Genomic DNA, 119,701 nt, shown 5'->3' on the forward strand with positions numbered 1-119,701 from the left:
CAATTACTACTTCCATTTGCGGGGAGCTGTTAAATCAATATTGAAGTAGCATATACACTGCCTGTCTGCTGTGTGACAAGTATAAAACTAATGATTTTTTAAACTTGTACTTACGAAATGTAAACTTGTAAGACTTTTTACGTGTGCGAGTTTCATGACTGTCTGTATTTTAAGACGTTTGAACATCGTTTAATTTATATGACCGTTTTACCATAACTTGTGATAATGTTATGGATATTGTTCTCAGAGGAAATCTTCTTCATTTATTCTGGCCGACGAGGAAGAAAACACACACGAATAAACCCTTCAATTTGGACAAACTGCTTCTCTCTGCTCGCAAGGAACAGGCGAATTGCATGATTTTGTATCCTTGCCAGATACAGGATACTATCCACTGCTGTTAGGTTGTCCTTCATAGGACACTTGTGATCAGTTACTTCAGATTCATATATGTTTGTATTTCGACCACCCAAAAGACCAAATGTCAAATCGACAAAAATATCTATAAACATTACATGTGTTTCTACAATGTTTTTATTTCCTTTTATTTTCAGAACAAATGCAAAGTATAGTCAAACGTTGCAAACAGGATCAAATGCAGGGACCATTGACATCAAGGTTAGTATGTAACATCTACATCGGCCGTCAATAGCACTGTGTCTCGACAGTTAAATGAGTAATGTTACCAAGAGTGAAATCGTGAATCGGTTATTCTGGAGATTTGGAAGCTCGAATGCCTGAAATTCAACCTTTAATGTTTCGATTTATTGTCCTAAAGAACAGCATTGTAGTTAAAATCGATAGACACATATTAAATAATATTCGATTCTACTCTCTTTCATCGGAGACGTATGCTGTTTCCTGTTTCATTATGTATCTCTTTAGACGTGTACTCACAAAACTAGATTGAAAAGTATCAACACGGAAATCCTTTAATTTAAACAGATAATACATTTTTAGTTCATGCTTTCTATAATTTATACTCATCAAGATACATTGAACTCACTAACAATACAAATGAAGTCTTATACCAAAAGCCTTTGTAGAATTTAATATCATGTAGACACTGAATATTCTCTCTTACCAAAACTGTTGACTGCTCCCTCTGGGATTTCAGTAAAAGCATTTTATATATATAACAAGATCGATGCCGAAGCTTTGGTTTCGGTGAAGCATTTTAAAATTGCTCTCTTTTGTGTTTTAAACGTAATTACTTTTTTCGATAGGTTTAAAAAGGAGAATATGTTTGTGTGTGTTCAGTGAGTAGATAGATGTGCTTTAACGGATGAAAGATAAGTGTTTTAAACCTTCAAAAGAGAAAGTAGATTTTTCAACAAGGAAGTTTTTTGCTTCTGAATATAATTCAGGTTTGTTCGTTTATATCATTATAAGCTCGGTTATTTAGAAAGCTAACAATTTATTTTAAACACTGTCGTGTCCGCTTCCGGAGTCAAATCCACTAGTACTAAGTGTCTAATGAGAGCAAACTGAGGGTGCAAAATGTAATGAGAAGTTAGGGAAGTAACAATTCGCCCTGTACTTTTCATTGTATTATTAATAAAGGAGGCTCAACAAACAAAGCCCATAAGCAAAAACTTTTTATGTGTTAAATAAAGAATAACTTTAAAAAGAGACCTTTTTTGATGTGGACTTTCCGAAAATACGTCTACTTTCGATTTCCGATTTTTATTCTTTGCTATTTGCTGTAAATGAATTCTACTTTCGCTATCGCGTTAACAGTGTTTTCGCAACAATAAATTCGTCAATAACTCATCAACATTGTGTAACTAAACATACATATAGAATTGAAGTTATTACTAACAAACCTAATTTTAAAACAATAGAAATACTACGAAAAACGCGTTTTAATCAATATTTACATTAAGATAGACTCTAAGCAGACAACACTTCTGCTAACGTATGAGCACTGGTCACCTCCCTTTGCGGGTAGCTGTTCGATCAATGTTGTACTAACTGCATAACTGTTGTTCATGCTGTCTGAAATGTATAAAACTCTTGATTTTTTTAGCTGGTCCTACTTGCAAAGTGACACGTTTGTTAAAAGTATAATGTGTCTGTTATTCATGACATGTTTCCTATAGTTAAGGCAGATCGTTGTATATATATGACTGTTGACTATACTTGTAAAAATGTAATGACTATTGTACGGAGAGTAACTCTTGTACATTTCTTATTTCGACTAAACTAAAAAACACACAAGCATAAGCTATTTGTTTGGATCAAAATGCCTCTCTCTCTGTGAGCAAAAAACACAGATAAATTGCATAATGATATTTGTATTGTTTCCAGATACAATATTGTATCCTCTGCTGTTGAGTCGTCCGTTATCGGACGCTTGTTATCTAATACTTCATATCCATTGGTGTTATAACGCGATGTTTCGACTAAGCAAAAAAAAACGTGAAAGCGAAAATCAAGAGATAATTAAGAAAACCAATTTGGTGTTTATAATGTTGATTTTATTTTCATTTGATTTTCATAACAATTGCAAATAATTGATGCGAACAAAATGTACGGTCCATTGACTTCAAAGTTATAATGCAACATTTACGTTTGCCGTCAAAAGCACTTTGTCCTGACAGTTATATGAGATATGCTTCCAAGAATAAACCGTGATTTAATTATTCGGGCTATTCTAAATGGCGCTCGATGTCCTGGGTTTCATCTTCCGATTTTTCGATTGAATGGCCTCAAACACTTCATTATTATAACCGACAGACACATATTCATCAATATTCGATTCTACTTCGTTGCATCTGAGGCATTTGCTTTTTCTTGTTCATTTGTTTTTTCTTCATCTGTGTTGCTAGATTGTGCTAAGAGGTATCAAAACAGGAATTCTTTAATTTAACAAATAAACAAGTTTTAGTTAATCCTTTTCACGATCTATATCGAAAACCTACAATCTTTTTTAAACTTCTTGGTGTGTCCCTTAATAAAGTAAATAAAGAATACATACTACCACACCATAGGTATTCCCTTAATTAAAGCTGTTTTCTATCAGAGGTGGTTGATATCATTTCTTTAAATATTCCTTATATTACATGTAGGCAGTAAATATCGTCGTTTAACAAAACTGTTGGCTGCTCCCGTAGAAACTTACGTCACTTGTTTATATAAATATGCCTGCTTGTGTGTATCCCTCATAAATATTTTAAATAAGTTTTTTAAAAGAGGTCATTTGGGAGTGTGTTAAATATTTGGATAAATAGGTTTTTAAATGATGACAAATAAGTGTTTTAAGTGTAAAAGAACAATAAAGGAGATTTAATTTAAACAAGGGAGTAATTTGCTTATGAATACAATGCAGGTTGGTTGACCTATTTTTTTTTTATTTTTTTTTTTGTAATCCTATTCATGATTTTGAAATCCACACTGAACGTTTTAGATTCATTCTTTAAGTTATATTCACTAAGTTTGATGGCCTATGTTACCTATAGTGCTAACGTAGAGATTATAGTCAAAGTAATGTAACATTAAATAAGATCGAGACTTAAGTGTAAGTTTTGACTTACTATTATTGTTATTTTGATGTGCTTTCACTTGTCTTAGAGTCTTAATTACACTCAATATGTTTAAAATGTTCATTTCCGAGTGTGTTCAATATTTGGATAAATGCGTTTATAAATGATGATATCCAAGTGTTTTAAGTGTAACAAAGCTAAAGAGGCGATCATATTTAATTAAGGAAGTCATTTGCTTTATTAATACAATGCAACTTCGTATCTCCGGTCTTCGCTACTCATTCGATTTCTTTCATACTTTTTTAATCCAGTCATTAAAATACGATTCATTAAACCGTGACGACAGAAATGTCTTTTGCTAACGTTTGATTGATTTTAGTCATGGAATTGCTATATCGAAAAAAGACCGACGCTGAGTGCTTGAAATAACCTAATGACTTATACGAATAATTATGATAAAAAACTAAGTCGTTACATGTAAATTATCGACTTACCGATTCTAATGGCATGGGCAATTGCAAGCCAGACGTATATTTCATTTATTTATTGGTATATAGATAGTACCTGTTTGCCAGTGCATTCAGCATTATCAATTCGTCGGCACAGTGCTATTAAATTAAGCTCGAATAATACGTCAGTGTATAATTCTATAATCTGCCAACAGATTCATGTTTGTAGTATACATCGACATGTTGTTATTTTACTTAAATATCACTGTATGTCCTATTATGCAGAAGGAGTCCGTCATAATGATTGCATGTATACTATGTAGAAATAGACACGGGAAAATGCGAGTTACCATAACCTTGCGATGGCCTTAATCGACAGCACGTTTACACACACATACAATGCAGATATTGTTATAGTATTTACATTGTATTCGCCCCTGAGGATACTTATAGCCGCACGGTCTGAAAACAGTTTACTCCCTAAAATCCGTACCATTCAAACTAACATTCTATTTTGCCTATGTAACTATATAACTAAAAATGTACGCATTATTTATTTAACGCACTGATTTAGATCCAATCGGAACGGGTACATTTCCCCGTCATAACCAACATATGTGACAGCCATATCGAAATGACATGCACGATGCGTTTTCATTCGGTTCAGAACGCGATTGGTAATGCCGTTATCGAGCTAAGACATATAAGTATAGGTATGTTTACTGTTGCTGCTTTGTTAATTTAGTATACTGTTATGGATCATCCGTCCCTTGATCTCAAGGCATTGACATACAATTGGCTTGCTGTAAATACTATGTTTACGGTATATATAATATTTGTTAGGGACGTTGACATACAATCAGCTTGCTATATGCAAGATGCGTGTTCGCTTTATGCGATACATGTAAGGGACAGGATAAAATTAAAATCATAGCTGTACTTATCGATCAAAAATCTAATCAAACTATAACCGACCCTCTTCCATCATGCCATTTTCATACGTATAATTCAAATATCTAAACCATGAGTGAAGTTATATATTAAAATAACAAACATATTATTCGTTTGTTACACAGCGCAATATTTGAGAGGCTGGAACGCATATTTATGATTTGCGATATATACAGTGATTGGCACGGCGTTAATGTCTTAAAGGGACTTTACACAAGATTGGCACGGCGTTAAGGTCTTAAAGGGCTTATACACCAGATTGGCACGGCGTTAAGGTCTTAAAGGGCTATACACCAGATTGGCACGGCGTTAAGGTCTTAAAGTAACTATACACCAGATTGGCACCAATTTTTTTCCTTAACGAATCTCATGACAATTATTTAATAAATTTTTGTTACTCTTTGATATTATAATTGTTAAAATAAATACCAAAATGTAAAAAGTAAATCGAGTCGGAAACCGGGTTCGCACCGGTGTCGCCAAAAATGCAGTTAAGTGATGTATCAACTGTGTTACGAAGGCTTACCATAAACCGTTGGAATATTTAAGCTTTATACCTAACTTTGTAATATCACGTGATAACATCGACTAGCCAATTACGCTTAAGACTTAATTCTAGTAGGTAGACATACCTAGTAATCTTTTTTTAATTGAAAAAAACGACAAAAACTGCGAAAAATAAATTAATTGTAAACTATGTGATACTCCAGTTAGTGAGTTTCAACGCATTGTACACATCGATACCATGTTTATGTCAGTTTTCGGCAACTTTCTTTTTTTTCGCAATTTCATCGTACAGTGTATAGCCCCTTTAATGACAAATGTGTTCACAGATCACGTTGCTTTCAGTCAGCTTTGCAACAAACACTTTTTTAAAAAATTGTATGTTCATGATCTTGAGTATCATTTCAATGTTCTTATTTTCAGTGATAGATGTACTTGAATAAAGATGTAGTGATGACTTTGAAACAACAGATTGACCAATAACAATGAATAAAATTAAAGTTTCGCATTAAAGAAAGTTTTGGTTGAACTCATTTTATGTTGAACCTTCCTTATCATATGACATGGCATCAAAGCAGATTCAGTGTGAAATGTGCGGTAATGAAAATGCAGTTGGAAATTGCAACAGTTGCGGATACGTTGGTGAAACTTGTATAGATATTCACAAGACAATAAAGGTTTTTCAAACGCATACTGTGATTATGAACGAGGCTGTTAAAATGCATGAGTATGGATCAGAAACTCCAAATCTCATATTGCGGGACATCACAGAAGAACGATGTAAGCAGCATCCGACTGAGAAGGTTATATTTCTATGTACTATTCATGATTCCATGATTTGTGGCCGATGCCTTCATTCGAAACATATTCCTTGTGCAAAAGACGTCGTTGACTTGTTGCATGAAGTGGTTAACATTGACTGCGATAAAGTCAACACAATGAAGTCATTATTAAAGGAGGTAAAAACTGAAGTTCTGCTTTTAAAAGATGAAGCAGAACACAGTAAGGAGTGCTACAAAATAAATGCTGATAAATGCGTGCAAGAATGTATGGGATTAGGAAATAAAATTAAACAACGTGTAGATGAATTGACAAGTGGCATTAGAAACGGAATAACGAAGAAACATAACGAAAACATGACCACTCATTCCCATATTACTAACATGTGTGAAGAGAAAACCAAATGGTGTAACGATGTAGAAAGTAAAATTGATAGTTTTGTTGACAATAATATGGCTGGACACTTGTATCTAATGAGCAGACATTTTGAGAAAGAGGCTTCGGATGCCAGATCCCACCTGAAAGAAATCAAACAAACGCATACTTTTAAAGGGTTCGACTTCAAAGAAAACAATGTTATTCTTAAATGCCTTTTTGAGGATTTGGAGGAAGTTTGTGAACAACAAGACGAAGTTACTGGGAGCGACGATGGCAATGCCAACGATGTTTTCGCAGCTACCCCAAAAATAAACAAGGTATCTCTTATGATGTCGGTTCCTATTAAATGTGACATTCCTTACCAGTCACATGTCGCTTTTTATCTCAGTTGCATGGTAACAACAACGAATTGTTTTAGCGTTACATCACGAAATTGTCTTCTTTGAAACATATAGTGTTCTATGAACTCATGCATGAAATCTTTATAATCATTCATTTTGGCCTGTCAAAGTATAACATATTGCATCGTACTAATACGTATAAGAATATCCTGATTTGATTAAATTTGACCGATAGTAAAATCCGTTTTCAAACGTGTAATTTCTTTAAAGAACTCTTAATGTTAAAGGTTTTCATGTTTGATTTCAGACCCGGCGAGAGCTCACTGTACTGTTGAATCAGGCCAAACACGAATTAGATAACTCAGAAAAGGTTTGTACAAATCTGATCGTGTAAAGCATTACACAACACTGTCTTAAAATACGATACAATAGAACGTAGCAACTATGATCAAATTTTGTCTTCGCAAGATCACTTTAACAGCCACAGAATAACACGTTGTGGTTAAATATCACACCAATATTATCGTCAAACAAATGTTGGGGTAAGAATAACACTGTTTTGTTTCTTCTCGTAAGCAATTGAAGCCGATCAACAAAAACTTAATTCCATCGCATTACTACGTAAACCTTTTGAAATGGACTTTATGGTTTCAACTGAATCAAACACTAATGATAGTACATTTTTGAAAGATGCCTATATAAATATATTTAATTGAATTGTAGAAAAAGTTTTAGTAATTGTTTCGCCCTTTGTCCAATATACCTTTCCTTCCAATATACATTGTCCTACTATTGAATGGAAGCTACACTGAAAATAGCTAAATGTTTAACAGAGGCCCTGTGTAAAGGCACAAAGCCATGCACTAGACGGCAGATACATAACGTACAAACAACACTGCATCAAACTATATTTACAGTTTGTACAGTAAGGATTCAATTTAAGGTAATTGAATATGAGATCTGTATCTGATCGTTGAGTGCTTGTATTTTTGCATGTAATTCATTGTATGAGTTAAAACGATTTGCGGTGTCATCAAGTTGATGGCATTGATGTTGACACGCAGGTCGTGTCAAATACGAGTTAACTCCCCGCACTAGACATATAGCCTATCACGTGTAATGCGTCATATCATAATGTTCCATTTAATATGTATACCTTACTATGAATTCCTTTTTATTTTTACGGTTTCAATATGTAATAATATAAATTTACCTCAAATGTCCAAACATGTAATGGCTTGTGCGTATGAAGATGTATCGTACTTTTGTGTATTGAAGTTAAGGGAGGCTTCTCAAGCGAAAAAAATTAAAAAGTTACAGAATTCACTTTATTTGGCAAAACAATAAGATTGTTTTGTTATATATCAGCAAAATAAACAAATTGTTAAAACCAAAACAAATAAATTCGATAGACGCTTTGCATTGATATTTTCTGTTCTGATAGTCCAATTTAAACAGCTAACTAATAATATTAGGCCGTTTTACCGCTTTCAGACAAGAAAGCAGCTCGAGAAAGAGTTACTGAAAGCGAAACAGGACACACAGAAATCTGAAAACGTAAGTTTTCTATAAAAATTATTTGACAAGTAGGTGAATAAATGTATGACAGTATCTGAGTAAAACGGGCAAACTAATTAAATACATGCCTTTCCTATGCCTAGTAGAAAAGGTGCAATTTAAATTTTCACTTCTTATTTTGCAGTGAAATTTTCACTGTTGTTTATTTTACTGATAAAACGTAATATTTCATCGAAAAGCACGAATGAAACTCCAATATTAAGGTACAACAACTATTTAAACTAACAACAGACATAAGGGAAATCATACTTTGACGCTTTAGTGACCTGTTTCACGTCGAATTCGGGGTGTAAGCACGTATCCGTCGAAACTGCAGGTCGAGTCGAATACGAACTCTTCGAAAGAGACGTGTAACCGGTCACCAGTAATGCGCGTCAAATTATCATATTATATTTAATGTATACCTTACTATGATTTCCTTTTTATTTTTCAATCATTTATTGAATATGTTTGTAGAGATTTATAGGGAAAGCCAGAATAGTGCACCTCTTATATAAGTAAACCCTTACGATAAAACGACTGTTATATTTAGTCATTGTTTATAATATTCGATAGACGCATTGCATTTCCTTTCTGTTCTGATAGTGCAATTTAAACTGCTAATGTTATAATATCCTTCCGTTTTGCCGCATCAGACAATAAAGCAGTTCGAACAAGATTTACTGTAAGCTAAACAGGACATAGAGAAATATGAAAAGGTAAGTTTTCAATATAAGTTATTTGAAAAGTAGGTGAATAGAGATATGACATGTCTTTTAAAGCAACGTGTAGAATTGAGCTTGCTTGTTTGAAGGTGGTACCCTAATATGTTTCAGAAGACAGCATCTTAACTGAGTTTCAATGGTTGCTTACTTCATATTTGTTAAACAAATATTTTGCGTTTATGTGTGTGCTATCTTCGATTGTGGACATTTCCATATCTTAACAATTTGTTGATAAAGTCGAAACAAAAACGACGCCTAATCATCATAAACTACTTAATCCCGCAGAGATTTATCAGCTAATGTATGCATAAACGGCCGGTCTGTGTTGTTAAACACGGTGTGTGTCTCTGGCTTAAACTGTGTTGGTCCAGAGCCTGTGTTGGTACATAGTCTTTTAACGCAGTGTTTGTTGGCGTTGTTTTTCCTGTATTATACAACCTAACATACAAAACACAATCATGCTTTTACCTTGAAAAGCGGAAAAACGTAGTAAACATATACGTTTTTTTAAAGGCCATCGTTTAGACCCTTCTGATTACCAGGAAAAAACAGATGTTAGGTATGAATGACAGGGAAACCAGTTGTCAAATACGATTGACGGGGAAATCAATTGTCAAATATGATTGACGGGGAAATCAGTTGTCAAATATGATTGACGGGGAAATCAGTTGTCATACAAGATTAACAGGAAAACCGTATTGACAAATATGAATTCAAGCTGTAATCGGCAGGACATATGAATACTTACGCAGCGAGAAATGAAGCCCATTTAGCCAACTGATTGGACTCTTATTATAGTTGTAAAATTTGATGTTTTCAGGCGGTCAGATAAGTTCTCGTCTTATTTCTGTCGTGAAACTGGCCCCAGTTATGCTTTAATTGCATTCAATAGAAATAGTATCAGTTATGCATACTGATATGTTATGTTACACTGTTCCAGACACTTCGATTGTGGTCATTTGATGTTTTCAGGTCAGATATTTTCTCGTCTTATTTTTGTCGTAAAACTGGCCCCAGTTGTATGCTTTAAGTGTATTAAATAGAAATAATAACCGTTATGCATACTGATATGTAATGTTACAAATTAATTCACTATTCCAGGCACAGAAGGAACTGCGTGATGAGCTGAAACGAGTGAAACGAGACCTATATCATTCAGAAAAGGTAAAACCTCTTCCAACCATTTGTTTTGAATATCTTCGCAAGGGTTTAAGGGGAAAGCGAGAATAGTGCACCTCTTACATGTGTAAACCCTTACTATAAAACAACTGTTATGATGCATACTATATTTAGTCATTGTATATAATATTCGATAGACGCATTGCATTTCCTTGAATATCTTCGCAAGGATTTTAGGGGAAAGCGAGAATAGTGCACCTCTTACATTTGTAAACCCTTACTATAAAAGAACTGTTAGGATGCATACTATATTTAGCCATTTAAAATATAATATTCGATAGACGCATTGCATTTCCTTGAATATCTTCGCAAGGATTTAAGGGGAAAGCGAGAATAGTGAACCTTTAGTAAACCCGCACTATAAAACAACTGTTATGATGCATACTATATTTAGTCATTGTATATAATATTCGATAGACGCATTGCATTTCCTTGAATATATTCGCAAGGATTTAAGGGGAAAGCGAGAATAGTGAACCTCTTACATTTGTTAACCCTTACTATAAAAGAACTGTTAGGATGCATACTATATTTAGTCATTGTATATAATATTCGATAGAAGCATTGCATTTCCTTGAATATCTTTGCAAATATTTAAGGGGAAAGCGAAAATAGTGAACCTTTAGTAAACCCGCACTATAAAACAAATGTTTAAAAGTACATTAAATTTAGTTATCATATATAAAGTTCGATAAACGCGTTGTGTTGTCGTTTTGGTCTGATAATCCAACTCAAACATTTTACGTACTATTCTGCCATTCTGCCGCTTTCAGACAAGGAAGGGTTTCGAACAAGATGTACTAAAAGTGAAACCGGGCATTGAGAAATCTGAAAAGCTCAGTTATTTATATAATTTTCTGTAAGTATTTGCATAAATATGACATTATAGAAACTTGAGTAAAACGGGCGAAATAAATTAAATCCATGCTATTTAAATGTCAAGTCAAAAACGAACAGAATAGGCTATTGAACGTAACTTATAAGAATCAGAGATGTTAGAACATTCCGACACTTTTTCAAACAAGGAACGAGCTAGGTGGTGAGCTGATAAAAGTAAAACATGACCTTGACGAACTGAAAGATGGTGAGACATTTACTAAGAGGTTTTATGAATCAAAGCGTGCATGTAAACAGAGGTAGTACTTGTTGTAAACTGTAAACCTTATACTTGTGCTGGCAAGAGCAAGTGTTTGTATATGGATAATCATCGACTTCAACTCGAAAAATACGCAAATGATGTTTTCAATTCATTAAAACTAGTTACTTGCCATTAGCTACAATTTGTTAAAGAATACCATCATAATTTGGAAAAGGTGAGGCCTTTGATAAACATTTTTACTAAGATTTTATCTCCTAATTCCCTGTGTTAATACGGTATAAACGATATTTCGAACATGGAATAAATAGAATAAATATTTATCGACATTGTCATTTATCGAGAAGTTATTTTGCTTCATATATTGAATAAGCTGTTAATGATATAATTTCAATTTCGCGATATAAACTGCAATGCATTGTAGAACTTGAAGATCACATGCTGATCCGTAAAGCACGTATAAAATATGTATGTTTACCAATACATATTAAATTTGCATTGTGAAAAGATATATAAACAAAATGTCGATAAGTATACTTTATGTATAATGGCTTAAAAATATTAAGACGTAAAGCATGTATGACTAAACCATTGTCTTTTCTTCATACCACACGGATCGTATTGCTGTCCGTAACACGTGAACCGAATTGATCTTGAGTATTCAGACGCAGCATTTGAGCTATTGCGATAAGCAGAAGGCATGAGTGCACTTTTAACCTGGTATCGTCCTTGTGTAAGGGTATTTAGTTGTTTTTGTATAATACTATAATCAATGCCTCAGATCAAATGAAAATTTAAAAAAAATAAACAAAATGAACGTATGGGCGAGACGGTCAACTCAATGATTTGTGTGTGCCATAGGAAGTTTGAGGGGGTTACTCCCAGAGGAGTTGAACATACGCGGGAGAGACGACACACTGATTTTGGGTTATTGTTTGAAGGTTCGGTGCTCCACCCTCGATTGGGAACCTAGGTGTACTAGCTTTTGGTGCAATTGGGTTGGGGTTCAAGACCCCTTTAAATATAATTTAAGCGAGAACTAAGGCGTGCTTTTAAGCGGGTCTAATGGACAACCGTTTAGGGTGATTTTAGCTAGAAGTAACAGAGATTTGTCCAGTGTGTTTTCAATTCCTGAGGTCATTCCACAGCAATATATTCAACAATAAATTGTGTTATAATATGGACCTCATATATATATAACACATCATAGGACTGTTAAGTAATTCAATGTACATGGGAAGTGGCCATAACACTGTGATATTTAGTACAGCAACTTGTTTACTAACAACATTAAATAGACATGTTTTTACATGCCAATTAAACTCAAGTTTCATTATTTGAAAAAATATAATAAAGAACGACTCACCTAGAAATAAAATAAATGTGTCCGTTAAGTGTATTTCATTGGCTTGGGCTTTTCAACAACAAAATCTCATTATACTATTTAACAATATAATAAAGAACGACTCACATAGAAATAACAGAAATGTGTCCATTAAGTGTATTTGATTGGCTTGGGCTTTTTAACAACCAAATCTCATTATACTATCTAATTTGTAATAACCTTATTGGAAAGCTTTAACTAATACAATACTTTTAACATTATATATGACAATTGTTTCTTCATTGGTAAATGACGGAAGGTGCTTAACTAGTTCTTAAAAATGAAAAAGTGGACAGTGTATATATTCCATTTTAAATCAAAGGGTTTACTTCCAATGTTTTTTTATTAATTATTTATATCCCACAGATGGTAAACTAACTCCAAAGGTTGTTGTTATTATCTTCTGTTTTTTTGTCTTACATTTATATAAATTTCTTGCGTTCCAGCCAAGGGTGTTATCAAATGATGTGATTAAATGCGGTGTTTTTTGTGTAATTAATTCAGGTTGGGGTTTTAATCCACAAGCTGGACCATAGGCGTGATCATAAACGATCGGGCTTGTGAAATTATAGGAATATTTGAAGTTGAAACTCCGAGCGAGAACATAGGCGTGAGATGAAACGAGTTTGTGTAATCGTAGGAAGGTTAGGTGAACCCCCGAGATGTTAAAATGGTAGGATAGTTAGCGCACCGGTGTTAGTAATTGTACGAAGGTTAGGTGTTCCTACCCCTGAGAGGTTAACAAGGCGTGACAGCTAGCTCACCGGTGCACGTACTTGTAGAAGGGTTGGGTTTTTAACCCACGCGAGTGGTTAAATAGGCTTTATATTAAGCGCACTGGTATTTTCGTAATTGTAGGACTGTTAAGGGTAAACATGTTTGATTAATCGCGTTGGATTGTGTAAGAAATAGGTGCACTGGTGTGTGGGTTGTTTTTGGGAGGTTTGCATTTCGAATCCAAAGCAGAAATATAGGCCTGGTGTTAAGTTAAGTGCACTGGTCTTGTATAAATGTTGCTCTATTGATAAAGTATATACTCTAATTTAATTAGTATACCTAATACTATATTTTGATTAAAATGCGTAGCATATACCATAAATAAACGGTTGAAGTCATTCATATTTTGTCTGCTTTAAGGAAAATGCAGTTGCCAAGGCACAGCTTTCACCCCTGATGGACAATATCAAGTGTAAGTTGTCTTGTATTAACTACGTATTGTGCAGGTAACAAAACATTAATGTTTTGACAATACATTTTAAAATATTCATAGTAAGTGCAAAATAATAATAAAGAAATTGTTATGTATTATTCATTGCATGGAATGGTGTAAATTGTTGCGAGTATTTAGATAATATTAACTGTTGTTAACTGTTGGAACTGTTGTATTAAGCTGTTTTTATGTCATTTATAAAATCAATGTTTAAAGCAATAAGATTTGCGCTGCATCTACCCGCTCGACACGAATTGTTGAAAGAATTGTGTTGCTACTAACAAAACACTTTCGTGCTAGCAATATGTGCTTAAATCCATTATTGAGCTAATATTTTTTATGTCATTTTGTTTTTTAGGGACTCAACCAACTGGAACAGTTGATGTAAAGACAACCACTGATAAACACGGTTGGCTTATAATTGACTTGGTTTTTACATTCCCGGATGGCATTCAGAAGGTAATCATGTTGTGTTTTTTCTATTACTTATAATCACGTGTTTAAAGCTAACAAGTATTTTCAAAAACAGTTTAATACTGTTAAATGTATTATCTTGTACATATGAACATTACCTACGTTATATTGAAATACTGCCATAATCAGACTAATTCAGACGCAAAAAATGATTTTATTTAAATATTTTAATAGTCATCCTAAACTAAGGAAAGCGTTATTTTGATAGAAAAACAAGATCGGTGGAAGGCTAGCTCCAAGGCAAAATGACGGGCAGTGGGAACAATTCAACTAACACGACTGGCGTTTAAAAATAAGAGGCATAGTCCATGCTTACTTATACAAGTTAAAGTTACAAGCTTGTACATATCAGGGTCATATCATATTTTGTATCATTCCATACTAGCTTTTGTTCTTAAAAAATATTTAAACCTTCCCTTTTATTTTTCTTAATTTCTCATCTCGGACAGTATTAACGTTTTGTATAAGTATAATAGCTCAAGACATCTTCTTCAAAAAATCTACTTAAATTCCCATTTATGATTTGTGAATGTTAAACGTTTTCCTGTAAGATGATTTGTTTTAACACTTCAGTAAGTAAAAGCAATACATCTATACACAGAACGATGTGCATAGTATTTCCATTTTTTTTTCAATATATTTAATTTTGCAGAACATTTTAAACCTTAAAAGACAATCGCCTTGTACGGGGATAATGATTTCGAATTTAAGATTATGTCACTTAACGTCATATAATGCATATTTCAGGAATTGTCGAGCTTACTGACATATTTCAAGTCGAATTAAAAACACATTTATCAAGCTCTAGCTACATGCAATACTGAAGTATAGTACACGGAATACTTAGATAGTTTATCTTTGAAGACGGGTTCAATAAGCCACATGGCCCGTGAGAAAAACGAAATACACAAATAACATTTATTTATGACAAAGGAAGTGGAGCATTTTAATATACGAGCTTTTAGAATTTGATATTTTTGCAATACCTTATACAGATAAGGAAGGAAGTGATTAAGGACAACGTGGACTTTGAAAAGTGAATGTTCACATCATAGACAGAGAAGATGTCAATACACGTACACATATATACAGTTTCAACATAGTGCAACATAAAAATCTGAGTCAAATGAACTTTTAGCATATTGAATACACACATTTCAAAGACACAATTATCGACCATTTAATACTTACACAACAATGAATGCAATGAATGGCTTTTCCAATGCGTACAAATGTGACGAAACATAATTTAACAACAAACTAAGCGATTTTATCTTTGTTAACTAGATCTTAATTTAAAAGCTTAATGTAATATGTATTTAATTTTATGAGATCAGTAATAAGAGTACTTTCGATAAGTTGTTTGAATTTATACATACACGGATTGGTTATGTTTAGAAATGTACATTTTACATAAGATTCATCCGATCATTTTACTCCGTTTATAAGTATAATGCATACTGAGCGATATCCAGTCAGAATCTCAATTGAAATTTGCTTTCATTTAGAGTGTGACAACAAACATTTGTATATGTGCATGGCGTCATTTCCTTTATTAAATACCAAAAATCTTCAAACTTTTGTTCACAAATCGAAAAATATCTCTTTACAGATAAGAAATGGTTTATTTATATTTAATTAATCTTTACCATATAATAGAATGAGATATAAACGTATGACTTGCTGAAATACTGACAATTATGCGAAAGCAGTCCTAATGTATATTTAATAAAACGTGTGTGTGTGTGGTGGTGTACTTATTATTTTGACCATCAGAAATAAAAGCAATGTTAAATCATATAGCTTTAAAACACAACAAACATGCTGGTTATAAGATACGAAAAACAAGGTATGGCATGTGATACGTATATATACTCGGCAAAAAGGATTGCTACATGAATATATAAATAACAAATAGCTGTATATATATCAAGTATAGTTTTCATGCATTGTATCGTATGGAAGAAAACTCTTAGCCAGTAACCCCGCTTACTAATTGGAAATGCTTTTTTGAAAATGACATGTTCTATTAAACTTAAGCACAAAGGGCCCTTAAACAGCCCTGTATTTATTAAAGTACATTTTTAATCACATGTTAATCGAACTGTGTTTGTACAACAGTAAATCGTTTAACAAAATACTTGAAGCATACAAATCAGATTTTAATAAACATGCGTGTTACATATAAAAATACAGTGCGTTCCTTACTGTCTTTATTGGTATAAGGACAGTTCCTTATCGACCGTTATTGCCTGCAGTCTAATCTACACTTATAACCTCTGGCCTGCCCTATAAAATGGAATGTTCCGGAAACGACGTAAACGAAATGCTTATATTAAATATGACAATTGAATGATGATAGGAGTTCAAATTAATAACAGTAATACCAGTATGTACATTAAACCACTAAAACCATGAGCTCTTAAACCTGAGAAAAAGAGAGATGAATAACACATCGAATAGTTTCAGTAAAATGCTACTGCTTTAGTTTCTTATATTTACAGTTAATGTTATAAAAACACATCGCGTATATATGCATCCATGGTTGTATTGTATGTACAATAGATTTACAAGTATATGTACACGAAACACATGTCATATCACAAAATAATTTTCTTTCTTTTCCTTAATAAAGTTGCCTTTATATCACTAGATAACAAATATAAAGCAATAACATTTTTGAGTTAAGAGAACGGCATGCATTTTTATTTCAACAGCGTGAATTGCACTTTACCATATGCAGTAAGCATTAAAAATATATAAATAATAATTACATTGGGTGGAAAAAACAACTATAAAAACTGCTTTTAAAATCAGATGTTGTTACTTCCGTTTGAACAAAACTGACCAAAACTATATATTTCTTTTTAATATTCAAATATGCAAATTAGTGCATTGATATAAAAAAATCGCTTACGCTTGAAAAAAGATTTGTTTTGGAAATAAACTCACCGTCTATAAGGAAAACGGCTATTCCGTTCTCCCAAACGTTCCTTGTATATTTGTTTAGGTACAAAACATTGGCCGAAAACTTTTGTTCGAACATAAATGCAATGCTATTGCTCGGTATATCTATGTTTTTAAAACGTCTGTTGTCAAACTTAGCTAATACACTTAAATAACCTCCACATGTGATAGCAACAATGAAGTATGGTCTTCATCCCGTCTTGGAAACAACCCGTCTACAAACGAAAAACGATATTTTCTGAAAATGACTGATTTGAAATGCATGTATCATGAACCCATTTTCTATTATGAAACAAACAATACAACTGGTAGAACGGCTTTTAATCTAAATAAATGTTAATCCACTCATGATTAATCACTTTCAAATATTTGTTTTCAGTAAATGATGGCAACTGTTATGTTGTTAACGTGTCCCTACCCTATTTTATTAGTGCATAAATTGTTATAAATAGGATTGTACATGCATTAAAAGTGGATTGATGAATGTTTATGAGGGCTAGCCAGTCTACGTCATTAGCGATCAAAGGTTTGGCATGAGGGACGTCCCTCGGGTATAGCAAAGGGTTAATCAAATACGGGGTATTTAGAAATTTAAATAAAATACCAAATAAACTACAAAAATAAGCAGCTAAGTATTCCAAACAATTTATTTTATAATTCTGTTTAAGTGTATTTTATAATACACGTGAAAACATGTTTTTCTATAAAAACTTGTGAAATAAAATAATCTAACACTGGAATCACAAAATATTCTTCTATTTATACATTACCAAACAGCTCTGTGAACCGTAATGTTATGTAATTATATAAATAAATAGAAATGTTTGTTCTTAATATGCCACGTCTAAATGTGTCTTTTTATTTGAAATCATAAGCCGATTAGTTTAAAAAATACTATTAGACACAACATTGGAATTTATTGAGTCACAACTGGTGATAGCAACAAGGGCATGTATGGGATGTGATATAATGTGCTTGTAGGCTCGTAACAGGAGGCAATAAATGTAAAAACTATAAAAGTGATATTAATCTTCAGTAAGATGAAAACATAAAATCATTTTAAGGATTCTCGTGTGTTACAATAATTCAGTTGAAACAAGCCCAATAATCGAAAAATCAATTCCCTATTCCCTATTCCTTAAAACTATTCTATTACCTCCTCTAGAAAAAAATCAATTCTGTTTCAATGATATAATTTTGGAAGATTCTAAAAAGAACTTGTGTAACCCATTAATACATACAGCTTGAACTTGCAACCTGAGCAAAGGATGTCTATATAAAAACATGCTTGACAAAAATAGAGCTTACATACGTGGTCGACCGGCCGTGGAAAAACTGAGATAAAACCCTCCTTCTTAGGAAAACTCAGAAACTGCCCGATTAGCATCCATATTTACAGGATTTTTCTTGTACCACTAGATGTCGGGCCTCATTACCCATAAGTTCCTTATCAATGATGTATAAAAAACATATCATTTACATGAATCATGTACACGTACTGTATCAAGGTGTTCAAGTGTATATTACATCGCTATGTTTTTTGTAGACAATTGAAAACGAATAGACCATTTATATAATGAATTTGCATAATAACAGAAAACTTTCACCATAAACATTTCTTATAAAATTGATTAAGCAATTGAATCGATGTCTTTACATGTATACTGGCTGAGGTCACAAATCCGAACACTTTTTGAGTTTTTTTACAATTATCTTGGATTTTTTTTGTTGTAGTAACTTAAAATATTGCATGAAACATCTTTGGTTCATGTGAAAACAGCTGTCAAAGTACTGATTCACGATCTCATCAATTTTATGTTGTAAACCGTTCATTTTATGGACAGTAAAACACCCTTAAAATTATGCTATGGAGAGCACAAATACCGAACACTTGAAAAGCGCAATACATGGTCCTACAAATATAATTAAAAAGTATGCTATATTAAATAAACACTTAGCTGTAAAGTGATTTATTGTTTTCGATGTTTTTTCCAAAACATTCAATTCAAATGTAAAGCGTGATTTCTATTTATAAATATCTTGAATGTAGGTCACAATAACTGCAAAATCTAAAGATGCGCGTGCGCCCTCTGACGTCATTCCCCTGTGTGCTACATGTTGATCTTAAGCGTATAAACATTGAATGACATTTTTTAGAAAAATACTCAACAAAACAAGATAAAACTTCGCAAGTGTGACCAAGGCAAGCCTTTGTATTGATCTAGATCATCGAATAATTGATTACGGTAAACAAACGCGTGTTTAGCTGGTGCTCGGGATTTGTGCCCTGTTCGGAAATGTACCGTCAACCAGTATGCGCACGAAATACACTCGTGCTTACAAAACGGCACCTGGTGGTTATTCCATTAAAAACAAGGAAAATTAGTTTTCTTCTTATTTGTTTATCTAAAACGTAGAAAATTATATTTTCCTTAATACATTCTATAACCTCCTATAGAAAACAACAAAATTAATACTTTTTAAATGTTATCAGTTTGAATTTACAGAGAAGCATTTAGGAAACCGATGGAATTAAAAGAACGGGAAATCTGATTAAAATTATCAGTTATTTTTAGTTTGATGATCTTTTTCAAATATACCCATTGTTGATTGATACTAACATTTTAAAATTAAATTTAAAAACTAAAAGCCGACGACAAATATTAACCTTAACATATATCTATTTTTACTAGATTCACTTAAAATGACATCCATGTTTTTCGACATCCTCTCCTTAACACGACAGATGACAACATACGTTTCACTAGCAGATCTTAATCAATGATCACTATATTTCTTTTTATTGTCATCTTCAAAAGCAAATGCCGGAATAAATACATTTCACATGTTCATATAACATATAGATAAACAGCAAAATAATGTATAGATAATACAAATATGGATACACTCATCCTTTATTTTAGATCAATGAATCGTTAGTAAAACTTGACACAACCTGGATCGAGTTCTTGCTATGATGATCTTATAAATGTGTTTATTTGTGCACACATTGTTTTTATTTTATTAAGTTGTATCAAATACATACCATTCAAGACTTCTGTACTACATCCATTACAGATGAAACCAGCAAGTCACTAAACAATTGCCTTTTTATTTTTAGCACTTCGTATTAATAAAAATAAATATAATGCAAAAGTTAAAAGTTTAGCAGGCAAAATATTCCTTCTCCCTTGACCGTAAGTTAAATCAAACTTTCTAACTGAAAGAACAACTTCCGTTTTGATGAATAATACCTGTGGCCATCAACTTCTGTAGAAGGTCCGGGAAAAACTATTTCTAAAAAACATAATTTATAACGTATTCAGAGAAATTAATTCGGTTAGCAATCATGGCTTATACTTAGAATTATTACATTCCTATAAATCAATAAAACAACAATTATACATTTAAACTATTGCTGATAACGTCGCCGTATTTTTTAACAATTCATCTCTGGCGATTCCGCCTTGAATCATCGATGCCGCTTTTTATGACTTCACTTCATAACAATATTTATATATAAACTAGCACTGGTGATTCCACCGTGTACAGTGTACATTATGATTCATCTCTAGCGATTCCGCCCTAAATCATCAATGCCGAATTTTATAACTTCATAACAATATTTGCATATTTACTAGTACCGTAACTAGAAGGCCACCGTATACTTTGATTACAATACAGCCTTGATTTTCAGCTAAAGAAACTGCTGATAGGCAGTCATTAAGTGCTAAGCTTTACAATTCAAAATTTCATCTTTCGCGCGTGTTTAAAAGTCCGCATTCTGCCTCTCATTCAATACACACTCCCTGCGTCACTGACAATAGGTCAACCAATGAGGTTGAAACTCACTCCGCCCCTTCTCAATCATTGCGAATTTACTTCATATCATCTAAGTATTACTAATTCATTTCTGGCGATTCCGCCGTGAATCAGCGATGCAGCTCATATGATCTTCAGATTATCTTCCTTAATAAAGCAAGAATTATGTAGTGTAGTAACATTAAGCGTATCATAATTGTGTACAACAATCTTTGAATAACACATCTTTACAATATCCTAAGAAATGATTAAATGCATTCAATTTATAACAGAACTAAACACAATCTACAAATCCAATTGGAACACATATTATAATGGCTTGTCAGCCAAGACAGACAATTCATCTGTTTAGAGGTTATAATGGCAGCCAAGCCAAAGTACTTTCCATCGTAAAAAAATAAAAAACAATATTCATTAGCAAATACAGATCAAATCCTTAAAACTTACACAAAACATTCTTTATTATCTCTCAGTTTCTTAACAACTCAACTTATAAAATATTTAAATAAGTATTCTTTAAAAAAACGTATTTTAATGCCATCATTCTGAATTTGAAATCTTCTAAACCAAACAATCCAGAATTATTCAGCATTGCTTCAAATCTTTCTCGTTCAATTAATAGAGAAGAGTAAATTGCATTTATAATACTTATCTTTATATGTTTACTATATGGCTAAAACATTGGCTGATGCTGACAGGTAATAATGTAACAGATAACCACAATAGGCGAGGGAACACGATCGGAGCGGGCACTTGGACAGGAAGTGACGTCAACGAAGAACAGCTGTGATACAGCTCATGTGGTTCCAGCCACGTGGTAAAAACGCGGATTCCGTGTAGCCCCGACCTCCTTGTTTTGCAGCGTTCTGCTACGTGTTTCTCGCAAAACAAAATAAAAAATGTCACCTATATATTCTTTAATAGTATTTCAACGAAACACTCACTTTCAAAGTAAAACTAGAAGCACGTAATATTAAAGTGGCGAAAATAACTTCCTTTAACACACTTCAATTGATGCCTTTAAAAACAAAAGAACCATTTTCTCACTGGCTACACATTATGTATGAACTGAATTAACTCCTAATTTCTACATGTCCCATTTTTCCACTGCATAGTTTGAATCATCATGATAATACATGTATTTTCAATACGACTTATCCTCTGTAAGAGGATTAAAAGCATGCTTTGTCCGGTCATTTCGGTAAACACGGACTTCTGCCCGGTTCGACCTCAATTTTAACAATCAATTGTATCGATTTGAACGTATCGGTTCCCCAAAGCTTATTGCCTTTACATATATATGCGCACGAAATGCTCGTGCGTATGAATCACTCGTGCTTATGAAGCGCCACCTGGTGGTTAATCATTTATAAACAAGGACAATTATATTTTTTTTCTAATTCGTTTTACTCAAACGTAGAAAAATATATAGTTTGTTGGCAATTGGGTTATAAAATGTTTTCGTTTTTTCCATTTAATTCATTTAGTGAATAAAAACATGAATATATACATCATACAGTACACTGTATGCAAAATTAAGTATTTTACTGACGTAATTGAAAGAAAAGTGTTATAAATCATAAGCTAGTTAAGTCTTTATGGTAATGTGATGAAACTCATACATAATACATCGTGAATTGTATTTAAAATGGTTTATGTAAAACATAAGCTTAAAGGGCTGTTAGTCGGGTGTAGGAAAATAAAGCCTGAGCTCTCCGAAAATATATTTTTTGTAAGAAAAGAGGAATAATGAAATTAAACAATCATAGTGATCCTTAAACGAATCTCTATGTAAGTGTATTGTTGTAGTATACAGAAAATTACATCAGCATTTATAATAATAAATGGATTATATGATCATATTAAAGGCATAAAAGGAATAGATGTGTTGCAATTAACTAATCTGATTTAATTGTCATAAATCAAGATATTAAGATAATATTGTGGTCGATTACACTAAGAAAACACTAGAAGACACAAGACGCTTAAAATAGTATTTGTCATAAGTATACGATTTTTCACCGTACGTCATATTCATTGATGTCATCATGCGTGCCAATATTATTTTGCTATGCATTTAAAGCTCTTGGGGGTAATATACACTGATAATTTGACATGCAATAAGACTATTTTTGCCACGGGAAATTCAGCACGGTTACAAATGTCACATACCATGTTGAAATCCGCACTAAGATAGTTGACAATACTAATAACAAACCGCAAAATGAAAAGGGAAAACGCAACTTTCCCTTTTCAGCATGGTAACATTTTTATTCAACAGAAACCCTTTGTAATGTCCTCAAAGCATTTCTGTAGGATTAGAAATATCTTTGGGAATATTACCAAACACTTCATAGTATAGTATTGAAGAGTTATAGTGTGGTTTTCAACATTTCTGGTAATATTCCCAAAAGTATCCATAGTATGCCAAGTTTTTATGGGAATATTACCAATTTTATCTTGAAAATTTGGTAACGTTACCAAAACATTTTTTGAAAATATTTCCAAACACTTTGTAGTATAGTATTGAAAGTTGTGGTGGGGGTTTCAACATTTGTGGGAACATTCCCAAAATAATCTATACTATGCCGAGAGATTTTCTAAAATATTCTTCAACTATGAAAAGTCACAAATATTTGGTAATATTCCCAAAAAAATGTTGAACATTTTCTGCTAGGATTCTGAATATAATGTCCAGGTTTTCTGGGAATATTACCAATTTGATCTTGAAAATTTGGTAACATTACCAAAACATTTTGAAAATATTTCCAAACACTTTGTAGAATAGTATTGAAAGTTGTGGTGGGGGTTTTAACATTTGTGGGAACATTCCCAAAATAATCCATACTATGCCGAGAGATTTTCTAAAATATTCTTCAACTATGAAAAGTCACAAATATTTGGTAATATTCCCAAACAAATGATGAACATTTTCTGCTAGGAATCTGAATATAATGTCCAGGTTTTCTGGGAATATTACCAATTTGATCTTGAAAATTTGGTAACATTACCAAAACATTTTGAAAATAATTCCAAACACTTTGTAGTATAGTATTGAAAGTTGTGGTGGGAGTTTCAACATTTGTGGGAACATTCCCAACTTCAACATTTGTGGGAACATTCCCAAAATAATCAATACTATGCCGAGAGATTTTCTAAAATATTCTTCAACGATGAAAAGTCACAAATATTTGGTAATATTCCCCAAAATAGGTGATGAACATTTTCTGCTATTATTCTGAGAAAAATGTTCAGGTTTTCTGGGAATATTTCCAATTTGATCTTGAAAAGTTGGTAACATTACCAAAACATTTTGAAAATATTTCCAAACACTTTGTAATATAGTATCGAAGAGTTATGGTGTGGTTTTCAACATTTCTGGTAATATTCCCAAAAGTATCCATAGTATGTTGAGAGGTTTTCTAAAATTAATAAAAAATAGGGGTTGTCACAAATATTTGGTATTTTTTCTGAATTATGAACATTTTCGGCTAACATTTTAAAATTCGTCTTGGAAATAATGTCCAGGTTTTCTGGGAATATTACCAAAGTTAATCTTGAAATTTCTGGTAACATTACCAAAACCTTTCGGGAATATTACCAAACATTTCAAAGTATAGTATTTAAAGTTATAGTGGGGGTTTTAACATTTTTGGGAACATTCCCAAAACTATCGATATTATGCCGAGAAATTTTCAAAAATATTCTTCAACTATGAAAAGTCACAAATATTTGGTAATATTCCCAAAATAAATGATGGACATTTTCTGCTAGGATTCTGAATAAAATGTCCAGGTTTTCTGGGAATATTACCAATTTGATCGTGATATTTGGTAACATTACCAAAATTATTTGAGAATATTACCAGATGAACTGAAACAAACTAATTCAACAAAAAGCCTTTGAAAACTCCACAAATAGTTTATGTAGGACCAAACAGTTCATAGTATAGTATTGAACACTGGGGCTTTTCAACATTTTTGAGAACATTCCCAAAATAATCCATATTATGCCGAGAGATTTTCTATATCGTTCTCAAATTCATCCTGAATACAATTATATTATCTTGAAATATTTGGAAACATTACCAAAACTTTTTTGGGCATATCAAAAGATGAATTGAAATAAAATAATCCAAAAGAAAAAGCTCCACGTGGGCTGCTGTAGGACATGAAACATTCTGGAAATATTACCAAAATCTTCATTGCATAGTATTAAAATTAACAGCAGGTTTTTCAGCATGTTTGTAATATTCCCAGAATAATCTAAAGTATGACTAAAATTGTTCTTAACATTTCTAAAACATGCAATATTCGCAAATGTTTGGTAATATTTCCAGTAAAAATATAAACATTTTATAACAAGAGATGTTTGTCAAACATTAATCCCCACCACCCCCTGAGCGCCATGTTGTCAGGATTATTTGAACAATCGAAATATGCATGGACTTAAATGACAGCTGATTGGTCATTGCCATTGGATGACTTTAAGGCAGTTTAAAGATTATGACCATTCAAAGTGTGAGGATAGTAGACATAGTGTTTAATCGTGTTCAGATGATAACAGATATTTGCAGATAAAATGTGTCCTCTTAGAAGGGAATAAGTAAATACGACAACATTGTAATGGCGAATATGAGTTATGACCATGACGTTTGACTCTAATAAGTGTTGATTGATAGAAAGACATAGATTACATATTCCTGGTTGTTTAAACCTACTAGAATGTTATTTCAGTATTACAGGTATGTCTCTTGCAAGTTTACAATTTGACAATAATTATTTTAAATACAAATGTGGACTTTCGCATATTATGATTTAAAAAAACAACAGAAAAGAACAGAACAGACGTTTATAAGTCATATACATCAGAACATCGTCTAAACACATACACTTAGGTTTTTTGATATCAAATGCTTGTACATGGTTAGTGCTATGGTTAAAGACACAAATATGTTGACGTAAAGGCAGCAGTATCAGAGGATGAACTAAATTAATAATAATAATAATAATAATAATAATTATTAGGAATAACATTACGAATACATACTGATTCTTTAACATAATCGCAGAGCTTAACCAGCTCACATTTATTGACAGAGTTAAATATATTTCTGGGAATATTACCAACTAAATCTTGAAAGGTTTGGTAACATAACCAAAACAATTCGGGGATGTTACCAGATGAAGTGAAATACAAATATGATTATTTGACAAACATACAAACACCCAACAGACAAATAGAACTTAAGATGCAAAACTAGACATGCTGGTTTTACGACTCTTGCTAATTTACTACCGGAGATACGTGTGACAAAATGTTTTGTGACAGCTGAATGAACCGACGAACATACAGACAAGTGAAATCTATTTGCCTCTCAGACTGGGGCATTTAAATGAATAGCAGTATTGAACATTTTTCGGTTATAACACATACAGTTTTAAAAAATTATTCACAACGTGAATGACAAACAACTAAGTGTATGTTATGAACTGTACATTTAAAGTATGCTTAAATAAAAAAAGTCATCGAGAACATGATTAACATAATTGGTGAATGTTCCATCAGTAAACATGGAGCAGGTTCAATACTTTTTTATTGTTTTATGTTTCTTTCCATATCATTAAAATAAACCTAAAGTATCTGCTTAAAGTTATCTATTCAAAAAAATAATAATACTTCTATCATTCGTTCTCGTCATTTACAATACATTTTCTTGATCGGAATACTTTATAGTATATGCTAAACAACCTATAGCAAACATTTAAAAGTGGATTTATATTTCCTACAAGGATGTCACTATATCAGACTCTGAGTCAGCTTATGCTGGACACAAATGTTGTTGTAAGAAGGGGTATTTCATACAAACTAATTATCAAAAGAAAATTGAAAAAAAATATAATAAACACAGAGTAGATGAGCCAAAGCATGATGGCCTTCGAACTGTTATCAAGTGACAATAAAGGATATAAATGTAATATTTCATGAATACCAAAGACGGCACTTTCTCAAATATGTCAGGCTTTATGCACAGAGCAGTGGATAAATAAAAAAACTCCATCACAGAAATCACAGGAAGAACTTTAATAATGAGTTATGTAGGGTAAGAGCTTAGCATACTGGAATGGCTCTCGAGAGACCAAGACTAGATTCCCGACTTCGCCATTGACCGATTCTCTCTGTTCAAAAAATGAAACTTGAATTATTTACTTACTAAAATAAAATAGGCTTTAAGGCAAAGCAAAAGTAAATAAAAAATAACTCAATCATAAAATGTACAAATATTTACAAACTGTAAACACAATGTAAGCTTACTGAAATACAAAAACAAGGTTTAAAAGATATGTACAGGCACACTGTTATATGATATTTATGATCATACCAAATATATGAGGTTTTAGATGTCTGAAGCTTGTTTGGAACAATACGAAGCTACGGACTGATTTATAAGTTGAATCTGAATTTCCGATAATTGTATTACGTTGTCTTTCTTACATCCTTCGAATTTTGCAATTAAAAATCGACGATTAATTTTCATTTTGTCCAAGGGATTCAAAATCACGCTCTGTTTATTTTTTACGTTGAAAGAACTTGTTAGTTTTCCGACTGGCCGACGGGCAAAAGTCATCATGTTTCCCTCCATTTCTCCAATATACACACTCTGGTTTGTATATTCCACAACTGCCACCCGAAGACGAACCAAACATATAAGTATTTCCTAGATTTTATAGATGTGGTGTATTCTTAAAATTACAGTGTATATTACATATTGCCATTACAGCCAAAATCCAATTAATGATCATTTTAAGTTCAGTATATTTGTTATATAATGTCTTATACTTTAATAGACAAATGGTTTGTTATATAATGTTTCATACTTTAATAGACAAATGGCTTTATATTTCTGTATTTATACTTGAACATACCGTCATATGGTCTGCTACTTCGGCTAAAGTTTCAGTTTCTGCTGTCTGAAAATATATTTTTGAATCCTGCTGTACTAAAATAACGATTAACTTGATGAAAAGCATATAACAAACAGAGGTGGGGAAACCATAATAAAAATATGCTGGACGGAGGCGGGATTCGAATGCGCAACAGCGTGATTTTAAAGTATATGGTCTAACCACAGGACCGGGGCTCTAAAGCAATTGCAAAAGTATACTTTGCTCTTAAGTATGTATGATTTTTTTGCACTATTTCTTCGGTTGCCAAATTCATGAATATGGCTGAGTATTATATTGCATATTGTTATTATTTTGCATACAACATGAATGTGATATGCAATACATGTATGCCACTTGCCAAGTTTTCATTTGAATACTGGTAGGAAAGTTTCAGTTCATTACTAAAATCATTTATTATGCTCAGTTATAATTGTTACATAAAATAAGATTTTGCCAGTTATCTTTGGTAAAGAAATCATGGAAAATAAACATTAATAATTTAGCATGTATAAGTTGTTTTTCTTAAATTCAATTACTATTTTCATACAATCTTTACAACTACTGAACTATAACTTTAACTTAATTTTGCGGTTGGCAATTTCTTTTTTTAGTTGGAAGTGTTTATCTAATTCGATTACGTATCAACGTTATTATTAGTATCCTACATGGCCGAGAGCGTAAGATAGGTTCATTACCAACCTGTGCGTCGGGTGTTTTGTGGAAAGGAGGTTTACTCGAGGTTAGCTGAGTTTTTACAGAACACCCTGAGCGAGTGTTGGGACGAACCTTTCTTATACGGGCGGCTATGGTATATGCTTTTTCTCCCATCTCAGTTTAACAAAATGAGGTAAAAATGTATTTTTTACTGGAACTCTTTATGACAATAAAATGTACAGTTGAACACCGTTAATTGAAAATCATAGGGACCCAAAAATATTTCGGGATAACGATATTTCGGATTAACAACTTTCATAAAATTGACAGCGTTCGCGAATAATAGATGACGTGATATACTAAGTCGTGAAGATTGCAATTTCGGTTACACGTTACCAATATGATACATTCGGTTTGAGTGATATACAAAAATATTTGTTGATTTATTATGTACTAAATGACAAATAATTCTTTTTTTTTACTTCTTTATTAAAACATAAAACGTTTAAAACAAATTGACAGCACATGTATGCATTCGGAACATAGTACGGATTATTCGGTAGCGGGTTAAGTGAGCAATGCGTATTTTCGATTGATATTCATGTTGTGTTAACCAGAAATTATATACACACTACATCACCTAAATGAATTGCTAATTTTCTGACATCGATGATTGTAAAATACGCGTGCTCAATTTCATTCTTTAACAAGCGCTAATTGTGCTCCATTGTCACCCCAAGCCCATGCCCTAGTGTAATTGAAGTATGGTGTGAAAAACTATGACATGATAAGGTTCGAAATAAGAATTGATAAATAGGTGTGAAATACCAAATCGGGCCCGTAATTTTTACTTGGGAATAGCGATTAATTCGGACTAGCGATTTCGGGTTAAGGATTAAAAATTTAGTTAAACAAAGTAGGAGTAAAATCGGGACCAAAAAAAAAACAACAGCGATCAATTCGGATAAACGGTGTTCGGAATAGCAGTGTTCAACTGTATTTCATACGGGTCTTTGTTTTATCTTTGCCCGAGGGCAAGATACTAATTTCCTGCATGGCCAAATCTTTGGATCTACTTATCTGAGGTAGGAGAAAAGTATGTCTATCAAATATTATCAGTCATATGTAATAAATGAATTCAGCCTAGTTTTAAGTTGTATTTCTTCACAAACAAACCTTATCGAATCTGGCATTGTTTGCTGGTGTAACAATATTTTACCAAAATGCAAATTAGTAATAAGAACTACATGAGTTATGAATGTTGACCCTTTGGTTTACTATGAATTATAATATACTTGTCAATCATCTTACACATATATCAACTTTAACACGTTTTCATGATGTAAGCTTATCTTTCTTAAACAGACGAGCTAAAACAAATGCAAGGAATATGGTCATAATAGGTACCCCATTTACTTCTAGGTTGATAAGATGCGGCATTTATGTATGTGGTTAGAGGCTGTGGAGTTATTGATGTGTTATTTAAGTTGAAGCTATAAACATGCACATATACATAATAATCATGAGAAATAACGAGCTTCATTGAATATAATTTATTTCCATGTAAAAAACGGTACCTTTGGTAGGGAAGCCCTTGCCCTTGCTGCTGTCTGTTCTGCCATTTTCACTCTTGATCATTAGACTATCATTCTCTGCATACATTCTGTTTTGGTATGCCTGAAATATATGCACTGCAAATTAACCGGACGGTTTACGCGTCCGGACGCGTTCAATTTTAGACATTTTAACGTACAAGTGTTCAAGTCTTAACACACACGTGTTCAAATAAGTGTAAACATTTGATTAATTTGTATCGGGTGTTCACTTTGGTGTTCAAATTCTTAACGATTCAAGTGTACAAAAAATCCTTGACATAAAGATTGCCTTTAAAATGTGTTCAGGAGATTTTAAAGTGGATATAAATTATATTTAAATATATCATATTTTACAAACGATCTTGAAAATGAGTAATTTGAACGAATATTTTGCTGAATTAAAACTTTTGAACACCAGCGTTCAAATCGCGTCCAATCTTGAACACACCAGCCGTTATCACAAAGAAAGCCAAAGCTAAAAATAGCGCAACCGGTTCATGGAATTCTGGGTAACAGAGCGTGTTAGATTGGAATAGAAGAAAGGTAATTTTAGACCATATTTTTTACTTTTAATCATACTTTCCAAACAAACAGATACTGCATGCATAGTTAAAACGCACCCCTTTATACTCATGCATTCACAGTGCCATTTGGAGTCTGTTATAACAGCCTTGCCTTTTTATCTGCTTGGTTGTGAAAATGCTAGTGCCATAACATAAAAAGTGCTCTCAGTATTGAAATGAATTATTATTCTCAAATTACAATAGACAATATGCAAACTATTTGTAAAGCAGTTTAAAAGTTCATGATCAAAGTATTCGTCTAAATGTTTTGTACACCTTTTCAAAAATAAGTTCTTTTTAAGGTGCTGTATGCGTTCAAGAAGATGTTTGGGGAAAATTTGCAGACATTGTAGAAAACAGAAGTTCTGGTGCGGGCTACTCAAAGGTAAAATAGAAGTATTAAATATATAGGACATTCTCTCATTCTTGTCTGTTCACAATGTATTCAATGGTTAAATGACAAAAGTGTTGACTTATTACATCGTTAATACACATGTCTCTGCAAAACATATTAGGGCTGGTAAGGAAATAAATGCATGTTTTTATTGATAAAGAAATTATTTCAACTTCCATCATTCCAGAAACGAAATGAGATCTGGAGTATTGTCCTTGGATCCCTGCAGCTAATTGAAAGCGAGACGAAGTTTGACCGGGGGGAAAAAGGGCACAAAACGCCATCAACCCACAATTCAAGTGTGCGAGGTAATCCTTTTATGCATACAGTTAATACATAGAAGGGACTGTAAGAAAGTATCCAGGTAGTCCTACAACAATAGACCCGCTGAGTCATTTGAAACCCCTGGTAATTATGGCAATTTTCAGTACATTACAGCTTAAATTAAGGAAATGAGTCTTAATTCTGACCATATTATACATCAACATGTTTATATATATATATTTATAGCATTGGCAGAAACCAAGTTGGAATAACTGGTGGCATTTGTTGCTGTTTTAAGAATGAACAGCAATAATTTGATCACTAGAATTTGCTGTCAATTATGGTTGAATGATTATTTTGAAACATACTCGTTAAATTGATATGCAGTGTTCCTCATTTTTTATAGTGTGAAGCGAACACAGAAATAGATGTCTTGCAGAAATCGAAAACCGGCACAGCCCCTACATTAACGATCCTAAAAGGAGATGTCAACTGTGCTTACATCACAAGAGACGATCTTTTGGCTGTAAACTATGTTTTTGACATTGATTACCCAAGACCTATTGCCATGTTCCTGGGCTTCCTTCAACAGTTCATTGTTAATGAACTTTTCTGAGAGAAACATCTAAAACATTTAAGTTCTTTTGCAAGAAAATTAGACCACTCTTCGATAAAATCAAGGCCCAGGACAGGACACATGCTAAGCCATCTAATACTTTGATAAACGATATATAATCTAATAACAGCAAGAAAAATAACCCTGAATATATTTATTATATGCTTTCAGGTGGTTTACAGACATAAGTTAGTGAAATAAACAATATGGCAATGTTGAAAATAATGCAAATATCAATTTGAGATAATTCAAACTGAAGGTTTTGAAAGTTTAGCCCACTCTACAAACCTAAACAAACGTGTCAGCATGCACAGGGCTGGGACACCAAAAGTGAATATACCACTCGTTGCTAAGCCACTCGTAAAATATAACTTTTGGTGCTCACTAGGTGAAATATATTATGATCTTACACTGACAAACAATTATCCTCTCTATGATTGCTCTCTATATATTCATGGTTATTTGTATAGCTGTTTTAGGTTATATTCCAAATGTAAAAATAATGTCTTTCCCCAATCTTCATTTAATTATTCACCATGAATCTTTTAAAAACATGTGTATTTGCATGAGCCTTATTAAACTTTGAACTTGAAATCAAGGCAATATTCGTAAGTTAACAACGAACTGTGTATCGACCATAAGTTGTCAAAATGGACTGTGCTGCATAATGTTTCAAATGAATGTCACTTAGTCCATGTCAGAGAAATAATTGTATCACTCGAAACTGTTCATACCGATTTTTGAGGCATCAAATGAACAATAATTTGTTACTGTTTGGTTTTGAGTTGACATTTATCTTACAAAATGTTCCACATTATGTTTTTAATGCCATAGTGATACTAAAAAATTGATTCTAAGGATAGCAGATTTGGTCATGTATTGTCATATATTTTTGAAATACAGTGTATATAATATATTATAAAATATATACTTTTTGGATCTTTATTATAGACTGCTTAACCTGTTGTCCTTTAACTAATAAATGAAACATTTCAGTATCACTGTATGTTGCATGTACAGTGAAATTGTCAATTTTATTGTAAAATGTATTTAAACAAGCTGCGTGAATAATTATAAAGTATTGTTTGAGTATTATTTTTCTGCCATTTATGTGGATTTTCGTTTGTTGGGTGATGATTTCAGAAATATCATTTAGGGTTTGTTTGTGTCTGTTATAACAATCCCTTTGAATAAAATTGTTTTTATGTTATATGTTTTATTTCAATCTTTTATAACCATGCCATCTGAACACTGGTGTTAAATGTATTTGAACACTGGTGTTATGATTTGAACACTTCCAATTTTGTCAAGATTACGAAAACTTCAATTTTGAACACATTATGTGTTCCAAAGCTGAACACTTTGCCTTTGAACGTGTTCTAAGTGTTCAATATCTGTTGCATGCAATTTGAACGCGTCCGGTGTTAATTTATAGAACACTTGAGGTGTTCAATTTTTAACACTGGGAGTGTTAAATATTGAACATGATGTTCAATTATTGAACAGTAGTGTTAAGGTTTAGAACACTCTTTGAACGGAAAGACGCGTTCAATATCTGTTGCATTTGGTTGTTCAAATCATGTTCTTAAACTTAACACTTGGATTTACAGTGTGTTCACGGCCTCAAAATGTTCTTTATAAGGTTGTTCATATATAATGAAATACTTGTTACAAAATAGAGGGCCTATGCTTATTTATTTACACTACATTAAAAATTGAACACCGACAAGGTCTCTTAACAGAAATGGAAATATTACGATACAATAAAAAGACATGTCAATAATTAATCAAAATAGTTTAAAACATTTACCATTTTAAGCATTTAAGATTTAACGGCATATTACCTGCATATCTGCAATCTGCCTGTCTTTATTTACCAGTTTTTCTTTCAAATTCTGAATATCCCCTTGTAACTGAAAAAAAAACAATTACAATTAAACCCTTATACTATTCAACAACATAATAATGTATGGAATTTCACATTTATCTCATGTAGTCTTCACACGTGTGAAAAGAAATTGCTTGTTATATATGTATTTACAACTTATTGTGTGTGATTTTCCCAGCAAATTAAAAACATTTAAAACATTACTATATTGGCAATCCGGGTACTATACCTCATTTATTTGCCGCGTTTTAGCGATGCACTTCTTTTCGAGGTGATTGATATCGGGATATATGTTGCATCTCGCATCCCTGAAATACAACAAAGTATGGGAGCTCGTAGTGATAATCTGGGCAAAGAGATTGTTCACAGGTGTGCCTAAAATATTATCATTCCTTGTAACACCATTTAACAATCCTCAAACCACGGATATTAATTTAGTTTTATACATCTAAATACAAAGAAATGGATGTTTGACATGGATTCATAGCAAACGCTACAGACGATCCATTTCAAAATCATGACATATTTAAATAAATTGAAATAGTGATGACAAAAGAACAACTAGACAAATATAACATTAAAAAACTTCAGAAAAGATACCTAGTTGCGCTAATTAAATAAACAGAACAACAACAGGAAGTCCAATTATGTAAAAAAAATTGCCAAAAATGCTGCATTACAAAAATACGAATTATTTGGTATTTGCCCGGCTTCCATGTGTCACTTTAAAAAGTCGTGATTAGGAAAGTGCAACTGTCACTTTTTTATAAGTATATGAGCCAGAGTCACAAAGCGTAACAGAAATGTAAACCACCTTGTGTCGTAATGCACCTGTGATTAAGGCTTAGGTTACTTTTACTATAAAAATGTTTTACTAATAAATAGTTAGACGACCTGAAGTAAGTTATAAGTTATTAAGAATGGGCGAAGTGAGCATACATTGAACAATTTTACCTTGAAATCTAACCATTTCAAGAACAGGGATCTGCTTTGCCTGAATCCTGGCTTCGTACCGGAAATAAACTGTTCTAACTTGCATTGAATGCTTTCATCATCTTCAAAGAAAACCTGTTTTGTGGAAAATTGTGAAAGATATTTATTTTAAACAAGATAAATATAATCATCACAACTAGTGCTTGTGAAAAGTTTTATATGATATTATTATTATAATATTTTTTTTTAAAAGGCGTTTATAAACTTTGCTAGTAAAAATATGCGTGGCAAAACTTAGTTGCAAATTGCTCATATCAACTCATATAATACTTGATAAATGTTTAATTATAGCATTGCAATTTGTTGATAGAAAGATGATAATAAAAACTAATGTTGTTTGAAAAGCCAAACATAAATTATATGTTTTAAATTAGTAAAATGTGTAAGGAATGCAAATGTGGAAAATTGTTTGACAAAGGTATTTTTTACACTGTTTCATGAAGGCAGCAACTGTTTTAAAACTGTGCATCCGCTTTTACAAAGGGTTAAAGGCAATAACACCATAATAATCATATCTTTTTACAAATAAACAAAACTATAGTAGTATTTACCTTAATGCAACCAATGCTGCCACAATGAACATGCTTGATTACTCTTCCATTGAATTTTTGTTCTATAGTTTGGAAGATATGACCATCAAAACTCCACTTCATTGAAAATTCCATTTTACATACATGCGCTTGCTCAGTGAACTTAGGAATGGAGAGGGCAGTGCGTATGCAAAATAAGACTTTCCCCTGCTAGCCACTGACACTGACGCGATGCAAGTTTGTTCAGCATAATGATGTATAACTAAGCATGGCATTGGGGTAATTTAAGATCTAGCACTCTGGTGGCTGGATAGTTAATGCCAAAATTTAATTGCCATTTACATCCCAGGGGCTTTGTGTCAAAGCCAACTGATTATAGTGCATAAAGTGCCTCGTTTAAGAAATGTTTTACCAATTTATATCATGGTGTAGTTAACTTGTGTGAAATATAAAGAATTCTTTAAGGATAACAATGTCTGTTTAACCGTAAACCATTTAAACTTTCTGATATGATGACGTCTTCGAAAAGGTGTATTTGTGTATAACTCATGAGAGTTGAGCTAATCGTGTTTAAATTAAATAAATCAAATCAATCATCAATATTCCAAGTAAAACATATTTTTATCAATTTCATTAAAATTAAACATGATGCAAATATACTTCAAAATACTTAAATAGCGTTCGTATTCTCTCTCATTGTTCGTAATCAATTAATATATGAAGTTTTATTGAGTCGCTCAAAATTTTGTAATTTCACTCACACAAAAATCGAAATGGACAGATTGCCGGGGAGACGGCTATTATTATCTAACCAGTTTTCTATTTTCAGTAATATGTGCTTGTACATTGTTGTCGGCAAGTCAACCAGAACTTGACTTTACAAAGAGACGCATTTTTCAATCCTCAGACTGCAACTGAGTAGCATTTATCTGATGGAACGAAGTGAATGATTAAATAATTTAGGTGTTTATTATAGGTGTTATTGAGATTGGCAATTCAGTTAGCAAGTCATCCATCCTCCATAAATCCCCCAACTTTGGTCAATCCTGCAGTAAGAACAAACAGCGGTCTGCATAGGACTGTAGTAATTATTTCAACTACTATCATAATTTTACTACTATATACCAGCATGGATAATCAAATCAGCCAGTCACTAGTTTAACAGCGTAATAAACTATGATAGAGCAGGTTTGGTGGGAACTGACCCCTAATAACAAATGTTAGACTCTTTCTTGGAAATTGATAACTGTAGTATAAAAGGATGGTTTCTTTTAATGCATGTTAATTTTCTTTCATTATTTTGTCTGCTGTTATCACCGCGTTTTCATCATCGTACTCTTGTGTTTTCATCATCGTACTGTCTTGTATTTAACATCGTACTGTCGTGTAATCATTATTGCACTATAGTGTTTTTATCATCGTACTATCGCGTTTTTATTGAAGTACAATTGTATTTCCATCATCGCACTGTCATGAAGTCATCATCGTATTGTCGTGTTATAATCATTGTTCTATTGTCTTCCGGTGCGCATGAGCATAGAAGATTTCCCCTCCAAGTGCTAACATGTTGGTTTCAGGGGTGCGTGTCTTTGAAATATATCTTCAACCGAAGATCATTATCTTCATCATCATCATCATCATCATCATCATCATCATCATCATCATCATCATCATCATCATCATCATCAACATCAAAAACAACAGCAACTACGCATTATAACCTCGTTAGCACCATTCACGTCATCATTGCATCATGATTTGCATAAATGTCGTTGTTACCTAATTGCTACTATAAATATCATTATCTTAGTTGTGGTCATCACATAATCATTGTAATCATTGTTGTCATGTTGCGTCGTGATATGGTTATCATTATCTTAGTTGACGTCATCGTCGTCGCATTGTGATTTGTATTATTGTAAAAATTGTCGCCAATGTGGCATTATCGTAACTATCATAATCAACATTCTCATAATCACAATACGCATAATCATCATCATCATCGTCATCATCATCATCATCATCATCATCATCATCATCATCATCATCATCATCATCATCATCATCATCATCATCATGTTGCACATTTGCACTTACTTTACATAGCATTCAATGTACCCAAAATAATAGTTCAGTTATCATAGATTTGATGTTCAATAATCATCATACTTACACCAAGTTTGCTACGGAGGGTCGGTTTCCCGGAAAAAAACTTTTAGGTTGTGCTTGTGGAATATTATTTCAGATGTTTTTGTTCTAAAAATACAACGTATAAGACTGACATATTCGGGTTTCTATGGTTGCCTTGGTTCTCAAACACGTTAAATCCCGAATGGAATAGTTGTATTACAGAATAGCAGCATGAGCAAGCAAATAGTCAGAATAGAGATCGCAAGAGTAGTAATAGTAGTGGAAGTTGAAGTTGTTGTTGTTGTAGTAGTAGTAACAGTATCAGTAGCAGCAGCAGCAGCAGCAGCAGGTAGTAGTAGTAGTAGTAGTAGTAGTAGTAGTAGTAGTAGTAGTAGTAGTAGTAGTAGCAGCAGCAGCAGCAGCAGCAGCAGCAGCAGCAGCAGCAGCAGCAGTAGTAGTAGTAGTAGTAGCAGATCCAATAGCAGGAAGTGTTGTAGAAGTATTATTATTCATAAAAAGGCAGGTGCTTTTATAAAGTAAATATGACGTTACGTCATTTTACTTCAGACTGTGCCATTTGCTTTAGGGCTGTGCTATCATTAGTTTTTTTCAAACGACCGATGAGTTTACGAGACGTTTCTTATACAACTGTATTATTTTCATCAAGTTTGACGCAATTATGATTGGAGATTTACAATGATGGTGATCGTATCCGATATTTTTTTCACATGAAGGGCAAATTATTTTATGTGCATGCGCACCGTAAGGCGATAGTATGATGGTAAAAACATGACAGAATGATGGTGAAAACGCGACAGTACGATTATTAAAACAAAACAATCTATGATGTAAATCCCACATACCCATGATGGAAACATGACAGTAAGAAAGTGAAAACATGACAGTACAATGACCAAAACATAACAGTACGATGACAAAAAAGGCAGTAGTGCCATGCTGAAAACATGACATTCCGATGTTGAAAATATGACAGTACTATGGTGAAAACATGACAATACATGACATTACCATGGTGGAAACATGACAGTACGATTGTGAAAACATGACATTACCATGACAAAAACCTGACAGTACATTAGTGAAGCATGACAGTACGATGGCAAAAAAAGGCAACAGTACCATGGTGAAAACATGGCATTACGATAGTGAAAACAAGACAGTACGATGGAATGAACATGACATAACCGTGATGAAAACGTGACAGTACGATGGTGAAAACAAGACAGAATGATGGCGAAAAGGCGCAGTCCCATGATGAAGAAAATATATTACGATGGTGAAAGATAAAAGCAGGATGGTGAACACATGACAGTACAATTGTGAAAACATGACAGTAAAATGATGAAAAGGAGACAGTATGATGATGAAAAAAGACAGTACGATGGCGAAAAGGCGACAGTCCTATGTAGAAAACATGACAGTACGATAAAACATGACAGTACGATGGTGAAAACATGACAGTACGATGGTGAAAACATGACAGTACCATGATGGAAATATTATAGTACAATTGTGAAAACATGTAGTTACCATGACAAAAACATGACAGTGCGTTAGTGAAAACATGACAGTAAGATGGCGAAAAAGGTAACAGTACCATGGTGAAAACATGGCATTACGATAGTAAAAATATGATAGTACGATGGCATAAACATGACATAACCATGGTGAAAACATGACAGAACGTTGGTGAAAATATGACACTACGATGGCGAAAACATTACGGTACGATGATGAAAACAATGACAGTACGATGGTGAAAACTTGATAGTATAGTGGTGAAAACGCGACAGTACGATGGTGAAAACATGACGGTACGATGATGAAAACAATGACAGTACGATAGCGAAAAAATGACATTACAATGGTAAAAACGCGACAGTACTATGGTGAAAACAAGACAAAATGATTGGGAAAAGGCGCAGTCCCATGATGAAGAAAATACATTACGATGGTGAAACATAAAAGCAGGATGGTGAAAACATGACTGTACAATTGTGAAAACATGACAGTAAAATGGTGAAAAGGCGACAGTATGATGGCGAAAAGGCGACAGTTCTATGAAGAAAACATGACAGTACGATAAAACATGACAGTACGATGGGGAAACATGACAGTACGATGGTGAAAACATGGCAGTACCATGATGGAAACATGACAGTTCAATTGTGAAAACATGTAATTACCATGACAAAAACCTGACAGTGCGTTAGTGAAAACATGACAGTAAGATGGCAAAAAAGGTAACAGTACCATGGTGAAAACATGGCATTACGATAGTGAAAATATGACAGTACGATGGCATAAACATGACATAACCATGGTGAAAACATGACAGAACTTTGGTGAAAATATGACACTACGATGGCGAAAACATTACGGTACGATGATGAAAACAATGACAGTACGATGGTGAAAACTTGACAGTAAAGTGGTGAAAACGCGACAGTACGATGGTGAAAACATGACGTTACGATGATGAAAATAATGACAGTACGATAGCGAAAAAATGACATTACAATGGTAAAAACGCGACAGTACTATGGTGAAAACAAGACAAAATGATTGGGAAAAGGCGCAGTCCCATGATGAAGAAAATACATTACGATGGTGAAACATAAAAGCAGGATGGTGAAAACATGACTGTACAATTGTGAAAACATGACAGTAAAATGGTGAAAAGGCGACAGTATGATGGTGAAAAAAGACAGTACGATGGCGAAAAGGCGACAGTTCTATGAAGAAAACATGACAGTACGATAAAACATGACAGTACGATGGTGAAACATGACAGTACGATGGTGAAAACATGGCAGTACCATGATGGAAACATGACAGTTCAATTGTGAAAACATGTAATTACCATGACAAAAACCTGACAGTGCGTTAGTGAAAACATGACAGTAAGATGGCAAAAAAGGTAACAGTACCATGGTGAAAACATGGCATTACGATAGTGAAAATATGACAGTACGATGGCATAAACATGACATAACCATGGTGAAAACATGACAGAACGTTGGTGAAAACATGACAGTACGATGGCAAAAACATGACGGTACGATGATGAAAACAATGACAGAACGATGGTGAAAACTTGACAGTATAGTGGTGAAAACGCGACAGTACGATGGTGAAAACATGACGTTACGATGATGAAAATAATGACAGTACGATAGCGAAAAAATGACATTACAATGGTAAAAACGCGACAGTACTATGGTGAAAACAAGACAGAATGATTGCGAAAAGGCGCAGTCCCATGATGAAGAAAATACATTACGATGGTGAAACATAAAAGCAGGATGGTGAAAACCTGACAGTATGATTGTGTAAACATGACAGTAAAATGATTAAAAGGCGACAGTATGATGGTGAAAACAAGACAGTACGATGGCGAAAAGGCGACAGTCCCATGTAGAAAACATGACAGTACGAAGGTGAAAACATGACAGTAAAATGGTAAAAATGCGACAGTACAATGGTGAACACAAGACAGTAAGATGGCGAAAAGAAGACAGTCGAATGCTGAAAACATGACAGTACGAAGGTGAAAACATGACAGTACGATGGTGAAAACATGATAGTACGTTGATGAAAACAAGGCAGTATAATGGTGAAAATCAGACAGTACAATGGTGAAAACAAGACAGTATAATGGCGAAAAGGCCATGGTGAAAACATGACATTACACGTTGAAAACATGATAGTTCGTTGGTGAAACATGACAGTACGATGGCAAAAAGGCGACAGTCCCATGATGACAGTACGATGTTGAAAATGTGACAGTACGAAGGTGAAAACATGACAGTATGATGGTCAAAACGCGACAGTACGATGGTGAAAAGAGGACAGTACGATGTTCAAAACATAACAGTACGATGATGAAAACGCAACAATAAGAAGTTCTTAAAGTGTAAATGTGATGCTAAAAAAAGAAATGAATATCAAAAAAATTCTGAAACGAAAACTTGTAATTTTATGCTGCTGATTATATATAGTTTACTTACGGTTACAAAATAATAGTAATGCATAGATTGTACCTAAAACATACGTTTGCTGCATTCAATATTACGGAGGTAACGTTCATTTACATAGACACTGCATGCATACTTGTATATCAACGTAATGCACCAGTCAATTGTAACCACGCCCCAACCCCCCCCCCCCCCCTCCTCCCAGGTCCGTGGATTAGCGGGGACTTTGACTTTTGGTCCAGCCATGATCCCCGTCCTTCGGGGAAAAACTAGTGGTAAAATCCTCGCAAAATTCCCCCGCACCCAAGTAAAGACTATTCCTGGCTATTTTTGGCGCAAAGACAAAACCATCTCATTCACCCGGCACTACCGGGCTACCTGAAAGGTAAAAATACGGCCCATTTCCCCGGCTATCCCGCCGGATATGTGGGAGGGGGTGTGGTTACAAATTGACTGGTGAAAAAGCTTATACACTTTCTTAACATCTTAATCTTTCAGTATGTTCCTAGATTTTTCCAACGAAAAATGAGAATCGTTAAATTAACCATAGTAAAGGCACTCGCCGCACTGAATCAAAATGTAATATTATTATGATAAGTAAAACCAATGCTTGAAACATAAACAAATGTACCTGTCACTCTAGTGAATTGTTATATTGATTTTACGGTGATGCAATTGTAATACATATGTATTATTATATTAAGGCATACGCAATCTTTTTGTTTGCAACAGATTACTAAGACTATCTATGTTACTTGCGTCATCATGAGATCACATTGAAGACTTATACATGAAGTCATTAATCAAACATCTTTTCTTGTGCAAGAGTTCTTATACACGTTAACATTGGTTCATCTACTTTAAACGCTGGTCCCTGTGCTAATTTTGTACAATATTGAAATAATCTTGTCAGCGGCCTCCCGGGGAGCCAATTTATTATCTTGATAATGAATGGAAAACAACAGTTTCTTTAAGATATATATTTCTTCGATCATACTTATTGAAGTATTTTATAAAAGTTGTTTATCTGCCAAGCTTTATTCTTACAGAAGAAGATTTGCAATGGAGCAAATCTAAAATGTTAACTGTTAAATAGTCAGTTAAGTTACCGTGTTTCTTTAGACGTCGTATAGACGCCTATTTCATGTGACTACAATATCGATTTTATTTCGGACTTTAATAGTATAATTGGAACAATCGTGTAGTTTAAAACATAGTACATGTATCTAATTAAAGTTGGTATGGCACTTTGTTTTATTGCAAAAGTCCCAATTTTATTATGTCTCTATTCTGTTTGCACTTAACCAAACATTTTTCGGCAAAAAATTAAAAGTCATGTTCTTACATATTTTCTTGTCAATATTTTGAACACCGTTGTTCGTTGCAATGTGACGTACCATTGCTAAAGTTGAATGCTCTTTGGACGTGATAATACATATAATAATATTAATCATCATCATAAGCATAATCATTAAATTATTATTGTTATCATTATTATTTTCATCGTTATCAGCAGATTCGTAATAGTTCTTGTCTTCAATATCATGTTCATTTTGTCATCACCGTTGTCATAATCCTTTTGATTGTTGTCGCAACCATTGACGACGTGGTCGTCTTTGTATTTATGTTTATCGTATATTCATGTCTATATGAATATAACAATGTCAAGATTAAGGTTATGTGTCTGGAACTCTACATTTTAACATCCATATAAAAAAGAACACGAACAGACAGAAGAAACATACGCACGGACATATGGACCGATGAACGAACAAACACGCACGCATACATATAACGTCCTGCATTATCAAGTTGCTATTAATGACCTTCAATGATTAATGCTTTATGATATTGAGCTGTACATAAAGTAATTTAAAAAATTGTGTTGCACATCAAAACGCGTTCGTATAACAATTATAATAATGATGTTAATACTTCCATTAGCTGTGTCTGTGATAAGTTACACGTGTAACATACACATATATCAATATCAATGTTCATGCTTTTAGTCTGAAACTATGAAAAGGAGCATACACCACAAATTGACGCGATCAGACGGATGAAAACAGTTTTATCCTGTTATTGTTTCGATTTAAAATCGACTTCTTTTTTGAAATTACAGACGGAAGGATTGAGTTCTCAATCAAATTCAAGTTCTTACATGTACAAGATATATTGTTTGATATTTACTTAGGTAGCGCCCATTCTAACAGTACCAGTATCAATGCTGTTGAATAAAGAGAAAACAAGTGCATATATAGAGGGAGATGAGTATAATGTACACGTATTGTTAAATAAAATTGTAGATGGTGCTTTTTAACTAAGTAGGGCTGATACAATATAGGGCATAACGAGTTCTGGTTATACACAGCTATAAACAGCTCGGGACTCGAATCCTCAACCCCCTGCTTGCAAGTCAGGTGCTTAACCACTATGAGCTACCTGAAGGGTTGGTATACTTCTGTAAGGGCAATCAACAAATCAACAAATCGATCCGATGACCCAAAACTATACAAATGTGCATTCATATTAACAATAACCTGTGTTAAATTAAACAGATAATAAAATATGTTACCTTTGACCATTCATATACATTTGACATTATGCAGTTGCAATGCGATCTGTATGAGACAAGAAATGGGGAAAAGGTTTTTGTTATCCATGCTTATTAGTCATTTGTTTCAGCTTTAGTCACTGTACTGTCAGCTTAGTCAAAAGCTAACATTATTATGATTGAATGTGTTGCCAGATATATATTTTTTCAGTCCAGAGCCTATTTTCATAAGTTTGGACTAGATTGACGCTAAAATCAGTCAATAGTAAAACCTTTGTTTTATTTTACCAGTTAAAACACTCAGTAACACCAGCTTGATGTCAGATATTACCCTTGTAATTGCAAAGCCCATTAGTGTCAAGATCAGATCAATATTTGTCTTGAAATCCGCAACAGTTGTTCAAGTGCCTATAACTGCTCATCAGCAGGTCATAAAACGAAGCTTCAAGATTGAAGGCAAATGTCTAGAAATTAAGAAATTTGCGGAGGGATATAATTCACCAATAAGCAACAATCCAGAATGTGATTTATCAATATGACTACTAAAATGTGAAATAAAATTGATTTTGACTGAACTGTTTAGGATACACAACGTTGATAGTCTGCTTAAATTTTGTTGAACTTTATCAGTTAATTGAAACTAATTCCCACAATATTTAGCTGAAATCAATAATGGATTATCTCGGAATATCTTTAGAACACATTTCTTTGGAAGATGTCATTGATGAAGAAACCAACACATTAGGAATATCCCTTGAGGAAATGGAAACCTCTTTAAATGCTCAGGTACTTTACATGTTTTACTCAAATATTCTTATATAAATAACTCTACTTATGTAAAGCAGTTAACCTTTATGTCGTAAAGGCAGATTAAAAGCAATGTTTGTATTGAATACACCATGGAATTTATCTTAATGCTCGATTTAGATTAACATTATATTTTATAATGCTACGTAATTCCATTTACTAATATAACGATATTTGATCAAACGGTATTAAGTACATGAATATGTATGATGTATGCTTAACATAGTTAATGGTTTTTTAAGACTATTATAATTATTATAATATTTGACCTTTCAGGATTTGTCAAAGCATATTTTTGAGTTTGATGATGAATTTATCTTCAGCCTAAAGGTAAACTGTTATTTTTTTGTTATTTAATAAATGTATACTGCCAGTGACGTTTATAGTTTGTTTGAGTGATTTAGACTCTTAATGTGTGTATTTAGATCAACAATTTTGTTTACATTTTATAATGTCTGCCTACCTCTTCTGATTTCTTTATCAGATGGATGTCAAAAGTTGTATTGTTTCGGAGTATTCACTACCTGTTGTTATCTGTAGAAATCGAAAGGTCATACAGACTTTTACAAACTTTTATTTGTATGCAATAGAACGGAACGGGTGTTTTTTTAGCTATAATGGCATTATTTCAACTTTAAAATATTTAATTGTTTACTGCGCAATTTACTTTCACTTTTGGTTTTAAGTGTCTGCAGTATGATTGTTGTTTAAGGGTCATTGCTTTTGAACTTTAATAAACACAATAAACAAATCAGTTACACTGACGTTCTCAGACTCGTCATTTTTATTTATTTAAGTAAATCAAAGTTTCAAAAATTACAAAAGAACTATTTCAGTATAAATTCAAGCACATTTCGGCTTTTTATATTTCCAGCGCAGGAGTATGTTTTTGCAATTTGTATTTACTTTACGCATGCGATTTTCTTCGGTTAATCATAATCATTAGATTCGGCGCAAAGGCGCTATTTGATTATATGCGCATGGAATTCATGTTAATGGAATGCGCATTATATTATTGTGATATTTTGTTCATTAATGCTCTATAGAGTTTTTTATAATTCACCCAATACCGTGATTCAGAGGCATACTTGAAATTAAGAAATGGCTGAGTGTTTGATAATCAGAACTTTGAACGATTTGTTCCTGTTTTTCCTGCATTATACCCGGCTAATTGGGTGCCAGACTATTAAGGTCGTTGGTTTGAATCCCGGTAGGAAAATACGACTTTGATTTATACGGTCCCATAATAAAGGCGGTTGGCCTACTTGTTTATGACCCGGGACTCAGTCATTGAGAGGGATAATTGATATAATCGATGGACATTTTCAGTTCAATCGATGTAAAATAGAAAAAAGAAATACTTAGTATCATGAAGCTTTTGTAGTGAAATTCAAAAACACATGATTCAGAAATATTTAGCTAGTATTTATTAAACAAGTATTGCATTCTTGAAAGGGCAATACGAGGAGTATTCTTCCACGTTACATGCATAACAAGGTGCAGTTATTTATGTTATGCTGTTGATATGTTTTCCTATTGTCCTCTCAGGAATGCAATATTTTTTAAAATGTAATTAAATGTGATTCTTCAATTCACAACGTGTATTACATTTACATTCATTAAATGTTATTTGCATGCATTTACTAAACGTGTAAATGTATACTTTTTTCAATAATTAAGTATATATGCACATTTATGAAACCATCATGTTGTTACTATTTATTTAGTTATACATTTTTTATAACTGATGTGACTCTTTAAAGGATGTAGGAGCTAATGTTTGCACAATCAAAGCATTCCAGAGATTGACTTTTACAAGTTACACAATAACAAAATGATTAACATAGGTTATCGGCCTCATGTATCTGATACATACGGTGGAACATAACTGCCGTCAGATAATCTGTTAACGTCTGCGAGTTGTTCGTGTTAACCACTTAATTATGCGATAATTATCAAGCTATCTAGTTAATAGAAACTGTTCTCTGTAAGATAAATATCACAATACTAAAAACTGGCATCAAAGTGCTCGGAACTGCCACCTTTTTCCCTTTTAGCTGCATAAACAGGTTATCTAGTTATGGTTAGCGAATTCCACTTAATTAGGAACATAATTACCGGCAGATAACATTCGTGTTACCACATATTTATAAATGCATTTTGGCCTTTAGCTTCAACTGGTTATCTAGTAAGTGTTTATGAATTCCATTAAATAAGTACATTCTAACTGGTTAACAAGATACGATTCATGTTACCAGTTATTGTTTTGATTATTCCATGGATCATTTTCAATGTGCCCATATCAAGCAGTCCTACAGTTTATGCCAGGTTTCTGGATGTTGGTCCATTTTGGAAGCCTCACTTCACAGCTAGGTGTTTATTATGCATGTAATTGAGATAACCAACTTCTGTCAGCAGGGGCCCATTAACCACTCTTCCCTGGTCAGTTTTGGGGTCAGATGGATATTTATCAGAGAGCATCTTCAGTACGATTTCTGCACTAAAATTCACGATGACTATAGAAAAGCAATTTATATCATTTACTCTAGTTTTAAACTGTTTATGAAAATGAAAAAAACAACATAATCATTGATTCCATAGCAAAGAAATGAAACATTGAAGTAAATAAAAAAATATATTCAGTCTTATCGTTTGATTTAATTTCGAACGGAATAACTTTATACATGGGAGTTTTATTTATACTTTTCATTAAGATAACGTTAGCTGTCTACTTACTACAAAAGTATCAATATCAACCCTATTATACCCAATGAAATGTACAATTGAATGAAATGGATATTTAGGTTTTATAAAACATAATAATTTATGTATTACATGTATATCTTACAGTGTCAATAATGCAGTTATAATGAAGTTTGTTATATATGGTCATATTTAAAGAATATGTTTTTCGCAATTTTCACAACAAATGAAAATTAATACTTTCTTTTGCTGCATTTTTGGAACAAGAAAAGAATACTGCAAACTTGATACATTGCTATTTTTCACTTTAGGATGATTAAGCGTAATTCAACCGTATTAAATCATAGCAACATTATCCAATTGCTAACAGTCTCATAATTATAAAGTCTAAATTTTGTAAACTCTGAAGTCATCACTTGGATTGAGGTTCGTATGTTTTCAGGTGAAATACTTTTTTGATTAAATTATAATAACTCTGGTTTTACTAAGTGCAGTGGGACACGAAACCCGAGATGCAAAACGTCCTTACCTAAATAACGCCCGAGGTTTCTGGACTTTAGGTAATATAATCGAGTTTTAAGTAACACAAGTTGGCATATTACCTACAGACGGAATCACAGACAGACGATGGACGACCAAGGGCAAATCTATATGTCCCCCCCATTTTATGGGGGCATAAGATGTAATATTAAAAGAAATGTAATATTTTAACCATTTGCCAAAAAATAAGGTCATACATTGATGTACTTAGATATTCTTATTACTTATAACACAGCTTACAACTTATTTTTTGTAATCTGAGCACTATATTACCTTGATGTTGAAACTGAACTTTCATAGGTTTCTATTGATACATTGACATTGTGGTATTTGCTAAAATGCATTTCAAAAAAACATCATTGCCCACTTTTCATGTGAATTATATAAGCCCTCTTTATGTTGTGTATCTTAGTTTATGTAATTTTCTAGAAAATTCATATCCGAAAATATAGCTTTTGAAACAGCGATTAAAATCTTCTTTACTGACACAGTTAAATCAACGTTTGTTTTCTTTGTAAGATTTCTCTTCTTAATTTGCATTGTTGTGTGAGAACATTCTTCATTAGAAGAGTGATTAAACATTATACACACTTCATGGAAGCTTTCCATATTATATATATATATATCATATGAGAAATGATCACAACAAAGCAATACTGTATCTTAAACCACCATGTCCGGACTTTTGATATCATACCAGTATATTTGAACGTTATATGACTCCTTTTATTTTAATATAATATTTAAAATTATCCAACTTTTTCTGATCGTTTGCAATCCTACATGCACAGTTGATGTAAATTTTTAATCACAGCAGTCACTGAACTTTTATTACATGTTTCTGTAATACAATGTATGTAGAGCATTTTCCAGAAATATATATTTTCTCCATATTATTTTCTCTTTGCGAAAAAGCAAAAATATGTGTATATTAAAGCATCTTATAATAGGGTAATAACTTATTAGTAGTGCGTTTTGATAAGGGAGATGGAATTCGACTCAAGTCGCACGAGGCGCTTACTGACTGAAATCAATATCTTAAAACATCAACAACAGTTAAATAAGACATTCCGGATCGACATGTTATTAATATATATATCAATGGTTTAAATCACTTAAAAGATACATGATTTCGTAATAAATGTTACATTCATGACAAACTTGTTTTATGACGTCATTTAAACATTGCACAATGATACTTGATGGACGTCAGTATAGTGGATTTTGGACTACCGTATATAATAATAAAAAACAAATAATAATAATAATAATAATGATAATAATAATAATAATAATAATAATAATAACTATGATATACAAAATTTATACAAAAGCATTCGGTAATAAAATTATTTTAATAATCAAGATAGCGAAAGTTGAAATACCAAGAAAAACATCCTAACATAAAATGGCCCAAATCTCAAGACAAGAACAGCTATTACTCACAAATTAATCAGACAAACAGCTCCCAGCAGGGAAAGGGTCAAGTGGTCAGTTTACAGTTATGTTAGATAAGTTCCACTGATAAGCCCGAGCATCAGCTTGATGCTCAGTAGCGGCATTAACTGTAGGATTGCAAGTGTTCATAACCTTGTGTATAGTGGTCAATAGGTTTATAAATATATGCTTTTGTGCGGTTAAACTGAAAACTAATTTTCTACAAGGGTTAGAATTTTAATATTTTAGTAAGTACCATTGGCATGTAGATTGCCGTTATCCTAAGGTAGTTGGCGAAAAATAAAAATTAGTCCATTGCGCTCTACAATTCAGAGAAATTGCCTCCCATTTACTCCTCATTTTGAGGAAAAAGGCTAATCAGTCCATGAAATCACCATGAAATTGTACCAGTCAATTAATTACCACTTAGTGGGCCATCCTGCTGGGCTGTTGAATGTGTGTATTCCCAGATGATCTTTGTTTTGACTGTTTTGACTGATACTGCAGTGTTAAGCTTGTGGTGAGTTTTTGCATGTATCAAAATGATCTTGAGAATTGGGTAAATATTTGCATACATAGAGAATTGGCCTACGCTAATTGATAAATTAAAAGTTAAAACTGAAATCACAATGTTTTCTTTACAGTTCTTGAAATTGATAAAGGGACATCTAAGTCATTTTTTTCGTATGATTTCTTTATCAGCCTAACTGGCGATAGCTTGTGTTCGGTCTTCAATTTTGTCATACGAGGTCGTATTTAAAATGAGTTGACTTGGGCGTGTGGGGATATTCATGACATTTAGTGATAGCTCTTATTATTAAAAATATATAATATCCCACAAATAGAGATCATTCTAAACTGTTTATGTAAGTATAATGGTATACAACAAAATTAATTCTTCAACTTAAAAGTTCAAGTTAACTGAATCATATGAAATTTAATGAACGACAAAAAAGTTAAAAATAAGATGTACAGCTCGTTTAAAACATGTGCATTGGAATTGAATACCAGCTGGGCAGTCAGGAGTATTTATAAGACTGTGGCTTATGTGTTGCTTCAGATCATTATCACAGAAATGTTGATAAGCAGTGACCCTGTGTAGCCTCTATTAGAATGATAAGTTTGGAAGGCACAAACTCTTGACATTATATTTAATTTTGCACATAAAGGAGTAAAACTGGAAAAAAAGTCATGATACAATACTAAAATGACGGTTTAATTCAGGAGTCCGATGAACCATTGGTTGTTGTTAGTCCAGAGGAACCCACACAGCCACTTCATACATCAACACCAAAGAAACCCATACATGTATGTATTCAACTGCCTGCAAAAATGGGAAAATTTGCTGCAGAAACTGTCCTTTTTACAATTAAGTTACCCCATAAAGTCATGTATTATTTTTAAATAATAAAGAACAATAAACAAATAGATCATATTTATACACCGTGTTATATTTTCATTGCTTAAAAAAACAGTTCATAGATATGTTATCAATTATAATTATTTTTCAGACAAGTAAAACAGGAAAAGGCAGACCAGTTCATATTTATGCACCGTGTTAAATTTTAATTGCTTGTAAAAAAGTTCATAGATAATGTTTATCAATTATAATTATTTTTCAGACAAGTAAAACAGGAAAAGGCAGACCAGTTCGGAGGTTATTAAAGCTTAAGAAAACAGGGGAAGTGCAACGTCTACAGCCATGTAGGAGATGATGTTTTCATAGCAATGTATCCCAGAGCCAGATCATCAGGGCTAGAGAAAAAGTATAGACGAAAGATTTCAACTGTAGAGTTGACTGGAAGTTGGAAAAGTTTGAAGAATCCCCGAATTGTTTTGGTTATGTTACCAAACCTTTCAAGATTTAGTTGGTAATATTCCCAGAAATATATTTAACTCTGTCAATAAATATGAGCTGGTTAAGCTCTGCGATTATGTTAAAGAATCGGTATGTATTCGTAATGTTATTCCTAATAATTATTATTATTATTATTATTAATTTAGTTCATCCTCTGATACTGCTGCCTTTACGTCAACATATTTGTGTCTTTAACCATACCACTAACCATGTACAAGCATTTGATATCAAAAACCTAAGTGTATGTGTTTAGACGATGTTCTGATGTATATGACTTATAAACGTCTGTTCTGTTCTTTTCTGTGTTTTTTTTTTTAAATCATAATATGCGAATGTCCACACTTGTATTTAAAATAATTATTGTCAAATTGTAAAATTGCAAGAGACATACCTGTAATACTGAAATAACATTCTAGTAGGTTTAAACAACCAGGAATATGTAATCTATGTCTTCTTATCAATCAACACTTATTAGAGTCAAACGTCATGGTCATAACTCATATTCGCCATTAAAATGTTGTCGTATTTACTTATTCCCTTCTAAGAGGACACATTTTATCTGCAAATATCTGTTATCATCTGAACACGATTGAACACTATGTCTACTATCCTCACACTTTGAATGGTCATACTCTTTAAACTGCCTTAAAGTCATCCAATGGCAATGACCAATCAGCTGTCATTAAGTCCATGCATATTTCGAGTGTTCAAATAATCCTGACAACATGGCGCTCAGGGGGTGGTGGGGATTAATATTTGACAAACATCTCTTGTTTTAAAATGTTTATATTTTTATTGGAAATATTACCAAACATTTGCGAATATTGCATGTTTTAGAAATGTTTAGAACAATTTAGTCATACTTTAGATTATTCTGGGAATATTACAAACATGCTGAAAAACCTGCTGTTAATTTTAATACTATGCAATGAAGATTTTGGTAATATTTCCAGAATGTTTCATGTCCTACAGCAGCCCACGTGGAGCTTTTTCTTTTGGATTATTTTATTTCAATTCATCTTTTGATATGCCCAAAAAAGTTTTGGTAATGTTTCCAAATATTTCAAGATAATATAATTGTATTCAGGATGAATTTGAGAACGATAACGGAAAATGTTCGTAATTCATTTTGGGAATATTACCAAATATTTGTGACTAATCTAGTTTAAGAATGATATAGAAAATCTCTCGGCATAATATGGATTATTTTGGGAATGTTCTCAAAAATGTTGAAAAGCCCCAGTTTTCAATACTATACTATGAACTGTTTGGTCCTACATAAACTATTTGTGGAGTTTTCAAAGGCTTTTTGTTGAATTAGTTTGTTTCAGTTCATCTGGTAATATTCTCAAATAATTTTGGTAATGTTACCAAATATCACGATAAAATTGGTAATATTCCCAGAAAACCTGGACATTTTATTCAGAATCCTAGCAGAAGATGTTCATCATTTATTTTGGGAATATTACCAAATATTTGTGACTTTTCATAGTTGAAGAATATTTTTGAAAATTTCTCGGCATAATATCGATAGTTTTGGGAATGTTCCCAAAAATGTTAAAACCCCCACTATAACTTTAAATACTATACTTTGAAATGTTTGGTAATATTCCCGAAAGATTTTGGTAATGTTACCAGAAATTTCAAGATTAACTTTGGTAATATTTCCAGAAAACCTGGACATTATTTCCAAGACGAATTTTAAAATGTTAGCCGAAAATGTTCATAATTCAGAAAAAAATACCAAATAAGTGTGACAACCCCTAGTTTTTATTAATTTTAGAAAACCTCTCAACATACTATGGATACTTTTGGGAATATTACCAGAAATGTTGAAAACCACACCAAAACTCTTCGATACTATATTACAAAGTGTTTGGAAATATTTTCAAAATGTTTTGGTAATGTTACCAACTTTTTGAGATCAAATTGGAAATATTCCCAGAAAACATGAACATTATATTCAGAATCTTAGCAGAAAATGTTCATCACTTATTTTGGGAATATTACCAAATATTTGTGACTTTTCATCGTTGAAGAATATTTTAGAAAATCTCTCGGCATAGTATCGATTATTTTGGGAATGTTCCCACAAATGTTGAAACCCCAACCATAACTCTTCAATACTAAATTACAAAGTGTTTGGAAATATTTTCAAAATATTTTGGTAATGATACCAATTTTTCAAGATCAAATTGGTAATGTTCCCAGAAAACCTGGACATTATATTCAGAATCCTAGCAGAAAATGTTCATCACTTTTTTTGGGAATATTACCAAATATTTGTGACATTTCATAGCTGAAAATATTTTAGAAAATCTCCCGGCATAGTATTGATTATTTTGGGAATGTTCCCACAAATATTGAAACCCCTACCACAACTTTCAATACTATACTACGAAGTGTTCGGAAATATTTTCAAAATGTTTTGGTAATGTTACCAAATTTTCAAGATCAAATTGGTAATATTCCCAGAAAACCTGGACATTAAATTCAGAATCCTAGCAGAAAATGTTTATCATATTTTTGGGGAATATTACCAAATATTTGTTACTTTTCATAGTTGAAGAATATTTTAGAAAATCTCTCGGCATAGTACCGATTATTTTGGGAATGTTCCCACAAATGGTGAAACCCCCACCGCAACTTTCAATACTATACTACAAAGTGTTTGGAATTATTTTCAAAATGTTTTGGTAATGTTACCAAATTTTCAAGATCAAATTGGTAATATTCCCAGAAAACCTGGACATTAAATTCAGAATCCTAGCAGAAAATGTTTAACATTTTTTGGGAATATTACCAAATATTTGTGACTTTTCATAGTTGAAGAATATTTTAGAAAATCTCTCGGCATAGTATCGATTATTTTGGGAATGTTCCCACAAATGTTGAAACTCCCACCACAACTTTCAATACTATACTACAAAGTGTTTGGAAATATTTTCAAAAAATGTTTTGGTAACGTTACCAAATTTTCAAGATCAAATTGGTAATATTCCCAGAAAACCTGGCATACTATGGATACTTTTGGGAATATTACCAGAAATGTTGAAAACCACACTATAACTCTTCAATACTATACTATGAAGTGTTTGGTAATATTCCCAAAGATATTTATAATCCTACAGAAATGCTTTGAGGACATTACAAAGGGTTTCTGTTGAATAAAAATGTTACCATGCTGAAAAGGGAAAGTTGCGTTTTCCCTTTTCATTTTGCGGTTTGTTTAATGTCTTTTTACAATGATTAAAATAAACTAATTTAATGGCACTATGAATGAGTGAATGCTGCGTTTGCATGTTCTACGATGCACAAACTAAATGAATGACATGATTCCTATTAAGTTGAACATTTGAATATAGGCGTAGAATAAAAGGAATATTTGTTCTATACGTGTTAATGTGTTTTACTCGGAATTAATTGTCGGTAGTATTTGTTTATTGAATTTAAATCAAATCTTGATCTTGATCAAGTTATAAAACATTTTTCCTCAGAAAACAAATGTTTAAACGTATTTGTTTAAATTATATCAAAAACACATCCAAACAAGTTAGACAAAAAATATTGGAAATATTCACTTTTGCGCCCATGTTTATTTAACCAATATTGATATTGTTTCCGCAATAGCACTAATTCAATAAAAGTCATTCAGAAAGCTATTTGCTTCTCCTCATTTATTTTCATAAAGAACATTTTACTTATTGTGAAGATTGAAATTGACAAATTGCAAATACAAAGAAAAAGTTCGTCATAATACTTCATAATGCATGTAAGTGTACATCCCTAAATCTTTACATGGCAAGCATATCAAAATTAAATTGGTAAAATGAATGAAGTATAACTTTATAAATATAACAACAGTAGAATAGGAAATAATCAACAATGTATTATCCTTTGTTTCAGCAGAATTTAAATTAAATTTACATCATCTGTTTTCGCTATATTTCTTAACACCATTAACATCTTTAACGATGTTTATACCAAAGTTTATTTAAATCATGACATTACATTCCGTTCTTATATAAAGGTACCAATTTGTATTCCGCAATCACATTATGCTCAATTCAAAATATTCGGCTGCAATTATGTTTATATGGATATTTTTTTGGTATGTTCATGTACGTAGGATCGTTTATATAGCACATTTACTCTTTTCTAATCCATGACCATGAAGCACAGTGCAGTCTATTATTATATAGATGTTACTGGATACTCGATATATATTTCAGTCAAATAGAAATTACACACCAGCATACTTTATTCCATTATGGTAATTTAATTTAACCAGTATAATCTATATGAAGTAAAGCAATATGATTATTTTTGCCTGAACTTTTTCTTAAAATACTTAAACGAGTAGATATCACAATTTATTCCATTTACGCAAAACCTATTTCAATTCCCGTGTTTTTGTTTTTAGTGTCATTTTTAGTGAATCAATCATGTTCTTCCCTTCATCCCCCCGCCTTAATTGTACAGTGTAGGGATAATAATATGCCCAAAAAAAAACATACTTTCAGAACTGAAATATCGAGGATGCTTAAATTAAAATCAAAATGGTTCGTTTGTATCTGGCAATCAAATATCCTGTCCAGTTAATTTTCAATGTATTGTATGGTATATTTGTACTTATATGCATTCTATTACGTCTAATACAACGTTTGTCTTTCCTACTTGCAGACGTACCATCCGTCCCCGGGAAAACCGTATAAAGGCGGCACGTTCACAGGACACTTGTGGCGCGACCATGAAGGCGTGCTGCTATGTAGGATGTTAAAGGCGGCATTCAGGAGAGGGTTGATGTTCAACTTGGGGAAGGAAGGGAAAGTTGTCCTGGATGGTGTCTCATTGTATGATGGCAAAGTGAATACTTTACCGTAAGAATCAGCTTTTATGTATAATAGGAGTCAGCTAAGTGTGTTCAGGAGAGGATAAGCGTTAACTGTTGTGAAGTAGGGGAAATATGTTATGAATGCCGTTTCATTAAAATGCCCATGTACGTTTTATGTAGTTGTAGTCAGGGTAAGCCATTTTTGAAAGCATTAACAATTATCACGTTTTCATAGATCATCGGGGAAGTTCAATACAATAAGTTAGGTTTACATGACGTATAACTTGAGCGGCTTATCAATGTTTCTTTCACGGCGTATGAATGATTTTTCTCATGTGTTTCCGTAAAATAAGAGATTTTATCAATGAAATAACAGCAATTAAAATATAAATTTGATAATGAACTTCAAACTAAGGAGTGAAAGTATCAACTTCAAAAACTTCTTTTACAGCAATTTTACCTGAATAAATACGGCACTTTAGAATCTGTAAATGATGACAATTAATTATTGGTCGTAAGGACAGACTGGATATATTTCACTGAAGATGTTTTAAAAAACACAACTGATCGCTCATAAGGGAAATGTCAATTCCCAATTTTCGTATTTGTTTCAAAACATTTCCTTCCGTACACAACATAAGACGAAAACAAGTGTTCGAACATAACTTTAATGTTATAGCATGTATACAATATATTTTCTTTTTTATATTTGTCTGATACTGTAATTAGAACTTCCCGGGAAATGCACTAAGCAATTGACTGATAAATTAAAATACCCCACTTTTCCTCAATAGTTCTTCGGTAGAATACAGCCTTTAGAAGTCTTGATATCATATTGCTCATTCCAGGAATAAATAGGATTTAGTTCATGCTTAATAATAACAGCTACGGCTCTTATAAAAAATGACGTACTTAAAAAATTCTTCTGTAATATTCAGTATTAGGCATTGGTATTTCATGTCGATAACTATGCGGATGATGACAAACTAACGTAATAAATGGACCTGTTATATAATTATTCATAAAATTTTCATACAATATAACATGTTTTCTCGAAAAACAGATCGCAAATGATCTAGAAGATGAATGCATTGGTTTTTTTTTAACATGTTTTGTTTATAATGGAATGTATAGTATACAAAAACAATAAACGAGGCTCAAGGAGCACGACGTCACCGTCCATGAGGTTGAAAAATAATGTAGACTTCGTTTTAAATGAAGACCATATTTGTAACGTAACATTCAGTGTGTAACGTCGGTAGAATCATTTCCTGATTTTCCTGCACTACCAATCTGGACATGTTTTCCACCCGTTTCAAAGTAATTACGAGAAAGAATCAGTGAGAGAAGCAAACCCGTTTTATTAAACGAATTTTTGTAATTAATTTTTTGTTTCAGTCAATGAGCTCGGAAGTGATAACGTCATACAACTGACGCCATAGATTATTGAGTGTGTTTGCAATTATTATACTATCATACAATAAGTGTTTCTTAAGTAGCAGGTGATATGATAACATGTGTTATAATAGAATAATTAACATGTATTTTTCTGCGTAATTGACTTATTTTTGCGTGCTCCGTGGGAGGTCGTATATCCCCGTTAAATTGCAAATTCCGTTGGTCAAATTGTACGCGTACTCTTGTTCGTCATTATATAGACAATCCGATGTTTCGTCTGACGTAGAGTATTTCAGTCACCAACTTCGTAGTCGTTGATATGAATCATACAAGTTTCAGTGTTAAAGGAGCATGTGCCAGAACAACAGTAAGATACATTAGATCTTAAACGACATAGATACTGACAATCCTTACATAACACACTTATGACTCCATATTTTTTCAGGTGTTATATGTAGTATGGCATTCGTGATTACGATGATTTATTATTGAAGTTTATTTAAATATTCCCTTTTTTCTCTTGTTTCTTTTATCTTCTAGTTTCATTGCATTTATCACAATTAATTTAATGTTCCATAGTTTTAAAAACAAAATCAAGGTTACTTTCTAGGATCAGGTGCACGATCTGATTATACACAATTGTGCAAATATAGAAAGTGTTTATTTTTTAAGAAAGAAGAATTACAAACATATCAATCTTTCTGGCTAAATTCTATAATCATAACATTATACTTTAAAAATGTGTTTGGTTTCATGCTTAATGTTAAGATTGAGTTCAACGCCAATTTATTGTAAGTCGTAATATCAAAACCGTAGATATTATGAACACAAACATCTGTACAGATAAACACATAAAGATTCTTAACTTGTGTTAGAAGTCCAATCATCACTTAGCGTTTAAGTTATGCCCTCTGATATAGTGAACACAAACGCACGAGTGTTAAACATCCCATTATGGTACTCTTGTTGAATGTTTATATTGCTTGTATACTGTCCGTATGTCTACGACTTATATCATGTGTGCTTAATGATCAGCTGGATATGTTTTTAAAATAGCAGAAATTTTGGCATTGCATCTTTTTAAACCGTACCATTGAATTATGGGCTGTCTTCACGCAAGATATTCAAGGAGTGAAATATTATAATACAAATACAATACGGTCAAGTCACCGTATTACTTTAAAAGCTCTATTAATTAAAACGGAGGCAAATAATTTCATATTTAACATACATTATGTGTGAAGAAAATGCGGATTAACATACTTAATGCTATGCCTTTCGCTGAAATACGGAGTTTTATTATTGAAAAAAAATGCAAAATTAGGATTCAAAATATCAACTTTTAGAACTTCTATAAAATTACATTTTAGGTACTTCCTCTTTAACAAAACTAATTACGTCAGCTTTGAACCACAAAATATTGCCAAAACAATTTAAGATTTGCAACAGGTTGCATAAGTTTAAATAAAAATATATTTGGAAATAAACAACTTACCTTTTATTATAAAAATGATAATTATGCTTTTCAAACTTTTTAATGAACTTTGAAGCTAAATGTTCGAACATTTGCTTGAATTAAAACCGACAACAACAACAGCTCGAACATAAATAGGATGTTGTATCAATGTTACCAAATATCAATATTGTTAAAAACGACCTTTTAACTGTAAGCTCAATAAATGGCCGCGTAGTATTTTGGTTATGTACTAATGCCCTGTCTAATTTAAAACTGCTTTCGTCATTATTTGATGCATTAATAAACGTTCAATAATTAGTTTTCACAAAAAGTTTGCACAAACAAAAAAGACTGAATTATAAACTATAAAAATGTGCGTTAAGTGCGTTCACCCCGTCCGTTGGGTAGCGGCGGGGAAAAATCGTTTTTTAAATGAATATTTAGAAAAATACTTATTAAACTCTGAAAAGAAACTTTGATTTCATTTGCTTGTAACATGTTATTTAATTCCACCCTTGATCAAAGAAATATAGTTTTCTATAGACTATAGTTTTACTCGTGGATTCGCCACTCGTAAAGATATGTTTTTCCATGAAGCTCATGATATAAATTACGATCTTATACTGAATTGAACAAATATCCTGTTTGTCACTGTCACAGTTGCCGTGAAATTTAACATTGTTGAACACTGCAGCACTGAATTCAAGAATTTTCAAAAAATAAATAAACTGCAATGCAGCTCTTTTGTTTAAATGCCTAAAAACATTTCCCCAGTACTCAAGCTAAACAAGTTACTGATTTATACTGCTTAATTAAACTTTTTAACTACGCAATGTAATTGAAATGAATTCTTATATATAATGTAGAATGTAGACAAATTTGAAGTTGTCAGGAACAACTATATGTATACAAAAGAACTAGTTTGATTTTTTATTTAAACGTTGCATTTGAAACAAAGTTCAAGTCATCCTATAATACGTTGTTTATAAGTATGAGTAACATGTATTTGTATATTATTAACGTTACTATTCAACTAATGTGACCCGCGAGTCCTTCCTACATGAGTGTGACCTCAGATGTTACCTAATAATACAGTGTCTATATAGTTATAGTCTACCGTGAAACTTTAAAAGTTGCATTTTGTTTAATACATGTATATAATTGTGTATATATGGCGTTTAATTCTATTCTTAGAGGGCGGATAGCATACGTTAAATACACACAGACCTTTAAAGCGAAACTGGCTGCGAAGGGCATTACAGAGGCGAATATAGATCTGACGGAGGAGCTATACGAAACCTTGACTGTTGATGGTCGGTAACTTGCATTAGTGTTATGTTGTCGAAATATCCACTCCAAGTGATAAAGACACATATTCAAAAAGGTGCATGCTGCTATTGTATTTAGAATGTATATAACATGGTATGCCAATCTAGAATCTTTCTACAGACAATCGAGATTGCTTTTTGTGCATTTAGTGAACTTTGTAATAAAAAAGCTTGTCTAAAAGAGGGATAGTTAATTTTAAACCGAACTCTTCATCACGGCATTGATTTGGTTATTTTAACAGTTTTGTCATGTTTACATAAGATGTACATATACTTATAACTTTACTACCAACTACATGAGTCATTTTATGGAAACTTAATATTTTTTTTGTTAAATATGATCTTAAATTGAATCAATATAATATATTTATGCTGATTCTTTTAACTTAGTTGTGTGTAACCTTCGCTATTCGGCACAGTTTTTTGGAGTTTCTGGTAAATTATACCACGAGGCTTTTGGTTTCCTTTCTACCGTAAATTCAGGTCCTGTTTGGCCTTAGATGCTTGGACGTTTACAACAATGTATGTATTTTAAACTCCCTGACTGTTGTTATAAATGTCTTGCTTAATTCGTCTTGATATTTTTTTATAATCGTCATTTTTCTGTCGAAAGCATTCGTACTCAAAACTTTCGTATCATTAGAAAAATGTTTATTTGTTAGATTTAATCTCTTTAGTGATATGGATTGTACAAGACGTTATATCTTCATTGAGATGTTAAGTATACATTTATCATGAAAGGCAAAACTATATGTAATTTAATGTTGACATTCTAGTGATACATTCTATTTGTATATTTACAGTTTTTACCACGCACACACACAAACGTACATGTGTTCACCAAGACTGGAATAAACGAAGTTAATCCACCTCTCGTTTTATATTTTCCACCTTGGGAAATGGTTAATACTTGCTGCGAGTATATTCAGCATATATATGAGGCAGTACAATATTGATTCAATTTAAGATCATATTTAAATTTAATCAGATCTTGATTTTTTTTATTTTTTTTGACAGTTTTTTTCTCATTGTCTCATTATTGTAAAATTGATGTAGTAGTTTTCATATCGTTTTACATTTTAGAGAATGAAATGTGATATCCTGTAACATGATGAATATTGCTATATGTATATAATATATACATATAGCAATACTTGCTATATGAATATATATTATATATTTTACTTTAAGTATTGTAGTATATTAAATATGGTTAATTATTTCAAGTTCAAATATGCTCGAAGCTGCGCAAAATTATAATATGCGATATAAGCGGAATTTACAGACGAAAGAAAAACAGAGGCGAATTTAAGAGTCGTCTGTATGTTGTTCATGGTAGTATGTGGATAAATTTTTCTACTAATTAAGTATTATTGTTGAAAATATCTCAGCGTAGTGTAACGTGTTGTAAACGATGTTTTAATGAGATGTTAATCTTAATATGTTCTAAAATTAGAACAGATAGTTAGTATTGTTTTAAATCGCAATTGCAAATTATTACATGATTTATTGGTCATCAATACACTTGCAGCTAAGTCATATTCCATACGAAGAAAAAATTGAAGCCAAATGTCAGAGTTTTTGTAATTCCTATTGTTTTATCTATACTGCAAAACATTATGTTAATGACCAATCTTCTTAATCAATCAATCAATCAAGCATAATTAAAAATAATGTTGGTTGTTACAACACGGTACTAGCATGATATGGAGTCAGAAAAAGACACTATCATGATACGTATTATTCAATACGGCGTGCTGTAATTTTACTGTTGGATATGGAAAAGGAATTTGATAGGCATATAAAAAAGGTGCATTCCTGCATACAAACACTATCAAATCCAGTAGTCAAACACCTTACTGCTGAAGTCGTTTCACTGTAGTAGCCTCCCTACCTTAATTACACAAAACTACGTAACACATTCGAATTTATACGCGCATTTGACAGATGGCTGTAAATTTAAATCAAATTGAAACCGAAAAATAAAAAGGAATAATTAAATAGGCAGGTATATAATAAATGGAATATTACGATAAAACGCTTTTCTGGTGACCTGTATCACGTCTCGGTTGTTGAGTAAACATGTATCCGTCTCGACCTGCGGTATCAACAGATACGTATTTACACGCCAAACTCGAAGTGATACAGATCACAGGAAAAGCGTCTTATCATAATTTCCCCTATTTATACTAAATGAAATGCATGTATTATCGTGTATACCACTTTCAATTTTGATTGCAAACGTCAATTATTTAAGTACGATTCTTTTTTACATAAGCAAACATATATTGTTTTAATCAAATATACTATACATTTATCAGCTACGTTCAGTCATAATACTGTTATAAACAGTTAAGTTAAGAATAGATATCAGTAAATAATTTTGAGGTTAATGTACAAACTATGAAATACAAAACAAACGTACTGCTATGCAGTTTAATACAATATAGATTAATTGTATAATAGAAGATTAATTTTATCTAATCTTAAATTTTACAATTTTGTTTTGTATGTGCTGCAAGTATCCATTTCAGTCGTATAATATCACTATATGGTATTCAATGCTTGTAGCTGTTTCATAATATGTAGTCATCGCTATACTTTGTTTGCAACAAAGGATGTGAATTATGAAAATGCTTTGTATTACTCTGTATTATATCTGTATTATTATTAGCATTTGTAATCGGAAAATAAAGACTGAAAAATAACACATGGTTCTCTTTCAACTTCACCTTGAAATTGTTTTTTATAACACCTAATTGTTTTTAAGATATGCGGCTTATGTCTTACTTGAAAGATCAGTATCTCAACGGCTTGACATGCCTTCCTCCCCCTGTTTCTTATCTACACATGTAGATGCATTATAATAACTTGTATACCAGGTTTTAATTCCCAATCAAAAACAGGTGGTATTAAAGACAATACCAAATACACTCATTTTGCTGTCGAGGCAACATACTAAAACTGGTCGACATCGGTACTGGTAAAACCTAGAACATCTTTTATCGTTTTTTCGGTGCATATTATAGGAATGTGAAGTATGAAAAATAGCTGGGTTATCTCCTCCTTATAAATCGGAGTAATAATCAATAACCGGATCAACAACCGTCTATATCAGAACTATGTCAGATCAGCTTCATACGAGGCTTGAACATTAGACATAGGTGATGTCGTACGAATGGATTGCGGATAACATTAACAACTTCCCGTACGAATAATATGTTGTGATGATGTGATGATATGTCACCACTTCTTCCACTACAAAGAAGACAACTGTACTAAACTGTACCAAGAAAATGGAGTTACCCCTTCAGTATACAAATATTAGTTTATGTCACATAAAACTTTGAAATAATTGTCTTTATATACAAGCAAATATTTCAAGCACACATGTATTATTTAATGTAGTATTTTTTTTGAAATATGTGAGATAGAACCAGACGACTCAACATAACATTTCACATTACTTGTGTTTATTTTAATGAAAAATGACGTTGCAAAGCTTTATGACTTTATCTAGTTTTTATTTTAATTTAAACCCGTTAGCAAAGATATGTATAATAATTTGCAGAATCTTGATCAACAAAATGAAGTGTTTTCCTTATTTTCTAATGTCATGACAGAACAAAAAAGATAAATAACGAGTTACAATAATCAGCAACTCTAACACCATTCAAATAGGTTTGAACTAACATAATACATCCGTACTTGATTTTCTGAACAAAAAGATTCAGTTAATTTTGCATGATCCGGTCGACCTTTCGTGACCTTTGTAGGCGGAGTTTGACAAGAAAGCAACGCTCTGAATGGGCGCTGGTGAATCACCGTGCGTAGTGATCTTACCACGATCTATAAATTGTTAAAGTTTCGAACTAGAAACCATCGAAATCGGTAGCTGGACTGGATATGTGGATGGGAATGGGAATATGATCATTCTGGCACAAAAATGACATTTTGAGATATTGTAACCTTTATGATGCCAAGTATTTCTAGAACAAAAATCCAAAGTTTCCAGACAAAATTCACAAAACCTAAAAAAATATAGTACTTTTCGTAACACGGGTGTAGAAATTGAAATGAACAAAATGTATGGTCTAATGTGTTAATTTAGAATGAAATATCCATGTCACATTAATATCATGTCAAGGACTATTTACATATAACATATAAGTTTTAACATAGAAACAATAAGCACTCATTGTTTGATTACAAAAGTTAATAAAAAGTTCAAAATTTGGTTGCTATGGTAACTATTGATAAAGCCATTTTCACTCATTTTCTACATGTTTACCAAAAAATAATGTTATTCATAAAGTTGTGTTTTAAGTAATTGACTTTTTTATGATACCAAGCAATTGCAGAAATAAAATCTGAAGTTGCATGTCAAATATTAAAAAAAACAACAATGGATATGGAACATTTTGTAACAGAGGGATTAAACACAATTTGAACTAAATGTTGGCTAAATCTGTTCTTATTTTGAATGAAGTATAAAAGTCAAAATATTAAAATATAAAACTATGTATCTTTACTAGAATCACATAAACTGCAAAAGGAAAATAACAAGTATATATCGCTAATGTCCATAGTGATAAAGAAACTTACAACAAAGGTCATAGCAAAATTCAGTTGCTATGGTTACTTATGAAAATGCTATTACCAATCATTTTTGAAAGTCTGCATAACAAAGAATTATATCTTAGTTAAATTATTTATAGTTATTGACTTCTTTATGATACTAAGTATTTTCAGAAATTAAAACTGAAGTTTCAAGTTAAATTTCAAAAAAGTTCAAAAAACATATGAAACATTTTGAAACACAGCGCTAAAAAATAATTTGAACAAAACTGTTCTAAATTTGAATACAATATCCATGTCAAGATATTTAAAAATTTTAATTTGTCTTTACTAGTGTTACATAAACTTCAAAATTAAAATAGCAAGTACACATTGTTAATGTCCATAATGACATAGAAATTGGCCACAACGGTCAAGGCAAAAATCTGTTGCTATGGTTACTAATGAAAATGCTAATTCCAATCATTTTTGAAGTCTGCCACAAAAAGATGTGTTCCTAATATACAATGCCTTTTAAGTTCTTGGCATCTAAATGATACCAAGTCTGTAAGATATAAAAACCTTAAGTTTAAGTCATTTTTGTACAAAGAAATCATAAGAATGATATGGATCATTCTGTTACACATTGATAAACAGTATGAAAACAATGTCCATTATGTTCTTACTTTAAATGCACTATCAATGTCGAAATACTAACTTTACTGTATGTTATAGCTAACACATTAACTAATTCATAGAGATAAAGAGTACACATTGCTCATTTATGTACAAAATGACAAAAAGAACTATGGAAACAACAGTCTGTTGCTATGGTTACATGTGATAATGCCATTTTTTGATCATTTTTTTCAAATTTGCCACAAAAATTTGATCTACAATCAACATTTCACCAACAAATGAGTAAATGACAATACTTAATTCATTGAGATGTCATTTTCAACTGAAGTAATAATTCTAAAAAATGCATCTTCTTAAATTGTCAAGTCACATTTCGGTAATTAATGCTAAAGGCCTAGCAAGTGATTAAGGAAAAATCTGCACATTCTCTTTCATTTGCGAAAAACAGAGTTGTAGTTTGCAATGATTTTGTAATAAAAAACACTTCCACAATGCAATGCAACCAATCAATAATATTAGTAATACACAAAAAGCAAATATTCTTTCTCGTGTTTCAAATGGCAGAGATACATATAACTTAATTGCGTTAGTCTTTAGATGTAGAGGATATTTCTCAAGTTGTTCAATACAAAGCTGATTAAACAAGTGTTTTCTGTCCAACCAATATTAAAGGGACTTTGCAAGCCTATAACAATCTAAGTAAACAATTCCAATAAGTTATTTTTCATTTCCTCTCATATTCATATAAAACCTACTAATGTGAGTATTTAAAGTCCTAAACACATCGATACTACAAAGCGTTCACATTTTCAACACTATTCATTATTATGATGTCATGTTACAATTAATTACACTTGCTTAAAATGTCATTTATGACATAAGTATACTTCCTGGCTGGTTTGACAAACATATCTATGCAGCACTACATTTAACCAGTCCACATTAAATTAACACAGAAGGCTATGTTTGCGTTTACTGCCTTTCGGTGTGTCATTTTTGCCAATATCAACTTTGACTTTCCCCATAGTTGGTTTAGGGCATACTGCAGATCTTGATGACTCATATCTAAAGAATGGACCTATAGAATCGTGAAGGTACCATTGACGTGCAACATCTAGGCACGGTGCGTGCTTTAGTTCAGGGAAAATACCACATTCTGGATTCATCCTCAAAAGATTAAATTCACTTTCTGATGAATCTACAAACTCTTTGCAAACTACAACTCCTGGTTTCTGTTTGATACATAGAAATGGTGGTATTTGGTGATATTCTTTAGAGTTTTGAAATACGTATTTAGGAATGATTTCCAACTGTGAAATGTGACTGGCTGCTGAGGGTCATTAACCAGCTGTGGGATGTTGTGGCCAGACTTTGAAGAGGCGGATACTGTTTGGGCAATTTCTTGAAGATTCTCGGCATTACAGCATCGCCACTTGACCTTCCAGATGCCGAAGTGACAGTCAGGAGCAAATTTGGTGTGCCCAGCCAACATAGTGTTTAGTGTTACACTCTCATGCAGTCCTGAAAATTGTAGGAAGATCTGTTTAGTGTAAATAAAACGTATCTATATTCAAAAAAAAAAAAAACTAAGGAAATTATTTTAGCTATGGTATAATAAAATTTTCAAGACATATAAATCTTACAATAATGGAGTGTTTACATATATGTTTATTTAGTTATAACATATCCCTTATATAAAATTACTGCCAACTATGCTTTAACTTTATCAAGTTCAGCATTTTATTAAATTAGAGCACTGCTTGCAGGTATCAAGGATGTGATTGATTTCAAAAGTCAGCTCAATGCACAATTCCTTAAAAAACAGACAAACAATTATTAACAGATTAGAAAACTGACCTGTCATAACACGCCACATGGCATACCAAAGCAAAGTGTGGTTCTTGTTTTGGCCAACGGCATTATCAAAATGAACCTGGAAAATTTAATACAATCTTTTTACATATTTGAGCTTTATGCAGTACAATGTTACAATGAGGGACACATTTCATAAGCCATAGTTGAAACTAATATCCAATTGTTATCAAGCATCGAATGTGAAATGGAAAAAAAAATCTGAGTAAGAATGTGTTTCATGGTGTAATATATGTTAAGTTTCATCATCTATTATATTCACTATTGATTCTCATAATCTCTTCTCAGCAATAAGGATGAACTTTGCATAGGCTGTTAGAACCTTTAATCCATATTTATTCTATAGATAATCTTAATGGGTAATCATTTTGAAGAACTAAATACCTCAGCATGTTTTTCACCGACGCCAAAGTGCTGAAAGTAGTGGTGGGCCATGCTCACGACACTGTCGCTTCCTTTCCCTGGCAATTCGGCCTCATCCACAAGATAAAATGTCTGTTTTCCTGTTAATAAATATTAATTGTTAAAGGGACTTTACACCAGATTGGCACCAAAAAAATGTTTTTTTTCTGTAATGAATCTCAGGACAATTATTTAATAAGATGTTTTACTTTTTGATATTATAATTGTAAAAAAAATACCAAAATGTTAATGTTCGATCCGTAGTTGCCAAAATTGCAGTCCAGTGTTGTATTCACTGTGCTACGAAGGCTTACTCTAAACCTTTGGAACATTTAAGCTACATACCCAACTTGGTAATATCACGTAATAACATCCACAAGCCAATCACGCATAAAAATGAATTCTACTAGGTATACCTTCTTAATGGTAAAATACGGAAAAACTGTGAAAACTAAATTATTTGTAAACTATGTGGTACTTCAGTTAGTTTTAACTGTCTTATTCTGTTACTCCTTGTTTAATTCCAAGTGACATCTAACCATAAAAATTTACCTGAACCTTCGGCGCACATGCCAACCACTTGACACTTTCGTGGGGTGGCGAAATATATCGGCCCAACTTGTTGTGCATGATGTGGATAGTGAACTTGCTGGGCAAAATCCCATGAGTAGTGGTAGTGCACATCTTGGCTACATGGTTCAGCACCTTTAAAGACAATAATTATAGCATTTAAAAAAAAATCAAATAGTATTGTAATTTATGAAAACAGGTGATCCGACCGCTATTTAGTAACTTTCAAATGATAGTAATATACACTGTATCAGAAAATGTTAGGGTAAATAATAATTAATTGTGGCACAGACAAGTGTACTCAGAACAAATATTTTTGATCAATATATTAACATATAAATCATATTTTGGTTTTGGAATGGCTCTAACCTTGTGAAAGAATTTCACTGCTATAAACATCTTTGCTTGCAGCAGTTAACTCCTTGTACTGCTCTCTTTGTTTTTTTTGCAGTGCTTAGATGAGCCTCGTACTCACTTACAAGTTCATTTTTATCTTCATCACTTAGCTTATCTCAATTTTACACCAAATTTTAGGCATTTAAAACAAAGGTCTGTCGTTGGCTTTGCCAAGGCTATGTGAGGGCATAGTTCATTCCAAATGTTTCGAAATGTTTTAAGACACACTTGTCTATAGCCAGTCTCAACAGCACTTTCCTGATATATTTCATGAATTTCAGAAATGTTAACATCAGATGGCAATAAAAGAACAGTCTGATTTGGGCAATTAGGGAGCCGACCTGGCAATGGCAAAGCATTGTCTGTTGCATAATTTTCAATAAAGGTTTTCAACCTGCTTCGGTCTGTAAAGCTAAGGGCGTTAGCTGGGACCTTGTGCTTATTCCCATGAATTCTGGGCTTTATCCCCTCAGAATCCAGTGATTTTGCCATTATTTGCAAACTGCAGTAAGATGTTGCATGTGCAAAAATAAATGAGGTTTTACAGATTTTGTGTCCCATAAAATAATACATCTGCGATGGTTTCACACGGGTCTTTTGTGATTTCTTATTGGACAATATGTTGCCAGTGGTAACTCTATGGGCAAACAAAAGACTCTTAATAACAAGTTCTCTTTCATCATTTGAAAGGTCCATGCAGTCTTGTCTGTAAGCTAACAGTTTTTCAAAATCAACTACAGATGAGCATGGTTTCCAATTATATAATCCTTTACATCCACATGTTTCTGCTCGCAGTTTGTTTACATTATGAATCTCCTTGACATCTTCAGGTCTTGAAGTACCATCATAATCATTTGACAGAGTAAGTACATCATCGTTGAAACTAGTTTCAGAAACATCATGTTCACTATCAGACTCCTGTTCATTGTTTATTTCACAATCAGAATCATCATTATTTATAAAACATGATGAAATTGACCTTTCATCTGAATCTTTTATATTTTGACTTTGAGATGACTGCACAAGTTCATTGAAATAAAGATTGTCAAGTTTAAGAAGTTCATTTGCAAAATCTGGATCATCATTTTGAATATATTCTATGTCATAAGGTACCGTCGAGGCCTGTGACAACGTGAACTGACTCATAGTTTATTTAACATTTAACCTTGGCGGTCATTATCGGTTGCTAACAACAAAACATATTTTCCAATAGGTGTCGCAGAATTCACTTCCGGGTTTTGTCAATCACTTTGATTGCCATGTGAAAGTACTGTCAAATTGCATTATCAAGCTTACAGATTGTGTTATACTGATTAAAATAATCAATAAATGATTAAATAACATTTTATTTGCACTTATTACTTGTAATTCCACAATCTGAACCCAGAAACGTTGAAGTTTAACACCGGATGTTCCTCGTGATAACTGGGAAACGGTGTCTCGGTTACTGCGTTGTTTGTCAGAATGTGAACAAATATCGGTTATAAACAACCATTTCATGATCAAGCATATTCTGATTAATGTTTTTTCGTTTCAAAAAAATAAAATAATACTGTTTTTATTTCAAAAACGTCTCACATCATCGACCAGAAATGTTTGCACCTTACCGTCATACAAACGTAGTTACCAAAGTCCAAAAGCCGAACAGCTGACCAACTCTTTCGGTAAATTAAACACACGTTAAAAGGTTATGATCAACTAAACGTCAATAAATAATGTTGCATTGGGTTTATTGCTGAAATTGACGTGTTTTTTATGTTGACAACAAATAACTAAGTTTTAAGCTCGAAAATACTATGAAACATCATGGGGAAAAGAGTGCGCGATTTGATTCTCGCTTTTTCTCGTTATTCACGTTAGCGCCACAATGATCAAAATCGCGTTCCCATCAACATATGATGTATTTTGAAGAAAGTGTCCATTTTGCCAAGCTTCCAGTAGTATTGGAGACGAGTGTGACGATTACTATCTACTTGAATGCAGTGCACTGAACGATAGCAGAAAGCAATTTATCGATATTTAATACTATGTAAATCCAAATGATATCAAATTTAAATATTTTATAGATTTAGGTAACAATCAATTTAGCAAATAAAGAAAGTAACGCAATCTGTAAACGAAATATTACATACGTTGTCAACACATATATACTTACATGCGAACAGGATGAAAAGTTACTTTAATCTTATTGATATCACAAATGTGTGTTCCATGCAATGTCTCTCCCATAAAATTTTGCTTTGTGTATGTGTATATTGCAAGTCTTCTTTTCCTTTCTTTTAAAATATCCGCGTTTCTTAGAATATATTCATTTGTCTCATATACTCATGCTGTCATGTTTTAATGAACTGGGTTCTTCGAATGAACTTTGAAACTTTGAATTATATACATGTATTCCATGTACATGGAGTTTTGTTAGCTTGTTATTGATACCTCACTCCATAGCTATAAGTGTCTTAGTTCCTGCGTTTAAGATCATGTTAATAATTGAACAGCGTACGATGCACCTGTATAGGAGCTACTTACCTAGTTGAGGTTTTGTAATAATGCACGAACTTAGCATATGATTCAAGAATATAGCTTTCTGTAAAAGAAAACGACCAAGTATAATATAACTAAACGTCTGAAAAATATTGTTATCTAACATTTGAAACATTTCAAGTAACAGCAACTGGCGATATGGTTAATAACATTTGCATAGATTTGCATTTTAGGTAAATTCTTTATTCTAAGAAATAAACTGTCAGTCAGTATATATATATGTTTGTTATGGTTAACTGATCGCATTGAGGTAAATGAATCAGTTACAGTCCCACAACAAAGGTACTTCTGATTCATACTCGAACGTGTACGGTAGTTGAAAATAATTTAATGATTACAGGGCAAACTACTCAATATATCTCTTTAATCACATACACTCTAGTTTCCTCCCCTCATCAGTCTTCTAACCTAGATACATACTTAATATCAAGGTCATATGATATAGTTACGCTGCGTCATAGATTAAACCGCTTATCTTGTGCAAATATAGAGAAACTAGTACATATTTACCGTATTTGTACATTTTACATTCGCAATTACGTTATATGATGGTACAAGTTAATAAAGATTTGTTTAAACTGCATCATGATCTTTTTTTTTGTTTTATTTGTACGGCTTAACATACAGGGATTTATGTTACACCCAGTGTACAACATTAAATACTGATTTGGATATAAACGCTTTATTTAAGATAATCAATGTCATAAAGCAGATAAGTAGAATGCAATCTTACTTAATCTGTATTAGGCGATACCAGTTTACCTTAGTTTTGTTCTGTCAGTATTTGAACTGAATGAGTTTATACCGACTTACCTTGGTTGTGTCATCTCGGTTATTCAATACTATAAGGCCAAGCCGACTTACCCTAGTTTGTTATGTCGGTAATTGAACTGTATGAGGCCAAGCCGATTACAGTGTATGTGTGTCAGGTTCAATATAAAATCGGCAAAATCGGGCAATCAAAATGAAACAAAAGTCCAGACAACAATATGCGTTATAATTTACCTAGCGTCTTTAAAATATATACAGATTAATCGGCAATGAAACATTTAAAGACACAACTGAACACAAAGTCATTTATTACTAAGGTAGTCCATTTTAATTAGAGATTAATTAATTACTACGCTGTCTAGATGAATGATGATATGACCGGTAAACTAGTTTATACATTCATAACTTGGGTTTATTGGGTAGTTTGGAAGACAAAATTATATTAGCACAACTTAATTTTAGAGTTGTTGGACATTTTAAGACAGAACTGATCGTTTGCGGAGGGATATACAGAAGACGTAGCACTTAAATGATCATATTCAGATGTTTCGCCTTCAAAATATATTTATATAAGCAGCAACATAGCTGGCGATCCAGCAACTAGTCAACTCTTCGGAGCACTAATGACCTCAATTCTGTATTTTTGGGGAATATGCAATTGATCAATTAAGTTGAATGGATAGTAAAGCAGTGGTCAGGTTCTTTTCGTTAATCATGTACTTTTCATGATTCCGTATCGTAAGCAATGTACGTGCGCATGATTGATGGGACATGTATGATTATGATAAATTCAATATTTTATCCATGAAATATGTCACCGACATCATCTGTGGCTAGTTTCCATTCCGTGTATAATCTGAATATATCCTTGTTTAGTATGATGGCTGATTTCTGCGATTTCAAGTTTTCCCTTTTTCGCAACAAAAGGTCGAACAAACGAAAACTTGCCTAGTGGTAAGGGCGAAAATGTACAAAGCGGCGGAGCGAATATAAGCCAGACTGCGAAGCTAAAACTGTGATATTATAATGATGCACACTTTGTCCCCGCAATGTGGCGCAGAAGGGCATTTACACCAATCGCTTGGTGCATTTTCGTCCCTCAATTTGCACATGAGCGCCCCAACACTTTGATCTTTTTTGCTGCAGAAAGGGGGGAAGCTATTACGTGCTACTTTTATTTCACATCTTTTATCTTTTAGTAGGCAAGGGCTAAACGGCATCGAGACAAATCATTCCGCTGTATTTATAAACCTTTGCAATTAATAATATGTACCATTGAACGACAAAATGCATTACACATAAATAAAGCCAGGACCACTTACCCACGCAATTATTGTACTGCGTGCTACGCTATCGACGCCAATTTCTCCGGATAAAGCGCGTTTTATGATCGGTTTTCAAGAACTACTATGTACAGTAACATGTAAATGCTAAACGTTCTAAAGTGCCAAAGTTATGGAGCAAAGTAAGGGAAGCAATCATTTACCCTGTATGTTTCATTGTATAATTAATAAATGAAGCTCAATAAACTAAACCAAATATGTTTAATGTGTAAAAAATAGATTTAATATAAAGAAACCTTTTTTGTTGTGGACATTCATAAAAAATGACTTCTTTTCATTTTCATTCTTGGTTATTCGCTGTAAAGAAATTTTACATTTGATATCTCAATAACTGTGTTTTTGTAACAAATTCGTCAAAAAATAATCAACGTTGGTTTAAACAGTACTTATTTTACAACAAATAAACATTTACAACCTACACATATGATAAATATAACTGAGAAAGCCATTGGCTTGTATGGAACCTCTTTTCTATTTTCTGTAAACAATATTATAAATAAATGAATTAATTCCAGCACAACACGTATATACTTTGTAAATTGGTATATCGATAAAGAAAATGAAATAATGAATTATTAAATATATTAAACATATGAGAAACTATATATGTCAGTATAAATATGGTTAGAGAGATAATAGGTAAGCATTAAGAAGCTTATCCTTATGACAAAGATAGTTGAGGATACAGAAAGATTCTAGTGCAATTGAATTCCGATAATCATGTAACTAAATTACACATTTATTATACAAAATGTATGCGATTGCGTTGCAAATGTACTGTAGTAAGCCGCTGATGTATTTCGAGTTAAAGTAAAATGAAGGGGCCCTGTTTCTTATTGAAGTCATATATTAACAACAGGTAGGAAAGGAAAGTGAGAAGAAGATGGAAAGAAAAGTTATAAAGTCGCCCATCTCAAAGAATCGGTGTAGGCCTTGATGGAAATTTAACTCGCAGTAGTAATTAAGGAACATATGGGCCCCGTTTTACTAACATTTCGTAAGTTTAACGTAAGTTTCCACGTACATTTTCAACTTACGTAAATAATACGAAATACGTACGTGCGTTTTACTAAATTTTCGTAAGTGTAAATATTTGCGTAGGGGTAAATAATGCGTAACTCTCCGATAGGAGGTAGCACGCGCGCACCTGTCAAAAAAAGTAAACAATCGTCTGCAACAATGGAGCCGACCGCAAAGCAGCGACGTAAGGTGAATTGCTCCAGGGCGGAACAAGATATTTTAAAGGAAAGTTACTTTGAGCTAACCTCAACATTAGACAATAAGTTCTGCCCTGGACTAACTCATGTTGATAAAGATCGGGCCTGGAAGGAAATATTGGAGCGGTATGGTATTTTTTAGTCATAAACAACAAAACATCGGTTTGTATTTGAAAGATAAATCTCTTATGTTTAGTTTTACCAATAAATATATATTGCCACAACAATTTTGACTGCCAGACTGTGGGAGGAACCCCCCACCCCCACCCCGAAATATGAGTAAAATAATTAAATATGTTATAAAAATACATATTGAAAACTCACTTGAATTTCAGAGTGAATGCGCAAGGCGTTTGTGAGAGGACACTTGATGAGTGCAAGAAAAAAATCAGTGACATAAAAACTGATGTGAAGAGACGAGAAAGGAGGAGGCGTCAGCTTTCAAATGTGACAGGGGGTGGGCCAGCTCCGAAATTGGAGAATTGGGAGGATAAGGTAAAATAATCATTTAAACAGTTTTCTTTTGAAGTAAACACAATAAATGGGGTGCTTATGAGTTGGCCCACTATAATGCCATCTCATGTATTGGACACAATCAAATGTAATTAAAATGGATTATAGGTTATGTTTCTGGGTGGCTCTTACTTATATTTTTCCCAAATTTGATAAACGCCTATTTTGGCCTGATTTGTATTTTCCCCAAAGTCAACCTTTTTCCCAATACGAAAGGCACAAGCGATAAAAATAATTCCAAAACAAATCACATATTTTTCAATCTATTGTTATATAAATATTTGAAACAAAAATGAATTTTACTGACATGAAAATGTTTTTTGTGTACAGGAAACATAACTTTAATTTTGGCCTTAGTTACATTGATTTTGTTACAGATGATTAACCTGATTGGTGACTCAGCGATTGGAGGCTTTGCTGGTGTTGATACCTTCTTGATGAAGAGTAAGTGGCCTTTTTTAAAATTTGTATCACCACTTACTGTTATTTTATTTACCACATACTTTCTGATCCAAAAAGGTATGTGACCTCAGCATGTAAAGGGTTAACTGTTAAAGTGTTATTCTTGTTAGCATTATTGTCATTAATGCAAGCTCCAGTAATATTATGTTTTATCACTACTTTATTTATTAAAGTTGAATCAACCTACACCAATGAAACATCATCCATTAAACCTGCAGCCACTGAGCCGTTTGAAGCACTGGCAGCCTCTGAGAAACCATTGCCGTACATCATATCAGTACCATCAAGGTGCCACTCTTCAAGAAAGGTAATTTTAATAAGGTTATCATTGGATGCACTTCTATTCTTTGGATATTGCATTAATTATTCAATTGATGCATTCAATGAAGCAACATCAACATTATTAAATTATAATAATCATTCAATTGTAATCATTTGTTAGTATAATATTTATTTATTCCATATTTCAATTACAACTAGTCAAGAACTTACATTTACATTAAAAAACCAAATTAACAAAAATGCAACAAATTACATAATTGTTTATTCACATTTAGTGCACCAATGGCAGTGACAGAAGACAGCGGTCAAATAGACAAAGGCAGAGGTATTGTAGTATTTCTTAATTAAATATTCTCAATCTGAAATAAAACAATATGATATGCAGTATCATTTTTGACTAATTATTTGAGTTATATTAATAATCTATGAATAATTCTAATGCTATTTACATCTTCTTTAAAATAACTGTAAAACGAATAATTACATAATAATTTTGATCAAGATATTCTTTTCATTTATTGCAGCTGCTTGAAAAATGAAATCACATTACTTTTCAGGTGCAGATAGCATTGAAAATCTTCTAGTTCAACAGAATCAGCTCCTCAGTGAAATACTCCAACAACAAAAAAATACTAATGAGTTAATGATAAATTTCTACACTTTGAAGGCATAAATATATGACATGAATACTTTATTTTACTCCCACCAAATAGCGTTGTGAGCTATATTGGAATCACCTTGTCCCGTCTGTCCGTCCGTCCTGTGCCATTGGGACAAGTATACTTTTCTCCATTACTCATGTTTTTGTGTCTTGTACGGAGCAAAAATTTGAGTCTTTGAGATATTGCTTTTAAACTTTTTATTGATATATATCTTGTTAAGGCCAATTGCAGTGCACAAGAACCATACCTCTGGGTGCACTTTTCTTTGCGTTAATTGCTTTGTTAATGTACATAATTATTTTTTGCCCAAAGTATTTACTTGTTTAAAGTATTTTAGGTATTGAACATTTATAACTTAACTTATACCTTTTCACAGTCACAGGGCATTCAATAAGTGTACATCACTCCCTGTTGTACTGCAATATTATTACAATAAGGCGGTATAGTGGGGTTATTAATCACATACAGTGATATAATTTATTTACTCAATTGATAAAGAACTCAATAATTTGCTTATGATGGTGATAGGCTAATTGTTAACATGACCTGATACAGGCAGTAATTTCTAGAAATGATAGTCCTATTACACTGATATTATTTAAAGTAGTCTGTGTAATAGTTAATAGTTGACATGAACTAAATTCTTAATGATTAAGAACGGGCAGATTGAGCAAAGGCAAAGAGCCCTAACTTACTTAAAATACAACTCATTTACTGACTCATTGTCAACACAAAAAAACACAGGGAGTGTGTATCAGATGAATGGCAGTAGGCAGACCTTAAAACTACCTGAAATATGAAATTCTTAAATATTATGCCTATTGCTTAATAATTGCCTGTTTGCAAGTTCAGGTTTTATTATAAATAATTTTCGAAGTGTTCACCAAATCATCACGATAATATCCATAGCTGTAGTGCAGCAAATGTTAGAAGTAGAAGAAATTTAAATTCCAACTTTATTTTCAGTGACATTTGTCTCTGACAACTTAATTATTTGTGTATAATATGTTGTATGAATTTGTTCTCATCTGCTGTGACATTTACACTAATACTTATTCATAAAATGTCTGACTTAACAATTGTTTTTCCAAATGATATCAATCATGCCTACATCAGAATTTACTGTGAATGGTGTATCTATTCATAAAATTGATTTTGGATATATATTTATATATATATATTAACATTTATAATTGACACTTATCAGAGTTATCTGTTCTTATGTTGTATAATGTTTAATGTACTAACTTATGTAAATCAAATTTGAGGGTGAGCAAAAAAGTTAATGTTAGTCACATATAACATATACTTGTTATAGTTAACATTACAAAAAAATGTTATTTCATGTCTGTTATATGTTCATGTAAAGTTTTATGTGTCAATGTAGTAGATGTATAATTGTAAACTGGTTTATCCAGAAATATGTGTACAGACCATGTATTTATTACAACTCTCCATGATTTTTACATCAGCTAGTGAAAAGTTATAAGAAAACTATTACTATGTGACACTTCACAAATATGTTGTTAGTTACATTATAAATTACTTTCATTAAGTTTAAAGTCCTGTTCGTAGTTTAACTGTTTTAATAACAAAAAAGTGCTATTCAGTAACAGCTTCATCAATTCATACATTTTCATTTTAAGTGATGCCAGTTTATTAATTTGGGAACATTGGCTAAAAACAAATTGAATCTAGTTAAGCATTCAATATACTTCCATCACTCCTGTACATTTGTTATCATCCAAATATGGCATTTACCTGAACCATCATTTATTATATCATCAGCGGAAATGCATTAGCTAGTACATTTTTGAGTTATTTGAAATGATTGAATTTGCAAAGAACATGTCATATTTAGAAGAATGGTCAGGTAAACTGTATTGGCATTTCAACAAAATATAAAACTTCCTTTTTACTGTGTTATAAGATTTCTTTATATATCAGATAAAGGATGATTAAAATCACCATGGAACAGCATTTGTTTTGTTACTTCAAGTTCTTCCACTGATATAATTAGGAGTATATACCCCTCATAAACAGCATAATAAATAGAATAGCTACTGTTTCATCATATTATGAGTCATGGCTATACTGTATGTTGTAATAAGTAATTACTTTCTTCATGTCAAAATGAAATAAAATATGACAATTTAGATGGTAATCATTACATTTCAAATATGTTTGTGCAACAAATTAACAATGGTTATGATAATAGTAATGCATTGTCTCCTTTTTCCATGAATACATTCAGATTCATTATATCATGAACAAGTTTGTTCTCACTGTTTACACTATACTGAGATTTTAAAGTAATCCATACAATTGAAAGCTTCATTCAAATTCAAGGTTGTTTTACTAATTTTGGCCATTTTGGAGTTTGCGGCAACTTCATTTAAAAAAAGATTGTCCCATATACTGAGTCATAATAGGTTTTCATGGTACAGGCACAGTTTGTCATCAGTTGTGTCAATATTGTATTTTAGTTCATACAGGTATTAATCTTGCAGACCCAATTTCTCGAAACATCTAAAGCATAACAAGCTTTGGTATCTATTTTCATTAATCAAGATTACTAATAAAAACTAAGATTGTTTGTCAGTAATATAAGCAAAATAATTTCTATTGAAAGTACATGTATAAAAAGTCTTCAAAATGTTTATACTGTACAAGTTAAACCGAAACCAAAATATTGGATAAAAGATAAATTCTGTTTTAAGAGACTTAAGATGTTTTGAGAAAAAATGGGCAATTGTGACAGTTTATGAAAATTGATACAGAAAGTTCTTAACTTAATTATACATAAAAATGTGAATCTATCACAAGTTAATAATATTTCCTTCACTAGTCCAAATAACAAGATATGCAACCAATTAAAACAATGCGATAGTTCATTTCAAAATCTTGCAATAATAGCTCTTCTGTCCCTCTGCGCATTTGGGTCAAGTGCTCCAATGTAAGGTGGTGCATTGTCAGGGGCAACATGGACTTGTCCATCAAACACGACAGCATCATCTATACACATGTTGTGCAGTTTAGCACAAACAACAAAGACTTTGGCTGCCTTCTCAGGTGTGATTTGGAGGAATCCTCCAGTCTTATGAAGACATCTGCATGAAATGAAGTGAGTGCAAACATAATATAATACCAATTAACATCATTTTTCTATGATATACCTATAGGGTCAAAATTATTGTACTAGGAGTAAACAAAATAGGGTTCCGCCTATATTTAGAGGTGCATCTCTAAGTTAGAGAGCTCGGCTACATTATTGTTTGAAAACATAGAAGCACAAAGACAAATATACACCTCTTAATATAGAGGTGCACCTCTAAGTTGTACATCACATCCAGTGGAATGTGATTTTTTTTACAAAAACGGTATGCCTATATCATAAGCTACTACTATTGCTTATTTTAAAGTGACATGTCTAACAATTGCATAACATATAAACATCAAATCTCGTTTAATTTAAGTTTCTTTTGATAATATTGATGAATAAACAACAAAAATAGCAGCTCAGGGATAATAATTTGAATTTAAGGTTGCAAATGAAAACAAATTAGTTTGTTATATTTTAATGAAAGAACTATTTTTTGGTCTCCTATTGTTGTTATATTTTATTCATTATTTATTTACATCTTCCATTTCAAAAGTGTTATCAATAGGGCTTTCTGAATAGAAAGATTTCATAATTAGTTGCCTTACACTTCTTTAAGTTAAGTTGCTTACTTATGAACACCAACAGATGGTAACAAGATGGTAATACTGTATTTGAAAATAAAATAATTACCGAAATCTCGACTTCAACAAACCAAACGCTCTTTCAACTACCATTCTGGTACGGCTGTGTGCCAAGTTGAATGCATTTTCCTGTTGGGTCGTAGGCCGGATCTATCAGCAATTGCATGAAATTAGTGTTTATAGCTATTGCATTTATATTTATAACTTGCATTATATCTGGGATCGATCCAAAACCTTACCATGTTTTTACAAGTTACCTGACTATAATCTAGCAAATATGTAACCTAATATGCTACAAACACATTTTACATGATGGTGTTAATTAAATACAGACAATTACATGAAACCCTTTCTGTAATTGTATTTAACAATATTACATTAAAGTATTGTACACAATTATAATGTTTATTCTTGCCTTTGGTGTGAGCATGTAAGGTTTCAGGGCATAACCCGCGTCACCAATCAGCCAACCAACATTATTTGCCTCGACCCATGCCTTCAGGCCACAGTTCTCAAATATGGTGTTGTCGTGTGTAGATCCCGGCCACTGAGCGACCACATCAGTGAATCTGCAATATGGACATATGCAGACAGATACATGATTTGGATTCCCTATGCATACATATATTAATGCGAGTTACAATTTTAATTCACTGAATGATTCAATACAATTTTTATTGCAGTGTAATTTGTTCATTAGGTACATACAGATAAATCATTTATTTCATCATACATGTATGTATTTAAAAATATTTCTTTAATTATCAACGTCACTTATACTACCGGGTAGTTCTAAATTTAATAATACCTCATATCGGGTGTCACTACTGCCTGCACGTTAATTGCATGGTATCCTTTTCTACACACATATATATCTTCCCTCACTCTTGGCGCTATGATGGGGATTAATGTTCCATCTACAGCTCCGATGCAATTTGGCATTCTTGCTACCTGATAAAACTTTTGTTTAATAGAAGCCAAGTCAGCCTGGGTGGTAGGGAACTTGATGTTGTTGACACGCTGGTTAATTGCGTCTACAACCTGACATTAAAAATTAAGTAAATTTATTGAATTGTTTCTTTAAATGTACATGCAGCTTAAATATGAAGGATATACATTACTCTGTAAGTACTATAACTATCGATATCCCTTTAATTAAATAATTGTTTAATGGTTGAGCCTCTGTTTGAACACATTTTTATTTTTTCGATGAATTATTAATGATTAACATTCATGAGAAAAACATAATTAGAAGGAAAATGTTCAGGATTTTTAAAGACCTCATATCATATGGTAAAACTGTAGTTACAAATCACACATTAAATTAATTTATATACAGCAAATGTCTGTTAAAAAAGCTTTGAAAGATCTTAAAATCACAATTTTATGCAACACCAAATCAATTAATTTAAATCAATAAATGATCAAAATGAAGTTTTACTTACTTGCCAAACAGATACACATACAGTGCTTCTGGAGACGCCATGTACAAGTCCACCCTCACTATAGAATTCACCTTTCGCCAAGAACTGCAGTGTTATGAGGAGCTACCGGTACAACAAAGAACCAAACAATTTGATATGATATTATATAAGTTATAACCGTAAATTTTGGAATGAAAGGAGAATATGACGTTGATTACAGAAGATTCAAGGCACCAACAGTTGAGTAGCAACAAAGTTGTCGGAAGAATAGCGCAATTATAAGCAAAAACCATACCTCAGTGACATCATTTGGATCAATTTCCATTGAAATGATGTTTACCTGTGTGCCATTGCGGCAAGAGCCGAGACTACAATATTCCCAGTACACAGCACATTTTAGCTTGTAGATTATAAGTTGCATATAAATGTATGTCATGCAATATCACATATTGGGGATTAAATGCCACCCAAAAGTTATAAAGCACAAACACGCTTACAACCAACTTTTCTTTTAATATCAAACACTCGATTGCTTCCATCCAGATAGAGAGAATTTCGGATACAAATTAAAATTTCACATTACGTTGATACAATCAATCCAAAGTCTTTCTAAACACGTTCAAACCATGATTTAAAATCTACGATTTAGTCCTCCAATGCCTTTGTTTTAAAATCAGTTGGAAAAGCAAGTTGTGTGAAAGTTCGTAAAACAAAAGTTTCAAGCGTTTACACATCCAAGGTGAAGGTCAGATCTGAGAATGGGAGGCTATCGTGAAAGAACGTAAGCTATTGAAACGAGCTATAGAAACGAGCTATAGAAACGATAAGTTTTCCATCGACTATTACCTCGTCAAATATAAACATTTTTTTACCTTTGTCATCGCTTGAATGGCATGACTTCGCATTGTTCTTGGTTTTATGTCGTCCTCAATGAGATCGTGCAAATCAATTATTTGCTGCCTGGATAGTCTGTACTTCACTTTCACTTCATTATCATTCAAATTATTCATCAAATCAACTCTATCGCGAAAATTACGCGGCAGGCGACGTCGGGGATTTCTTCCGTCGGCCATATTTACGCTATTTGGAACAAACTTACGGATGCCTTTTTTTAACGTAGTTTTACGCAAAAACTTACGTGCATACGTACGTACGAACTGTTTAGTAAAACGCAGTTACGCTGAAAAATTGTGCGTACGCAAAAACTTACGGAAATATTGGAGTTACGCTTACGTAAGTCCGTTAGTAAAACGGGGCCCATGGAGTAAAACGATCAGTTGCTTTGAAAAAAGGTGTCCTTCGTTGCAAATAGCCAAGTTTGACTCCTCGTCATGACTAGAATCACTGTACATGAGATGGTCAGTGGCAATATGAATAAAAGCTTGAAGGTTCTCAACCATTTCAGATCTTTGTTCAGCGCAGATAGACAATGAATAAGGAAATGTGCAGTTGTTTCAATATCGCCACATGTACAGGGTGGTTCATTGATAATGTTTTTTGAGAAGAGATGCCTTTTCAAGTTGCTACAATGGGTCCTTAACCTGGCTTGCTGAATATTGGAAAAGCGATCACCATTGTAGAAATGGGGTGGAATTGAAGTCTTACCGAAAGGAAAGCTGAATTCAGATTTGAATACTGAAAACCCTTTCTAAATCGCGAATCTCTGTAGGGAAGTCGTTCAAAGACAAAATAGTGCAGGGTAGAACAGACTTCGAATAGAACTGTGTACGGCATAGTGGTACACGGGTGTCCAGTGGGTTTCTTGCGTGATATCGTGTCGCTTCCACTTCTGGTACTAAAGATGCATTGTATGCAGGAGTTAAGTTGTGTTTCATTTTATAGAAAAGAGTTAATCTATGCATGAGTCTTCGTGAGCTATGCGTAGAAGATCCTGTTTCTTCGTAAAGTATAGGTATCAAGAGTCCCAGTTAAATTCAGAAACATTTCCTCTTAACAGATCGGAGTTGCCTTGACCATATTGCCATATTCTCCTTTTAAAAGTCGAATGCCTAGGTTAAGAGAATTTGAAACAACAGTAGATAAGACAATGATAGCGCATGTTTTGATCTAAAGGGTTCACCAACGTCAGACATAGTAACAAGTAACGGATTTGAGATAAGGAAAATATTAATAAGATAACTGGAATGTTCAGTGAAATTAGTGAAATCCGATATCATTTGGGTCATCACGTATCGCTGTGCTGTGCTTTCAACTTTCTGACTAGAGGGATGTTTCTTCATATCAAAGTTGAAGTCCCCGGTGATAATTTCATCATGTATGTTGAGATTGAAGGCAAGATGGAAGATGGGACAAGAGGGGATGAATTAGGGGCACGGTAAAATATACCAAACTAAAGTTTACGGTTCTTAAGGCGAATTTCAAGCCAAATACATTCAATGCCGGTCAATTTAAATAAGGCCATCTGATCGCAGGTATATTGTCGCGTACACACATTAGGATGCCCCCGTGCCTGTCCCCCTGTCTGTCTCATCTAAATGCAATTGTAAGAGTTCAGGTTCGTCAGTGCCATCTAACCATGTTTCCGTGAAGCACAAAATATGAAATTCAGAGAGCTCAACATAAAGAAAATCTCGCTTATGGATAATACTTTGGACGTTATATGAACTATTGATAGTGTCAATATAAAGCTGTTCATCACATTATCTGAGTTTGAGGAATTGGCATATGGTGCTATTGGACCAAGATTGGGACGTATGTCTCCACAAGCAAGAAGGATAATTGACAACCAAACAACAAGATCAAGAGCAACAATCGCTGTTTACGCAACGTTGTGTAATTAAAACTAACAAATACAGTGGAATATATAACTAGCAAAGAAAACTTTAAAAAAGGTAAAAATACATTTACATCGATATTAACAGGTCCGAAGCAGACAACACTTTTGTTTACGTATGAGCACTGATTACCTCCATTTTAACTTGTCGTACTTGCAATTTTATAAATTTTGAAGATTTCAAATTTGTTTAAAATTCTTGACATTCTGCCTATATTTTAGGCGCTAAGCACATCGTTTTATAACCATATTTGTGATGCTGTAATGACCATTGAACGGAGGGTCTTAAACACTTATTAATTTGACCAAGATAAAAACACACACTAATAAAATTGTTTTTGGGGACAAAGTGCCTCTCTCTTCGCGCAAGGAACTGGCTAATTGTATTATAGATGTGTATCCTCTCGAGAAAATCAACCGACCAGAGAATAAATCATAATTATACTTCGGTCATATTGTTTTTTTATTGTTTAATTATTTTTAGAAAGGGCAAATATTGTCAAACATTACATACAGAGTCAAATGTGAAAACCTTTGACTTCAAAGTTAGTATGCAACATAAAAAATATAGCTTATAGATCATACTATTTTTTAACTTTATTTTCTACATATTTATATTTAACCTCTTGTTTAATATACTAGACTGTTTGAACTCATCGTAAAGGACGATACAATTAATATATGCGAACGATGTCGGATACATGTCTTTGTATGACGAAGAGTTGGCACTTTTGTTGCGGTTTGATTCACGTAATGTATGTTCTAGTGAGTTGAAGACTTGAAGTTAGTATATAAGTTTTTTATGTTTTAGTTTGGCTTTTTTCCATCGTCAACATGTTTATGTTAGCTCCGATTAGGCTGATATCTATATTTTCACTGTTAGTTATAAATGTTGGGATACGTATACAATATGTTGTGCATATATAAGTATTAATCCACAATGAACCTGCTGACCATTACAAAGAGGTAACACCAAAATGTAGAATTAAAAATACTTGATGCAAGTGTAGCTTATCGTGTTGAGTCTTTGTCTGCCTCTAGTATTAACCTTAAAACGTTATACAATATCTTAGTTATCTTTTTGACCCCTGTGTTTGTCCCTGTACCTTAAATTTAAGAATTAAACATACACACTAACTTTGTTAAGTTTTTCCATTAAATTGAAGCAGAGCATTCTTAAAGCAGTCGATTCATGTCAAGTAGATAATATCGTCTCTTATCAAAACTGTCGCTTGTCCCATAGCAAATAATATTAGCTGTTTACATTGATAAATCTTTCGTTAGGTTTAATAAATAAAAAGTTTTGGAGTTTGTTCAATATTGGAATTCATATGTTTTTAAATGTTTAGAAATAAGTGTTCTAATCGTAAACAACTATAAAGAAGATCTAAAGGAAAAAGGAACAAGGATTTGAAAAACTTAAGGTTGGTTTTCCTTGGTTTTGATGATCATATTAACGTGTTTTTAAATCCACACATTTTCATTTTATCCATACAGTTGTTTGAATATTTCAAATTAATACTTTAAAATGTTTTTCACTTAGTTGTGACGACTAGAGTAACTTTTGCTAACGTTTGGAATTTAGTAATAGGAGCGTTATATTAAATAAGATTGATGCAGAAGTTTTGGCCTCATGAAAAAGTGTTATATAAATGCATTTTCTTGTGTTTAACCGTAATATTGTCTAAAGCTTTAAAAATTCAATATTTAGAAGAGTGTTCAATATGTGGATACATGTTATTGTTTTTTAAACGATGACAGATAAATGCTTTAAAGATACTAAGGAGATCTGACTAAAACAAGGAAGATAATTTATTCTGTGCAGGAATGCAGGTCGGGTTTCCCCGGTGTTCAGTGATTTCAATGTGTTAACGATTTAGAATTGCACAATTCCTTTAATAATAAGTTCAAACATTTTGGATTCACCTTTTTATGATGATTATTTGAAACTTACTCCACTTAGTGGTAACGAATGAAAGAAATGTGATAACGCTCGAGTTTAAGTAATATTACTATTATTTTGAATATAATCGACGCACATATTTTCGCTCTGAACATGGTATTTGATGCTAACAAAATTGCGAAACCAATTTATTTACTTTTTACTTTCAATTGTGTTGTTAAGATTCATGTTTAAATGACATATCTGGTTACTGGTGTTTTTTGTTCTTATTATTTTAACGATAGTAATTTTATTGATCCTTAATCCAAATGCATCACAAACATTTTTTCTTATTTAACTTTAACATTTCTGTATACAAATATTTACTTTTGTGGTATACGCAGAGGTGCAAAAAACTCCCAAAGTTGCTACTTTATATGAGACCAAAATTTGTTTTTTCAAGTGTATTTACCATCTGTGTTTGGGCTCTTTGTCTTATGTTTTTCATTGATTTATAGAAAATAGCAATTTATGTAGCAGTACGAAGTCTAAAAGGCATGTCAACAATCGTAAAGATATATATGTATATATATATATTCACTCTTCAAAGACTATTCAATTTGCGAATAGAATGTTTAAGTTTGCCCTGTAGTTCATGAGATCAAATCCACTTTTCGACGTCTGCACGCATAAATATACATGTATTGTCAAAACAGGATCAACAGCGGCATATTTTTAAACATAGCCTTGCTTTTCCCGGCCTGGCCTGTCCTGCAGACTCAGTATTTTGTGTCGGGCTATGCTGGACCAGGCCATGCCAGGCGATATTTTATACATATTGTGAGAATAAGCACTGACTATTCTGGAGCACAATGATATACCTTAATTTAAAAATAAAACTGCAAGCAAGGCCGTGCCAGACGAGACCAGGTTTTAGAACATGCCATTTATAGCAAAGAAACTGTTCTCTTAAAAGATCAATGGCATGTTTACAATATTTAATCAGGTCAATTTTCGAACAAGGGTCAAGCAATGTTTAACTTTTAATATTAAGTCAAGCGAATATCTTTCGCATTCTCTGAGATGGGTTGGCTGCAGTTATTTATTATCCTCTAGGGTACCCAATAGTGACCATTAAGGCTATTGGTGACTGGAAATCGGACATTGTTAGATTACCTCCAACCACAACTTGGTTTTAAGTATCGTTCATTCTCAATCACTCTGGGGAAAGCAAATCATATAGCGAGTAGTTGACGACGGACATACGATCTGGGGTATTGTTTTTTTTTTAATTACCTATACTTACACTGTTAAGATATGTGATTTGTGATAAGTCGTGTAATTATGCATAGTATTGTGGCAATCATTTGAATGCATTGTATCGCGCTTATCATTTATAATGCTTTATGTAGTAAAGAAGTTAAGTATCAATAGCCCATAGTGTTGTGATTTAGTAGTCATTTGTAAAAAAGAGGTACACCTTTGTTTAATCGAACTGTGTCATAAATGTAGCCGAGGAAGTGCAAAGGCAAAACATATGAACCCCGAGCCCATAACATATTGACGGAAAAAATCAAGTTATGCTGTGATTGCACTTCAGATCATAAAGGAGGAAACAATATTTAGATTGGTCTTTGATTGAGAAACGTTTTTCAGATGATTCTCATTGCCGTGTTCGATCTGTATACAGTGTCATCGCGGATGGGAGGGGGAGGGACTGCTCTTTATAGTTTTCGTAAAAATATACATATGTAATACCATGAAACGTGATCTCCTATTATAAAGCGTTCGGTATTTTTACCCGAACAGTTGTCGACGGTATGTAGAAATAGTTTTAAGGGAGAATGACTATATCTATTTTCGTGTCGATAGTGCGCGGGATTTTCTAAATGAGAATGTTGAAACGTGGTTTGTTCGCCACTCGGAGCGTTAACTGGGCAGCGAGAATATTTATTATTCAGTCAATATTTATGCATATTTTAGTTTTTTTATTTACATTTACAAAAGCTCAACAATGGCAAAGTAAACCATTTGTGGCCATGGAACTATATATTTATCCATAATACATATAATTGCCCTTGAACATTTTGTCGTAGCCAGTGTATAACGTAACAATGGATAATTGCCCGTTAATGGTCATTGACTATTTAAAAGGCATGGCCAGGCATTTAAGTTACTTCGTGTCATATGATTTTAGAGATCCAAAAGTGAATGTTTTGCCAAATGAGTATATTTAATACATCTATATCAAAATCTTAAGAAATCCATATAAATCAGTAGATAGTAAATCAATGTTTGTAGATATTGCCAATAAGATATAATAATCGGGCGTGTAGGATCAATTCGCAGTAATATATCAGTTCGTTATCACCGCCGCGTTACGAGTTTTCATTCCCACGACTGATTTATCTATTATGTCATAAACAAACTGAAGGCGGACGAAAATTTAGCAGGGCTGCTATCTTTTAACGATTCGATCTGTTTACATTTGGCTTAGATATCAAATTTTAAACAACGAGTTCATTGCAAGCCCTCATGTCTTTATCTGAACGTTTGTTACACATAGATAACCGCTGTTGAAAAACGTTTTGCTGCAGTTTGCAATTACCACTTAAACTCTAACACAAAAAGTTTTCAAAAGAAAGCAAATATAGGTTTTATTAAACTGATATTGGAAAATTGAACTAAAAATGATGGTTATTATTTCAAATGGCATTGTAGCTTAGAACTGGGTCTATTTAAAGGACATATTATTGTTTATTAATAGTAAAATGGTCTGCTGTTTTGATACATTACCAGCACTAGGATGTAATATTATTCGTCTCTTTCAACAGTATTAGCAATTAATCTTAACCCTAAACAATGAAAATAATCACCAATGTTAGTTGTATTTTTATAGTTTAAACAGTCCGCCATGATATCTGTTTGCGGCCATGATCTTCTTTAGGTTAATTCGGCCACCGAAAGAGTTTTCATTCGTTTTAAGTATGTTAGCAATATATGAACTACATGTCAATGTATAATCCATGAACATGTACACAAAGTAAATTGGAAGTATTGTATAGGCGCCAGTCTTATTTAACATCAAGTTTTTCTACATAATGTTTTCGGCAACCCTTTCACACGCGTACCAAAATCATTTGCAACTAACACTTTATTTAGGGGCCTGATACAAGAGAACAATATGATATAGGAAGTCCTATGTCACATATGCATCAGTGCTGAATGAAGTTAAGAAAAATCAATTCTGTATTCAAAGCATTATATGGTCCATCGTTAAAATTACGAGATTGTTTAAATTTTACTTCTGACACCATCCCTCGGAATGAAGACAAAAATGCACACTTGTCAACACTACACGCTATCAATTTAACCATGGGGATGACTACATATTTATTAGATTCATAGCACACAATTAAAAGCTCAGATTACCAAGCGCGAAGCATTAGAAAGCTAAACGAGGAAAAAAATAAAAACGTTATTACTGGGGTTCAGAATATATAACAAAAAAAGACCAAAGGTGTTATTAAAAGTTTAGTTGATGATGATGTTGATGATGATGATGATGATGATGATGATGATGATGATGATGATGATGATGATGATGATGATGATGATGATGATGATGATGATGATATTTTTGCTTTATAAGCGTCATATTATCAACCTAACCAGCGTCCTTGTTCTGAATGATTACAATTTCTTTTTTGTTTTTTGATGATATGTGAAGTGTTGTCAAAAGCTACAACGAAATCACACTTGCAAATAACTTTAATCCTAGAGTGAATCATTGATAAGACTGTTCTTTGCAAGGAGGTAATATCATATTTAGATACAAGCAAAGAATAACCTTCATCGTGACATTGCTGATAAGGTGGTATTCTGATGCCTGGTGATCATGTTCACATATGAAATCAGTATAATGGGGATTGTTCGATGAATATTGACATGTTAAGTAAACAACTGAAATAAATTAAAGATAAAATGATTAAAATTGTACTTTATTTGAACTTATTTGAACTTAACTCGATGATGAACTGGCAAATTTTGCAATATTTAAACACGAAAAATGACTTGTTTTGAAACACATTTTGTCTTTTTTCTAATATTATTGTTTGTTTAAATACAATAGTTGACTAAATTCTACAATGTTATATTATATGATAGAATAATCTCGTCCATGCTTGCTGTGTTTGTAGTGCTCTGCCTCCCTAGTTTACTGTAAGGCATTGGGCAATGCGCTTCAAAACAAAATCAGATCAAAATGTCGAGTACTCAAAATATGAATAAAGTAAAATACAATAAAAATACAATAATAGAGAGCTTTTCTCTGACCGGTATCACGTCTTGTTTTGTGTATAATCAAGTATCAGTCCAGACCGTAGGTGATGCAGGTCACTAGAAAAGCGTCCAACCTAACAGTCCTGTTCAATAACCGTGGTTATCAGATCAGTTTGAGCTTCTTACATTAAATCTTGGGTTTCCGACATGATAGATGGGATCTGTGACATAATGGTTGGGGTCTCTGACATTATGGTTGGATCTCTTAACTGATAGGGTGGGTCTCTTACATGATGGCTGTGGTCTATGAAAAAGAAGTTGATTTCTCATACAAAATGGTTGTGGTCTCTGCCATAAACATTAGGGCCTCTCGCCTAAAAGTTCGAGTATCTGGCCTAAAAGTTGGAATCTCTGACATTATAGTCGTGGTTTCTTAAATGTTATCTTACAAAATAGTTCGGGTCTCCAACATAATAGTTATGGTGTTTGGCCTAAAAGTTTTAATGTCTGGCTTAAAAGTTAGGGTCTCTCAAGTGTTTTCTTGAGTAATATGTAGGGTCTTTTACGTAGTTTTTGGTGTCCCTCTCATTAACGTTGGGGTATCTGACATAATTTTACTTAAGATATTCATTTAATTACATATACTCTAGTTTCCTCCTATGCTCTTATTTCTTATCTGCTTACATGCACTCTATCTAGGTCATATGATATGGATACCCCTGGGTCATAACATAAGCCGCTTATCTTGTGCAAATATGGAAGATGGAAGCAACAGGTATGTATTTATATTATTTGCTAATTTAACATTCGCAATTTCGTTCAAGGATGTTACAATCACAGCAAATGCATATGTCATTATGCTTAAACTGCGGTATGACCTTTTTAAGTTTATATTTGTAAGGCTATACATTTTATGAGTTATGTTACAAACAGTGTCTTATATTTCATGCTGACTATATAAAAGCTTAATTTAAAACATTCAATGTTATATTAGCAATATGCTTCTGATAAGTAGAATTTCTAAGCTTTGTTTTGTTATGTCGGCTTTAAAATATATTGAACTATATTATGCCATTCAGACTTACCTTGTTCTTATTATGTCGGTTAAAGCACTGTATTAGGTTATACCGACTTACCTTAGTCTTGTCATGTCGGTAAATAAACTGTATCATGCAATACTGACTTACCCTAGTCTAGTTATGCCGGTTAATGAACTGTATTAGGCCATACCGACTTACCTTAGTTTTGTTATGTCGGTTAATGAACTGTAAAAGGTCATACTCACTAACCTTAGTCTCGTTATGGCGATTAATGAACTGTATAAGGCCATACCGACTTACCTTATTTCATTATGTCGGTAATTGAACTGTATTAGACTATACCGACTTACCTTATTTTGTTTTGTCGGTTAATGAACTGTATTAGACCATACCCACTTACCTTAGTCTCGTTATGTCGGTTAATGAACTGTTTTGGCCATACCCACTTACCTTAGTCTCGTTATGTCGGTTAATGAACTGTATAAGGCCATACCGACTTACCTTATTTTGTTATGTCGGTGCTACAACAAAATTAGACCATACCGACTCACCGTATTTTCTTTTGTTCGGTTAATGAACTGTATTAGGCCATACCGACTTACCTGAGTTTTGTTATGTCGGTTAATAAACTGTATTAGGCCATACCGACTTACATTCGTTTTGTTATGACGGTAAACGAACTGTATTAGGCCATACCGACATACCTGAGTCTTGTAATGTCGGTTATTGAACTGTAGTAGGCCCAAACCGACTAGCCTTATTTTGTTATGTCGGTTATTGAACTGTATTAGGCCATACCGACTTACCTTAGTTTTGTTATGTCGGTTATTGAACTGTATTAGGCCATACCGACTTACCTTAGTTTTTTCATGCCGGTTATTGAACTGTATTAGGCCATACCGACTTACCTTGGTTATGTAATGTCGGTTATTGAACTGTATTAGCCCATACCGACTGACATTGGTTTTGTAATATCGGTTATTGAACTGTATTAGGCCATACCGACTTACCTTAGACTTGTTATGCCGGTTATTGAACTGTATTAGGCCATACCTTAACTACCTATGTTTTGATGTCGATTAATGAGCTGTACTTGTCAATACCGATTTCATGTATTTTGAGTGTCAAATTCTAACCTATAGCTATCATTTCGGTAAAAAAGGCAACAAATCTCAAAATAAAAACATTATAATATTTAAACCAATCTACAGGGCAAGACAAAGAAAACAATTTTACACACAATAACAAACAAAATATTCAATTTAAACTTTTTGAGATATACACATATCAATCGGCGATATAACATTTGAAAATAAACAAAAAATCACATTCTACTTAAGATAGTACCTTTTAAGATGAGATAATGAATGGCTCGAGGATGTTCTTAAACTATTATATAGCTGGCATGCTGTTATAATGCTGAAAGAGATATAAAGAGGAGTTAAGGATATACAACCATAGGAGTTCGAAACTAATTTATTTTTAGTACATTTTTCACCTGCGTATATAAGGTAATTTGATGGCAACATGATGTAGTAAACACAGCTTATTTTTAGAGATCATTGGACATATAAAAACAAAACCGATTGTTTGCTGGGATATATACAGGAAACGATTCACTTATATAATACACCGACAAATTAGTTCATTCTATTACACTCCGGTGCAATACTGATGTAAATTTTTGTTTTTGGGGAGATATGCAAGTGATGAATTTAGTTTACTGGTTCAGAACGTACTGGACATGTACTCTTGCACTTTTAATGAAGCAATTTCTTTGGCAATGTCCGTGCACAGGATCGACGGGACAGATAATGATATTGCTTAAATAAGACTAATATTAATGAGAAATATCATCGCGGTTAGTAGTGACTAGTTACCATTCTGTATGGAAACTAAATATTAGTGTTAAGTATGTTGGCTGATTTCCGACATTACAAGTTTTCCCTTGCTCGCTGCAAAAAAGGAGAACAAACGAAAACGTATTAAGTGAAATTATTTAGCAAGTGATAAGACAAGCATGCGTCAAATGGCGAGTGTTCGTACCGCCAATTGGCGCATTGTTGCCTCGCCGGTTGACGCATTCTCGCCGCGTACAACTCTGCAGAGAGGGCGAAAATGACAGTTTTGAGAAAAATTATCGTTTTTGCATTTTCTGAACTTTCAACAATGATATATCCTTTACTGAAGATGTATCATTTTTTAAAATGTTTTCAATAGATTTCAAGATATTCGTCAACATTATTAGATTTAATGATATATTAGTGATACAGTTATGGCACATTTTAGTAATTTGAAGTCTTCCAGAACTGCAATATGTATTTAAAATGTAAAACAAACTCCACTCTCAACACAGTACATATATACTATATACAAAAACTAGGTATGTTAATCAAGGATTGTTAGGTACCGCCTCAGAACTGTCAGTAAAGTGTAATTTACTGGAGGTTAAAACGAATTTTAACAGTCTTATATTTTCGATATTCGTAATTCAAGTGACGATTTCATTTATCCAATCTATAGTCTTTCTCGCAAACGTTCTGTCTTGCATTTTTGCATTAAGTTTCTCTTAGATTGAAACAATATCCTATAGAAAAAAGCACTTCTTTTTTTAACTCACTGCGACTTTACATAACTAAAGTTTGTTAATTTGTAGATGTTATTACCTTTCGGTTGATGTTATCATTTTATATTTGAAAGCGAATAATATCATTCTTAATGTCAAGTAGACACTGAGGATCGAGGCATAAGTGTTAGCTTCGACTAACCATTATTGTTATTTTGAGGTGTTTTCTCGTGTCTTAGCATTTTATAATCAATATGTTAAAAATATCACATTTTGGAGTGTGTTTTAAATGATGACAAATCAGTGTAACAAAGCTAAAAGGGCGATCTCATTTAAACAAGGAAGTTGTTTGCATGCTGAGAACAATGCCAGTTGGTTTCTTTCTTTACAGGGCATAGGCTATGATGATTTGAAATCAAATCTATTCATTCGATTGTTTCATTTTTTTTATCAGTTTTGATCCAGTCCTTGAAATACGTTTCACTAATCTGTGACGACTGAATTGAATTTAAGTAATATAATTGCTGAACAACCGACGCCAAGGGCATGAAATATCGATAATTGATACTAAATGATAAAACTAAATAACTAAATACAAAATAACTAAATCATTTATATTTTCGAATAATCGAATAATGGCATAGGCAATGGAAAGCCAAAGGTATCATTCATTTACTCTTGATGATAAAGATATTACCTGTTTGCAAGTGCATTCATAATTATCGATTATTTGTAAGCATAGTTCAATTAGATTAAACTTGAATAATAATTCAGTTATTAATTCTATTATCTGAACACAGTGGTTCCCACATATCCATTTGTACATTATACATCTAGGTATGTTACTTGACTATCATTGTATGTCTTATTGTGTAAAAGGAGTCCGTCGGACTAATTGGATTTTGACTATTTATTTTAATCTGAATAAACTTAATACGTTATATTCGTACATATGTAGAAATAGATACGCGAGAAATTCAAAAAACCAAAACCTCGCATTTACACATTCCCATACACAATGCACGAATTGTTATACTATTTGCATTGTATTCGCCCATAAGCATACATATAACCACACGGTTTGAAAACATTCGAATCCCCTTATGCCTGTTCAATCGAACGAACACGCCATATTGCGTATGTGTTAATATGTGAAATGTTCTATTTTTTTAAACGAACTGATTCAGATGTACATTAATAAAAAAGAAACGGGTAGATTTCCCCGCCACTAAAACATATTTAACAACCATATTTAAATTATGCGCGAGATGCATTTTCATTCGATTAAACACGCGTTTGGTAATAACGTTATCAAGCTAAGATATTTAAGTATAGATATGATTTATGTTGCTGCCTTGTGAATTCTGTTAGTTTCCTTTTATTTTCTCTGTCCCTTGATCTCAATGCATTTACATACAATCAGCTTGCTATGAATACTTATCCGATACATGTTAAGGACAATATTAAATTTAAATCAGAACTGACCTAATCGATTAAAAGTATATTCAAAGTATAACCGACACTCTTTCATCATGCCATTGCCATACGTAGCATTCAACATCTAACTAATGGGTCGTTCGTTTCACAGTCCAATATTTAAAACGAAGGAAAGCGTATGAAGCCGTTATGATTTGCGATCGATACCGTGAGTGGTTCGGCGTTAAGGTCTAATAATAACTGTTTTCATAGAAAACGTAACTTGAAGTTAGCACACTCGTTGTTACTATATTGTATTCACATGATTCTTGATAATCATTTTAATATCCTTATTATTCTTCAGGGATACTTGTACTTAAATGGCGGCGATAACCTTCAAAAAATTAAATGAAAAATAAAAATCGGTGAAGTGTCAATGGCAATAATACAATTGATATACCAAAAACAATATCTAAAATCAAACTGTGACATTAAAGAACGTTTTGGTTTAATTCAATATATTTTATGCTTCCGTTAGCATTTAATATGGCATCAACGCAGATTCAGTGTGAAATATGCAGTAATGAAAATGCAGTTGGATTTTGCAAAAATTGTGGATACGTTGGTGAAATATGTGTTAATATTCACAAAACAGGAAATATATTTCAAACACATACTGTCATTATGCATGAGGCTCTGAAAAAGCATAATGATAGTTCAGAAATTACAAATGTCAAATTACGGGACATCACAGAAGACAGATGTAAGCAGCATCCGACTGAGAATGCTATATTTCTTTGTAAAATTCATGATTCCATGATATGTGGCCGATGTCTTCATTCTGAACATATTCCTTGTGCAAAAGAAGTTGTTGACTTATTGCATGAAGTAGTTAACATTGACTGCGAGAAAGTCAACACAATGATGGCATTGTTGATTGAGGTAAAAGATGAGATTCTGCTTTTGAAAAATCAAGCAGATCACAGTAAGGAGAGCTACAAGAATAATGCTGATAAATGTGTGCAAGAATGCATGGAATTAGGAAATAAGATTAAACAACGTGTAGATGAATTGACATTTGGCATTAGAGACAGAATAACGGAGAAACATAACGTAAACCTAACCACTCATTCCCATATAACAAAATTGTGTGATGAGAAAACCAAGTGGTGTGACGATAAAGAAAATAAAATTGACAATTTTGTTGACAATAATAAGGCTTGGCACTTGAACCTAATGCACAAACATTTTGAGAAAGAGGTGTCGGATGCCAGATCCCTCCTCAAAGAAATCAAACACAGACTTTCTTTCAAAGGGTTCGAGTTCAAAGAAAACAAAGCTATTCTTAAATGCATGTTTGAGGATTTGGAGGAAGTATGTGAATATCAAGAGGAAGTTACTGGGAGCGACGATGGAAATGCCAACGATGTTTGCGCATCCAACACCAAAATAAACAAGGTATCGAGTTTGATGTCGGTTGCTTAATGAAAGTTAACCGTAACATTTATTTCCGGTCACATGTCGCTTTTATCCAACATGTACGTTGATCATCAACATTAGTTTTTCCTAACTGTTAAATTTCAATTATCTTTCGCATAATGTTTTATGTATTAATGAATTTTGACTATAATACATAGCATTTTTCAAGATAAAATCATCATTATACCTAGTCTGTCCGATTGGAAAATTATTGGTAAAACTGGCATCATTTTAAAAAACCCATATACTGTTCTTCATTTTGATGTTTGATTTCAGACTCGGCGAGAGCTCACTGCACTGTTGAGACAAGTTAAGCAAGACTTAGATCAATCAGAAAAGGTTTGTAAAAGTGGAACACGGTATTGTAATAATACTTATTTGAAAAATTACAGAAACAAGCTCAGAAGCCAAAAGTTTTAACATAACCCAATTTAATGGCACAGGGTCAACGCAAAAAAGTTGTTAGGTACCGCCTTGGATCGGTTAGTAACATAATAATTAATATAATGGTATATATTAGTTATTCTTGCTCAAGGTTACATTTGTATACAGCAATCAGTTCGAGCTATTATTATTTTCTAAATCATTGCGCCGCTTATACTTGATTTTGTGGCACACTGTTGATGAAATTCAATAGAATAAAAGTAGAGCATACACGAAATAAAGAAAACGCCAACAACATTAACTAGATTGTTTTATTAGCTGCAATTGTAGTTTATACATTTGATGTAGTTTTAGTTATATAGAGAGTTTGTTTTCAGAAGTTATATGTATATAAAACATAGTTTACTTATTTTGAAGATTAGTATTATCTAAATGGAACGTTAATCCTTCGTCTAATTTGTTTTTGCCTGTGTTTAACAATAAAAACTAATTAACGAGGTATTTGGCGCTGTATTGAACTGTCATTACTACTACCTATCGGTTTCTTTTAATTAAAGACGGGGAAGGTTTCCCGTCTTTATTTGTTGCTGAAACTGGTTTCTGGTCTTCAGAATTATATATATATATATAGGATATGATGACAGAAATCGTTGTAAATACTAATAGTCAATTGAGCTAAGAATTACACTATTGACAGACAAAGAATGCACTTCGTGATGAACTGAAGCAAGTAAAACTGTACAAAGTTAGTGCAAAAAAGGTGAGAAAAGTTATTTAAACATAGGTATGAATCTTTGTGTACAAATATACATAGAAAACACGAATAATCAAACCGTGTACATTAGTTATTGCAATGAAACAAATTTATTTACCTTTATTATACCTTTGGTTTAGTCAATTTTTCATATATTCTCAATTTTAGTATTACCCTGAGTTTATGTTTACTGACAATGTTACCCAAACCGTTAACTACATAATCTTTTATGTCGTTTTTATGATTTTAGAAAATGAAGATGCTCGATCAAGAAATAATGAAAGCAGAACAGGACAAACATGCATCTGAAAAGGTAATTAAAACAGTTCTATACCAACCTTAATACCGATAAACAAGATAACATTTGAAACAATAGAAATTATTGATGATACTTTATTGCGCACAGATACTTGAGTAGAGCTGGGAAATTAAATGATGGGAACATAATCCAATGTCTATTATTTTTTTTAGAAATGTATACGTATAACTATTACATATATATAAGAATATTCATACACGTATAAAAGACAGGGACTGTATGCTGAGCTGTCAAATATAACCAAGGTTATTTGTAAAAGTAGAGACCTTAACATGCATGTTTTATAAATCGTATCTTCGATATACCGGGATAGTACTTGTAGTAAAACACAATAATCCTGTCAATAGCAATTGTCGGTATATGTGTTATCATTATTTTATATTCACTGAACATTATTTGAATTATCGTTTCATTTGTATGACTCTCATTGCAATTAGATGCTACTAGTGAAACAAAATATTATAGTTCGGAAAATGTGAGACAAACATGTATACGTTGTGGCGTGCGGAACACATTCTGTTGCGTACAATTTTACACTGATAATATTGTTTACCAACACATATGAAAAGGTGCATAGTTATCTTTTATAATAAAGTCACAAGGTCATGTCTGCAGGTTGTGTTTCTGTACGATAACATATTCAATATAAGCCTTTACTTATAACTTTGACCAAGTGATGTGATAGCTTCATCAGTGGCTTTAAGTCTTAGAACGGTATACATAATTAACGTAACTGCATGTTCTGACGTACGTTTGAATTTATGGGTTCTTTCATAATGGAATGGAAACTAAAACCAAAATATTATTATGTATAAGCTTTAACGGCAACCATATGATAACGCCCTGATTAAGGCTTTTAGCAAAACCTGCGACATTTGTACGGATATTTTTGTACTATATTTTAATAAATAATAATGATGATTCATAATCCTTCACAGTAAACGATAAAAAGTATGTATCTTTGTTCGAATATACTGTTTCTTCAGATGTTTTTTTAACCTTCTATTGCCATGGAACCCCTAAGCGCGAAACTGTCTGAAGGATTGGGGTTCGATCATTCAAGCGGTGGCATATACGCGGTAGAAAGCGCACATGTTTGTGACTTGAAGGGAGGTTGGGGTTCAAACTCACGAGCAGTTTTATAAACATGATATTAGGTCCGCTAAGTTTTGTGTTATGATAGATATGTTTGAGGTTCAACCCTTCGGCGATAACATAGTCGAGATAACTTGTGCACTGTATTTTGTGTTATTTTTGGGAGATTGTGAATTCAGACCTGTAAGGGAGAAAATTTGCGTGTTACTTAGAAACAATAGTTCAATCGAAACTAAACCACACTGAGCTTCTTTAACAGTCATCTTTAAAAAAAAAATAACAGCACAACAATGACACGTTTGTTTAAGAATGTATTTGGTTTTCTAGATGCTGTCAATACATGACTTGTTCAACTTCGTTTGCGCAGTTTCAAAACCAGACATTGACTTCTATGTCATGAAATAATTAACCACAAATCGCATACTATTTCACAATGAATGTTTATAAACTAAACTATATAATATTTGTCTTGTTGTTTCAAATTGCTGTATTATTCAGAACAAATATATAATGCAACTTTGTAAAGAACGTAACTAATACGTTTTATAAAATCGAGACGCCATCACTTAAATTTTACGAATATATCGATGTTTATATATGTTTAATATATTACAATTTGTTCCGAACTTTAACTTTAATCTGTACATATTTCAGTTGGCATTGTCTTATCTTGTGATCTATTTTAAGCATTCTTAGCCAGCTAAACTGTGTTTCCATTTGCCACAAATGTTCAAAAGATTAATTTATAATAATACATGCATATAATTTACAACGATTGTGGGGAAAGCTATGATAACTACACTAAGACAATCACGTTGGCACGATATTGCGCGAGATTGCGCTTTAGTGCTGTGGGGGAACCGGAGTACCTGTAGAAAACCCTGTTGTTTGGCTTGGTGACCACTAATCAAAGGATTCAAAAACAGGGATATTGAAAAACAAGCTGAAATATTTATGCACGTCTTAGTTTTGTCGAGAAACTAGCTCAATGAATTAAAGTTTAATTGTATACAATTAGATATATATCATTATTCATAGTGAAATCTGAAAAGGTAAGATATCAATAAGAGTATAAGAGTGTTTATTTGTTTTAAATAGATGCATATAAATAAATATCGTTGAAGAAAACTAAATTAATCGGGCTAAATAAATTATATCCAAGGTAATCACTTGTCTGGTATAAATAAAAAAGAAAATTCTAGTAACTAAATCAAATGTGAAAGAAAATTATCAAATGTGTTTAGACAAGAAAGAAGTTATATGATGAATTTAAACAAAAAAAAAAACATGACCTAGATGAATTTAAAAAGATAAGACCTTCACATACATGTTTGTTGAATCAGATCACAGACAGGGCGAGTACTTTCAGAAAATCACTAACAATAGTCATGGCAACGGTTAATGTATGAATAAGTGTTATCATTGATATAAATTTAAAAAAAAACACGAATGATTTTGTTCCATTTAAATATGTGTAATTTGCCATAAGCTGCGAAACAAGAAAGTTGACCATCATAATTCGGAAAAGGTGTGACAAGCATATCTATAAACTTAAGGATTGATCACATAGTTTCGTAGTTTATGTAATGCAATGAAAGTCATTCTGCAAATAGAATATTCTCAATTGTTACTAAATGTTTAATGTCATTCAATAAACGTTAGTTTTTATTTATCAAGGATGCTATTTTCATTTATTTAATAATTCGTAAATGGAGTGTTTCGCACGTTATGAGTCCAAAGCAATGTGGGACAGTTTAATCACAAGCTGATGCCTACATTGCATATCCAATATATATGTTTACCAAAAAAAAAACGGTTAAGATTGCATTGCGAAATGAATTGCATATGCCTCAGAGCTATAAATACACGTTTCGATAACATATCCAATCTGATCATTAAAACAATTATGTCAAAAGAAACCCCAAACTTACTAAAAAGTGAAAACTAAAACGTGTAACTTGTATAGTTTAATCATTCCAAGTTCATATGGAATAAATAATTAAAAACATCAAAGAGTATATAAACATTTATTCGATTTTGTTAAAAAACAACGTTGATTGATAAAAGACGTCGGACCGGAAAAGGGGTCATTCCCTTGATGGTTTGATCGACACAAACGTCGCACCACTTGCCGCGGAATTAGAAGCTATTCCTTTCTCAATGCGTTTGCAAGCTCATTTCGATGGGTTGGGTAATGTTTTCGTAAACGACGTCCTATTTATCACAAATATGTTTAAGAGGGTTTAAATCCGGTGCCTTTATTGGCGATTCTATTATATTAATAGTTGTACGTGAGACGACCATTGAGATGCTGGCCGGGCGTTGTCGTGCTGACAGTTAAGACGTTGACGTCGCATCGAATATACACAGGCCGAAATAGTTCGTCAATATATAGACTGGCGATCACATTACCTTTAAGTACGATGAGTTCTGACCGAAAACTATGGTTTATGGCACTCGTCAACATCTCTCCTCCACCCACTCGATATCGATCAGTTTTCAGAATGATATTCCTGTTGAATCGTTCCCTACGTCGACGATATACTCGGCCAACAGTGTGGAACAAAGAAAAGCGTGATTCATCACTGAACACAAAATTGTCTAATCACGCCTTTAAAGATGATTCTGAGCCGAATGACGCATTGCTCTTTAATGACGTTCCGAAAGAATGGGTCATCGATTAAGGCGATGGCAGCTAATTTGATAGTCACAGAGACGTCTAAACACAGTTTTTCGATGTATCGACCTACCACAAGTTCCGACGGTCCGATATCGGACGCTTGTGCCGTAAAAAAGCGTTTGTGCAAATGAGGTTGACGTATGTATATGTTGACCTGAGCTAGGTCGTTAATTACTAAAAAAGTGTCTTTTTATTGTAACGAAAGAGAAGCCATTCCTGAACATTAACATAAAACGGTAAAAAGTATGCATATCCGTTCTAATTCAGTAATGTTTACGTAATAGCAATTGTGATTTCTTACTTCTACGGTAATGAAGTCAAAATATAATTATTTACACAATGGCTTTACGATGATGAGTACTTTCTGATATTAAAAAAAAATACTACATTTATAAAACACATGTAATAAACATAAAAGGCGGACAATTGGCCACAAACTCGAGACTTTTACAAGAAAATCAAAAAATTGCTTAACATTATGAGCCTGTTTTCTAGCCACTAACACACATTTCCGATGTCAAAACAGCTGTATAAATAAGTAATGTCTTCGTTCACATACCCTACAGATACTGCTGCCTTTGTAACACGTGAACCTACCTCACCTGTCATTATCCAGACTTGTTGTTGGGCTAGTCGGACAAGGATAATGCAAAAGTGCATTTTGAAACGTATTATCGTCCCTGTTTTTGGATGTTAAGTTGTAATTTTGTGATGGTATAATCAATCAAGGTCTAATATTGATTTTAAAACATTCCGTTACGGTCACTTTTTACTCATTTTGGACATATACAATGTTAACACGAACTTGAGTGTGGAATGCTTTCAAAAAAAAAGAAAAAAAGAAGAGGAATCTAGCATCTCCGGACAACCTCGGCACCCCGGTCAAGCGTATAGTCCCACACAACCCCTCTCCGGACAGCTCCCAGTTTTCCAGCATGGCGTACACTGGGCCTCAAGGTTGGTTCAGCCTCTGAACATGTCAAACTCAACTGCAATGAACTCATTTCAATCTCAAACAGCGGCTTATTTACCCCCACCGCCCCCTCAGTACAATATGCAACAGCTACCCGCAGTACCTTATATTTGAGCGGTTTAACTCCTACTCGATTATTTCCGCGACACACTCCATATTGCCGATGCTCATGAGACATCAAAATCGATCGAGCCCACCGAATTGGTAAATATGACTTCCAAAAAACGACCCACTGTCGCAATGTTCAATCATTTCCCGGACAAGGTCCTTGTGAAACAGCAATTCTGTGACATGGATGCACAAAATGGTTTCAATGCCTCGGCCGGCGGTGATAACTCCACTCGGATCCGCTGTTGTGAACAGTTTCATCCAGAAATCAAAGAGCGCCGGAAGTTCCTTCGATGATCAAGGCCCGTCAGGACTGCAAAACGGCGCACCTGTTATATGAAAAATCTTTTTATTAAGAACAAAATGTACACGGTTGAAACTATCCGTACTTCGGGCTTTAGCTAGGATCTTGGCCAACTATCTTTTTTAGTTTGGAATGTCCAAAGCATTAAAGCAAAACTTTATTCACGATTCAGATTTTTTAAACTTTGTGTCTAATAACGACTTACTTTTAATTACTGAGACTTGAAACTCTAAAATAACTAATGTATCTATTGAAGGTTTTGATTACTTTATCTGCCCAAGACCAAAATTCATTTCAAAAGCTAAGCACCTCAGTGGGGGTGTTACTGTTTATATTAAAGAATGCTACAAAAATACATTGAACTTATCGACCTATGTGATCAAAGTTAAATTTGGTTTAAATGTAAAAAAGAATTGATAAAATCAATCCGTGATGCTTACTTTTGGGTAAGTTAAATTCCTCCACACGATTCTTCTGTTTATAGAAATGTTAACTTCACATTGTTTGAATTGATTTTTTCGATCAGCTTAACTCATGTATTCGTAAATACACGAGTCTCGGCGATGTTTTTTTTTTACCTAAATTCTCGCAAATAACATAAATTTTGAAAACACATCAAAAAGTTCAGCAATTCTGCTTAGTCATCAACTTATTTATCTGAAAATTTGTTTTTTGATCATTTTTCAAATATTTCAAATGAAGCTGAGGGTCAATTTAACATTAGAAACCATATATATATCGAGAGACGAAACTCTCTCCATTGCTTTTCTCGACTGGGAAATATATATAGAAGAAATTGTCAAAACCATAAAGTCGCTGAAGCGGCACAAAGCCTGCGATTTCGATAGAAATGTTGCGGATTTTTGTATTGACAGTAACGATTGTTTTTCGCCTTATATTTGTACTCTGTTTAACTATATATATGATAATTGTGTTTATCCGAAATGCTGGACTAAAGGCGTAATTGTCCCATTTTTTTAAAAGGGAGATACTACTAATCCGGCAAATTATAGAGGCATTACTCTAGTGAATGTATTCACTAATATTAAGAAATCGAATTAACAAATGGTGTGAAATGATAATCAATTTGGTCTTAGAGATGGTCACTCTACAGCTGATGCAATTTTCATAATTCTCGCTTCTATACAAAAAATCATTAACAAAGGTTCAAAACAGTTCAGCGCTTTCACAGATTACCAAACAGCTTTTGACACAGTTAATAGAGATGGATTATGGGTAAAATTGATTCAATCAGGTATCAAATGTAAAATGATCAACATGATTAAGTGTATATATAGCGACATTAAATCTTGTATACAAATAGCTAGAGACAATAGCTATTCTCAAATGTTTTATGTTACAGTCGGTCTGAAACAGTGGGAGCCATTATCTCTTCTTTTATTTGTATTATTTATAAATGATATATATGATATCGATGAAAATGTTAATTTTAACTCACTCTGTACTAAAGACCTTGAACTGTTATCTATGTATATGATACTATTTGCTGATGATATTGTGCCTTTTACTGCTGATGCAGCCAGTCTCCAAGCTCAAATTAACTCTATTTATCATTACTCTATCAAATGGGGTTTGAAAATGAATATTAACAATACAAAAGTGTGTAAATTCGAAAATAGGAAGCAATAAAGAAATATTGAGTTTTTTTTATAAATAATTAGAATTTTAAAGTTATTGATAATTTTACGTACTTAGGTATTAATTTTATGTATTCAGGCAATATATCTAGTGCTGTTAAGATTTTACATGGTCAAGCCGTTAGGGCATATAATAGTCTCCTGATGTTGTTCGATCGAGTCAAATTAGATTTTAAAACCAAGTTATCGTTGTTCAATACTATGATTGTGCCTATTCTTGTATACGTGTAAGAAGTCTTGGGAGTTTATAATTTTAAAGAAGTTGATAAACTGCAAATTCGTCTTTAAAGCATTTACTTTGTGCCAAAAAACAAACTCCGAAATAATTATAATGTATACGGTCAATTTGGAGAAATACCATTATATATCGTTTGCAAGGAAAGGCTAATCAAATTCTGGTTAAAGATTATAAAAAATGATGACTCTCCAATGAATTATATGTATCTCGATCAGTGTAATAATATAAATGACCCTTGCTTGGCGACTAAGATGAAATATATTATAAATTATTTAGGATTAAATTTTCCGAATACTTTCCTTTAATAAAAGCCACACTCCGTGACCAGTTTATCCAAGATTGGCGCGGATCGATAAAATAGCATGACTAAATTAGAAACATATTGCTCATTGAAAACAAAGTTTGAATACGAAGAATATCTTGATAGAATTGAAAATGATAACTAATGCAAACATTTATTTCCATGAGGGTGTGTGCTTACAAGTGAGAAATCGAAGCCGGTAGATATACCGGTATTGCAAGGGAAAACAAACTTTGCAAAACTGTAACGCTAATTATATAAAAAATGAATACCTTTTTATATTATGCTGTAGTAAATTTAGACTCTTACGCTTATAATATCTAGGTAAAATATCATGTTTAAACGTCTTATGTTAAGCAAAAGACAAACTAAGATAGCAATCTACATAAATGAAGCCATGAGTTTAAGAAAGACTTTCCTTTGTACAATAGTAATGCTTTTTATGTTAACCTCTGTTTATATATGTTTTTTCCTTCTTAATGTTGAACAATTTATATTGTCATATTTAATTACATAATGCATATTTATTATTATTCCATTACTCTTTATAGTTGATTAATGTTTATGCCATAGTTATGTTGTGTATGGCTAAAGACTATTCTATTCTTTTGAAACTTCAACCAGATAAATGCGTATGCGAGAAAGTCAGCACACTGGTCCTTGGGTAACTTAATGTATGTTTGAGGACAAAACATAGACATGCTTGTAAGCAGGTCCCTACATTTTGTATTAAATAGTTATAGTTATGATTACAAGCGTTAAATACAGCATCATAATTTCTTGTGGTTTCAGCTATTTATATATATATAAGGTAGCGTACCAGTGAAGGTGTTAAAGGAAGGGTTGGTGTTTAACCCAAGAAAGGTTAAAAAGGCGTGTAAGGTAGCGCACGGATGTAGGTTGTTGTAGGAAGGTTTGTTGATTTTTCCCACGAGAGGTTAAAAGTCGTGTAAGGTAGCGCACCGATGTAGGTTGTTGAAAGAACGTTTTGGTGTTTTAAAATGGGAGAGGTTTAAAACGGTATGAAAGGTAGCGCACCGGCGAAGGAATTGAAGGAAATTTTGGTGTTGTAATCAACGAGAGGTTAAAAGCTATGAAAGGTAGCGCACCGTTGTAGGTATTGAAGGATTGTTTGGTGTTTTAACCAACGAGAATTAAAAGGGCGTGTAAGGTGGCGCACCGATGTAGGATGTTACAGGAAGATTAGGTGCTTGAAACCTCGAAAGAGTGCAAAATCGTAATAGTTATGATATTTTTTTGTTGGCATGTTGGGGGTTCCAACTCCGGGCGTGATTATGTTCAATTAATCGCATTTGTATGTGAAATTGTGGGAAGGCAAGAGGTTCGAACGCCCTGAGAGAAACATAGACATGCAAGTTTTTGCATTAGTTGTTGTGTCATTGTAAAGAGGTTTTGGGCTTAGAACCTCCTAACCAGAATTAAGGTAGGTATTAGGCGCATTGGCGTGTGTGGTATTTAGGGATCTTTGCTTTTCGAACCCAGAGCGACATTATAGGCGTGTTATAAAGCGCACTGGTTTTTGGATAAATATTGCTTTATTGGTTAAGTACATATTCAAATCGAATAAATATTTATTTTTCTATTCCGCATAAATTGATTAAAATGCGTTGCATGTACGTACCATATATGAATAGTTCTAGTCATCTAAAGATTGTCTGTTTTAAGGAAATAGCAGTAATCAAAGCACAGCTTTCACACATGAAGGACAGTATCAAATGTAAGTTATCCTTCAATAACAACGTATTGTACAGGTATCAAAGTATTAATAATTGGACACTACATTGTAGAAAATATAGTGGTATGTATCATTCATTTCATAAATTGTTTGCGAATATTATGTTTAATGTTAACTGGTATGTATTGTTCCTTATATGATTAATATAATCTAAGTTTAAAGCAAGAGTCGATGTGTATATTACCTTCCGGGACGAATTGTTAATGTGTGATCAAATATGTTATGGAGGAAACAAAAATGGTAGTTTTGCTTTTAAGGGACTCAACCAGCTGGAACAGTTGAGATCAAGACCAGCGAAGATAACTACGGTTTTCCTTTCATCACTTTGAGTTTTACATTCCCGGATGGCATTCAGACGGTAATTAATTAGAATCAATTTCTCATTTATAGTCACGTGTATAAAGCTTACAATTACTTGCCAAAACCGTTTAGTACTGTAAGAATATATGATCGTATAAGGGTGAACATTACGTTTTGGCGAAATACTGCCATTATGTGAGTATAGTGAGTTCTATTTAATAAACATTTACTATATAATAAAATTTGATGTTGTTTTTTTCAATTCAATACAATAATTAGATATATACATTTGTAATTGTAACTGCATTTGGTATAGAAAAAAACACGGTGTTTAAATAAAACTGCACTCTATTCACTAAACTTAAAGTTGTAATTGTTAAAATAGTTTGTCCATGGACATATAGGCTAGTTAACTTTATTTTGGAAACTGAAGAAAACTTGTATGAAATAAACCAAGTCATGTGTTTCGTGTACATATACTTGTATATCAATATAATTCAACCTGAATGCATACATACGCGATGTATTTTATAACTTTAACGGTAAATATCAGAAACTGAAGTAGTAGCATTTTACTGCAACTCTTCGTTTTGTTATTCATATTTATATTTCTCATTTTTAAGATTTCGTGGTGGGAATGCTTTCAATGTACATACGGTGATAAATGTTATTAATTTGACCTCTAAACATCATTCATTTTTTTATATTATATATAAGCTTTTCGTTTACGTTGTTTCCGAAACATTCCTCTTTGCAGGCCAGGCCAGAGGTTATAATGGTAGATTAGATAGCAGGCAAAATCGGTCGCTAAGGAAATGTCCTTATGCATATCAAATGAAGACAGTGAGGAAAACACTGTATTTTAATACTTAACTTATAGTATTTTTAATTCAATTCAATTTGAATGTGTGCATGATTTCAATATACAAAACATTAAAACCATGTGATGCAAGTAGGCTTATAATATTCACTGTGAAGCAAACACAGTTCGATCGACGTGTGTTTTAAAATGTACTTTAATAATGACAGGGCTGTTTTGTAGGGCTATATGTGCTTAAGTGAAATAGAACATGTCATGTACAAAGAAAACATTTCCAATAAGATAGCGGAGTTACTGGCAAAGAATCATCTCTCATACGATATAATTTATAGCAAACAGGACATTAGATCTAAAGTTATTTATAAGTTATATCCATGGGGCAATCGATTTTTGCCTAGTATATATATTTATACGTGTTACATGCTATACCTTATTTCCCATTTTATTAACAACTATGATTGTTTTGTTTAAAGGAGATAATATAATTGCTCTTCCTGATGGTCAGATTAATGAAAATTCCCCCGCAAGTTTTATAAAAAATAAAACAGAACTGCTTTTACATCATTGTCAGGTTTTTCAGTAATTCAAGCGTGTAATCATATCGAACCAGATTTTAAATCAGTTGTAATTACTTCCGTTTGAAAAACAACATCAACTTAATTTGTCTTTTAAACAATTGATTCATGCAAATAAAAATGATCTTAAATAAGTATTGAATAAAGATTCGTTTTGGAAAAAGACTAACCATTTATACGGAAAATGGCCATCTAATATTTTGAACGCTTTTTCGTTTCGGTACAAAATATTGGACGAAATATTTTGTTCGAACATAAATTCAATGCTGTAGAACGTATTTACGATGTTTTCAAACTGTTTGGCTTTGTTAAACAAATTTCCGGAGAAATGTACATAATAATTATCTAATACAATTGAAAAGTATTCACACATCATATCAATAATAAAGTATGGTCTTCACCCCATTTTGGAAAGAACCAGTCTACAAGCGAGGAAGAATTTTTTTTTCAAATGACTGTGTTTCAAAAGATTTAAAGCAACAGGTTTATCAAAAAATATAGAACATGATATAAAATACCGATAAAACTACAAAGAAGATCATGACAGTATAAATAGAAAATTGATTTTGAGTTTAGTGTAAGACTGTATTTTATTTCAATTATGAGACTATTCTTTTCTATCTAACTGGTAAAAATATGACCTAACAATGAAATCACCAACTATCTCCTAAACGTTCCATATTTTTGTGTACCGTAATAGTATGTAGTTGTAACTGAGTAACACAAAATAAATGAGTTCTAGCATTTTCATGCAGTTTTGTTGGATTTTAATAATAAATAAACTTTTTCTTTCAGACGGTAGCTTTATTATCCCTTCTAGCATGTACCATATAAATTCTGGTTTGGTCACATGGAGCGTTTTCATATATATTTAAACATTTGTAATATATATATTTTTTAAACGAATTGCAATCTTCATCGAAATAGATACATTCTGTATTATATTAAACACAATGTGTTGAATTCTGATTAGTATATATATCTTTTTAAAACAAAGATTTACATATATTGTCTTACACATTTGAAATCTGATGTAAATTTACATCTATGTCAGCTTGGCAACACAACATATTTATATGCATACATACTGCATCAAACCTCTCAGTATTTTAATCACATAGTATTCTGTAGTGAATTAATAAATATTTCTTTAATGATTATCGATGAAAGATTGGGTTTTGTCAGTGAAATAACGTCAATGAAAATATTCATTTGAAATTTTCATTGCAAAATAAGGAGTGCAAATATCAACTCTCATAATTATTTTTAAAATCCTTTGTAGTTACTTGTCCTTGATCAAAACAGAACATTTCACATTGAATCACAAAATGTTGGCAAAAAATGTTTAAAATTTAAAGAAATGTTTATGAATTTAAATATATATATATGGGAATTAACAACTGATCGTGTATTACCGGTAATCCCGTTTTTCAAACATTTTCTTGATATTGAAGCTGAATGTTCGAACATTTGCTTTCATACCAAACAAATTACAGACAAAAACAACTGTTCGAACATAAATATAATTTAATAGCATCGTTCAAGTGTATTTTGAACTGTTTGTCGTTGATATACGTAAAACGAGCCTTCCTGAATATTCACACAACAACTTACAGATAATCTGATATTTTTTCCCCACCCATGCCTCAAAAATTGTCAACAAACTAGCGTGTCATTCATTCTTTACCTGGAAAACAAACCTGTTTTCAAGCGAAACAGACTGGTCTCTGGCAGGAAGACAACTTAATATTCTTGTAACATGAAACACGGTCTAAAACTAAAAAAAAAATCCAATGATTATTCGCATTTGTTTTGCCTACATATTTGACCTTCCAAATATCCATTCATTAAATTGCGGCGTAGTAATTTCGTTATTTATTCATGCACCGCTTGAAATAAAAGTGTTGCACTTATAAAACTTCATTGATTTCTGTTCATAAAAGCTTTGCACCAAAAAAACGAGCGAATAATAAACTATGAGAATGAATAGCAGGGAACTTTTTTCTCACAAACCGGAAATAGAAAAGTTGACAGCTATAAATTTGCGTGTGGGGCGCCGCACGGGTATCGGCGTAAATAACACCCTTTAAAAAACTAATAGAACTCCAAAAGTAAGCATAATAGAAAAAAAAAATGTTTATTTCAGTGTAAGATCGTAAGCTTCGCCACTCTTGACAATATGATTTTCTATGACACTCGTGAAACAAAATACGATCTTACACTGAAATAAACAGATATCCTTCATATCTTTCTTTTCATTATCCCATATATACATAAAAGGAATTGTAGTTACCGGAGGCCGTAGATTACAATAAAATATATGTTATGTTATGTAATAAAAGGAAATATTTAAACCTAAACCATTAGGTTGTACCTTTACATTTAAATTGACAACACAATGATCAGATATAATACCAGGCTCCATAACTTCAAAAGATATGAAACATTTAAAAAGCTGTCTCTTTATAAGACATAATAAACAACAGTTCAACTGTGCAATTTAACACTTGTATGATTACCTACAAGGCTATCTTTCCCACATCTACCATTTACATTTCTCGTTCCTGTAGATTTACACAATTCTAACGAGAATGTTCCATATTCATTTACAGTTTATCTTGACTTTGCCTAAAAATACATTCATCTGCTATATTGTCATCAGGTAACATATTATGCAGATATACACTTTCATTCTCAACATAATCTTGTCTCTGCCCATCCCTTGTATTAAAATCACCACATATCAAGTAAGTACATGATTCATCATACTTATTTTGTAAATATAACATGTCATTTAACAATACATTAAACTTCATTTGTTCAACAAACGATTCACTACTTCTACCTTGAGGAATATTGTACAATAAACACAATAAAATATCATTTTCATGTTAAAACAACACACTACTCAATTTCAACCATTGTATACAGTCATCTGTACTTTTGACAAATTATACATGTTTAGACAGTTTTTCATGTAAATGAATTATAATAATCCCACCATTACCTCTTTCAGCACATTTTATTTTGTTTTTTCTAATTAATATAAAAGGAATAAAATGTTCAACTTCATAGTCACAGTAATCATTTAAACAAGTCTTAGTGAAAAGCAAAATTATCAAGTCCTTCATTTCGGATAATTCTAATTTATTATAACTTTTCCCTATTAACCCTTGAACATTCAATAAACAAAACTTGACCCCAATATTGACATCATCGCTGTCCCATTTCTGTTTCTGTTCCTGTCTTCCATTAGACGTCTGTGGTAGGCTGTTCTGTTCTGTCGTTCCATCCTCAGTCGATCTCTGGGATCCCATCGAGAACCTCGGTCTGGACCTGAATTATGATTCCCCCCTGATCTATTTTTAGCGTAAGTCTGCTTGCATTTGCCTCGTGAATTTCCTGACACCGTCTGTTGTAAAGTTCTCCTCGATTCAGTTTGACTTGATTGTTTTTTGTGTCATTTTTTATTGGCTCAACAGTATTAATATTTTCACTCTGTTGTATTGGATATTCTTCAGTTACGGATTTTTATTACAAACTTCAGGCAAAAGTTTATTTGTGTTCGTTTGTTTCGTTAATGGTTGATCACGTGACCACCGCATCACGTGCTATTGTGTTTACACTATTTGAACCCTCCAAATTATACAAGACTCTAACCCCAAACACTTCGTTCTTGTAGTCCTAGTAACCCTCCTGATCGTTTCTCTTCTCATCAACTACAGTTTCTGTGAATACACTCTGTTTTGTTTACTATCATGTGCACTCACACAATCGCGAATGTGTCCAAGATCCTCAATTCTATCCGTGTTGAGTATTTTATACAAGTCTTTTCACATGTCGAGCACCACCTGAGCATCAATAGTAAGTTAAGCTGGATACCTGAGTTGTACCTCTTTCTTCCCTGCTCTTGCTTCTCTAGCCCCGCAGATTTATACAATTCTGACCTTGCCATCGAAATTTCTTTTGGATACTGTCTGTCTATACCGAAAGATGTTCCTTTATATATTAACCGGAAATGAATTATCACATTTCTCCATCGGACCAAATCATTAGTGACATATATACACTGAGCAAAACTATGATAAGAATCTACCATATACGCTTTCATCATTGAGCTTTGTAATGCATAGTAACAATTTGATTTGTATACGCTAATTAAATTAAAACTGTGTAATCTCTTTGAAGAAATGTTATATGATTATTTTTGCATGTTCTTTCTTTAAAAAACAACTTAAATCTTTTCAGAACTTAACTCATTCCAAGAACGCAAAACCTGTTTTAATACTCATGATTTAGATTTTAATGTCATTTTCATATATATTTTTTTATATTCTTCCGCTATCCGTCGCCTTGTTGACACGCACAGGGATTATAAAATCCTCAAAAGCAAACTTTCAGAACATAAATCTGAAAAATGCTTATATTAAAATCATAGTTGTGCTACTTTAATTTATACTCAATGGTATATGTTCTTCTATTTAGTTGCATCTATTCCATAACGTATTACACAACGTTTGTCTTCCCCACTTACAGACGCGCCATCCGTCCCCGGGAAACCCGATCAAAGGCGGCACATTCACAGGACAATTGGCTCGCAACAATGAGGGCCTGCTGATATGTAGAATGCTAAAGGCGGCATTTAGGAGAGGGGTACTGTTCAACTTGGGGAAGGAAGGAGAAGTAGTTCTGGATGGCGTATCATTGTATACTAATAAACCGTTTTCAGATATGGGGTAAGATAATCATACATCTATAATAACAGTCAGATAAATGTGTCCATGAGAGGAACGGTGTTAACAATTTAATGTACATTCAAATATATTCTGATTAAATAAATGTAACATAAGAAACGAAGTAGTCTGGAGAGGCCATTCTTGATACGTTTTACTTTTTCAGGCCAAGACACAGCTTGCAATATCGGTGAGTTAAGTATAATAGCTATTTATATATATCAGTGAAAAAAGGGCACGGAAAATACTATATTGATCTTTAACTGCAAACTCAGGAGGTCTAATATTAACTAGAATATCTTCTTTTTAAGAAGATTGCTTTTTTCTACATTTAATCTAAACTAAATAAGTCACTTATAACTTTGAATCTAAAAATTGTGACAAAAAATATGGATCTTAAAAAAAAGAATGTATTTGTTCTAAAAAAATGTTTTAGAAAAATATTTCAACTTATCAGTTATTAGGGAAAAGGCTATCCCAAATTGCAAATGTTTTTGCTTTAAACATTTGCTTCCGTACAAAACCATTGGACAAAAAACAAATGTTCGTACATTATTCAATGTTGAAGTTTGTATTAATTTTGTATATATGTTATATCTTTGTCTGATTTTGTAATACCAATTTCCCGGAAAAATAACATAGCAATTGAAAAATTAGTCATTATACCCCACCCAAAGTCGATCGTCTTTCCACCGACGTAGAGTTGTGAAAAAGGTAAATACACTTTCTTGAAAAATGCAATAGAGTTCAGCGTTTAGAAGTATTTATATAATATTGGTCACTACAGAAATAATCCCACAGTTATATAAATAGTGTAAACATCGATCAACAACATTTATTTGAAATGAAATTGGAAAGTTAATCAACAGTTATATACATAGTGTTAACATTGATATGACTACATTTATTTACAATGAAATTGGAAAGCTAATCAACAGTTATATAAATAGTTTTAACATTGATATGACATCATTTATTTGAAATGAAATTATAAAGTTAATCAACAGTTATATAAATAGTGTTAGCATCGATCTGGCAACATTTATTTGAAATGAAATTGGAAAGTTAATCAACAGTTATATAATTAGTATTAACTGACGCTTGTCCATGTATTTCTTTACGGGTGGGGTCTTATGTCCCGTTTCGATTACACATAAAGGATTTTATTTAAATGCTGGACCGTCATTGTGTGGATAATATGTATTTCGCCTGGCGGGTGAAGACCTCAGTCCCCCACTTTGTAGTCGTGGAAACCAGTCGAATAGGTTTCAGTGTTCTTCGGTAATTTCTTAAGGCAGAACAACAGTAACATACATTCCAGAAATAACTTTAGTTGTTTTAAGAAATTCCTTATATATCACATCTTATAAGTCCATTATTATTTATGTTTTGTATGAAATGGGGCATCGTGGGTACTGTGATTTGTTATTCAAAGTCAAACAAATATAGTTCTGTTGTTTTTTGTTGTGTTATTTCATATCGCATTGAACAACCCTTTCGTAATAAATTAATCAAAATGTGAAAAAAGAACATCAGGGGATTACCTTCTAGGATCAGGTGCATGCTCTAAAAATACAAAATGATATAATATTATGTGCAAATAGTTAAATGATTCTTTAGGAAAGTAGAATTGTTGACAAAAAGCAATATCACTTGTTCCATCTTATTTGTTCAATTTTATAATCATAAATGAAGCTTAAAGATCATATGAGTTTCAATGCTAATTATTAACAGTGTGGACATACCACGTTGTTTTTCTCGTCACATTTGGCTTTTGCAAAAAGCAAAATACATCTCGATTCAGAAAGGGTTACCGCTTATGTTTGTTTTTTTTCATATCAGTTTTTTACAAAACATAGCGCAGATAAAGGGGAAATGTACTCTATACTCGGCTACTAAGCGATTTGTAGAGCAATTATATTTCTTCTAAAATCGTGGGCGAATGCTCAGAATGTACAAAAAATTGCTTGTTATAGCATAAAGCAAATTACGTTTTTAGTCCATAAATATGTTTTAAAGATATATATTCACAAAGTTTACCTTCAAAAAGGAAGTCTCGGAATCAATTTCTTTGCACAGGGTTAAGTCATCCTAACTAATGAGGCTCATATAATATAGAAATATATAATGTTTTGAAATTATAAAAGGAAAAATTATTTTGTTAAAGCGAAACTCAGTTTTCAGAGATACAATTGTCAACCTTTCACCCTCTTTCAATGAGCCCGATTAAAACATGTTTTGTTTTGTTTTTTTTAAAATGCAAAGACAGTAGAAATAAGCATCGGTTATGTTTAACCGCAATTAAAATGCATATATGACGAAAATATTTTCCTTAAATAGGCAGTCATCATAAGGGTAATGCAGATGTTTCCTGTTAATAATAAACTCTTTATTTATATATAACAATATTTTTAAGAATAATACATCCGGCTTACGTTGAATACATACGAAGATTGAGAGAGTTACTGGCTGGCAAAGGCATCACAGAGGCGGGAATAAATAGGAAAGAAAAACTGAAAGAGACTTTCACTGTCGATGGTCAGTAACAGTCAGAAGGAACTATTATGTCAGGTTAAATTTGATAATTTAGAGTCTTGAAATCAGTATTAATGATAATATATTTTCTAATAATAAAAACTGTTTATTTTCAATAGCATTTTTATCATCTTACATCTTTTATATATTTATTGTTGGTATTTTGGGTAAACATAGCTCCTTTCTAGTTTGAGAATACAGTTTGAATGTAAACAATTTTGTGTTTTAAAATGAAGCCATAATTACAATGATAACAAATTGTGTAAACAAAATTCATTTTTACCTAAAAAAATGGTAAGATCTCGATACAATTTTGTTGTTTTTGATAATTATGTCTATAAATGTAATTATTTTCATAATTGCAGTAATAGAATTGTAGTATCTCTGTTCTCATATCGCTAGACTGTTTGAGATAATACAATGTAATTCAGAGAGATTATGAATATTGTTCATGCACGTTTGTTATTCTTTGAATATTGCAGTGCATTTAATATGATTAACTACTTCAGGTGCATTGATGTTGGAAGCTGCTCTAAGTTCTTAAGTGAGATGATAGCGGAATTTACAAACAAGGGCAATGCAGAGGCAAATGTCGAACCTGAAAACATCTTTAAAAACTTCATGGTCGATTATCTGTCTGATGTCAGTGTTCATCTGCTGTCTAAATTATTTCTCCGAAAGCATTTTTGGTAAAATAACTAAGCTTTTTTAACCGATGTTTTAAAGAAATGTCTTACATACATTTATAACATAGAATGTGTTTCGCTGTTAACCGAGATGAACAATTACTGCCTTTAAATCTTTAATTGGTTGGCGAAATGAAACAGAATATGTCGGAATGATAAGTTTTAGAAACCAGAACAAGCACAAAACATGCATACACTGTTAATTATATTTTTCAGCAATTGTGATGACATTCGTTTATACAATATTTGTATACGTTTTAGTAATCTGTGTTAATGTAAAAAAGTGTAATGTTTATCCTGTATGTGTATAACGTTAAGTGTCAGCTTGACATTAGCCTTTTGCTTCTAAAACGAGAAGTATTATATCTATCATATGTTTACGATCCTGTAAACATAATTGATTTTTTTTCTTCCAAACAAATATATTACTATGTGGTTATATTGTATCAAATCTTTCGATCGATTTTGCTTACTGATGTCATAACGCGTAGATATTTTCTTGCTGACGTCAAGAAATTCTTTAAACAGTGTTTCACGATTATATATTTTTATTTTTAAATGAAAGTATTGCGTTCGTTTATTTAAGTGTGCGTTTAAAAATTAAACGACATAATGTACTTTTAAACATTTTATAAAATAAAAAAGTAGTATCGCTTTGTTGCGCGTGACACATCTGATTTGAGGGTGCCAGATTGAATTTTCGAACATGGTATATTTTAACCTGAAATGCTCTTCCAGTGTTTTGATATCAACTAGACTTTTCCCTGTCATGCCCATTGCATTATTTGGTAAACACGAAACATTCTATAAACCATCTGTCTTCTCTCCATAATTAATTATATTTAGCTCTAATTGTGTTGCTTTTGGTTGTTATGTTCAGTAATAAATATTCTGTATAGCTAATTTAGATAATTCTTATAATTTGTATAGCTTTGGTGTGGTGTGTGTGTTTATATTGTTCTATTTTGTTTTTATATGTATTGATGTTAACAATCATGTAAACATAACACTGATATCTACTCGTGTAAAAGATGTAAATACACATAAACATATTGGACATGTGTATATTGTCCTGTTAAGAATGCTCTCATATAAAAAAGCTTCTACTAACTATACACAAAGATATAAACGCGTCACAACGCTATACAATGATTTTTTTTTTTCCATTTATATTATTTTATCAATGCATGGTGAGTTTGCATCTGTTTAAAGCTCAGTGAGAACAGGAGTTCACTTAGGGTTCAAGCCAAGTTTTGAACGCTCGACCACAATTATCACTAACGTAACTTGTTACTATCTCATTATCAGTTATCAGATGTAATGCGGAATGTCCCGGGCCATTGGCCGACCGAGTCAGACCAAATGTTTTAACGTCTTTGGTACTCCCATGTCTGATGCTTACCATTAATATGATATAAATTTAGTGATAAAGGTATAAATGTTGTTTCAGTTGTTAGGTTGTAATTGTATGCTCATTAACTTGGTTTAATTTCGAACAAACTCGTTTTTCACTAACCATTCTAAGATGGTAATGCCAACATTTAACAATCAAGCTTTTTAGTGCATGCATAGCTGAAATGTGTTGTCTGTATGTTTTGTGTCTATCCAAATTATAGCATTGTTGTTATTCCTACAAAAACAACGAAATTTAATATTTTAATAGGAAACGAGTTTTCGGATGAAACAATTAAAATTTATTTTTATTATATGCCTGGAAGGGTTAGTAAATGGGTGTTTAGTGTAGCTCTTTTGATAACTGGGCTTACTTTATGAACGTAGAGTCATTTTTGAAATTGTGTCATTGTGTCATTGCGCAAACATTCATTTAATTTAAGTAAAT

The 119,701-nt window shown here is 32.6% G+C and overlaps 2 protein-coding genes and 1 pseudogene across 7 annotated transcripts; 1 reads left to right on the forward strand and 2 right to left on the reverse strand.

Moving 5' to 3' along the window:
• The first annotated feature begins 1,121 nt into the window (after positions 1 to 1,121).
• LOC128240323 (uncharacterized) lies at positions 1,122 to 63,479 on the forward strand. 5 transcript variants are annotated; one of them, XR_008262142.1, is made up of 10 exons: positions 1,122 to 1,367; positions 5,813 to 6,864; positions 7,196 to 7,258; positions 8,383 to 8,445; positions 10,272 to 10,334; positions 13,967 to 14,018; positions 14,398 to 14,498; positions 56,457 to 56,653; positions 60,656 to 61,311; positions 61,593 to 63,479. XR_008262142.1 is itself a non-coding variant. In XM_052956922.1 (9 exons), exons 2-9 carry the CDS (start codon positions 5,953 to 5,955, stop codon positions 60,780 to 60,782), a joined length of 1,578 nt encoding a protein of 525 aa, XP_052812882.1. In that variant the 5' UTR covers positions 1,122 to 1,367; positions 5,813 to 5,952; the 3' UTR covers positions 60,783 to 63,479. The 5 variants fall into 5 exon arrangements, 4 of the variants coding, with proteins under 4 accessions (XP_052812882.1, XP_052812884.1, XP_052812885.1 ...); XM_052956922.1 differs by having other exon boundaries at positions 60,656 to 63,479; XM_052956924.1 differs by lacking the exons at positions 60,656 to 61,311; positions 61,593 to 63,479 and adding an exon at positions 14,722 to 14,812 and having other exon boundaries at positions 56,457 to 56,590.
• A 3,398-nt stretch (positions 63,480 to 66,877) lies between these two features.
• LOC128241172 (uncharacterized) lies at positions 66,878 to 69,717 on the reverse strand (annotated as a pseudogene).
• A 9,898-nt stretch (positions 69,718 to 79,615) lies between these two features.
• On the reverse strand, positions 79,616 to 82,351 carry LOC128240325 (putative nuclease HARBI1). 2 transcript variants are annotated; one of them, XM_052956929.1, is made up of 5 exons: positions 82,206 to 82,351; positions 81,569 to 81,801; positions 81,176 to 81,329; positions 80,810 to 80,910; positions 79,616 to 80,126 (listed from the first exon to the last, which is right to left on the reverse strand). In XM_052956929.1, exons 2-5 carry the CDS (start codon positions 81,700 to 81,702, stop codon positions 79,913 to 79,915), a joined length of 603 nt encoding a protein of 200 aa, XP_052812889.1. In that variant the 5' UTR covers positions 81,703 to 81,801; positions 82,206 to 82,351; the 3' UTR covers positions 79,616 to 79,912. The 2 variants fall into 2 exon arrangements, with proteins under 2 accessions (XP_052812889.1, XP_052812888.1); XM_052956928.1 differs by having other exon boundaries at positions 82,210 to 82,323.
• Positions 82,352 to 119,701: the final 37,350 nt, after the last annotated feature.

The sequence above is a fragment of the Mya arenaria genome, chromosome 7, assembly GCF_026914265.1.
Source record: "Mya arenaria isolate MELC-2E11 chromosome 7, ASM2691426v1".
NCBI classification, from domain to species: Eukaryota; Metazoa; Mollusca; class Bivalvia; order Myida; family Myidae; genus Mya; species Mya arenaria.

Coding starts and splice junctions, on each gene's coding strand:
- LOC128240325 (XM_052956928.1), bottom strand. Junction 81,330..81,568: donor GTAGTGACACCCGATATGAG/GTATTATTAAAT, acceptor TCCATATTGCAG/ATTCACTGATGTGGTCGCTC. Junction 80,127..80,809: donor TTGTTGAAGTCGAGATTTCG/GTAATTATTTTA, acceptor CATTTCATGCAG/ATGTCTTCATAAGACTGGAG.
- LOC128240323 (XM_052956922.1), top strand. CDS start 5,953: ATGGCATCAAAGCAGATTCAGTGTGAAATGTGCGGTAATGAAAATGCA. Junction 7,259..8,382: donor AATTAGATAACTCAGAAAAG/GTTTGTACAAAT, acceptor TACCGCTTTCAG/ACAAGAAAGCAGCTCGAGAA. Junction 56,654..60,655: donor GGCAAAGTGAATACTTTACC/GTAAGAATCAGC, acceptor TTCTATTCTTAG/AGGGCGGATAGCATACGTTA.